Source organism: Salmo trutta, chromosome 32 (genome assembly GCF_901001165.1).
Source record: "Salmo trutta chromosome 32, fSalTru1.1, whole genome shotgun sequence".
NCBI classification, from domain to species: domain Eukaryota; kingdom Metazoa; phylum Chordata; class Actinopteri; order Salmoniformes; family Salmonidae; genus Salmo; species Salmo trutta.
The window spans coordinates 31,869,877-31,992,730 of NC_042988.1; the positions used below are offsets into that span (position 1 = coordinate 31,869,877).

A 122,854-nucleotide genomic window follows, 5' to 3' on the forward strand; every position below is an offset into this window, starting at 1 on the left:
ACATCCAACACTTGACAAACTGTCCCCCCCACACCATCCAACACTAGACAGACTGTTGCCCCCACACCATCCAACACTAGACAGACTGTTGCCCCCACAACATCCAACACTAGACAGACTGTTCCCCCCCACAACCATCCAACACTAGACAGACTGTTCCCCCCCACACCATCCAACACTAGACAGACTGTTCCCCCCCCCACACCATCCAACACTAGACAGACTGTTCCCCCCCCCCACACCATCCAACACTAGACAAACTGTCCCCCCCACACCATCCAACACTAGAGACTGTTCCCCCCCACACCATCCAACACTAGACAGACTGTTCCCCCCACACCATCCAACACTAGACAGACTGTTCCCCCCACACCATCCAACACTAGACAGACTGTTCCCCCCACACCATCCAACACTAGACAGACTGTTCCCCACCACACACCATCCAAAACCAGACAGACTGTTCCCCCCACACCATCCAACACTAGACATAACTTTCCCCCCCCACACCATCCAACACTAGACAGACTGTTCCCCCCCACACCATCCAACACTAGACAGACTGTTCCCCCCCACACCATCCAACACTAGACAGACTGTTCCCCCCCCACACCATCCAACACTAGACAAACTGTTCCCCCCCACACCATCCAACACTAGAGACTGTTCCCCCCCCACACCATCCAACACTAGACAGACTGTTCCCCCCCACACCATCCAACACTAGACAGACTGTTCCCCCCACACCATCCAACACTAGACAGACTGTTCCTCCCACACCATCCAACACTAGACAGACTGTTCCCCCCACACACCATCCAAAACCAGACAGACTGTTCCCCCCACACCATCCAACACTAGACAGACTGTTCCCCCCACAACATCCAACACTAGAGAGACTGTTCCCACACCATCCAACACTAGACAGACTGTTCCCCCCCACACCATCCAACACTAGACAGACTGTTCCCCCCCCACACCATCCAACACTAGACAAACTGTTCCCCCCCACACCATCCAACACTAGACAGACTGTTCCCCCCCCCACACCATGCAACACTAGACAGACTGTTCCCCCCCACACCATCCAACACTAGACAAACTGTCCCCCCCACACCATCCAACACTAGAGACTGTTCCCCCCCACCATCCAACACTAGTAAGACTTTTCCCCCGCACCCATCCAACACTAGACAGACTGTTCCCCCCACACCATCCAACCCTAGACAAACTGTCCCCCCACACCACCACTAGACAACTGTCCCACCACACCATCCAACACTAGAGACTGTTCCCCCCACACCATCCAACACTAGACAGACTGTTTCCCCCCCCACACCATCCAACACTAGAGCGCTGTTCCCCCGCCCACACCATCCAACACTAGTACAAACTGTTTCCCCCCCACATCATCCAACAATAGACCAGACTGTTCCCCCCCCACACCATCCAACACTAGACAAACTGTTTCCCCCCCACACCATCCAACACTAGACAGACTGTTCCCCCCACACCATCCAACACTAGACAAACTGTCTTCCCCCCCCACACCATCCAACACTAGACAAACTGTCCCCCCCACACCATCCAACACTAGAGACTGTTCCACCCCCACACCATCCAACACTAGACAGACTGTTTCCCCCGCACACCCATCCAACACTAGACAGACTGTTCCCCCCACACCATCCAACACCAGACAGACTGTTCCCCCCACACCATCCAACACTAGACAGACTGTTCCCCCCCCACACCATCCAACACCAGACAGACTGTTCCCCCCACACCATCCAACACTAGACAGACTGTTCCCCCCCCACACCATCCAACACTAGACAAACTGTTCCCTCCCACACCATCCAACACTAGACAAACTGTTCCCCCCACAACATCCAACACTAGAGAGACTGTTCCCCCCCACATCATCCAACACTAGACAGACTGTTCCCCCCCACACCCATCCAACACTAGACAAACTGTCCCCCCACAACATCCAACACTAGAGACTGTTCACCCCCACACCATCCAACACTAGACAGACTGTACCCCCCACACCATCCAACACTAGACAGACTGTTCCCCCCCACACCATCCAACACCAGACAGACTGTTCCCCCCACACCATCCAACACTAGAGAGACTGTTCCCCAACACAACATCAAACACTTGACAAACTGTCCCCCCCACACCATCCAACACTAGACAGACTGTTGCCCCCACACCATCCAACACTAGACAGACTGTTGCCCCCACAACATCCAACACTAGACAGACTGTTCCCCCCCACACCATCCAACACTAGACAGACTGTTCCCCCCCACACCATCCAACACTAGACAGACTGTTCCCCCCCACACCATCCAACACTAGACAGACTGTTCCCCCCCCACACCATCCAACACTAGACAAACTGTCCCCCCCCACACCATCCAACACTAGAGACTGTTCCCCCCCACACCATCCAACACTAGACAGACTGTTCCCCCCACACCATCCAACACTAGACAGACTGTTCCCCCCACACCATCCAACACTAGACAGACTGTTCCCCCCACACCATCCAACACTAGACAGACTGTTCCCCCACACACCATCCAAAACCAGACAGACTGTTCCCCCCACACCATCCAACACTAGACAGACTGTTCCCCCCACAACATCCAACACTAGAGAGACTGTTCCCACACCATCCAACACTAGACAGACTGTTCCCCCCCAAACCATCCAACACTAGACAGACTGTTCCCCCCCCACACCATCCAACACTAGACAAACTGTTCCCCCCCACACCATCCAACACTAGACAGACTGTTCCCCCCACACCATGCAACACTAGACAGACTGTTCCCCCCCACACCATCCAACACTAGACAGACTGTTCCCCCCCACACCATCCAACACTAGACAAACTGTTCCCCCCCACACCATCCAACACTAGACAAACTGTCCCCCCCACACCATCCAACACTAGACAGACTGTTCCCCCCCACACCATCCAACACTAGACAGACTGTTCCCCCGCACACCATCCAACACTAGACAGACTGTTCCCCCCCACACCATCCAACACCAGACAGACTGTTCCCCCCACACCATCCAACACTAGACAGACTGTTCCCCCCCACACCATCCAACACCAGACAGACTGTTCCCCCCACACCATCCAAACACTAGACAGGACTGTTTCCCCCCCCACACCATCCAACACTAGACAAACTGTTCCCTCCCACACCATCCAACACTAGACAAACTGTTCCCCCCACAACATCCAACACTAGAGAGACTGTTCCCCCCCACATCATCCAACACTAGACAGACTGTTCCCCCCCACACCATCCAACACTAGACAAAACTGTCCCCCCACAACATCCAACACTAGAGACTGTTCACCCCCACACCATCCAACACTAGACAGACTGTACCCCCCACACCATCCAACACTAGACAGACTGTTCCCCCCCACACCATCCAACACCAGACCAGACTGTTCCCCCCACACCATCCAACACTAGAGAGACTGTTCCCCAACACAACATCAAACACTTGACAAACTGTCCCCCCCCACACCATCCAACACTAGACAGACTGTTGCCCCCACACCATCCAACACTAGACAGACTGTTGCCCCACAACATCCAACACTAGACAGACTGTTCCCCCCCACACCATCCAACACTAGACAGACTGTTCCCCCCCCACACCATCCAACACTAGACAGACTGTTCCCCCCCACACCATCCAACACTAGACAGACTGTTCCCCCCCCACACCATCCAACACTAGACAAACTGTCCCCCCACACCATCCAACACTAGAGACTGTTCCCCCCCCACACCATCCAACACTAGACAGACTGTTCCCCCCACACCATCCAACACTAGACAGACTGTTCCCCCCACACCATCCAACACTAGACAGACTGTTCCCCCCACACCATCCAACACTAGACAGACTGTTCCCCCACACACCATCCAAAACCAGACAGACTGTTCCCCCCACACCATCCAACACTAGACAAAACTGTTACCCCCCACACCATCCAACACTAGACAGACTGTTCCCCCCCACACCATCCAACACTAGACAGACTGTTCTCCCCCACACCATCCAACACTAGACAGACTGTTCCCCCCCCACACCATCCAACACTAGACAAACTGTCCCCCCACACCATCCAACACTAGAGACTGTTCCCCCCCACACCATCCAACACTAGACAGACTGTTCCCCCCACACCATCCAACACTAGACAGACTGTTCCCCCCACACCATCCAACACTAGACAGACTGTTCCCCCCACACCATCCAACACTAGACAGACTGTTCCCCCACACACCATCCAAAACCAGACAGACTGTTCCCCCCACACCATCCAACACTAGACAGACTGTTCCCCCCACAACATCCAACACTAGAGAGACTGTTCCCACACCATCCAACACTAGACAGACTGTTCCCCCCCAAACCATCCAACACTAGACAGACTGTTCCCCCCCACACCATCCAACACTAGACAAACTGTTCCCCCCCACACCATCCAACACTAGACAGACTGTTCCCCCCACACCATGCAACACTAGACAGACTGTTCCCCCCCACACCATCCAACACTAGACAAACTGTCCCCCCCCACACCATCCAACACTAGAGACTGTTCCCCCCCCCACACCATCCAACACTAGACAGACTGTTCCCCCGCACACCATCCAACACTAGACAGACTGTTCCCCCCACACCATCCAACACTAGACAGACTGTTCTCCCCACACCATCCAACACTAGACAGACTGTTCCCCCCACACCATCCAACACCAGACAGACTGTTCCCCCCACACCATCCAACACTAGACAGACTGTTCCCCCCCACACCATCCAACACTAGACAAACTGTTCTCCCCTACACCATCCAACACTAGACAAACTGTTCCCCCCACAACATCCAACACTAGAGAGACTGTTCCCCCCCACATCATACAACACTAGACAGACTGTTCCCCCCCACACCATCCAACACTAGACAGACTGTTCCCCCCCCACACCATCCAACACTAGACAAACTGTCCCCCCCACACCATCCAACACTAGAGACTGTTCCCCCCCACACCATCCAACACTAGACAGACTGTACCCCCCACACCATCCAACACTAGACAGACTGTTCCCCCCCACACCATCCAACACTAGACAGACTGTTACCCCCACACCATCCAACACTAGACAGACTGTTCCCCCCCACACCATCCAACACCAGACAGACTGTTCCCCCCCACACCATCCAACACTAGACAAACTGTCCCCCCACACCATCCAACACTAGAGACTGTTCCCCCCCACACCATCCAACACTAGACAGACTGTTCCCCCCCACACCATCCAACACTAGACAGACTGTTCCCCCCACACCATCCAACACTAGACAAACTGTTCCCCCCCTACATCATCCAACACTAGACAGACTGTTCCCCCCACACCATCCAACACTAGACAGACTGTTCCCCCCCACACCATCCAATACCAGACAGACTGTTCCCCCCACACCATCCAACACTAGACAGACTGTTCCCCCCCACACCATCCAACACTAGACAGACTGTTCCCCCCACACCATCCAACACTAGACAGACTGTTCCCCCTACACCATCCAATACCAGACAGACTGTTTCCCCCCACACCATCCAACACTAGACAGACTGTTCCCCCCCACACCATCCAACACTAGACAGACTGTTCCCCCCACACCATCCAACACTAGACAGACTGTTCCCCCCCACACCATCCAACACCAGACAGACTGTTCCCCCCACACCATCCAACACTAGACAGACTGTTCCCCCCCACACCATCCAACACTAGACAAACTGTTCCCCCCACAACATCCAACACTAGACAGACTGTTCCCCCCCACACCATCCAACACTAGACAAACTGTTCTCCCCACACCATCCAACACTAGACAGACTGTTCTTCCCCACACCATCCAACACTAGAGCCTGTTCCCCCCCACACCATCCAACACTAGACAAACTGTTCCCCCCCACATCATCCAACAATAGACAGACTGTTCCCCCCCCACACCATCCAACACTAGACAGACTGTTCCCCCCCACACCATCCAACACTAGACAGACTGTTCTCCCCCACACCATCCAACACTAGACAGACTGTTCCCCCCCACACCATCCAACACTAGACAAACTGTTCCCCCCCCTACATCATCCAACACTAGACAGACTGTTCCCCCCCTACATCATCCAACACTAGACAAACTGTTCCCCCCACACCATCCAACACTAGACAGACTGTTCCCCCCCACACCATCCAACACCAGACAGACTGTTCCCCCCACACCATCCAACACTAGACAGACTGTTCCCCCCACACCATCCAACACTAGACAAACTGTTCTCCCCCACACCATCCAACACTAGACAAACTGTTCCCCCCACAACATCCAACACTAGAGAGACTGTTCCCCCCCACATCATACAACACTAGACAGACTGTTCCCCCCCACACCATCCAACACTAGACAGACTGTTCCCCCCCACACCATCCAACACTAGACAAACTGTCCTCCCCACACCATCCAACACTAGAGACTGTTCCCCCCCACACCATCCAACACTAGACAGACTGTACCCCCCACACCATCCAACCACTAGACAGACTGTTCCCCCCCACACCATCCAACACTAGACAGACTGTTACCCCCACACCATCCAACACTAGACAGACTGTTCCCCCCCACACCATCCAACACCAGACAGACTGTTCCCCCCCACACCATCCAACACTAGACAAACTGTCCCCCCCACACCATCCAACACTAGAGACTGTTCCCCCCCACACCATCCAACACTAGACAGACTGTTCCCCCCCACACCATCCAACACTAGACAGACTGTTCCCCCCCACACCATCCAACACTAGACAAACTGTTCCCCCCCTACATCATCCAACACTAGACAGACTGTTCCCCCCACACCATCCAACACTAGACAGACTGTTCCCCCCCACACCATCCAATACCAGACAGACTGTTCCCCCAACACCATCCAACACTAGACAGACTGTTCCCCCCCCCACCATCCAACACTAGACAGACTGTTCCCCCCCACACCATCCAACACAAGACAGACTGTTCCCCCTACACCATCCAATACCAGACAGACTGTTCCCCCCACACCATCCAACACTAGACAGACTGTTCCCCCCCACACCATCCAACACTAGACAGACTGTTCCCCCCACACCATCCAACACTAGACAGACTGTTCCCCCCCACACCATCCAACACCAGACATACTGTTCCCCCCACACCATCCAACACTAGACAGACTGTTCTCCCCCACACCATCCAACACTAGACAAACTGTTCCCCCACAACATCCAACACTAGACAGACTGTTCCCCCCCACACCATCCAACACTAGACAAACTGTTCTCCCCCACACCATCCAACACCAGACAGACTGTTCCCCCCCACACCATCCAACACTAGAGCCTGTTCCCCCCACACCATCCAACACTAGACAAACTGTTCCCCCCCACATCATCCAACAATAGACAGACTGTTCCCCCCCCACACCATCCAACACTAGACAGACTGTTCCCCCCCACACCATCCAACACTAGACAGACTGTTCTCCCCCACACCATCCAACACTAGACAGACTGTTCCCCCCCACACCATCCAACACTAGACAAACTGTTCCCCCCCTACATCATCCAACACTAGACAGACTGTTCCCCCCCTACATCATCCAACACTAGACAAACTGTTCCCCCCACACCATCCAACACTAGACAAACTGTTCCCCCCCTTCATCATCCAACACTAGAGTGCCCTATCTCTAACTAATGGCTTTAGGTTCAGCCCCTTCTCCTCTCCTCTCTCATTTTGTCTGTTTCTTTTCTTTTCCTCTCCCTTCCTGTCTCGTCCCCGTCCATCTCTTCTCGCTCCTCTCTTCTTCCCTCTCACCATCTCCTCTCTTCCCATCGCACTCCTCCCTTTCCTTTTCACCCTCTCCTCTCCTCTCCTCTACCCTTTCCTTTCCTCCTTCCCTCTAGGTGAAGAGGGGAACTGCTCTGGTCTGTCAGGCAGCATCAGCCCTGACTGTGGATGTAAATATAAATAGAATAGGGGTGGGTGGTAGGCGGCATGGTGGGCTGTTCCCTTCTGAAGCAAACTGTTTGGTGTCTGTTTCTCTCTCTCTCTGTGTGTGTGTGTGTGTGAGTGCGTGTGTGTGTCTTATAGAGAGAGGAAAAGAGAGATTCCAACACTGGTGAGTTCCTTCACTTTCTGGATTAATCTGAGAAGTAGGACAGTGAACGAATTTAGGGTTTAATCCCACTGTTGTCCAAGGGCGGACACTCCTAATCTCTCATTATGGACCATTACCCCAGTCAGATTACAGGTTTACACAAGGGTTGTGTGTTGTGTGTGTGTGTGTATGTGTGTATCTTAGAGAGAGAGAGGAAAATAGACATTCCAAACACTGCGGAGGATGATGAGTGCCCCTAGACACACATTGACAGCACGCTACTATAGAACACCATGTTTATTGAAAGCACACACACACATATCAAACAGTTTGTTACGCTGCTGACACATTGCAGCAGAGGAAAGAGAGTCGTACATTTTGCCATAATGAGTCAAAGATGAATTGAACCAGTCAGCTATGGTTATGCAAATTCTAGAGAGGGGCGGGTGGTCATTAAACAGAGCTAGTTTCCTTCCAGAACGCTGAGTGCTGCAGTGTGTCCTAAATGGTGCCCTTTTCCTTATATAGTGCACTACTTTTTCAAAAGCTCATAGGGATCATAGGGCTCTGGGAAAAAAGAATGCACTTTGTAGCAAATAGGGTGAGATGAGGGACGCAATTACCATCATCACCATGAGTCACATGTCAACGAGACAGTTACCATCATCACCATGAGTCACATGTCAACAGTTACCATCATCACCATGAGTCACATGTCAACGAGATAGTTACCATCATCACCATGAGTCACATCTCAACGAGACAGTTACCATCATCACCATGAGTCACATGTCAACAAGACAGTTACCATCATCACCATGAGTCACATGTCAACGAGACAGTTACCATCATCACCATGAGTCACATGTCAACGAGACAGTTACCATCAACACCATGAGTCACATGTCAACGAGAGTTACCATCATCACCATGAGTCACATGTCAATTAGAAAGTTACCATCATCACCATGAGTCACATGTCAACGAGACAGTTACCATCATCACCATGAGTCACATGTCAACGAGACAGTTACCATCATCACCATGAGTCACATGTCAACGAGACAGTTACCATCATCACCATGAGTCACATGTCAACGAGACAGTTACCATCATCACCATGAGTCACATGCCAACGAGACAGTTACCATCATCACCATGAGTCACATGTCAACAAGACAGTTACCATCATCACCATGAGTCACATGTCAACGAGACAGTTACCATCATCACCATGAGTCACATGTCAACAGTTACCATCATCACCATGAGTCACATGTCAACGAGACAGTTACCATCATCACCATGAGTCACATGTCAACAAGACAGTTACCGTCATCACCATGAGTCACATGTCAACGAGACAATTACCATCATCACCATGAGTCACATGTCAACGAGACAGTTACCATCATCACCATGAGTCACATGTCAACAGTTACCATCATCACCATGAGTCACATGCCAACGAGACAGTTACCATCATCACCATGAGTCACATGCCAATGAGACAGTTACCATCATCACCATGAGTCACATGACAACGAGACAGTTACCATCAACACCATGAGTCACATGTCAACGAGACAGTTACCATCATCACCATGAGTCACATGTCAACGAGACAGTTACCATCAACACCGTGAGTCACATGTCAACGAGAGTTACCATCATCACCATGAGTCACATGTCAACGAGACAGTTACCATCATCACCATGAGTCACATGTCAACGAGACAGTTACCATCATCACCATGAGTCACATGTCAACGAGACAGTTACCATCATCACCATGAGTCACATGTCAATGAGACAGTTACCATCATCACTATGAGTCACATGTCAACGAGACAGTTACCATCATCACCATGAGTCACATGTCAACGAGACAGTTACCATCATCACCATGAGTCACATGTCAACGAGACAGTTACCATCCTCACCATGAGTCACATGTCAACAGTTACCATCATCACCATTAGTCACATGTCAACAGTTACATCCTCACCATGAGTCACATGTCAACGAGACAGTTACCATCATCACCGTGAGTCACATGTCAACGAGACAGTTACCATCATCACCATGAGTCACATGTCAACAAGACAGTTACCATCATCACCATGAGTCACATGTCAACAAGACAGTTACCATCATCACCATGAGTCACATGTCAACAAGACAGTTACCATCATCACCATGAGTCACATGTCAACAGTTACCATCATCACCATTAGTCACATGTCAACAGTTACATCCTCACCATGAGTCACATGTCAACGAGACAGTTACCATCATCACCGTGAGTCACATGTCAACGAGACAGTTACCATCATCACCATGAGTCACATGTCAACGAGAGTTACCATCATCACCATGAGTCACATGTCAACAAGACAGTTACCATCATCACCATGAGTCACATGTCAACGAGACAGTTACCATCATCACCATGAGTCACATCTCAACGAGACAGTTACCATCATCACCATGAGTCACATGTTAACGAGACAGTTACCATCATCACCATGAGTCACATGTCAACGAGAGTTACCATCATCACCATGAGTCACATGTCAACGAGACAGTTACCATCATCACCATGAGTCACATGTCAACAAGACAGTTACCATCATCACCATGAGTCACATGTTAACGAGACAGTTACCATCATCACCATGAGTCACATGTCAACGAGACAGTTACCATCAACACCATGAGTCACATGCCAACGAGACAGTTACCATCATCACCATGAGTCACATGTCAACGAGACAGTTACCATCATCACCATGAGTCACATGTCAACGAGACAGACTGTATTATCTTTAATCCTCCATATTAAAAGAGCTGTATGACACTTAGGATGTGAATCACAGGGAATACACACAGCCAGACACACACATACCCAGACAGACACACATACACATTGCATGCTTACACACACACATACATAGGCTTACACAGTGACTGACTGGCTGTAGACACACACATAAAGTACATGCACACACACTGTCATAGCACCCCGTGGCACAGTTGTGACAGTTGACAGCGTGCGTTCCAATGAGTAACCATGCTGAGTGAGGGCTCAGAATATAATAACTGACAAATGAATATCAGGCAAAGCTCTACTTAGCTCGCATAATCCAGACCCAGGGTATTTGGAAGAATTATTCCTATTTCTATTTCTGTAAAGCATGTCAAGTCTGGGCCAGTGATACTCCTGAGTACAGGGACAGTGATCCTCTCCTGTAAATCTGAAACACTAACTGTTCTCCCATAGAGATAGGACAACTTGTTTATGTTTATGGTTCTAACCTTATAATTAGAATGAGTAGAATGATTTACCAGTCAAATTGCCAGGGTCAGTGCGATTCCGAGCTCGTTCTATTCATTCTCTTTCTACGGACCAACCACCCTTTTCACTGCTTGTCAGACTACATCAGATAAGTCCAAACAAATGTCCCAAATTCAAAGCTGAATGGAAACCAATTATAGTGCCATAATACATATCAAAGTGGTTATGAATGTGCTCTATATATTGTAGCTATATCAGATGTCCTCAGTCCGAGACCACAGTTCTTGCTGCTCCGCCAATGGGATCATTTGGGTTCTGTCTCTTTTACTTTTGATATTGGCAGTGGGTGAGTCTCAATTGTGTCTTTGTTTCCTCAGGTCCCTCTCCTTACCTCCTTTGCAAAACCCATTGGAGGAGAAGACTTAAGGAGAGGAACATAAGATCTTCTGCTTGAATTTTTATGTTTTTCACCTAGTTCTCCAACTATGGGGGAGGGTCATAATAATAATAACAAATACAATATACACTACCGTTCAACATTTTTGGGTCACTTAGAAATAGCCTTCATTTCTCAGAACAACAATAGGCTGATGAGTTTCAGAAGAAAGGTCTTTGTTTCTGGCCATTTTGAGCCTGTAATCGAACCCACAAATGCTGATGCTCCAGATACTGAACTAGTCTCAAGAAGGCCAGTTTTATTGCTTCTTTAATCAGAACAACAGTTTTCAGCTGTGCTAACATAATTGAAAAATGGTTTTCTAATGATCAATTAGCCTTTTAAAATGATAAACTTGGATTAGCTAACACAACGTGACATTGGAACGCAGGAGTGATGGTTGCTGATAATGGGTCTCTGTACGCCTATGTAGATTTTCCATGAAAAGTCAGCCGTTTCCAGCCACAATAGTCATTTACAACATTAACAATGTCTACACTGTATTTCTTATCAATTTGATGTTATTTTAATTGACAAAACATGTGCTTTTCTTTCAAAAACAAGAACGTTTCTAAGTGACCCCAAACTTTTGAATGGTAGTGTATATATATAAAAAGGGGATTGGAAATGATTAATGTAATGTTATTTGATAGTCTCCAATTCTATCTGCTAATTTCATAGCTGGTCTATCCCCTTAAAAATATATATATATATATATATATATATATATATATATATATATATATATATTCTGCTCTAATGTGCTTTGAGAAGGAGACTACGACAGAGGACAAGAGGAATCAAGATAGAACCAATTGAGATTGACCCAGTGTTATTACTTACTAGCATATATGGGCTTCCTCTAGCCTACCATACTGAACCACTGTATACAATCAGGCTGATGTGAGAGCCTAGACATGGGTCTAATCTATAACAGATACCAATGGCATTATCTTAATCAATTTCGACTTCACAGTCAATCTAGATCAGTCCACACTGACATGGAGTGTAAAAACTCTCTTCCTTCGAAATCCTTGAGTCACCAAACGTTTGGCAGCATTTCAGACACACTCCTTGGTGGACAGGTTTAGTAGAAATTGAAACTGCAGCCACAGGCACTGATATGAGTCCATAGTGTTTCACAGGATCAATGAAGCTGACATCTTTTGAAGGTCCTTTTCCATGGCCCAGATGAGACAGTTGTTGAATTCTGTGGGTAGTGAGTTAGCCGTACTGACTAAAAAGAATGCATGCTTCAATGCTTTATTCATCATTATAAGAAGATACATAATTAATACATTAATGAAAACATGTACTATTTTTAGTAGGTATGAGTAGTATTACATTTGTGTACAGGCTGGATCTATAGGCCTACTGCAACTCTGTCACGGTTATCTGCAATTCTCATCTACTCCTCCCAGTTGGTTAGCCACAGTCAATGTGTAACAGCACTGTTTCTGCAGTATCGTGTGAGGAAATGGTCATATGGATTAGAACGCTATGCATACTGTATCGATGTGGTGTGTTGAACGAAGACAGGAGACCAGGGTGAATAGTTGACTACTGTCCTCTATGGGTGACTGTCCATGGGAAGAGATAGGAGACCAGGGTGAATAGTTGACTATTGTCCTCTATGGGTGACTGTCCATGGGAAGAGATAGGAGACCAGGGTGAATAGTTGACTACTGTCCTCTATGGGTGACTGTCCATGGGAAGAGATAGGAGACCAGGGTGAATAGTTGACTATTGTCCTCTATGGGTGACTGTCCATGGGAAGAGATAGGAGACCAGGGTGAATAGTTGACTACTGTCCTCTATGGGTGACTGTCCATGGGAAGAGATAGGAGACCAGGGTGAATAGTTGACTACTGTCCTCTATGGGTGACTGTCCATGGGAAGAGATAGGAGACCAAGGTGAATAGTTGACTACTGTCCTCTATGGATGACTGTCCATGGGAAGAGATAGGAGACCAGGGTGAATAGTTGACTACTGTCCTCTATGGGTGACTGTCCATGGGAACAGATAGGAGACCAGGGTGAATAGTTGACTACTGTTCTCTATGGGGGACTGTCCATGGGAAGAGATAGGAGACCAGGGTGAATAGTTGACTACTGTCCTCTATGGGTGACTGTCCATGGGAAGAGATAGGAGACCAGGGTGAATAGTTGACTACTGTCCTCTATGGGTGACTGTCCATGGGAAGAGATAGGAGACCAGGGTGAATAGTTGATTTCAGGAGAAGTAATGTAAGAGGACTGACTTCGATGAGTTTACAGAGACCAAAGAAGCTAGGCCACCTCTGGCATACCTACTGGGCAGCTTGCTCCCCTCCTCTCCTCCCCTCAACCCTGTGTTCAGATGTTTCAGATTAAACCTATTCCAAAATCTTACTGAGTTCCACCCCTCCTCCTGTTACTACCGGGCCAAACACATTGCTCATCTCATCTTGGAACATCATTGGCACAGAGATTGATGATGTCATTCTAGGGACACGTTTTCTAATCAAATTGTCTGCAGAGGGTATTATGTTGTCATAAAGGGGATGAATGAAAATAGGATGATTTGCTGAAAAGGTCTGCTGGTCATTACGTCTGTTATTATTATGTGTCCAGGACCCTATCTATTCCTGTTGTTTGCTGGACCTTGTATTTACTTTTCTACAGTAAACACAAATCCATTCCAGCCTACCTTCAGAGAGAATTATAACAAACATATCGGGACTCCATCCTTAACTGCTCTGCTGTGGCTTCCATTGGGAGACTGATACAGTATGTCAGTTGTACAGTATATTATCTCTGAAGTATTATCCTGTCTTCTCACCAACACTCAGAGCCATGTCATCGTGGAATGCTCTGCCACCAGAGATTACTCATCAAAAAGCAAGTTTAGCTTTAAAAAACTGATAAACATATACATATATATTGTATCACAGCTTCCTCTCCTCTTTCTAAAGATCTAATTGAACTGTATATAAGAATATCAGTATGTATTAATAGTGTGTAAATAGTATTTTTGTTGTGTTATTTCATGTCCTTGTCTTTAACTGTTTTGTACTTTGTCAAGTACGGTATTTACACACCTTGACTTTTTCCACGTTGTTGTGTTACAGCCTGAATTCAAAATGGATTATATTGAGATTCTTTTGTCGCTGGCCTACACACAATACCCCATAATGTCAAAATGGAATTATGTTTTATAAATGTTTACAAATTAATTAAAAATGAAAATCTAAAATGTCTTGAGTCAATAAGTATTCAAGCCCTTTGTTATGGTAAACCTAAATAAGTTCAGGAGTAAAAATGTGCTTAACAAGTCACATAATAAGTTGCATGGATAAGAGTGTTTGACGTGATGTTTTTATGACTATCTCATCTCTGTACCACACACATAAAATAATCTGTAAGGTCCCTCAGTTGAGCACTGAATTTCAAACACATATTCAACCACAAAGACCTGGGTGGTTTTCCAATGCCTCGCAAAGAAGGGCACCTATTGGCAGATGGGAAGAAGACGAAAAAAGCTGACATTTAATATTTATTTCAGCATGGGGAAGTTATTAATTACACTTAGGATGGTGTACTACTACACCCACTCACTACAAAGTTACGGCGTCTTTCTGAACTCAGTTGCCGGAGAGGAAGAAAACCGCTCAGGGATTTCACCATGAGGCCAATGGTGACTTTAAAACCGTTACAGAGTTTAATGGCTGTGATAGGAGAAAACTGAGGATGGATCAACAACCTTGAAGTTACTCCACAATACTAACCTAAATGACAGAGTGAAAAGAAAGAAGCCTGTACAGAATAAAAGTATTTCAAAACATGCATTCTGTTTGCAATAAGGCTCCAAAGTAAAACTGCCAAAAAATATGGCAAAGAAATGTACTTTATGTCCTGAATACAAAGCGTTATGTTTGGGGAAAATCCAACACAACACATCACTGAGTACCACTCTTCATATTTTCATGCATGTTGGTGGCTGCATCATGTTATGGGAAAACTTGTCATTGGCAAGGACTAGGGATTTTTTTAGTATATAAAAAAAACAGAATAGAGCTAAGCACAGGCAAAATCCTAGAGGAAAACCTGGTTCAGTCTGCTTTACACCAGACACTGGAAGACAAATTCACCTTTCAGCAGGACAATAACCTAAAACACAAGGCCAAATATACACTGGAGTTTCTTACCAAGACGACATTGAATGTTTCTGAGTGGCCTAGTTACATTTTTTACCTTAAATTGTCTTGAAAATCGATGGCTGTCTAGCAATGAACAACAACCAACTTAACAGAGCTTGAAGAATTTTTTTAAGAATAATGTGCACAAATATTGTACAATCCTGGTGTGCAAAGCTTTAATTGCTGCCAAATGTGATTCTAACATGTACTGACTCAGGGGTGTGAATACTATTTAAATGAGATACAGTATTTCTGTATTTCTTAATAAAAAAATGTGCCCAAACAAATGTTAAATATGTTTTTACTTTGTAATTATGGTGGAGTGTGTAGATGGGTGAGACAGAAAAAATTGATTTAATGTCATGGGCATCGTATGGATTGGACCAAAATGCAGCGGGAATGTGTATGCTCATTTTCTCTTTATTAAATAAAATGAACACTGAACAAAAAGAACGACAAAAAACAGTCCTGTCAGGCACACAGCTAAACAAGGAACAACTACCCACAAAATCCCATAGAAAAACACCCCTCTTAAATAGGACCTTCAATTAGAAGCAACTAGGAGCAGCTGCTTCCAATTGAAGGTCAACCCAACAAACACCACATAGAAATAGACATACTAGAACTAACATAGAAATAGACTAACAAGAACATAACCCAACAAACCCCGAAACACTCTAAACAAACACCCCTCTTAAAACAGAACATAGCCCAACAAACCCCGAAACACTAAACAAACACACCCCTGCCACGTCCTGACCAAACTACAATAACAAATAACCCCTTTACTGGTCAGGACGTGACATTTAAATAATTTTGAATTCAGGCTGTAACACAACAAAATAGGTATGAATACTTTCTGAAGGCATTGTATTTGTATGTTTTATGTGGATCCCAGGAAGAGTAGCTGCTGCATGTTTAGCAGCTAATGGGGATCCTAATTTTTACAATTTTTATTTCACCTTTATTTAACCAGGTAGGCTAGTTGAGAACAAGTTCTCATTTGCAACTGCGACCTGGCCAAGATAAAGCATAGCAGTTCGACACATACAACACAGATTTACACATGGAATGAACAAAACATACAGTAGAAAAAAGAAAACAAAAAGTCTATATACAGTGGGTGCAAATTAGGTAAAATAAGGGAATTAAGGCAATAAATAGGCCATGGTGGCGAAGTAATTACAATATGGCAATTAAACACTGGAATGGTAGATGTGCAAAAGATGGATGTGCAAGTAGAGATACTGGGGTGCAAAAGGAGCAAAATAAATAAATAAATAAATACAGTATGGGGATGAGGTAGATAGATGGGCTGTATACAGATGGGCTATGAACAGGTGCAGTGATCTGTGAGCTGCTTAAAGCTAGTGAGGGAGATGGGAATCTCCAGCTTCAGTGATTTTTGCAGTTCGTTCCAGTCAGTGGCAGCAGAGAACTGGAAGGAAAGGCGACCAAAGGAGGGATTGGCTTTGGGGGTGACCAGTGAGATATACCTGCTGGAGCACGTGCTACGAGTGGGTACTGCTATAGTGACCCGTGAGCTGAGATAAGGCGGGGCTTTACCTAGCAGAGACTTGTAGATAACCTGTAGCCAGTGGGTTTGGCAATGAGTATGAAGCGAGGGCCAGCCAACGAGAGCGTATAGGTCGCAGTGGTGGGTAGTGTATGGGGCTTTGGTGACAAAACGGATGGCACTGTGATAGACTGCATCCAGTTTGTTGAGTAGAGTGTTGGAGGCTATTTTATAGATGACATCGCCGAACAATAAAGCTGTCCTGACATTAGGGCATGAGGCTACACGCACAAGTGGTCGATGAGTGTTTATCCACCGGTTGCATCAGACATACTGTGTTTTTGTTTTGGTTATTATTCCCATGACACCCATAGGTCTAAATGTAATTTCTACTTAGTTTTTGTTATTCAAACGTCTACAGGCCTAAATGGCAAATGTAAACATGATCAAACTTCAATATGTGCTAATTCAAGTCCAATTTCAGGACTCAGCCATGTAGGCTAAATAACTGCTAAACACAGGCCTATATTTCAGGGTTTAGCCATGTAGGCTAAATAACTAATAAACATAGGCAAATATTTTGTTGATAAAAAATATATTTATTTCAATATCTTTGGCGATGTCAAAACCTAGCCTACCCACTCGAATTTAGGGCTACTCACCTGAACACCATCAAAACGACAATGAAGGACCCATAATGTAGGCTATAGCCGATACCGTTATCCCCGTTGATTGACAGGTATGGAAAAAGACCCAAGTCACTCTCATTAAATTCAGTCGTCTTTCGATTTCGCTCTCAAAACTCTGTCAAAGCCGCAGTCTGACTGCAGAGCAGAGCGCAGCATTCTATATGTCCGAATACTGCACAGGGATGCACTGCAGTGGACTGACTAGAATAGAAACCCTGTTAAAATAACTTTGCTCACGCTTTGCATAGAGACGCGTTCGACTTGCCTTGCATGGCGTAGAAAAATCTTCCAATAGATTTAGTAGCACGGATAGCCTCTCGTAGCCTCACTTCAGAAGTGCAGATCGCCTGAACCAGCATGAACAGTAACAGTATGCGCCGAGACACCGCCATATAACCGAGGAGCCCTTGCTTCGCGTCTCCCTCATCTTCTCCCCCTTGAAGAATCGCCAAGCAAACTCTGAATAATCGGATTATTAGAGTCCTGGCTAGAGAGAGAAACACTAATCCAGATTAAAACAGTCGTACAGCAGCACCTATGTTGTTCTCGGCTCAGTATGAAAACACTGTCACACTTGTCTATAGGATAGGATCTTCACTCACACGTGTTTTGGTCAGCGTCTCAAACCATCACTTCTAAAAACGCATCCAGGTCTTTCTAGCAGCTCAATGAAGTAGAGTTATGTAAATGCATGGATTAAACTGAAGGTAAAACCAATGAAGAAAAATATTTGAACCCCTCTGTGAATACTGTCCACCACATCAAAAGAAATCCAATATCACCATGGGATATTTTCCTTTCAGACTGATACAGGTTAGAAGTGTCCATCAGGGATACTGATTTATCCAACTAAATGACCTACTATGGTAGATTTCCTTGGACAGATGAAGTTCAAGGCTAAACCACAACCAATGTATTCTCCATTACAGAAGCAATCTGGAATTGGTACATACATTTATTAACTTTTACATTAATAATATATAGCCATTGTTTCTAGTAAAATATAACTTCACCACTATTTTTCAACAGTCTTGCTGCTGCTTAATTCATCCCTCTGTTTTTATCCCTCTACATCCAGTGGGGGTTTTGTTCATCTGCCTCCCCATCCATCATGCCTGGTAGTGTGTGTGTGAGCACAGCTGGGTCCTGGCAGGACGTGTGTATATGTGTTTGGTTGTGCTTGCGTGTGTGTGTGTGTGTGTGTGTGTGTGTGTGTGTGTGTGTGTGTGTGTGTGTGTGTGTGTGTGTGTGTGTGTGTGTGTGTGTGTGTGTGTGTGTGTGTATGTATGTATGTGTGTATGTATGTATGTGTGTATGTGTGTTTGCAGCCAGATCGCTCATGATCCACTTTGAAATCCGACATCCGTCCAGGTACCCAAAACTGGCCGTTAAGGGCAACAGTGAGCGTTGTGGACATTGTGGACCGGGGTGGCAGATGGGCGTAAATTGCGAGCTCCAGCTCTGAAGGTCGTATGCTCAATCCCAGTGATAGACACTTGTTTTAAATGTTTTTGTTTTAACCCTTTCCCAAACCTTAACCATTCAGAATGAAGGCCTAAACTTAACTGTGGAGTTGTTTTTGTTTTAACCCTAAGCCGCGAACTTCAGCTCTGAGGGTCGTGTGTTCAAAGCCAAGTATAGACACTCCTTTGATTTTTTGGGGGGTTTTAACCCTATTCCAAACCTTAACCCTTAACTTAACCATTCAAAATTAATGCCTAAACTTGTGACAGCAGGGGTGCAACCTGTGGTGTCCAAAACACCTCGAAATGTGACGTTTGGAGCAACTTCAAAATGTTTGACGTTTGGAGAAATGTGGACAAATGGCGGAATCTGAAGTCAAATTGGTCAAACTACGAGATCTTGTTTGAGATCTTGTGTGTGTGTGTGTGTGTGCGTGTGTGTGTGTGTGTGTGTGTGTGTGTGTGTGTGTGTGTGTGTGTGTGTGTGTGTGTGTGTGTGTGTGTGTGTGCGTGTGAGAGCACAGTTGGGGCCAGGCTGGACATGAACTTTGGGACACAATGGATTACACGAGTTCCTGCTTATCTCGTTTGGACACTGCAGGGGGCAAGGAGAACAGACCAAACACCGGCACAGACACAATACACTGACCTTCAGCATTTAACAGGACGATACATTATCATCAACATGGCATTAGGTTCATACAGAGTCTATATGTAGTTATAGACTATGGTTCTCTTGCCAAGAGGTGTTTTCCATGTCTATATGGTCCTGGACTTGCACATATGTGTGAGCGACCAGGTATTCAACCAGGTTCATCTGCATGGCTCAATACCACCTTAGCCCACTGGTCTAAAGGCACTCTGGGAAATAACGTAAGTCTTCAGGTCTCAACCACCTCCTTCCACACGATATTGAAACAGAGCCAACAAAGTAGACTAATTGTTTTTTCTCACCAGCGTTGACTCTGTAATGATTATAATAAATGTCACATCATCTATATGACCTTGGGATTCAAACAGACTTTCAGCTCTGATTTTATTGACCTGCTGTACTTAACATAAACGTGATTGCTACAATATAATGAGTCTTAGTCACAGACTGTTTTTTTGGGGGTTTTTTTACAGTCAAGGAAACGTAAAATTGTGCAGTCAATCAATGTTATTGGACCTTTAACAATATTTTTGTAGAGCATCAACCTTGGGCTGTCTTGTTTTTATTTATTTGATGACTTTTGTACAATATGCTTTACCTGAAACAATTCAGACATTGTGATACTTTTGTTCCACCTACCACACATGCAGTGACCTCACCTGGTTTAAATGGTGTCTCTAGAGACAATACCTCTCTCATCGTCACTCAATGCCTAAGTTTACCTCCACTGTATTCACATCCTACCATACCCTTGTCTGTACATTATGCCTTGAATCTATTCTTCCGTGCCCAGAAACCTGCTCCTTTTACTCTCTGTTCTGAACGCACTAGACGACCAGTTCTTATAGCCTTTAGCCGTACCCTTATCCTACTCCTCCTCTGTTCCTCTGGTGATGTAGAGGTTAATCCAGGCCCTGCAGCCCCCAGCACCACTCCCATTCCCCAGGCGCTCTTATTTGTTGACTTCTGTAACCGTAAAAGCCTTGGTTTCATGCATGTTAACATTAGATGCCTCCTCCCTAAGTTTGTTTTATTCACTGCTTTAGCACAACCTGCCAACCCGGATGTCCTAGTCGTGTCTGAATCCTGGCTTAGGAAGGCCACCAAAAACCCTGAAATTTCCATCCCTAACTATAACATTTTCCCGACAAGATAAAACTGCCAAAGGGGGCGGAGTTGCAATCTACTGCAGAGATAGCCTGCAGAGTTCTGTCATACTATCCAGGTCTGTGCCCAAACAATTTGAGCTTCTACTTTTAAAAATCCACCTTTCCAGAAACAAGTCTCTCACAGTTGCCGCTTGCTATAGACCACCTTCTGCCCCCAGCTGTGCCCTGGACACCATATGTGAATTGATTGCCCCCCCATCTATCGTCAGAGCTCGTACTGTTAGGTGACCTAAACTGTGACACGCTTAACACCCCGGCCGTCCTACAATCTAAACTAGATGCCCTCAATCTCACATAAACTATCAATGAACCTACAAAGTACAACCCCAAGACGGGCACCCTCATAGATATAATCCTAACCAACCTGCCCTCCAAATACACCTCTGCTGTCTTCAACCAGGATCTCAGCGATTGCCTGTGTCCGTAATGGGTCTGCGGTCAAACGGCCACCCTCATCACTGTCAAACGCTCCCGAAAACACTTCAGCGAGCAGGCCTTTCTAATCAACCTGGCCCGGGTATCCTGGAAGGATATTGACCTCATTCCGTCAGTAGAGGATGCCAGGTTATTCTTTAAAAGTGCGTTCCTCACCATCTTAAATAAGCATGTCCCATTCAAAAATGTAGAACCAGGAACAGATATAGCCCTTGGTTCACTCCAGACCTGACTGCCCTTGACCAGCACAAAAACATCCTGTGGCGTATAGCATTAGCATCGAATAGCCCCCGCGATATGCAACTTTTCAGAGCTGTTAGGAACCAATATACACAGGTAGTTAGGAAATCAAAGGCTAGCTATTTCAAACAGAAATTTTCATCCTGTAGCACAAACTCCAAAAGGTTCTGGGACACTGTATAGTCCATGCAGAATAAGAGCACCTCCCCTCTAGCTGCCCACTGCACTGAGGTTCGGAAACACTGTCACCACCGATAAATCCACGATAATTGAGAATTTCAATAAGCATTTTTCTACAGCTGGCCATGCATTCCACCTGGCTACCCCTACCTCGGTCAACAGCCCTGCACCCCCCTCAGCAACTTGCCCAAGCCTCCCCCATTTCTCCTTCACCCAAATCCAGATAGCCGATGTTCTGAAAGAGCTGCATAATCTGGACATTCTTATTGGCAGACTCAACAGCCTTGGTTTCTCAAATGACTCCCTCGCCTGGTTCACCAACTACTTCTCAGAAAGAGTTCAGTATGTCAAATCGGAGGGCCTGTTGTCCGGACCTCTGGCAGTCTCTATGGGGTGCCACAAGGTTTAATTCTCGGGCCGACTCTTTTCTCTGTATACATCAATGATGTCACTTTTGCTGCTGGTGATTCTCTGATCCACCTCTACGCAGACAACACCATTCTGTATACTTCTGGCCCTTCTTTGGACACTGTGCTAACTAACCTCCAGACGAGCTTCAATGCCATACAACTCTCCTTCCATGGCCTCCAACTGCTCTTAAATGCAAGTAAATCTAAATGCATGCTCTTCAACCGATCGCTGCCCGCACCTGCCCGCCGGTCCAGCATCACTACTCTGGACGGTTCTGACTTAGAATATGTGGACAACTACAAGTACCTAGGTGTCTGGTTAGATTGTAAACTCTCCTTCCAGACTCACATTAAACATCTCCAATCCAAAATTAAATCTAGAATCGGCTTCCTATTTTGCAACAAAGCATCCTTCACTCATGCTGCCAAACATACCCTCGTAAAACTGACTATCCTACCGATCCTCGACTTCGGCGATGTCATTTACAAAATAGCCTCCAACACTCTACTCAGCAAATTGGATGCAGTTTATCACAGTGTCATCCATTTTGTCACCAAAGCCCCATATACTACCCACCACTGCGACCTGTATGCTCTCGTTGGCTGGCCCTCGCTTCATATTCATCACCAAACCCACTGGCTCCAGGTCATCTATAAGTCTTTGCTAGGTAAAGCCCTGACTTATCGCAGCTCACTGGTCACTATAGCAGCACCCACCCATAGCACGCGCTCCAGCAGGTATATTTCACTGGTCACCCCCAAAGCCAATTTCTCCTTTGGCCGCCTTTCCTTTCAGTTCTCTGCTGCCAATGACTGGAACGAATTGCAAAAATCACTGAAGCTGGAGACTCATATCTCCCTCTCTAACTTTAAGCACCAGCTGTCAGAGCACCTCACAGATCACTGCACTTGTACATAGCCCATCTGTAAATAGCCCATCCAACTATCTCATCCCCATACTGTTATTTATTTATTTGTTCCTTTGCACCCCAGTATCTCTACTTGCACACTCCAGTGTTTAATTGCTAAATTGTAATTATTTCGCCACTATGGCCTATTTATTTCCTTTCCTCCCTTATCTTACCTCATTTGCACACACTGTATATTGACTTTTTTGTTGTGTTATTGACTGTAGGTTTGTTTATTCCATGTGTAACTCTGTGTTGTTGTTTGTGTCGCACTGCTTTGCTTTATCTTGGCCATGTCGCAGTTGTAAATGAGAACTTGTTCTCAACTGGCCTACCTGGTTAAATAAAGGTGAAATAAATACAAAATGTTGAAACTGGTTACTTAACAACAGCGACATCTTGTGTAATAAGGAGAACACATGTAGTGCAACTGAGATTTCCGGGTCACGTGATCCATCCCTCCAAGCGGATTGGTTCGATTTGCACCATTCTCCAGATTGGTTTGAGTAAGCTAAATTGTATGAAAAGAAGAAGTACATGTAGCCTAACCTGTCCTTCACCAACTTTTCTTTCACACATTTCCATGGAAGAGCAGCACATACAAGTGAGTCAACAGTTCTACGCATTTTAACTATAAATTGCGAGCTAGATTGAAGTAAACCAGATTGAGTGGCTACGTTAGCTAGCCTCATAGTTATGCCAAGGTCTTGTCCTCTATGTTTTTTTTTGGTAGAACGTTAATACCTACTGTATTTACTATGAATTATTACTGCGACTAATGTACCTGAAGAGAAGGACGGGATCATCAATGGATATCAACGTGTGCGCTCTCCACATGTGTCTGATTAGGAGGAAGGGCTGATCAATAACTTGGTAGTTAGTTAGCTAGTTAGGCTACTCAACAACAGTAAGTTACAGTAGCTGTCAGCTAGATGCAGGTGTCATGTCAATATCAGTAGAGTCAACTTCTGGTTAGACAGAGAAAAGGCTACATGTACCAATGAAAAAAATGCATCACACATGATTGATCAGTGGAATTTGCCTGATGACTCCTTTATACACCTACTAACTTTCTCTAGTGGCAGTGATGCACTAAGTGATACAGAATTGGCTTCCAATAAAAATAGCAACATACTGAATCATCCCTCGTGAATCACAATGGACTATCCATATTTACAGTGACTGTCTCTCAGAGAAACTACTTGTCACCCTGTATACAGTGGAGGCTGCTGAGGGGAGGACGGCTCATAATAATGTCTGGAACGGAGCAAATGGAATGCCGCAAATGGAACGGCATCAAACCATGTGTTTGATGTATTGAATACCATTCCACTTACTTCGCTCCAGCCATTACCACAGGCCCGTCCTCCCCAATTAAGGTGCCACCAACCTCCTGTGCTGTATAACATGTTTTCTCTCCCCCAGACCTGAGGTCCTCTGGTGAGGCTGCTGTGGAGTCATCATGGTGGGCTATGACCCAGGGTCTAAGGGCGCTGCTCCAGCCCCAGAAGATGCAGCCCTGTCTGGGTCGGCTGCAGGCATGGTGACCCGAGCTCTGATCAGCCCCCTGGATGTCATCAAGATAAGATTCCAGGTACAGTAAGCATCATCAGATGGATATTATTGTGGTGCATGTTTTAGTTGCATGGCCACTTTGGACCCTAATTTACTACACAATTAAATGCAACATAATGTAAGTTGGAACTACAGTGCCTTCAGAAAGTATTCAGACCCCTTGACTTACTCCACATTTTCTAACGTTACAGACTTATTCTAAAATGTATTATATAGTTTTTCCCTTAATCTACACACAATACCCCATAAAGACAAAGCAAAAACAGGTTTTTAGACGTTAGCTAATTTATAAAATAAAAAACTGCAATATCACATTTACATAAGTATTCAGACCCTTTACTCAGTACTTTGTTGAAGCACCTTTGGCAGCGATTACAGCCTTGTGTCTTCTTGGAAATGATGCTACAAGCTTGGCACATCTGTATTTGGGGGAGTTTCTCCCTTCTCTGCAGATCCTCTCAAGAGCTGTCAGGTTGGATGGGGAGTGTTGCTGCACAGCTATTTTCAGGTCTCTCCAGAGATGTTCGATCGGGTTCAAGTCCGGGCTCTGGCTGGGCCACTCAAGGACATTCAGAGACTTGTCCCGAAGCCACTCCTGTGTGGTCTTGGCGGTGTGCTTGGGGTCGTTGTCCTTTTGGAAGGTGAACCTTTGCCCCAGTCTGAGGTCCTGAGCGGTCTGGACCAGGTTTTCATCAAGGATCTGTCTGTACTTTGCTACGTTCATCTTTGCCTTGATCCTGACTAGTCTCCCAGTCCCTGCCGCTGAAAAACATCTCCACGGCATGATGCTGCCACCACCATGCTTCACCGTAGGGATGGTGCCAAGTTTCCTCCAGACGTGATGCTTGGCATTCAGGCCAAAGAGTTCAATCTTGGTTTCATCAGACCAGAGAATTTTGTTTCTCATGGTCTGAGAGTCTTTAGGTGCCTTTTGGAAAATTCCAAGCGAGCTTTCATATGCCTTTTACTGAGGAGTGGCTTTTTTTCTGGCCAATCTACCGTTAAAGCCTGATTGGTGGAGTGCTGCAGAGATGGTTGTCCTTCTTGAACGTTCTCTCATCTCCACAGAGGAACTCGAGAGCTTTGTCAGAGTGACCATCGTGTTCTTGGTCACCTCCCTGACCAAGGCCCTTCTCCCCCTATTGCTCAGTTTGACCTGGTGGCTAGCTCTAGGAAGAGTCTTGGTGGTTTCAAACTTCTTCCATTTAAGAATGATGGAGGCCACTGTGTTCTTGGGGACCTTCAATGCTGCAGAAATGTTTTGGTACCCTTCCCCAGATCTGTGCCTCGACACAGTCCTGTCTTGGAGCTCTATGGACAATTCCTTCAACCTCATGGCTTGGTTTTTGCTCAGACATGCACCGTCACCTGTGGGACCTTACATAGGCAGGTGTGCGCCTTTCCAAATCATGTCCAATCAATTGAATTTACCACAGGTGGACTCCAAGTTGTAGAAACATCTCAATGATGATCAATGGAAACAGGAGGTACCTGAGCTCAATTTCAAGTCTCATAGCAAAGGGTCTGAATACTTATGTAAATATGGTATTTCTGTGTTTAATAAATGTGCAAAAATGTCTATAAACCTGTTTTCGCTTTGTCATTATTGGGTATTGTGTGTAGATTGCTGAGAAAAAAAAAATATTTAATCCATTTTTGAATAAGGCTATAATGTAACAAAATATGGAAAAAGTCAAGGGGTCTGAATACTTTCCGAATGCAGTGTTTTTGTGGCCTAACCCGAGTGGTTCTGGTAAACATACAACTCTGTTATTTGTGCATGATAACCTCTACCCAGGCTTTTATGACTCAAACCAAAAAGCTCAGTGTTGTGAGACTCACTGAAATCAAGCTTTTTAGTCCTGAAGAAGTTTGTTTCATTGCTACTAAATATTGTTTGGTTGTACTGCATTCTTTTGATGTGAGTCACAGCACCACACCCAGACCCTCAGACACCACTGGGCATGCCCAGTTTCTCACAACACACTGGTGGCCGTGGCAACACACATTGATGATGTGCTCAGCATTTGCTGGGGAATTACTTACAACTGTGTGTGTGCACGTGCATATGTGTATTTCGTTCTACACAAGAATGTCTAAAGCAGAATGTCCTCTTTCCCCTGTCTGACACTACTCACCCCTCCTTGCATACACAGTTGCAGATAGAGAGCGTATCGTCAAGGCACCCCGAAGGGAAGTACTGGGGCCTGTTCCAGGCATCACGTTGTATCCTGGCAGAGGAGGGGCTGCCTGCCTTCTGGAAAGGACATGTCCCCGCCCAGCTCCTCTCTGTCTGCTTCGGGGCAGTACAGGTAGGGAACATACACTGGGGCATTTTTCCTGTCAGAATGCCCTGTTGTATGTCACACAGTGTTGTAGTTGAATGAGTGGATCTCTGAGAGTTGTTTTCTGACTCAACTCTTTGTCCCTCGCTAGCCTTTGCCCTGTAACGCCTCAATAGCATCTCTCACATGGTAGTGGGTTGATAGATTATAATATATAGTCATGTGCCTCACTTTTTTATTTCTATTGTTTTTATCCCTGTGGTCTCCATTCATGGCTGTGCTGAATAACTTGGCGCTGTTGTCTGAACTTGGTTTTTGAGGCTGTGTTTTCATCTGTGCTTTAAGGTTGTGTTTTAAGGCTGTGTTTTTGTCCCTCCATAGTTTGCCAGCTTTGAGTTCCTGACTGAGATGACCCACAAGAGCACCGTATATGACAGTCAGACAGCGGGGGTACACTTTGTGTGTGGTGGTCTGGCTGCCTGCTCTGCCACTGTAGCCTGCCAGCCGCTAGACACACTGCGAACACGCTTCGCAGCTCAGGGAGAGCCCAAGGTGAGAGACAAAGAAAAACATACAATATGAATCTATCGAAAAGCATTAGCTTTATTGTACCATTATCAAAAGCAGTAATAATCCATTAACTGTGCAACCCATAATTTGCCAAGCACCAAAACGACCACACAATTTCAACCAGTAATTTATTATTTATAAACTAAATATACATTTATAGAAAATGATATATAATAATTAACTGTCAATAAACTACTTATAACCCCTTAAAAGGATAGTTAAGAAAAATGTCATATCTTTATTTAGATATTTGTTTCCTTACCTTGAAGGCAGTCTATGGACAAGGAGTGACTGCAATACACACTTTGGCTTTGTTAAAGTGTTATCATTGAATCTGTGGCTTGTGCTACTGATAGCTATTAGCTAACCACAGGCATCATCTGTAACATAGGTGTATCACAGTCTGAGACATGCTGTGTCCACCATGTACCGCACTGAGGGGGCCCTGGGGTTCTACCGTGGCCTGGGTCCAACACTGGTGGCAGTGTTCCCCTACGCAGGCCTGCAGTTCTTCTTCTACAAGGTCCTCAAGAACCTCATGGGACCACCGCCCAAGGACAGCGACGTTGGAGGTCAGTGGCCAGTGTAGGGATGGTCATGCCTTTGATAGCATGACACTGTTTTAAATACACAACACTGTACACATAGCAATGACTGTTAAGGGAATAGGGCCTAGAAACTAGAATATAACCTCGGCTTGGCTAGCAAACAGGAAACTAACTTTGTAACTAGGGCCTGGATAGTGCCCAGTACCACTGACTGAACAAATAAACCTAACTTTGAAGGATAGGGGCCTAGAAACTACCTGAACATTACTGCTTTTTTCCTTTCTATTGTAGGCAACCTCAGAAGCTTGGTATGTGGAAGCTGTGCTGGAGTCATCAGCAAGACAATGACCTACCCCTTTGACCTCATCAAAAAGAGACTGCAGGTGGGAGGGTTTGAAGAAGCCAGAGCCCACTTTGGACAGGTACTGTAGATATCTCATTACATTGTCTCATTCAGTCATGTGCCTGACAGCAGGTCTTATATTAGAGCGAAGATGGCTGTCATACGGGGCATCCATCTACATGACATTGAAGTGTGTTGTCTCTACTTACTGTGTGCAGGTGCGGAGGTATGGTGGCTTTGTAGACTGTGTGTCCCAGATCGCCAGAGAGGAGGGTCTCCGGGGCTTTCTCAAAGGCCTATCTCCCAGCCTAGTGAAAGCAGCTGTTTCCACGGGCTTCACCTTCTTCTGGTATGAGTTCTTCCTTAATGTCATACAGAACCAGAAGGGCAGCCAGTGAGCAGAGGAGCACTGGGTAGAAGTTGCTTTTAGGCACAGATCTAGGATCAGCTCAACCGCCCCAAATTTTAACCTCAACCAATATGGGGAAAATGTAAAAATGGACCATAGAGCAGTGTCTAGGGCAGCATTTCCCTAACTCGGTCCTCGGGACCCCAAAGGGTACATGTTGTGGTTTTTGCCCTAGCACTACACAGCTGATTCAAATGATCAAAGCTTGATGATTAGTTGATTATTTGAATCAGCTGTGTAGTGCTGGGGCAAAAACTGAAACGTCCACTCGGCCAGGACCGAGTTTAGGAAACCCTGGCTTAGAGGCAACTGAAGAAGCAGAGGAACTCAAAGCACTGGAAAAGAAAGGAGGGAATGGGAGGGGATGGCAGAATCACGCACATCTACATCGTACATGCCATATCCCCATCCCACTGGTGATAGGAGTCAACATTGCTGGGAAGAAAAAAAAGCTCTCCTTACTGTTGTTTACCTATAGTGTATCCTATAAGTTGGGAAAGTCAAGGTGTGGTGCTGCTCTGGACCTTACCATGTGTATGGTGTCAGTGTCCAAACACCGTGATGTAAGCATGTCTATACTGGAACTCTTTGCTGTTGTTTTTATACTATACTCAGGGTTTGTGGTGCAGTCTATACTGAGGACAGGATGCCTGTTGCTTTTAAAGACTTTTGTCATTTACCAAAAATGACCATATTTGTAACAACTATCGTAACAATGTATTCTGTTTCAACTACCAGAAGAATTGCCTTATATTTGACAGGCAGCATACGGAGGATATAACCATTGTCTTAGATCATGTACTGAGAGTATACCTCTGCAAGTGTTCTTCTGTGTTTTGACAGCTGCAGAATGGGGGAAAATCACTTAAATTCTCCTTTTCAATGTTTTGTGTGTTAAATTGAAAAGCCCAGATGGTTGCTCTTGAAACTGATAGATACCATGGAGCGAAGGGAAAGAGATGCTTGATCTAGGCTAAAATAAATAGTCAGAACCAGGTCAAAGATGATCCTATCATGGAATGCTCTTTAATAGGGACGATTCAATACATTTCAGCTAAAAGTTGTGGTGTCAACTAATGTGTAAGCATAGACTCAAAAGTATCATACATTCTAAATGAGGTGCAAGGGTTTGTTGCTTTCTGGAATGTGTTTCAATATTTATAACCATTTATATATGGTTGTTAATGCTTATTTAATAACAAAAGTACATTTACTATCTATTCTGTTTTCAGTTTGCTTTTCTTTGATATACTGTACTTTAATTTCAAGTAACCTGTTGTGACAGCTTTTATGGGTCAGCATTGGATTCTTTTGTGAAATTCTCAAACTGGCACATGCTCAGTGCTAAATTAAGACTAAGGAAGCGTGACGGTGTATGTTAGTTATAAATATATGACCAACTGAATATGAGCATCTGCTAAATGATTAAAAGGTAAACGTCTATACACAGCATATCTAACACTATTTAAAATTGAATATTTATTCTGTGTATGTTTAATGCTGGAAAGATTGCACTTGGTGGGACAATTTCTTGTACTATGTGTAACATTGTGTCGGCTACGGATGCACTGTACAAAGTGGTGGCAGGTGTGTCAGTCTATTTGGGTTTTTATTTAAAACGCATTGTATCGTACTTACTCATGTTTTGTTATTTTTTAACTATTTTTGAATAAAGAAAATGCATGCAAATTAACCTGTCATTGGAATGGTATAGTCAGAATAGAACAGACTTAATAATGTGGGTTTATTCTATGGGTAAACAGTTTATTTAACTTCAGTGCACGCACATTTTGTCCAATACCGTTGGAACACAGCGCGTGCGCAGAAGGCACTCAGGAAGTGGGGGGCAAACAGCACAGCACAGTGGAGGGTGTATGTACAATGTAATCACTGCTTCAAACTTAACTTTAGGAAAGTAAGTCTTGACTTAAGTTTATATTTAGAAACCTGAACGAACGTGATTTGAGCTCTTGTAAATCAGACTTAGCAAGTCAGTTAGCTTAACTAGCTAGCCACTCAACAACAACAACTTATTTTCAAACATATTCGCTTGGTAGCTAACGTTTAATGTTATCTGTGTAACAAGTCGTTAACTAGCTAGCTATTTGTTTCGTTTCTAATTTTAGCAGCTAGTTAGGTAGCTAGCTGCATTAATTGCGTGCATGTTTAGTAGCAGCCAATTTTTTTGCTAGCTCGAGCCAATCTCGAATGATGAAATAGTAATACCTCTACCGGTATTTATTGCTGGGTTGGCATGTAGTGCAGTTTGATGCAACGGGACAGGCTGCTGCAAGTCTCGTTCACCAGACTTGCTGACCTTCCATATCCTGGGAACGAGGTTAGGCTGCTGCAAAGGTTTCGTTTGTTTGAAAATGCAACTCCTGACCCAGTAGAAGTCATGCAATTTCATTGACTTTTTACAATGGATGGGTGGGAAATCCATCCTCTAACATACAAAATACCACCACAAATGGCAATTAACTATTGGGATTTGAAGATATGATAAATCTAACTTTCTTCATTGCTTGTATGCAAACCAATACCTTTTATTTGGGCAATATTAGAGGAACTGTGTATGTTGGCTTAATCCCCCATATCCCCCTATGAAAGAGGCCTGGGGGGCAGCCAGATTGATGACAACAGCTTTAGACAGCTTTGTGCTGAGACAAATAGTTCTGTCTAATGAATTTAGCATGAAATGGTGTTTGAAGGCATAGTCTGTCTGTATCCACTGTCTATTTCAGTATCACTTAAAAAATGGAAAACTCTAAAGAGGACTACAAGATTCAGTCTTTCGACTTGGAGACCCAGAAGCTGCTGAAAACGGCCCTGAAAGGTCAGTCCCTAATGTAGTGATTCTGTGAAGATGTATATAATAGTCTGTGAAAAATCATCACGGTCAGATTGATAACGTTTTGTTTTTACAATTAAGTACATAGTACAGTGTCATGTTCATTAGTGCAAACCGTAGCAATAGATTTCAAACATTTTGCAACAGAAAAAGAAAACAAGTATTTGTTATTGGGCAAGCTCAGATGGAACCTTGCCTTTTCAGAGCATTTTTGTTCAAATTTGTGCCTATTGAACATGACCCAGTAGCAAGTGTAAGTGTGATTTGCCCTCAGAGCCCAGCACGGTGGACCTGGAGAAGGTGTCCAATGTCATCGTGGACCAGTCTTTGAAGGACCAGGTCTTCAGCAAAGAGGCAGGACGCATTTGCTACACTATCGTTCAGGTATAGTAGTAATCACCTTAACTACTTGCCTATCTGGCTGATAGTAATGGTGGTAACAACAGTAAGGTGAATTATCTTTGATTATCTTGTTTGACTAGGGCTTCACACCTAGGCCTAGAAAATGGTGTGAACTAAAGCTAGAGTTTGACTGTAAACAAAGTCAAATGAGCTCCTCTCTAGAAGATCAGATCCAAGATCAGCTTACCGTCTTCAAATCCTAACCATTTGGTGGGTGGGCAGCTTAGGGGTGGCGGGGATCAAGGGGTTTATCATTGTCAAATGGCAACTCGATCCTACTCAACCCAATCCTACTATTTTGCTTCCCAGGATCAGTGCTTTAACTTCCTAGTTGTATATATCCATAGACTGGAACCATACAGATGCTTATGGCTGTGTGTGATCTTGTTCTCTACCACACCTTGCAGGCTGAGGCCAAGCACAACAACGGAAACGTGTTCCGGCGGAATCTGCTCAACCGGCTGCAGCTGGAGTTCGTGGCCCGGGAGGACACGCGGCTTCGCTCGCTGCAGGAGTGGGTCTGCTTCGTCACCTTCATCTGCAACGTCTTCGACTACCTCAAGGTACGAGCTAAAACATTCCAGTATCCCTATTCATATTCTAACTGGAGGTATCTAACAACCTATTCACAAGACTGAACTGAGCCAAGCTGTACTGGGCTGGCCTGGTTACGCATCCACCATAATTGCTGGAACTGTGCTGGAAAGAACATTGTGGAAGGACAATATCCAAAACCAGCGCAGTACGGTTTATCCCTATAGTGTGAATCAGGCATAGTACTCTCCAGTTTTATTTGAGCTGTTTCTTCATGGATTGTATACGCATAGAAGCCTTTCTTATCAATGAAATGTTAATAGCTCCTTGTGTTTTCCCCTCCCCAGGTGAACAACATGCCTATGGTGGCTCTGGTGCATCCTGTGTTTGACTGCCTGTTAAGGCTGGCTCAGCCCGACTCACTGAACAACGAGGAAGAGGTGGGTCAAAGATGGCACAGCACCCAATTTAGTATTTCAATTCTCTCTCACTTCTTAAATCGCAATATGTTGGTTATTTACCAAGCATAAATTTCAGATTAAAGGGACAACCAAATTAAAATGTTTTTGCTAAAATGTTCGGCTTTATATACTGGCTAGTGGCTACTGCTTGAAATATGAAATCAAATGTATATGCTATAGCCTGAATAGATCTTAGAATGTGATTTCCCCTTCTCTGATAATGATATGTTTGTTTAATATTGGTGCTTCTCCTTTCCTTCCCCCAGGTAGACTGCCTGGTGCTCCAGCTGCACCGCATCGGGGACCAGCTGGAGAAGATGGACGGACAGAAGATGGACGAGCTCTTCTACCTGCTGCGGGACGGCTTCCTACTGCAGGAGGGCCTGAGCTCCATGGCCCGTCTTCTGCTACTGGAGATCCTGGAGTTCAGAGCCGGGGGCTGGATGCTCAGCGACACGGCCCAGAAATACTACTACAGCGAAGTCACCGACTAGACTGAGGCTAGGCCAGGCTGCAGTAGGTGGATGGTGTTCAATAGGAACAAAATGGGATTGGACGAGCTCAGGTTGTTATCTCCCGTTTCGTGTCTACTGAATGTGACCCTGAATGATAGTATTGGGAGAGGGGCTGCATAGTGGATGATTCCAGAAAGGACACTTTTTATTTTTATTTTGCTGGGCTTTGCCATGGGGTAGCCACTAGTCAGTGTGGTTAGCAGCAGTGATATTTCCACTAGCCAGATAGTCAGTTTGACATGTGCAATTTGTAAATGGTTGTTAAAAGTTTTTCGTTGGCGAGAGGTGTATTTGAATTGGGTTGGTTTGACTGAATTTCAGGATATTTTGTGGTTCGATTTGCAGTTTTTACTCCAGTCTAATTATTTATTGTTCATCCCTTTGCTTTCTGACATTCCAATGTTATGAGACATTTCACTATTGTACATAAGTAGTTCAGATACACATTCCAGTCACGTGGGCTTGACCATGATTGAGTTCATCTTATAGCTCTTCTGCCAGTCGTTACTGATGCTGTTTTCAAAGGTGATGATCTTCGTTACTTTTTCTACAAAAAATCTTGAGGTCTGCAGAACGTTTTGAGAGCTTAGACATTCATTAGGCCCAAGTGAATGTATGGATCAAATTATGATCTCACAATCAATGCTTTACAAAATAGGCTGCTTTTACACAGACAGCCCAATTCTGGTCTTTATTTTGTTTTACCAGTAATTGGTGTTTTTACCAATCAGATTAGCTCTTTTGCCAATAATTAGGCAAAATATCAGAATTGGGCTGCCTGTCTAAATACAGCCATAGGGTCCAAATCAATTGTACAAGATACTTTACAGTCAACTTTTGTTTTAAAAGCACCTGTTTGTGGTAGATTACAATGACTGAAAAGCATTTTGGCTTGAGTTGAGGGATTTTTGACAAAATCAATCACACAAAAGATTAATACAACCCATGTAACTCCACGTGGGTCCACCCTGCTGCCAATGACTCTTAAGCCTCTTCGTTTCCACTAAGGTCAAAAAACACATGACAAGAGAGGGATATCACAAGTTTATCTGAAAAATTGTTTTGTAGTACATGTGGTGCCAATATGGACAGCAATATCATCAAAGCTGGAAGTTATAGTCAGTTTTTGCTGATTCTAATAAGAACAACTAGTTTTGCAGATGTTTTTGTATTCACAAGTCTCTACGAGGTACTGTACCTCTTTTAAACGACATAGTCCACACTTTGGTGCTACAAAATGGATGCTGACTTTTTTTGCTTTCGGCTTGGGAAAACTGTGCACCACAATGCAAATGTTTATTCAGTTTGGAAGCTGAGAATATTACTGCATTATAGTGACTTTATAAGTTCTCTCTGGCTGTTCACTACTCGTTGCTGTTAGATTTTCAAAACAGTGGTACATCTGAGATTCATTCCACCAGCACTAAGCTTTTACCAGGTTCACTTTATTGAAGTCCACATCTAGTAGTTTTTGTAGTTCAGAATATGTATGTTTTATGTTTACACTGTGTGCTGACAGAGTGCTTTAATACGCTCACAAAACCAAACACAGTGTCTTGGAAAAACCACTGCACACAATCAAACAGGATGAGTTGAGACAAGCAGCAGACTATTTCTAGGTCCTGTTCCAATATCTTTAACATTCATCTATCCTTCCTTCCTCATAGTAATCACTGATCTAATGGGATCCATTGCGGATCTTTTTCCAACCCTAGTTATGTCAGCTCAGTGATTACTGCAAGAAAGTGAGGGAGGCATGGGGAATTGTTGATTATTCCAATTGACTGAATGAAACTCTTTGAAGAGGGAAGAACTGTATAATTTTTTTGAAGATATGATCACACATAGTGTTAATTAGTAGGCTATTTTAGCAACCTCTGTTGGCCCTAGTGGACAGTGACTGACATAACTTTTCAATTGTTTGAAATTTAGTTCACTAGATCAGTGTTTCTCAACAGTTTTCATTCAAAACTGTGGTTCTCCTCAGTGTACATTCAAATTAACATTTTGGAGTACATCTTAGATAAAACTAGGCTGCCAAGCACTACACTAAAATAAACTTGTTGGTCATCCACTAGTTTGAGCATATTTGATAGGGCCATTAAAGTAATTCAGTAGAAACCTAATTTGGACAGGAAGTGCAGCACTCACAATTTGCCTACTAGTGGTTTGCGTATATGCCTTTTGTTTTACACAGAATTACCAAATAAGTTTGAGCATTTTGTACATTCATCTACTCAAGTAGATATATAGAAAGTTTGAGTTTACTGTGTGAAGACAGAGCTCAGTGTATATTTTCCTATAAATATTCCCATTACTATAGTTAGGTATCTGATCTGTTCAAATGTCAGAAGTACAAACATTGGTCAATTTCATTTTTGCTACTGTTGTACATTGACTGCAGATTAATAAAAATCACATTAAAATAAAATCAACCTGGGTTTTAACTAAGCTTTGTATTTATTTGAAGATGGCACTGATGAATGCACCTATATTCTAAATACAGTATGTGATCATGTCATTGGTAATGTTTTCACAATCATTCTTTATTGAACCATAATACAATGTTAGTGAAATAAGCCACATTTACAGTAACTGTATTTGTGGTCAGTATACTTGGATACACCATTCCAAATATTTCACAATGGAGTCCAAGAGATTTATATTTACATTGTCTTCAATGTAGGGCATTGACAGGCTATCTCCGATGATGTGTTGCACAAATGTCCATGATGTCTTTATTTTCCAACAAGGAACTCCAGCTCAAGTTTGACCAAAGGGACAATGGATTGAATTCCTTCCAGTCCAAAAGGTCCCATTTTGAATGCTGCACTCAGACTTCAAAGTTGACTACCACCAGCGATAGTGGGCGTAGGCTCTGTTGGATTCGGCCATCTTGTGCAGTTCGTGTTTCCGTTTGACCACGTTGCCCTCCTTGGAGAAGGCGGCCAGCAGTTCCTGGGATAGTTTTTCGTACATTAGTGTGCGTCTGTGCTTGTTGTCCCGGCACTCTGTGATCATCCACTTCATGGCCAGGAAGCGCCGCCTGTTGTCTGTCAGAGGTATGGGCACCTGCAGAGTGGAGGGACAATACAGGATGTCATTACACATACTGTATAAGACTAAAGATAAATTACATTTGTCATGTCTATCGTGGAGAATAAAGAGTTGATGTATACTTTTCTACAAACTATCACCCCAAGGTTGTGCTCATTAGGCACCCAAGAAAAGAGAAACAGGGAGGGACTACCTGAACGCTTGTTTTCGTTACGTTGCAGAACGTTTTGCTACGTTGTGAAATAATGAGTAAGACTCTGGTGACTAGAAATGGTGAGAGTACTGACCTGATAGAACTTGCCCCCTTTCTGAATGCTAGCCAGGCCAATGACAGGCTTGCAGTTCTCCAGAGCCTGGTGGAAGATGGCGTATGGATTACACTCGATCTCTGCCTTCTTTCCCTCGGGGGCTTTGTGGTACTTCTCCACCTGTTTTCTCTTCATGTTCTCCAATGTCTGAGAAGAGAAGGATGGGCATTAGTGTATATTTACATTACTTGGCAAACTATATCAAACAGTCCCATGGAATCCCACTTATACCTGTGTGATGATACCTTTGGCAATAATCTTGTCACCATCTTTCATCATCATGTTGACAAACTTGCTGTGAAGAGAAAGAATAGTGATGAGCTGTAATTCACACTGCATTGACAGGGTAAACATACAACCACATGACCGAGCTACATGTATTTCAGTGTTTGTTGGCTTATGCATTAATGTGTGTTGGGGTTAGGTACCTCAACACAGGGTCGTTGAAAACAGAGCTGGTGACAGAGTTAGTGGCTGCCTTTATGGGCCTGACAGATTTCAGCTCCTTCTCCTCTTTCTGCTCAGGTGTGAGCTCAGTCTCTGGGATGTGGTACACCTCTTTCCGAGGCTCAGGCTCCAGGTAGTAAGGGTTGTACCTGCTCCATCTCACCAGGAGTACCCTAGAGAAGCATGAGCAACATAAGGTTATGACACTTCATGTTTAATAGTCAAATACAATGCAATGGTTATAGCATATCATGGACAATATCTATACATGATCATTTAATCATCTAATGTTGCTTGCAGAAACATATGGGATAACTAGTGTTTCTTAGCTCTGGTACTGTCACCTCGCGCCCCGGATCAGAGCTACAGTGTTTGTGCTTGTTAAAATCTACATTAACAAATCGTGGCCAGCCACACTCACACTGATTCACAAACTTTTTCTTACAGCATTGGTGATTTTGTATTTTGCTACAATGAATACAGTGGGTGGCATGTCTCTAAATAAATTCAAAAAAGTTGAATTTAAATGTCACTGACTGTAGGTAACCGAATTAGCTAACGTAGTTGTAATAAACTTGTTCAATGATAAGTGTCATACTAGTGCAGTATCACAGTGTTAAGATACACATCCATAGCGTTGTTAATCAGCAAAATTATAATTACCTTGGTGTCCAAGGTTTTAGTAAACCTGTGATGGAGGCAGCCATCTTGGAAAGTGTAGTGCGAAGACCCCTGGGTAAGCTCCCTGGTAGATGCCATAAAGCAAAACTCATTTCTATGACTTATTTTCCAAAATAAAGCATTATTCAGCTAAACGTTAGAATTTCTAAATTTTACACCAAACAATAAATTAATATTTTTCTAGGTTTTATTGACATCGCAGACTGCGTGATTCTCGCGCATAGTTGCACACATTGGTGATGTCATCACGCGATGTTTCCAATGCTATGGCGTACCAGGAAGGGGAGACGCTAGAATCCTGGCTCAGTGAGTGAATTAACCTATGTATCCAGTCAATTCATTTATATTATTAGTATATTGCATTGCATTGCATTGAATTGAATGAATGGAGTGAATGTATGAATGAAGTAATGAAGAGTGCGATCTGTTGAATTGTCTGCAATCCTCACATTAAGCATCTCCAATCCAAAATTAAATCTAGAATCGGCTTCCTATTTCGCAACAAAGCATCCTTCACTCATGCTGCCAAACATACCCTCGTAAAACTGACCATCCTACCGATCCTCGACTTCGGTGATGTCATCTATAAAATAGCCTCCAACACTCTACTCAACAAACTGGATGCAGTCTATCACAGTGCCATCCGTTGTGTCACCAAAGCCCTATACACTACCCACCATTGCGACCAGTACTCCTCGCAATGGTGGGTACCCACCCTCGCTTCATTCTCGTCGCCAAACCCACTGGCTACAGGTCATCTACAAGTCTCTGCTAGGTAAAGCCCCGCCTTATCTCAGCTCACTGGTCACTATAGCAGCACCCGCTCCAGCAGGTATATCTCACTGGTCACCCCCAAAGCCAATCCCTCCTTTGGTCGTCTTTCCTTCCAGTTCTCTGCTGCCAATGACTGGAACGAACTGCAAAAATCTCTGAAGCTGGAGACTCATATCTTCCTCACTAGCTTTAAGCACCAGCTGTCAGAGCAGCTCACAGATCACTGTACCTGTACATAGCCCATCTGTAAACAGCCCATCTATCTACCTACCTCATCCCCATACTGTATTTATTTATCTTGCTCCTTTGCACCCCAGTATCTCTACTTACATTCATCTTCTGCACATCTACCATTCCAGTGTTTAATTGCTATACTGTAATTACTTCACCACCATGGCCTATTTATTGCCTTAACTTACCTCATTTGCACTCGCTGTGTATAGACTTTTTGTTTTCTTTTGTTCTACTGTATTATTGACTGTATGTTTTGTTTATTCCATGTGTAACTCTGTGTTGTTGTATGTGTCGAATTGCTATGCTTTATATTGGCCAGGTTGCAGTTGCAAATGAGAACTTGTTCTCAACTAGCCTACCTGGTTAAATAAAGGTGAAATATTATTATTTTAAATCCTCCAGGGCTACTGCCTTCGAGGCATCCCCGTTATAAGATCTGTGTTAGCGTTGTCGTTCTAAGCAGCCATTTCAGGAAAGCTGTGCACTGAATCAGGATCAGTTGTGGGAGGTGGACATTCAAGCATAAACCCAGGGGAACCTCAGCTGAGCTCCCTTTTGATTTCGAGAGTTAAGACTGCTAAGTTGAGGATTGTGATTTTGGTATCAAGCGCCTATCTTGTGTTGGTTGACAGATATAATTGATAGCCTTTCGAGGAACTGGGGGCTAACGTTATAGTGGTGGCACAGATAAAACATCTTTGGTGGTGGCTTCACTGCATGTATGCGCGCTGTGGTATTGATGCTAGGAGCCAGTGCAATGTGGAGGATGACAGAGGATGGATGACAGTCGAATTCTTTACTGTCAGTGTCCGGTTGCTCACATGTGTTGTCCTTTCAACAAGTCTGTCAACTCTCAACTGTAAAGGCATGTGTTAAACATATTTTATTTTTATTTGGTCTCACTATAGATAAAGCCACCCATCCAACAAACAGACAGGAGGATTGGGAGTACATCATCGGTTTCTGTGACCAGATCAATAAGGAATTGGAAGGGTATGTTACTTCCTGATTCACCTGATACCATCATGTGTAAATTCAGTATGTTTTAGCTATATTTGATCCATTGCTATAGTATGTATAGGAAATGTGCCAATTTAAACCAATCTCTTTGTGCAGTCCCCAGATAGCTGTCAGGTTGCTGGTTCACAAAATCCAATCGCCGCAAGAATGGGAGGCGCTTCAGGCTTTAACAGTAAGTATTGTTTGTTTGTACTATTTCATTTCATCCAATATTCGGTTCTAGTCCTGAGGCATAGCTGTATGTACTCATATGGTGTATACAGTCTTGTCTCAGGGCTACCTATGTGTCCATGTGTTTGACAAAATGTCAATGTGTAATTCTCCCAGGTATTAGAGGCATGTATGAAGAACTGCGGGAGAAGGTTTCATAATGAAATCGGGAAATATCGGTTTCTGAACGAGCTGATCAAAGTTGTTTCTCCCAAGGTGAGTGGACTTGGTATCCTGAATGCGTTATTCTATTCTTCTTCTATTTTCCTTGTGTTCTGTGTGTGAATACAAAGATCTGGTACACTTCTATCTAGTACATGGGAGACAGAGTACCAGAGAAGGTAAAGACAAAGATCATTGAGATGCTGTACAGCTGGACAGTGGCTTTCCCCAACGAGACCAAAATCAACGAAGCATACCAGACACTAAGGAGACAGGGTAAGACCTGGTTTCCACTAGTTACCATAGCCACTATGGCTGGGAATTGCCAGGGACCTCACAATACTTAGCTGCCGATACGATATGTATTGCAATTCTCACGATTCAAAATGTATTGCGATTCAATACTGTGATTTTATTGCGATTCGATGTTTCAAACATTGCTCACCATATGTTTGCTGCAGCGGGACAAGAAAGCCATGAGAAAACAAGTTTTGATCAGTCATGGAAATAAAATAGCTTATAACAAATTGGCTCCCTATTTAAAAAGAAGATGGAGAACAAGCTATGAAGGGAAAATAGTGGAGTTTTGGTTTTAGATACAGTAAACTAGCGCAAAAATAATCTTATCTGTGAACTAAATCATACACACCTTCCGCTCCCAGGTCTTATAACTATGGACCCTGAGCTCCCAGTGGACAAGACTCTGATTCCCTCACCCCCCACACGTCCCAAGAATCCTGTGTTTGACAATGAGGACATGGGCAAGGTGAGACACTGGGTTCAGACTGAGTGTATCCACAGTACTGGTGTTTAACCCTGGTCCTAGAGAACTACTGTATATGTGGTGTGCAGTCTTTTGTTTCAGCCTAGCACTAAACAACAACAAATCACTAAAACCTTGATTTGCTAAAACAGGGGTTATCAGGCTGAAACAAAAGCCTGCATTCCCTCTAGCTCTCTAAGACCAGCATTGCTGACCACTGATGTATAGATAGAGTCAAACCAGCAGATGTCAGTGTCACCATGGTGATTTGACAGAGACATGCCTTCATGTGTGTTTAGCTACTAGCAGAGCTTCTGAGGAGCAAAAACCCAGAGGACCTGCAGGAAGCCAACAGGCTCATCAAGAACATGGTGAAGGAGGTGAGAGACAACGATATGCCCTTTAAGTGCTTATAAAGGCGGTTGTAAGGAGCCGTAAGCTGTTGTGAATGCTCATTATGACTACCACCTGTGTGTTTATGGTCATAATGGGTTCATAACTGTTCTAACTAGCTTTGAGTGGTAATAAATGCTAATAGAGTATTTTATAAGCCCTGAATGCTGATTGGTTGAAAGCTATGGTATATGAGACCGTATACCACAGGTATGACGAAACATTTATTTTTACTGTTCTAATAGATGTTTGTAACCTGTTTATAATATCAATAGGTCACCTCGGGGGGTTGTGGTATATGGCCATTATACCACGGCTAAGGGCTGTATCCAGGCACTCCGCGTTGCATTGTGCATAAGAACAGCCCTTAGCAGTGGTATATTGGCCATATACCACACCCCCTTGTGCCTTATTGCTTTAATAATTCATCATGGGATAATAAATACACTATAGAATACATTATACACAGATGGAGCTTAGAAAATGTGATCATAGCCGATCATGCGTCCATGTTAGTAGTTCTCTATAACACTTGTATTGTTCTGTTTCCCAGGACGGCTGAATGCATTTACAATATAACTGTTACGCATGCATATAAGGCTCTTAGAGCAATGTATAACAATGTTATAACAAGTCTTGAACATCTTATTAACCCTCATTCTGCCAGGACGATGTCAGGGTTCAGAAAGTGACCAAACGCATCCACACCCTGGAAGAGGTGGGCATCAACGTCAAGTTGCTGAGTGAGATGCTGTCCCACTACGACAAGGACAGGTCCTCCCAGTCAGACAGAGAGATCATCAAGGTGTGTGTTCCGTTCAGACTCCACACACATCACACTTAGCCTTAGTTCAAACACCGCTCTATCGCCGCACCGAACTAAAAAATGTAACTTTCTCTTTGGGAGAGCAGGGATAGAGTGCCTTGTGAAGCCATAGTGCGCCTCGTCTGACTTTTGACAATAGTTGGTCAGCCTCTGCCGCTCTTTCGGCGCGGTGCGGGTGAGGCACGCCTCTGTTTCATGCAGTTCTGCCAGAGCAGTTCTTCCACTGTCAGGAAAAATGGTAATGCATATTAATATATGTTAATTGCGGGCAAATAAAGGTTGCTTGGCTACCACACCCACAATGGAAGCACAGTCATGGCTTATACGCAGGTGGAGGACTTCTGAGAAGTGGCTTTTATGCCTGAATTCAACCCAAAAGCAACGAGTAAGTCTGCAGTGTTGAGAGAGCGGTTGTATGAAACCAATTGGTACGTCAAGCAGAGTTCTCAGCCATGCCAGCCCGCTCTTCATGTCTATTCAGTTCTACTCACCAAAAGTTTGGCGTCTGAACTGCTCCTTACTTAGATACGTATCCTCTTTGCTCGCTGTGAAGCATTAAGGCCCTTATGTATCACCTCAGGCTATAGCCAGTCCTTAACTCAGTTTTACAGTTAGTCCCAATTTGTTCCCTACCACTTCCCCTGGGCCCTAACCTTTCGATGTTTGCAGATCTGAAGGGTCTGGATAGGTATAAGCAGTTTAGTGGTGGAGCTTCTATCATATTGCTAACTCCTTACCTATCGGCAAACACCAAAGTGGTAGGGCCAATGGGATGGGGTAGGGCCAAGGGAAAGGGGTAGGGCCAAGGGAAAGGGGTAGGGCCAAGGGAAAGGGGTAGGGCCAAGGGAAAGGGGTAGGGCCAAGGGAAAGGGGTAGGGAGTGAATTAGGAATGGCTGCTAGAATGATACGAGCATAGTAGACTTTGATGTTATGTGAAATGAATTAGAATTGTAAACTGTGTCAGTGGCTGATTGAAGTATGTCGTCGTACATTTCCTGTAATACCAGGAACTATACGACCGCTGCGACAAGTTGAGACGCGCTGCTTTCAAAATGGCCACAGAGACTGAAGATAACGACACAAGTTTAGGTGAGGAAATAAAATTATTTGAATGTTTTTCAACCTCTTAGATTGTTATTTGTTGTTCCATCTCTTGACCTCTGACCTTTGCCCTCCAGGTGACATCCTGCAGGCCAGCGATGACCTCTCACGGGTCATCAACTCCTACAAGAAGATTGTCAAGGGACAGACGGTGAATGGAGACATCGAGGATCCTAGATCTGCAGCTGGTGAAGGTGAGTGATGGCACGTAGTGTATATACACACACACACACTTTCAGATCTTTTCATATCACTTTCAGAGCAAACTGTTTCCTTTCTACCATTTTGTTTCTCTCTCTTTCTACCTCCTTCGATTTCAATTCCTCTCTCTGCTTCCTTCTACCTCTCTCCACCGCTCCTTCTTTCCCTCTCTATTCTACAGAGACCACAGGGAACAGTGACAACACAGAGACCTTGATTGACCTGGCTGGCATTGACGTTCCAAACTCCACCTCTCCTCCGCCTGCCCCTCTCCCGTTGGTCTCCGATCCCACTCCAGCCAATCACCTGGGGTTCCCAATCCCTGTCTTGCCTCCTCCTCCAAAAAGGTTGGCCGGGTTGCATGCCAGTCAGAACAACAGCCCCAGCCACCCAGCCACCGACAAGGCCCTCAACTCGCTCTCTCTCCTTGATGATGAGCTGCTATCCTTAGGTACCTCACTGACCTTGCATTTTATGGAAGTTATGTGTAAATGTATTCTTGTTAAATATAGGCCATATTTCCTTTTTGATTTGTATTCAAAATGTATTCATGAGGACTGTGTTCACCAATGTTCAGACAATGCCCCATGGTACTTAATTTCATTATGCCAGCAGCATCCCACCCTGCATCCCACTGCTGGCTTGCCTCTGAAGCTAAGCAGATCCTTGGATGGGAGACCAGATGCTGCTGGAAGAGATGTTAGAGGGCCAATAGGGGGTACTCTTCCCTCTGGTCTAAGGGGATCACAATGCCCCAGGGCAGTGAAGGGAACATTGCCCTGTATAGGGTGCAGTACTTCGGATGGGACGTTAAACGGGTCTCCTGACTCTCTGTGGTCACTAAAGATCCCATGGCACTTATTGTAAGAGTAGGGGTGTTTACCCAAGTGTCCTGGCTAAATTCCCAATCTAGTCCTCATACCATCATGGCCACCTAATCATCCCCAGCTTCCAATTGGCTCATTCGTCCCCGCTCCTCCCCCCTGTAACTATTTTCCAGGTCTTTGCTGTAAAAGAGAATATGTTCTCAGTCAATTTACCTGGTAAAAGAAGGGTCAATACTAATGACCCTTGTGTATTTTTTCAGGCCTGAATGATCCAGTTCCTTCTCTGAACAGCCAATCAAAACCAAAGCTGAATGAAATAGCGACTCCGTGGACCTCCTTACAGGTAGTTCTTCCTGATGATGACCACAATGGTCAGAGCATTAAAAAGCATGACCTTTTTTCTACTGTAATTTCCTGTGTTGTTACCAGTGAGGAGTTTTAAACAACTCTTGTGATACATTCGGTAGATTTGTAAGTGTTTCTTCCTTTCTATCCATCTCCAGGCTCCTGACCCTGGACTGGACTTGTTTGGCGCTATAGCAGGGCCATGCCCAGTATTTCCCCCAGTCCAGCCAGCACCAGCCCCCGCCACGGCCCCCGCCACCCACAGCCTCCAGGACCTCCAAGACCTGGCCATGCTGGACTTTGGAGAGCCAAAGAGGTGCTCAACTAACCTTACTCCCTCCACTTCACTTTAAATATTGTAGATCAATTTAAGGTATTATATTACCCACATTGAATTAGATCAGGTGCTTCAGCGCATGGCTAAAGTGAAGCAACACTTCTGAGGTAATCCGAAGGCTCAGGGTTGTCATTAATAGTGCATCACATCATTACATTACTAGATGGTACTCAACATTATCCTGAATATGGTACAAATCAACATGCTCTTGATTGCACACTTGCTTGTTTGATTTAGTTATGTTTCCAGAGAGAGCTCATGTTGTTTTTCTGTCATTTCCAGTTTGCGTGTTGGTGGCGGATTCGGGATGGCAGCCTCTATGGGGGCCGTAGTACCACCCTCCTTGGGGGCCATGGCACCCCAGGTCCCCTTCTCCTCGACCTCCCTCCTCCCTGGCCCCATGCCTGGCTCCCCTGCGATGTCCCACACCAAAGCCCAGACGCTGAGCTCTGCCCCGGGCAGCCCCCTGTTCAGCTCCCTCTCCCCCTTCCACCACTCCTCCTTCCAGGGGGGCAGCCCAGCCAGGGGACTAGGACCGGAGGCCTCCCTGGGCAACGTGCACGTCCCGCTGGAGGCCATCAGACCCAGTGAGTACTGGAGATGAGGGAGGGAGAGAGAGAGAGAGGGGAGTGTGCAAAGGGAAATGCTATATATCCTCCTGTGAAATTGAACGTCGTTCGTCTTTTTTAACCATTTGATGTCCACAGTACACTGTCTGGATAACATTGATATAGCCTCTCATTGCCTCTGTCCTGTCCCCTCCAGGTAAAGGGCTCCCTGTAACGGCCTATGATAAGGACGGGGTGCGTGTGCTGTTGAACTTTGCCTCAGACTGTCCCCCTTGCAGACCAGACGTGCTGGTGTTAGTGGTGTCCATGCTGAACACTGCACCACTGCCCGTTCAGAACGTGGTCCTTCAGGCCGCCGTTCCCAAGGTAACACACAGGCGCAATATACACATGGTACACACACACACACACACACACACACACACACACACACACACACACACACTTTGTGTACACTTGCCGTGTCTAGATGCCATAGGGGTCTACAGCCATGTCTCAGGGCTGTGTACACATGCAGTCATATAATACTTACACGTGTCCACTCCTGTATACTTACTCACTCAAACTCACTGCACCTGTACATAGCCCATCTGTAAACAGCCCACCTCATCCCCATACTGTATTTATTTATCTTGCTCCTTTGCACCCCAGTATCTCTACTTGCACATTCTTCTTCTGCACATCTACCATTCCAGTGTTTAATTGCTATATTGTAATTACTTCGCCACCATGGCCTATTTATTGCCTTAACTTACCTCATTTGCACTCACTGTATATAGACTTTTTGTTTTCTTTTGTTCTACTGTATTATTGACTGTATGTTTTGTTTATTCCATGTGTAACTCTGTGTTGTTGTATGTGTCGAATTGCTATGCTTTATCTTGGCCAGGTCGCAGTTGCAAATGAGAACTTGTTCTCAACTAGCCTACCTGGTTAAATAAAGGTGAAATAAAGAAATAAAAAAACATGGTATCATTTCATCCAAACAAAAGGTGATGGGGTCCTCACTCAAAAATATGTTGCATAAAGCTTCATTTTTGTATTTATTTGTATTATTTTCTCTGCATCAGGGATCGCGTACACAGGCTTTGCAGCCATCTTCAGTGTGTAACTTTCACACACTCCTTAACCCCTCCTCTCCTTGTCCTCCAGTCCATGAAGGTGAAGCTGCAGCCTCCGTCAGGAACAGAGCTACCTCCCTTTAACCCCATCCTTCCCCCGGCCTCCATCACACAGGTCATGCTGCTGGCCAATCCCCTGAAGGTAAGAGCAGGGCCACGAGTATTTCCTGGTAAGGTCACATGGTCAGGGAAAAGTCATATGATCTTCCTAGGGCCCAGAGGTTTTCCGATTCAGGTCACGTGGTTAGGGAGCAGCCCACTTCTCTAATACACAGGCCAGAGTCACTGTAGGACTAGAGCTCTATCTTTCATCTTTCCATGTTCCTTGCAACCGATCTCCTCATCTTTTCAACCGTATTGGAGGTTCAAGGTCCCTCCTCTCTGACTTTCTTATCCAATGCGGTTTGGGGAGACGGAGAGAGAGGATTTGAGGAATTACGGAAAGATTCATTGAGAGAGAGCCTAGGTCTTTTTGGACCTGATGGGCTTCCATCCTCTTTGTAGTCTTTGTGAAACCACTTGCTGACCCTTTTTCAACGTTTGCCTCTTGCAGGAGAAGGTGCGGCTGCGCTACAAGCTGGCGTTCACTCTCGGAAACAGGCAGTGCTCAGAGGTGGGCGAGGTGGACCAGTTCCCCCCGCCAGACAGATGGGGTCACCTATAGCCACCCCCATACACCACAGAGCCGAACCAGGACGGGCCAAACCAACACTCCATGATGAGGGTGTTAACCACACATACCCCAGAGAGAGAGAGATATGAGCCAAGGAGAGGATAGGGTGGGAGAACTGTGTTGCAATGTTACAGTACCAACATAGTGCTACCTACCAACCAACCATTCTGTTTATTTTAGATTGTTTTGATATTTACCGTTTTTGTAATTGCCCAGTTGCTTTTGAGGCAATTGTAACTTTGTAAGCATAATATAGCATACATGGCATACACTGAAGTTTAAGCCAGTTTTACAATAGCTTCCAGAGCTTGTATTGAATATTATTCCAAGACTGCATCTCAACTGAAGGGATACAAGTGCTTTTTCCATGGTTCAGATATTGATACAATGATGCACCAAGTGTCACTCTTGATTTGTTATTAAGTATGTTCATTAACTGAGAACATCTACAAGGTATTTTAGCAGGCCAGCCAGTTGTCCCTTATACAGCACTGCAGGACATTTCCTAACAAACGTAGTCCCGCCCACAAGACTAGCTGGCAAAGGAAATATAACTAACACTACATCCATTATTATGACGAGACACATACATACAGTGTATATACTGTGTGTGTGTGTGTGTGTGTGTGTGTGTGTGTATATATATATATGTGTATGTCAATGTTTATACCACAGCATTGTTGAATGCTTGTTTCTAATGGCTAGAAAGGCATTCTAGAAAGGACATTATTATTCAGAGCTTATAACCAGGAAAAAATGGTTGATTAATCCTATAACTGGAATAGAATTTTGTGAAATCCGGGAATCTTATCCGGAGGACTTGCTAGCTAGCATGTTAGCTCAGAGTAGCTCATACTTAAAACTTGAGTCAAGATACAGAAAGTTCTGTTGATTAGATGTGGGTGCTAGCTGGCTGTTGACAAAGGCCTCGAACGTGATTCCATGAGGTGTTTCAATATTTCTTCAGTGCATATCCAGTGATCATGTTTATTAGACATAATTGTGGCAATTATTATTATGACATTGTTTTAAAGTGATGAATATTGTATTTCTCAATGATATTAGTTATTTAATGGGTTTGCTGGACCATCTTCAGGTCTTACCACAGACTAATATACAGCTACTATTTTGATGACTGGGTTTCCTAGCAACACTGTAATCAATATTGTGGTTACTCCTGGCATGCTTCTGTAAGTTGTGATCATAAATGCATACCGTAGCTGGTTTTTATTCTTTGGTTTAATGTATGGGTTCTTCTTATGCTCCCTCTGATGCTTGCCATCTGGTTTAACGATGGTGTTTGAGCTTTCAAAGTGGTCTGTCAACCCGAGTTAAGATATCCATTAGTCCTGACTTTTAGGATGTGTATTATTTTCTCCATTTTCAGTATTGAAATTGTATTTTTTAATTTATTTCAGTTGTAGTATTTCAGTGCATCACTGAATTGACCAAGCTTAACACTGGCTGAAAGTATCATCTGACACAAGTTGGAACTAACATGGAAGAAGGTGAAACCAAGAAGTCAAAATCATTTCCAGTAATATTAGGCCCACAATTGGGCAATGATTTCATACTTCATCGATGGTGAAAGGTTGAGTCGCTAACCTTCACCCTAACATTCGAAAGGAATGGACGGATATGAGAATATGGTGGAAACGCCTTACCCATGCTTGCACTAATACATTGCTTTTAAATCCACACTTCAGGGAGGTTAGGGAATTGGAGAACAGCCAGTTAGCCCCCTTCCTCCCCATGTCCTCTCTCTGGTTGTCCCTGACTTGTAGCATTGTGAGGCACAATAGCTCTGTACATAGGTGTACTTATCGTCTGTAGTCATGAGATGTGTAGAGGTCAATGTGATGTGTAAATGTCTTGAAAGATGTTTTACGATTGTACATACTGTATTATGTGCCATTTGTTTGCTGCATGAGGAATTAAAGGATTTTTGATCTGGTGTAATTTAGCTGATTGTACTCTTTTGTCTTTGTTGTTCTAACAAGTTGTTAGAGCATTGCTTTTCTATTCATACCTTAGGCTAGTAAATCAAGTTGACTTAAAAGGTCATACTTGTGCTGACATCCACAGCGTTTACTGTGAATTTGATCTCAGCGAATGTCAGGGAAATTGTTGACAGTGCAGTGTGCTTGTCGACAATGCACATTTGAATCCAGGCCAGTGTTCATGTCAAGCATTTCCACAGAATCAAATTCAAATAATAAAAACATTTCTTTATTATCAAATAGCACATTTTGATCAGACTTGATTTGTTTTATGTACAGTATAAAAAGATAAGTGTTGGTCAAACTTCCACTGTCCCCTCCTTCACTATGGCCATGGCCAGGTTACGGGCTAGCGCTAGCCGCAGGAGCTCAATCTTGGTCGTCTCGATGTCCTCATCCTGAAAACACATTTAATGGATCATCCTCATCAGAATGTTTTTACTGATTCCATATTCAATATGATGTAATGGTGCAACTGGGCCTTCACGCTTCAGCAAACAGGAAAGGAGGGCTGCTAAACAACAGACAAAAATCATGACAAGAGCTTACCAAGAAAAACTTCCAAAAGGACTAATTCGAAGTAGAAAGGAGCACTCAAGAGAAAAGTGAGCTAAAATAAATAGATTTTTTTGGTTGAGCACACCAACTACTACTACTTTCTACCTTGAATTAATCCTTTTGGAAAATGTTCTTGGTAACCCCTTCTCATAATTATATAATACTTGATGTTAATGAAACCAACAGTCACTTTTCTGGAATACAATATTCAAATTAGGTGACAATGGAACTGTGCGATTGGCTAGCCATGAAAAGTCTGTGCTAAGCCCTCTCTGGAGCAGGGCCAGCTTAGCCCTGGGCTAAGGTTGGTGTTAACCCATTTTAGAATGTGCAAGTGTGAAGTCGGTTAGCCGTGGGCTAAGGAAGCTCTTAGTGCAGTGTGAACAGTTGCTAACCCCGGGCTAAGGAGGCTCTTAGTGCAGTGTGAACAGTTGCTAACCCTGGGCTAAGGAGGCTCTTAGTGCAGTGTGAACAGTTGCTAACCCCGGGCTAAGGAGGCTCTTAGTGCAGTGTGAACAGTTGCTAACCCTGGGCTAAGGAGGCTCTTAGTGCAGTGTGAACAGTTGCTAACCCTGGGCTAAGGAGGCTCTTAGTGCAGTGTGAACAGTTGCTAACCCCGGGCTAAGGAGGCTCTTAGTGCAGTGTGAACAGTTGCTAACCCCGGGCTAAGGAGGCTCTTAGTGCAGTGTGAACAGTTGCTAACCCTGGGCTAAGGAGGCTCTTAGTGCAGTGTGAACAGTTGCTAACCCCGGGCTAAGGAGGCTCTTAGTGCAGTGTGAACAGTTGCTAACCCCGGGCTAAGGAGGCTCTTAGTGCAGTGTGAACAGTTGCTAACCCCGGGCTAAGGAGGCTCTTAGTGCAGTGTGAACAGTTGCTAACCCCGGGCTAAGCAACTGTAGAGATTAGAGCATATTATAAAACAGTGTATTAGGAGATTGAAAGGGAAACAGACATTAGATAGAGGGTAACCCAGTACCTGCATGGGTCTGTCTGGGTTGGGAACACTCTTCCCTGAGGTCAGCTCCTCCAGACAGAACATCAGCTCATGAGTTTGATCAGCAGAGAAGATCACCTGCAAGAGGACAAGCCCAGAGATGAGCAACTGACTGCAACAAAAGGCTATTAGCCTAAAGAGGCACCATCTACAAAACTACCTTCCAAAGACAAAAGGTAAGAGCATATATTCAGATCTGATAAGAATCAATAAGGTAAGGTGATTTCTTAATTTAAATATTTTGACTATATATATATATATATATATATATATATATATAAGCCATTCATCTATTTTCTTTAAGATTACAAAGATGTTTTGCCGTTCATATTCAGTTAGTAAACCCCAAAAAGTGAAATTCATTCTATGGAATATGCTATACACTAGGTAAGTACAAAGAAGTTAATTTCAACGTTAAGTCATGGATGGAAGTTAATGATGTGGGCCAGTTGACCTCTTTCTGCTCCAGCAGGGGCAGGGCATCGGTCAGCAGAGTCATCCAGAAGGAACGTGGGGCGATCTTGGCCGTCATCAGGGAGAGGAGGAGCTTGGCGGCGTCCGAGAAACGCTTCTCGCCGTACAGCCGATGGAACTCACGGTACTTCCCTGCAGACAACAGGATCACATTCATCAAGGCAAAGTGTAGCAAAAACTGTTTCTCTACAGAAAGCGGTAATGCACATTTCTTATTGGACAAGTTCAGGTAGTCCATCCTGTTTCCTTCCGTAAATGGTGCCTAATGAATATGTCCCAGGACAGGAGGGGAACAGAATGAACACAATCACAATGCTCTCTCATTGGTATCATTGGTTACACAGACAGAGTATCAATGACATAGTATGGTGTAAAATGTATTTGCCACGGTTTCAAGTATAGAACAATGAGAAGTGCACCGAATTCCCAGAAATGATGTGAGAACCATCTATCAATCACACATGATGCCAGATGGAACACCCAATATGGTCACTGTAGAATTGTTTAGAAATTGAATTCTCATTCTACAGCACTGGTAGAACTTGTATGGCCTAAATGTAAATACACTGTGGTTCCACTTGATTGTTTAAGAACAAGATAACACATATATATATATATATATATATATATATATATATATATATATATATATATATATATATATATATATATATATATATATATATATATATATATATATATATATATATATATATATATATACACACACACACACACACACACACACACACATATATATATATACACTGCTCAAAAAAATAAAGGGAACACTTAAACAACACATCCTAGATCTGAATGAAATCAGATTATTAAATACTTTTTTTCTTTACATAGTTGAATGTGCTGACAACAAAATCACACAAAAATAATCAATGGAAATCCAATTTATCAACCCATGGAGGTCTGGATTTGGAGTCACACTCAAAATGAAAGTGCAAAACCACACTACAGGCTGATCCAACTTTGATGTAATGTCCTTAAAACAAGTCAAAATGAGGCTCAGTAGTGTGTGTGGCCTCCACGTGCCTGTATGACCTTCCTACAACGCCTGGGCATGCTCCTGATGAGGTGGCGGATGGTCTCCTGAGGGATCTCCTCCCAGACCTGAACTAAAGCATCTGCCAACTCCTGGACAGTCTGTGGTGCAACGTGGCGTTGGTGGATGGAGCGAGACATGATGTCCCAGATGTGCTCAATTGGATTCAGGTCTGGGGAACGGGCGGGCCAGTCCATAGCATCAATGCCTTCCTCTTGCAGGAACTGCTGACACACTCCAGCCACATGAGGTCTAGCATTGTCTTGCATTAGGAGGAACCCAGGGCCAACCGCACCAGCATATGGTCTCACAAGGGGTCTGAGGATCTCATCTCGGTACCTAATGGCAGTCAGGCTACCTCTGGCGAGCACATGGAGGGCTGTGCGGCCCCCCCAAAGAAATGCCACCCCACACCATGACTGACCCACCGCCAAACCGGTCATGCTGGAGGATGTTGCAGGCAGCAGAACGTTTTCCACGGCGTCTCCAGACTCTGTCACGTCTGTCACATGTGCTCAGTGTGAACCTGCTTTCATCTGTGAAGAGCACAGGGCGCCAGTGGCGAATTTGCCAATCTTGGTGTTCTCTGGCAAATGCCAAACGTCCTGCACGGTGTTGGGCTGTAATCACAACCCCCACCTGTGGACGTCGGGCCCTCATACCACCCTCATGGAGTCTGTTTCTGACCGTTTGAACAGACACATGCACATTTGTGGCCTGCTGGAGGTCATTTTGCAGGGCTCTGGCAGTGCTTCTCCTGCTCCTCCTTGCACAAAGGCGGAGGTAGCGGTCCTGCTGCTGGGTTGTTGCCCTCCTACGGCCTCCTCCACGTTTCCTGATGTACTGGCCTGTCTCCTGGTAGCGCCTCCATGCTCTGGACACTACGCTGACAGACACAGCAAACCTTCTTGCCACAGCTCGCATTGATGTGCCATCCTGGATGAGCTGCACCTGAGCCACTTCTGTGGGTTGTAGACTCCGTCTCATGCTACCACTAGAGTGAAAGCACCGCCAGCATTCAAAAGTGACCAAAACATCAGCCAGGAAGCATAGGAACTGAGAAGTGGTCTGTGGTCCCCACCTGCAGAACCACTCCTTTATTGGGGGTGTCTTGCTAATTGCCTATAATTTCCACCTGTTGTCTATTCCATTTGCACAACAGCATGTGAAATGTATTGTCAATCAGTGTTGCTTCCTAAGTGGACAGTTTGATTTCACAGAAGTGTGATTGACTTGGAGTTACATTGTGTTGTTTAAGTGTTCCCTTTATTTTTTTGACCAGGGCACTTCATAGTCACTGAACAGTTAGTCACTCATCAAGGCAGAACTAACTGTAAAGTGAGACATTACACTCACGTTACATTTTCCCCAGCTGTAGGTTATCATCAGCTGTTACAACAGCCTTAGGCCACAGACTGCAGCCTTATATGGACCACTTTTCTCCTATGTGAGAGTAAATCATCTAATAGAAAGGCCAAAATACATTATGGGTCTGAGTCAGTGTGTGTGTGTGTGATATGTGGCTGACTGAATGTCAAGTTAACATGCAACACCAAGCAGAGCTCTACAGTGCAACCATTTTACTCACATATGCGCCTAAATATTTTGCTGTGTGACCTGGAGTTTTTATTGAGGAGCACCAGTGTGCCTAGAAAAAGGTATGATTCTACCTTTATTACCGCAAATATATTGTGATTTGTGCTCCTGAATTTCTTTGTGTGCGCCTATATTTTTCAACTTAGGCGCACACGGGCTCCTTGTAAAACAGGTCAGTTTAGAGCCCTGCCAAGGAGTGTTGGCTTGTGTGTGTTTACAGTGCTTCATGTCTGTGTATGTACACGTCTGCACCCCATACCTAGAAAAGTAAGCCTGTCACTGAGCAGCATGGCTGGACCCAGGTTGTCAATCAGGTCCAGATCAGAGAAGGTCCCTTTGGCGCAGTAGTCCTGGAGAAACCTGAGATACAGACCATAGAGATACATCTATAGACCACAGAGATACAGTATATCTAGGCTACAGACTGGGTTAAACCCACAGGGGGTGGGGAGCGAGCGAGAGAGTGAGCGAGCGACTACAGGGTGGTCTGGTAGCTAGTGTTGTGGAAGCAGATGTCATAGGAGGACATCTTTGCTGCCCTTCTTGAAGTAATTCCAGATCTAACGCGGTGACTCCACTACGTAGCTTTCATAAACCCCCCCATGTTAGATCAGTGGTTACATCAAGGAAAGGAGGAAGGAAGGAAGAAGACATTTTCAAAGTATTTAAAACAGGCCGACGACTGAACAGGTCACATGGTCAGGATCAGTAAAACCTCCTGTAGACATACAGCACCTCTCTGATATGAGGGTGGCGAAGGCAGCATCTTTGGCTCTGATGCTCCAGGAGAGAGCAGAGCCCAGTCTGTTGTTCCTCAGGGCCTTCTTGGCCATGATCTTACAGATGCTCCTCACTGCAACACAGAGAGAGACATTACACCAAAGAGTTAGGGGGTAATATCCACAACAGGCATGACAGAAATCAGGGGGAGTTTGAATGTATTTTCCATGTGTGTTTTAGTAAGTGTCCATGTTGAGATTGAGGGAGTGAGACTGAATGTGGGTCTCAGTGAGAGCTTCATGCATGAGAGTAAGATGGACAACTGTTTTGGATAAGAGCGCGTGAGTACGTACGTGTATGCATCATATCTACCTTGTTCAGTCATCTGCCTCTGCTCACAGATCCTGATCACCTTCAGGGCCTTGCGCTCCGTGTCCAGAGGAACACGCTCTATCTGTAGCTCCAGGTACACACGGCCAAACTCTGGACAGTGGTCAAAGTAGTCCACAGCCAGCTGCCACAGGCTGAGGACCAGAGAGAAATAGCTGGTTAATCATGCACAGCTTAACCAATCATCCAATAGGAGCAGCACTGGAGGAGGTCAAACAGGGGAAGAGGCCTATACGCAGCCGACAACACTCTTTCTATAAAAGATAACTACTGAACACAGTGGACCTCAGCATGTGTAGTTTTGCAGACGTGACAGTTATCTATTAGAAAAACAGACATGTTGGCACTGGGAGTTATGCATATAGTCCAATCTATTACTAACCAGACTAGTGGGTCTGTCTCACCTGTGATGGGTGAAGAGTCCTGAGGCGTACTCCAGCAGTAGAAACTCCCTCAGGTTGGAGCCAAAACTAATCAACACAAACAGAGAACACATGTCATTATGGTCAACGTTGACGAAGGCTGTCACCCAAACACCTCCGTTTGTTCTGACCTCTGCTGCTGCTAAAAAAAAAAAACATTTCAGCGAGTGTGGGTTCTTCCTTTATTTCAAGTGTATGCCCTTTGAACCCGGCACCCAAATACTTCCTGTTATCACAAACATTTGAGCTGAGCACCCCAACTTCACTTTCTATGATTATGATCAATGTTACCATGAGAACGATATTGGCAGTCATGAGAACGATATTGGCAGTTAATGTCAACCCTTTGTGGGTCAACCCTTTGTGGGACAGTGGTGTGCTTAACTTACTGTAGGTTGTGAGACTGGAGCAGTTTACAGTGGTCCAGCAGGTCAGTCAGATGCCCCACAAACCACCAGTTGTTGAGAGCAATGCTGGAAAGCACAAATAACATGTCATAAATATATCACAACATATGAAACTGAACAGTAGTTAACATGAGAGACAGAGGGGAAATCCCATTGTGTGTCTTGCCCCCACATTTATTTCATCTTATCCACATTAGCAGTTACTGTTACCTTAGCAACAACACAGCTACTCTCCCTGGGTTCTATACCATAGAAATATAATTCCTTTGGTTTCTGTATTTCTATGGTCTATAGACACTCCTCCTCACCTGCAGTCCTTGATGACCTGGTGGATGTCAAACTCAAAGGCTGCCAGCAGGATGCTGTCCAGGGGCTCTGGGACACTCCTCGTGTCCAGGAACATGTGCATGCTAGACTGGAACACACACACACACACACACACACACACAGGACAGGACACTTACTCATAGTGTTGTGGTAAGTCCCAGGGCATACTAGTGCAACTCTGTATCATGTATAGTGTAGTAGTAAGTACCAGTGTGTAGTAGTAAGTGTGAAGTGTAGTACTAAGTACCTGTGCGTAGTAGTGCAGCTCTGTGGGCTTGACAGTGGGGTGGGAGAACAGCAGTCTGGTGACCAGGAAGTGATACCAGGTACTCAGCAGCTCCTTGTGCTCCAGAAGAACATCCTCATCACCAACCAGGATCTACATGGATAATTAGGAGGGCATGGATAAACCATGGATGGATATTTAGGAGGACATGGATAAACCATGGATGGATATTTAGGAGGACATGGATAATCCATGGATGGATATTTAGGAGGACATGGATAATCCATGGATGGATATTTAGGAGGACATGGATAATCCATGGATGGATATTTAAGAGAGCATGGATGGATATTTAGGAGGGTATGGATAAACCATGGATGGATATTTAGGAGGGTATGGATGGATATTTAGGAGGGTATGGATAAACCATGGATGGATATTTAGGAGGGTATGGATGGATATTTAGGAGGGTATGGATGGATATTTAGGAGGGTATGGATAAACCATGGATGGATATTTAGGAGGGTATGGATGGATATTTAGGAGGGTATGGATAAACCATGGATGGATATTTAGGAGGGTATGGATGGATATTTAGGAGGGTATGGATAAACCATGGATGGATATTTAGGAGGGTATGGATGGATATTTAGGAGGGTATGGATAAACCATGGATGGATATTTAGGAGGGTATGGATGGATATTTAGGAGGGTATGGATAAACCATGGATGGATATTTAGGAGGGTATGGATAAACCATGGATGGATATTTAGGAGGGTATGGATAAACCATGGATGGATATTTAGGAGGGTATGGATAAACCATGGATGGATATTTAGGAGGGTATGGATAAACCATGGACGGATATTTAGGAGGGTATGGATAAACCATGGATGGATATTTAGGAGGGTATGGATAATCCATGGATGGACATTTAGGAGGGTATGGATAAACCATGGATGGATGAATGAATGGATCAACAGGTGGAACATATGGATAGTAGATGGAAGAGACAGACAGCACCAACAAGAGATGATTTTAGCTCCTTTACAGTGCACACACACAGATGCAGGTACAGAGCCAAAGAATGGACTCTACATGTACAGAGCGAGTTCCTTTTGGCTAAGGTATACATTGCATACTATAGGTAGCTACACTGACTACAAAACATTAGGCTCTTTCTATGACAGACTGACCAGGTGAAAGCTATGATCCCTTATTTATGTCACCTGGCAAATCCACGTCAATCAGTGTAGATGAAGGGGAGGAGACAGGTTAAAGAAGGATTTTTAACCTCTATGGGCTAGGTGGGACGCTTGCGTCCCACCTACTCAACAGCCAGTGTAATCCCGTGGCGCGATATTCAAATACCTTAGAAATGCTATTACTTCAATTTCTCAAACATGACTATTTTACACCATTTTAAAGACAAGACTCTCGTTAATCTAACCACACTGTCCGATTTCAAAAAGGCTTTACAACGAAAGCAAAACATTAGATTATGTCAGCAGAGTACCCAGCCAGAAATAATCAGACACCCATTTTTCAAGCTAGCATATAATGTCACATAAACCCAAACCACAGCTAAATGCAGCACTAACCTTTGATGATCTTCATCAGATGACAATCCTAGGACATTATGTTATACAATACATGCATGTTTTGTTCAATCAAGTTCATATTTATATCAAAAAACAGCTTTTTACATTAGCATGTGACTAGCATGTGACTTGCATTCCCACCGAACACTTCCGGTGAATTTACTAAATTACTCACGATAAACGTTCACAAAAAACATAACAATTATAGATACAGAACTCCTTTATGCACTCGCTATGTCCGATTTTAAAATAGCTTTTCGGTGAAAGCACATTTTGCAATATTCTGAGTAGATAGCCCGGCCATCACAGGCTAGCTATTTTGACACCCACCAAGTGTGGTACTCACCAAACTCCAATTTACTATTAGAAAAGTTTGACTACCTTTGCTGTCTTCGTCAGAATGCACTCCCAGGACTTCTACTTCAATAACAAATGTTGGTTTGGTTCCAAATAATCCATAGTTATATCCAAATAGCGGCGTTTTGTTCGTGCGTTCAAGACACTATCCGAAGAGTGACGCGCCCGACACGTTTCGTGACAAAAAAAATTCAAAATATCCCATTACCGTACTTCGAAGCATGTCAACCGCTGTTTAAAATCAATTTTTATGCTATTTTTCTCGTAAAAAAACGATAATATTCCGACCGGGAGTCGTTGTTTTCGTTCAAAGAGAGAGAAAGTAAACATGGTGTCGGCTCGTGCACACGCCTCCAGTCTCATTGTCCTCAGATCGACCACTTACAAAATGCGCTAATGTTTTTCAGCCATGGCCTGCAAAGCCACCATTCATCGTTCTGGCGCCTTCTGAGAGCCTATGGGAGCATTAGAAAATGTCACGTCATGCCAGAGATCCCCTGTTTTGGTTAGAGATGATCAAGAAGGCCATGAAATGGTCAGAGAGAGCGCTTCCTGTTTGGAATCTTCTCAGGTTTTGGCCTGCCAAATGAGTTCTGTTATACTCACAGACATCATTCAAACAGTTTTAGAAACTTTAGGGTGTTTTCTATCCAAATCAAACAATTATATGCATATTCTAGTTACTGGGCAGGAGTAGTAACCAGATTAAATCGGGTACGTTTTTTATCCGGCCGTGCAAATACTGCCCCCTATCCCCAACAGGTTTGAAACAATTGAGACATGGATTGTGTATATGCGCCATTCAGAGGGTGAATGGACAAGACAAAACATTTAAGTGACTTTGAACCGGGTATGGTAATAGGTGCCAGGTGCACTGGATTGAGTGTGTCAAGTACTGCAACGCTGCGGAGTTTCACGCTCAACAGTTTCCTGTGTGTATCAAGAATGGTCCACCACCCAAAGGACATCTAGACAACTTGACAACTGTGGGAAGCATTGGAGTCAACATGGGCCAGCATCCCTGTGGAATGTTTGACACCTTGTAGAGTCCATGGCCCGATGAATTTAGACTGTTCTGAGGGCAAAAGGGGGTGCAACTCAATATGATGACAGTGTTCCTAATGTTTTGTACACTGTGTATACCTGTCACCTACCTCTACTGATCACCACACAGATGCCAGGACAGGTATTGGGCAGTTCCACTGACCTTACAGATGTCCTCCAGGTGGGGGTTGCTGGCAAAGGACTGGTCCTGGAGACAGCGGTCCACCTCCTCGCGCCAGTGTCTCCACTTTACATCAAACTCTGTCAGGGTCTGAGTCTCACCAGGCTACAGTAAGATGTCAGAGGAGAGAGAGCTAGAGTTACAACCATAGATATACATTTAATATACGTGTTCTACTTGATTCTGTGGTTAAAACTGGGCGCTGTTCAGGAGGTTGAAACGTTCAGATAGAAATGCACTATGTACATTGAAGATGGGCATCTTCATGAGCAGATTGTCCAGCAGTTTGAACATGGCCCTGGCTGCAGGCTGCAAAGTTGCCTGTTTCACCAGGACCTGCCTGGCCTCATCCATCCGGCCCTGCAGCACATAGCTGATCACCTGGAGACACACAGAGGGGGGACAGTGTGGTTCAATAGGGGAGAAAGAATATCTGCATACAGACTAGTGCACAAATAAACATGAATAGCAGTTATTACACAATAGAAATAAGTTATAGGAGTTAAACTGGGCAAAGAAAGTCTGCACAGATAAAATACATAGTATATCAATGAGTTTATTTCAACCACATTGGAAGCAATCATCGAGAACCATTTAAAAAGGCAAATTCACCTCAAAATTTCACTGGAGGTCTTGAGGATCCACTAAAGATGTTTTGATCAAACAGGTCTCTATGCTGACATTTTTTACAAGGAGCACATGTGCTCGTAAGTTGAAAAATGTAGGAGCACACAAAGAAATTAAGGAGCACAATGAAAGTATTTGAGGAAGTGTTTTTATGAAAATAAATTAAAAGTTTACGAATAAAACGTTTTTTGGAGTGTTCCATGCTCAATCAATTACAATGTACGCTCAAATATGAGTAATTTAGGTGAGACAATGTTCAGCTTCCCCTTTGAGTTCTCCGACGTGTCTCTTCGCTATCAGTTGAGCAAGCTCAAACTAACATTGAAAAACAGCATAGCGTGTGAACAAAACAATGTAAATAGCCAAGAAACACGAGAACAAAGTCACACGTTAGTAGACTTTCAGGTGAAATCAACAAACTTCTACGCTGTGCACTTCTAAAAATGTATCTTTCAGCACTTCACTCACAGTGCACACAGCACCCCAGGCGCTGTTGCTGCTCGAGGTGGGAAAGCTATATGGGATTTGTAGTTCTGTGTGTGATTAGCTACCAGCTATGAAACAAAAACAGCACGTTTACTTTGAAAATAGCTACGGCAGCAATTTTTTCCCCAATATAAATCACATGCTCAGACATTACTTTTTCAGTTCGCACATTTATTTTTAGGCGCATATCTGAGTAAAATATCACACTGTAGAGCCCGGTCAAAGACAAAAATCGGTCTGACGTATGTGCGCACTGTGCCAATAGAGTTTTAAAAAGGCAGAGAAAGACAGGAGAGGGGTGTATGTGTACGTACCACGTCCCAGTAGGCCTGGTGCTCTGCGGGGCTCTCACTCGCCAGCACCTCCCTGGCCTTCTCATCTACGTCAGCCTTGTGCAGCCTGACCCAGTCGAGGAGGTGGAGCACAAGGGAGCCAGCTGGAGGGCCACATACAAAAAACAGGGTGCAGAAAATATTAATGTTCTGTTCACACCATAGAGATAGATGACTCATCATGGATATAACCCCTTTTAGCGTGGACAGTGAGGACTTCCACCCAGTTGATTACTTTAAAATGGTGGGGATTCATACGAGTTTGGGCAGGGGTCGTGTTTGCTTTCAGAAATCGGCATTTTCAAAACTCAGACCATTAAAAAATCTGCGTTTTTAACCATTTAACCTGCGTTTCATATTGAAAGTCAACAGTGTTTTTTGGCTTCACTAGAGTGATCAGGAGCTTGCAACTGTAGTTTCTTTACACAAAATACATTAGTGCAAAATCGTTGACAACAGAAGTGCAACGCTATTTGGCTAGCAGCCAGACATAAGTAAATTAGCCTATAATAAAAAATAAAGGTTTTTTTTGCAAAAACGATGTATGGCCATCATATTTCTAATGTTTAGCTTGAAGTTAATATTGCATTTTAACTTGCTACTGGAGAAAACCTATACTGGAAGAAAGTACCGGAGAAAAGTAGCCTACACATCAGCCAGGGCACTGATGATCCAATGACGAGAGCAAATATATTTCATCCAAGTGGAGAAGTGGAACTGAAGCACAAAATTTGTAATTTTACAATCATGATTATTTCAGCAAACCCTGACTGAAGCCTAGCAGAATTTACAATACGAAGCATTTTAGATCTGTGTGAAAAATGCAGAATCCTGTGTTAACGCAACCCCTGTAGGAGCAGCCAATGAAAAAGTAGAAAATGGAGATAGCCTCAATGGTGCTGCCCATGATATCACAGACACAAAGATGAGTCTTCTATCTAGCTCTATGGTTCACACCTAGAGGATGCTTCTGTGTCCAAAGCAACGTCAAGGTTGACACACAAAATATAAACTCTACCTGGAGCTGCATCGATGAACAACACTTCACAAAGATTCCAGATCAGCTCTACTGCCAGCAGGATTGACACCTATCATGAAAAACAGGAGAGAAGAGTTGTGCCAAGGAAATCATTATGATACAACTCAGACTGTTTTAGTGTATAACATTACAAAGGTGTTCATCTTCATCGTTCACTCAAGATAATTTTCTCATGTTTGCTGATTCAATGTTATATTACTTGGGTTATGTTCTCTTGACATAAGGGTAAGTGGTTAGTCGAACTGAATAGGCGCAGACATGTACTCTACCTGATTTCCATACTGTGTAGCCAACGCTGCATCTTGTGTAGAAACTGCAAAGTGAGAGGAAATAGCATGTTACTTAAGTCTGTCTATAAACTGCATAGATAAACATATGATTGTTGAAATGTTGCCATATACTATACCTGCGACTTGCTGGAGTTCCTCCATACATGCTCGAATCACAGACCTGTAGTTCTTGCTAATACTGACGAACCTGAATAAATATGTGAAATTGATAAACGAGTACACACCCAAAACTATGCAAAACATTTTGATTACTATGAGATTAAGTCACACACATCACCACTGTCTGGTTATATTTAGAACCAGGAGCTTTTCCTGACCACATGACAAAGGAAAACTCAGAGCCCTAGTTTGAATTACAAGAGAAAGTAGTCTATCCCATCCTTACTGGGGTTTCTTGTTCTTGCTGGGCAGATCCTCTCTGATCCTCTGCAGACCAACAAAAATGTGATGGGACTCATTGAAGAGTTTACGCAAAATAGGGGAATAGATGTCCTCATCTTTCCTGACCTCATGGACAAAGGGACAACCCCCTGCAGATCCACCTGAAGAGATGCACAGGGAGAGTGAGTTAGAAAGGAGGATGCTTTGTACTTTGACATGATTTGAGTCATGACTTTATTACCAAGTTATACGTTCAACTCTCATATCTACCTGATGCTTTGTAAATGGTCTCATAAACCAGGATATCTCCAGGACCCCACACAAATCCCAAGTGTTTTTGGTTGCTGTCGAACCCAGGGATAGGCTGAAAGAGAGAAACAGTAGTTTATGTGCCGGGGGGCTAGGGTCAGTCTGTTTCATCTGGAGCATTCTCTTGTCTTATCCGGTGTCCTGTGTGAATTTAAATATGCTCTCTCTAATTCTCTCTTTCTTTCTTTCTCTCTCTCTCTCGGAGGACCTGAGCCCTAGGACCATGCCTCGGGACTACCTGGCATGATGACTCCTTGCTGTCCCCAGTCCACCTGGCCATGCTGCTGCTCCAGTTTCAACTGTTCTGCCTGCGGCTACGGAACCCTGACCTGTTCACCGGACGTGCTTGTTGCACCCTCGACAACTACAATTATTATTATTTGACCATGCTGGTCATTTATGAACATTTTAACATCTTGACCATGTTCTGTTATAATATCCACCCGGCACAGCCAGAAGAGGACTGGCCACCCCTCATAGCCTGGTTCCTCTCTAGGTTTCTTCCTAGGTTTTTGGCCTTTCTACTGAGTTTTTCCTAGGGAGTTTTTCCTAGCCACCGTGCCTCTTTTACATGCATTGCTTGCTGTTTGGGGTTTTAGGCTGGGTTTCTGTACAGCACTTTGATATTTCAGCTGATATACGAAGGGCTATATAAATAAATTTGATTTGAAACGCCTCGTTCGTTTATTTATGTGGACATAGCTAGGTAGTTAACCTTCTAGAGATTATTCTGCCTTGCTGCCAGTTTCAACCCACTGAAACCAGTCATCACAAATGAAAAATCAACATTGTGCAATGCTGCCAGTATTATTGTGGACACTTGAGGTCAGAGACGTTTGAATGAAGTGTCAGCTAGTTAGCGAACTAACGTTAGCTAGCTGCATAGCCTGCCCTGGACACATTTTGATTCCACAACAACAGAGCACGAGCGGTACTTACAGTAGTTGTTGGCTCCACATCTACCTCCTCCATTACCACCCAATTTGATCAAATCAATAAGGCGAATCAATAAATATAACTTAATCCACGAGCGATACAAATACTGACATTTCAAATAATATAACACAGAAATTAGGCGCTTCAACCATTCAGCTGCAGGACCCCAAAGCGTGCGCATGTCTGATGTCATAGGAATTCTGTGTCGTGCCTGACTAAAAATGCAAGCTTGCACTAAAGGGGACACAATTAGTCAGTTGTCAATTTGACAAGTAATGTCGCCATGAGAATATATTATTCCAATGAATAAAATCAATTTATACCAATATCTACCAATCATAATGTTTTGGTACTAATTTTCTCAAAGTTTTAAGAACTAATGGCCACCAGATACAAACAGTTATTTATATACCCCAATGTGCAGATTTTAGTAATAATTAATTGTCTAATGAAATGTTCCTTATAACATTTAGGCTATTTCCAATTGCAAATATGGGATTTTTACAATGTTGCACCATTCTGGACTTTATCAACATCCATCCAATACTGTGTGGGCAACATTAGTTTATTGCTGGATCATCTATATTTTGGTACAAGTACTGTACAACCAAATATTTCATTGTTCCATCTGTGGTACAACTGCATAATTTGTTGGCTGAATGTTATGGTCTATAAAAACAAAATGGCTACTGAGGATCAGTCCTCTCTTCCATGACAAAATTCCAGAATGGTTTAAATTCCCAAACATTGACCCTTCAGTACACTTTCTTAAATAACCTGATTTTTATTGAGCAAATGTACAGCAATGGCACTGTTAACATCAAAGCATTAGGACGTTTTCGGTGAATATTTTCATAAAATAAAACAAAAGGGAACGTGTTATAAATGCGCGTGCACGTGTTACAGAAACGCGCATTACGACATTCCCGCCCTCTGCCAGCGCTCAACATCTTACCCTGTGACCAACGTTGGCCAATGAATGTGAAGTATAGGGCACGAGCATGTGTTTGTGATCGCGCACGTAAGGCCGGTATTTTAATCGGGAGCGGGTACGTGCGCGTACACGTCTATTCGTTGTGTGGCGGCGTAGAGAAGCGCAAATAGAGTAACCATGGCTGACGAGAAACCCAAGGTGAGTTGCTTGAAAATATGCTTACATCTCATCACATTTTTTCACATACATAACACAAATAGAACTAAGGAAAAATGTACATGTAATATTTCCTTACTTGAGATCTTAGTAGACTCAAGTTTTGAAAATGCAAGTACTCCATTGGAGACACCGGAAGACCTGTGCACGCGCCTGCATGGGCGCGTGGCTTGCTGCTTGATTCGCAGCCAACTAGCGTTTGCTAGCTGATCATGATAGTAAGCAGTGCATGCGCTCTCTTCAGTTCTTAATCTTTTGTATTTGCAAATGTAATCTGACAAACTCAGTTCAGATTCAAGCGGTTGTATCAATCATCACTTTGTCAATTTCTTCAGTTACAAACTTGTTACATTCATTCATGGTTACAGCAAGGGTCCCTCTCATCTGCTTATGGAGCCAGCTATCACAGCATGTTACAAATGAGTCAAATGGTGTGACTGAGACAGTGTTAAAAACCATGTTTTACTCCTATGTGTTTTCATGTGTAAAAGTATGATCAATATTTTGAAATGTGTGTGTGTGTGTGTGTGTGTGTGTGTGTGTGTGTGTGTGTGTGTGTGTGTGTGTGTGTGTGTGTGTGTGTGTGTGTGTGTGTGTGTGTGTTGACAAATGATCAGATGTTTGACACATACATGTTTAATATGTGTCGTCATTTGGATGAATTCTAGAATGTGAAAAGCACCTATCCTGTAGTCAGCATGATAAATTCCACTCTGGGCTTAGGGGTAGACTGAACATTGTCCAAAAGCACATCTTGTCTCATTACGTTGCCACAGCGCCATGACTTTTAGAACAAGTAAATAATAGTCAAGACAGATTAACTTGTATGTCACTGCAGAACTATCCAAGGCCCTTGTAAGTGTTCTATAAAACTTTAAATATTTGGTCTATTTTCACTGTTCAGAAACTGCTTATATTCAGACAGTGCACTGCTGACAAAAACTCTGTGTAAATGTTTCTGCTGGCCTAAAATCTATGATGGTCATATCAAGGTTACCATTAGCCTGGGACCTGACTGATAATTTGCTTTGCATCAACTGTATCAGCCAAGCAACATTTGTATCTGATCGTCCCAGGTAAGGTTACCATTAGCTGCTTTTATCAACGCTAGTATTCACACACTAGCATTACTAGGAATTAGCTTGCAAAAAAATTGAATAGTCTGCAAGAATCCAGAAGTTAAATAAAATTCAATTTCAACTTACTCTGTTGATTGTCTGTAGGGCTGGTCTTTATGCAGAGGGGACATTGAGAAAAAACATCTAATAGAACATTCAGAATTTCCAAATGTGGGTCTATTGTAGTCCGAATTGCTCTACCCTTACCTCGTGTAAAAATAAAAGTCCTGCATGGCGCCATACCAGCACAAAAAAAAGCAATAACTTTTATTTTGACATGAGGTAAGCAGAGAGGAACTGACCTCGCTGAGGAACTGCATGGGTCTACAACAGATCCATGTTTGGAAAGTCTGTTTAATTACACGTTCCATTCGATTCCAATTCCCCCCAACATAAGGTCCAAGCCTACAGACAATCGGCAGAGTAAGATGAAAGTTCATTTTATTTAACTTCTGGCTTTCGGCGGACTATTCTGTTTTTTGCAAGCTAATTCACAGCAACCCTAGTGTGTAAATGCTAGTGTTTCTAAAAGCAGCTAGGTTACCATATATTGTATTCAGTGTTTGTCTATATGAGCTAGCCATGTTTAAAGCTGCAATATGTAACTTTTTGGGTGACCTGACAAAATTCACATAGCAATGTGAGTTATAGATGTCATTCTCATTGAAAGCAAGTTTAAGAAGTGGTAAATCTGTTATATGTGCGCTATTTCTATGCTTCCCATTCTTAAGTTTAGTTTTTACGTATTTTACTTCTTTACTTTATACACCAGCTTCAAACAACTGAAAATACTATATTTTTGGTTATGGAAAAGATATTTCACAGCGGTTTAAATGGTACAATAATTCTCTACACTATACTTGCTTTTGTTGTCACTTAAACTGAAATTAGGTGGACTATTTGACTTTTAACAGACTTGATTATCTGTCACATGTAATAGAGGGTATAACGGTAATTCTAGACATTACATTTATACTATATCTGCGTTTCATCTCACTGAATACACCCCCAATGTTTGTTGTGTCCATCAGGAGGGAGTGAAAACAGAAAACAACGACCACATAAACCTGAAGGTGGCGGGACAGGACGGCTCGGTGGTGCAGTTCAAGATCAAGAGACACACGCCGCTCAGCAAACTCATGAAGGCGTACTGCGAGAGACAGGTGAGTCTGACATGGCAACCATGATGATGCCACTGAGTGCACAACATCAGCAGCGGCATCAGAGGGCAAGGTTGAGCTACTACCATATAGGTTATACCTATCAAGTCCTTTTGAATCTGCATAATGTGCCGAGGGGGTAGAGGTGGTTTCTGGACAGAGGCCAAGTCACAAGCAGCTAGCAGCACCTCTACCCTATACATAGGGCCAGGGCCAGTATTCATAAAGTGTCTCAGAGTGGGAGTGCTGATCAAGGATCAGGTCCCGCTCTGTCCATGTCATTTATTAATTGTGATCTAAACGGACCAAGGCAAAGCTGGTCCTATGTCATCATTCTCCTCCTGAGAGGAAGAGGAATGATTCATATTCCTGCACAATGTCTATTTAGAATTTATTATCGCACATTGTATTGCACAATTCCCTGGCACATTTCTAAATTTCCTACTTCAATTCGTTTGAGTGCCTCCTTGTATCATAGGAACATTTTTATCCTCGTTCTTATTCATTGAGATTTTCTTTTTAGTACTCTTTTATTTACTTAATTACTTTCCTATTGTCGAGAGGTGAACCTGTAACTAAGCATTTCTTTGCACTGTGTACTCCACGAATGTCATGTGTACAGGTATATGACTAATACATCTGAACTCTGAAACGCTTTATGACTATGGGCCCAGGAACTTTTCCCTAATGACCTGTCCTGGAAAAAGTCCTGACCCTAACTATGGGAATACAGGGGTTGATGAAAGATGACAGCTCATATTATCCATTGAGGACAAGGAAACTCATTGAAGAGAGAACGCGATACATGCACCCTTTTATACACTTGTATCTCTTTGATCTGTTCACTGTCAGATGTAGTCTATATTGTCTGTTACAGGAGACGAGCGCTATGGGCTGTGTTGTCTTCATCGTATTATCATCTTCCTTTTCATCGTCCTCATTATTCCAGTGTCCCAGCTCTATGTGTGGTTAAGAGCATTGGGCCAGTAACTGGAAGGTCGCTGGTTCGAATCCCCTACCCGAATAGGTGAAAAATATTTTTGGTGTCTTTGAACAAGGCACTTAACCCTAATTGCTCCTGTAAGTCGCTCTGGATAAAAGCGTCTGCTAAATGACTAAAATGTAATGTAGTAATGACTCTGTACTGTCCACTCTTCTGATTTTTGTTCTTGAAACACTTTTTATTTGGTCAAATACCCTTTATTTTAATATGCACCAAATGTACTTGTCATATTCAATGCAATTTGCATTAGTAAGGCTTAAGCTTAACTTGCCTATCTCTCTGGCTGTAGGCTGATTAGTAAATACTAAGCCTTACTGCTGGATCATTATGGCCAATCTGATCTGTGCTATTTATGATCTTATAGGCTAATTGAGGGGATTTACACTGCATTACCTAATAAGTACTTTTAAAATAGGGTTCTTGGCTTTGGATTCTCCCAACATATCAAAGGTATTTTTGTTCTCTTCCCTAGTGCACTTGGAGCTGTTCTGTTCTACATGTCTTTTTGAATGATTGTGTTCATGCTGCTTGCACTGGCAAGTACAGAGATGTAGAGATGGAGGCAGAGATGTAGAAACTGAGCCTTTGCTCTCTAGTGCTAGGCCTGTCTTATCCAGGCTTGCCCAGGCCTAATCTCAATGCTGTGTGTGCGTGCCCACCCATAATGGATCTTGTGTGTCTCTTTAGACCAGTGAAGTCATGGAAGTAGGCCAGGCTCTACAGGCTTTGTTGAGTAGAAGCCACTTCCCTCCCTATCCTGTTGTTTCTTCCTTTATCTGATAAAAATGATGTCGGCCAACGTGGATATGGGGTGGCAATATAGTAACGCCCTTCCCTATCTTCTCATCCCTTCCTTTCTGCAGTGTTTTCATTCACATAGTAGAGAAGCGACAGGAGTTTTTAAAGGAATGGCTAACCTTGCTTCCTCAGTGCCGTACACTGTTAATGGATTGCTTGGCAAGGGTTGGGAAAATGTTGTTTTCTTTGGACATTTTACTTGGAGAGATTGTTTTGTGCCAGACAGTTTAATGGAATTTAGTATCTGTGTGTCTGTAGGGGTTGACGATTAGGCAAATCCGGTTCCGGTTCGACGGACAGCCTATAAACGAGACAGACACACCTGCACAGGTAATCCTGGAGTCTCATGGGAGGAACTGATTTGTTACGTCAATTCACTCTATTTTGCTTGAACAACACCATTCCAGTAAAAATACATTATACATTCCTCCCTGTTTTGAGAATAACAATGAACATTTGTGCATGTCAAAAGAATGTTAAATGCAAAATGTCTTCTAACAAAAGTTTTCCATTCACAGCTAATTTATGTACATTTTTGTCATGAATGCCATGTCATCTAATGAAATCGGGTTTTATATCAAATTGACTTAATTTCCTTCCTTTTTCCTGGCAGTTGGAAATGGAGGATGAAGATACGATCGATGTTTTCCAGCAACAGACAGGAGGCCTCTACTAGCATGTCAAGTACTCCCCCACATCTTCCTCCACCCCCCAGACGGCTGCTTTGCAGCTTGTCCCATTTTCCACCACAGAACCAATACCATGCGGAAGAAGTCCTGCTCACAGTTATACATAACTGTTGATGTATAGTGTTTTCATTCTTGCCTTTGTTTCCTTCCTGTTTTGTACATAAACAACCTCCGCTAAAACAACTCAGATTTGAGTAACATTCATACAAGGTGTGCTGCGAATGAACGCTGCAAGATCCAGCTCTTAAAAAGTCCATTGTTTTGGTGACTGGTTGGTTATCACTTATTCAGAGATCAAGAAAAGTTATTTTCCACCCCGTTCACTGTTTGAGAATAAGACTGGTTTGTTATTCAACTTAATTTTCTGTTGTCTGTTTCAGAAAATTGGTTTTATATCTTTTTTATATAGTAGTGGTTGTGTAGAATGAAACATCTTGAACATAGTTTGACTAGGCCATGCTTGTAATAAGGAAACCCTGAAGAGATGTTTTAGTCCAGGTAAACATCTGTATTGTCTTGTTAAAATAAAGTTATTCTCTCTTTTTAACCAAACTCTATTTATTTCGTCTCTGTTTAGTGTGTGACTGGGTCATTAAAGCTGGTGCAAATATTTGTAATCATTCATTTTAAGTGTGCGTCCTTGTGCGTACAACAGCTCATGCTCACCAATCCCCTTTTTCAGTATGAAAACATAATTATGGAGATTTTATCAGTGAAAAACCACCACAGTGATTGAACTGTAAGCTTGATGATCTCCACTGACTGTATAAAATACCACGTAGCAATGTTGGCACTGTCAGTGTAAAGATTCACTCAAAACGGGGAAAGAGGATGTTAAGGACAGTGGGACTATTGAATGAAGACAAGCCAAACAAATATAGTAACTCTTTTGAGTAACATTGTGTCCATACTCATCACCATTGGATAACATCTTGATACTGTACTGGCAGCATTTTCATCTAAATCAAGATCTAATATGAGATACAGAATGGTAATGAAACTGGTAGTAAGTAGCACTTAATATGATTTAAGGTTACTTTTTGAGACAATTGCTTCGCACAGGGGGGAATGTTGCCTTTCAAAGAAAAACGATTGACGTCGACTGGTAGTATGTGCCACCAACCAGAAAGAGGGTCGGTAAGGGTCCGTCCAACCAGAGCGAGTGGAACTGAAGTGGGCTGTGACTTATGGGCTGGGATAACTTGTCGCTGCGCTCTTCCTTCTGGTCTCTCATGCGCTCTTCCTTCTGGTCTCTCATGCGCTCAGTCGGGTGGAGGCAGTATTTCAGTTTCTGTGTGTGTCCTGCGGATGATTTAGAAAATCATATTTTTGTAGTTTATCGAGTTACATATCGAAATACGAAAGTAGTAAATTAGACAGTCGAAATGACGACGACAAAAACCTTTCAAGGGATGGATCCCGGTGCGAAAAGCAGTTCCAGGTAAAAATGAAATCCGAAAAATCTTAATGGACAAACAAAAGAAAATGGGATCCACTTACCAGCCAGTATTGGAAGCTAACCGTCCAGTTGTTGGGCGGTTGATTTTTCCTGATTTAACTAAATTGTATTAATGGCACAATTTGTCTTTCTAATGAGCTAATATGATGGTGTGACGAGGGCGTTTGGGCTAGTAGCGGCATCGGCTACCTGGTTACTGCTGCTAGTGATTCTAGCTACCACACCAGAGAGGCCCGCGGCGTTACTGGAAGTTGGGATTTAGCTTTGAAAATGAGCTGTTTAGTGTAAATGACTCGGTATCAGGACATTTAAACAGAATGGACAATTTGAGGACAAAACGTAGCTATGTAATTAGCTATCTATAGTAGTCTGTCTGGACTGCAACTTGTTTGGTTAACTTGTCTACTTAGCTAGCTAGTGACTGGTATGGATTGCTAGCTCACACTCTGGCTAGCATCAAGCTCAGCAGTCGCGTAACACTTTTATTTGCAGAAACAAGCACTTGCTCTTCGTCTGCAAGTTCCAAACCCCATAGTCTTTGGGCCTCTGGTGACCCAAAACTGGGTACCTTGTTGATTAGGTAGCTAGATTTGCCTACATGCCAAATTTAGCTCCTTTTATGGATGTTTATAAGAATACGGCTGACCCAAACTATTTATTAGGAGTTAATTAAAGCCGTATAAAATGTATTGTCTACGTTTTGAGGACTTATTTGAGGCCAAGGGTCTGCACGCAATTGACTTTGTTTCACTGCCAGAAAAAAGTTATGCACCGCGTGCATTCATGCTATAGTATGGGCACTCCTGCCTTAGCTGCGGCTGGATGGCATGGGGAAGAAAAATAGTAAATGTTTTATCAACCGTTTCGGGCAGGCCGGACAATAGGCTCTTTCGTTGTTAAACCAAAACGTGAGCTGTAACACCGTTTTGGGCTGGATAGTTTTGCTACAAGTAGTCCAACGGTGAAATCATAACCATACTTTCAGGCATTTGTGTTACAGCTAGCTACGTTGTCGACTAATTGGTGGCTAATGCGGGTTTTACTTGGGTGGGCTTAGCTAACCCTGCAAATCTTTGCTCGGTTCATCTTTGCTTTAGCCATCTTGGTCGGCCCTACTGCTGACCAGTCTAGAAATGTAGGCTTTCCCGACAGCAGCAATCCAACTTTGGCAGCCTTTGGTAATAGCATTTAAGGTCATCAAAGGCTTTCAATATATGTGACAGCATCAGTCTCGCTATCTTTTCAATCAATCTACTGTTGAACAACTGTCGAGTTGTCCCACTTTTCTAACCACAGTGCCTCTCCTTTCACAGGAAATATTTGCCGTTTCATTGTTGGGTGGGGTCTCTAATAGCCTTTTCTCTTTGCAGCCTGGTGGAAAGCATGAGCTCATCTTAGCTATCACACAAGGGTTAACAAGTCTGGACATTACATGAACTAATCGTGGCATACAGCACCAGCAATACCCAAATCCAGTTCTTTCATCTCGCCACTGTCTAATGTGTTTTTTTTACCTCATGGTGGGAGGGAAGTTGATTTGTATCCCGTCTGCCTTTGGACAGCTGCCTAGTGTCAGCTGGTGCATTCAGCAGTCTGGAGCTGAATAGAGGGGAGGAGGGGTCGGGGAATGGCTCTGCAAACGCATCAATTCCTCCACCCGACTGTCCTTAGTCAAGGGGAAAAAAGGCTTTCCTTCTCATTCTTGTGACCCTTCTGTTCGCTAGGAGGAAAGAATGTCGGTTTGGAAGTGGGCTTTGTGGGCTGTGGTTATCCTCTCTTGCCTTTTTACTGTTCAGATCACATATTAAGTCTATCTGATCTTTTCTTTTACCTTGACATTGTTCCGTGTGCTTAGGCGCAGGCCATGATCTAGCCTGGATTTCTCCAATCAAATGTTGGAACGGCTATGCTGTCTGGAATGATAGCCATCCCATATGTAACTGCTGCGGAATTTCTGCCGAGCTCAAATCAGCGGCTGGCTGGCCTGGCAGATTGCAGGCGAGTGGAGTCAGCTGTAGCCAGGAGAGATTGGGACTATCCCTCGGTCTGACAGCTGGGGCTTAGGGAGTGGACCCTACTTGGAATGGAGAGAAAGAGAGGGGACTGGAGCAATGAGGTGTCTGTGCAGTCTCAGAGCAATATGTTTGTATTTGTCATATAATGATTTCAGCAGTGCTGCCGCTGATCACTAGTGTGACATGGTCTTTGTGTATTTAGCATGTCCTGGGAGAGGGGGTGTCAGTTCAATAGTGTGTGTGTGGCAGTCAGTCAAATGACAGACCTGACCCTCCCTTTGTTGTCCTGCAGGGTGCTGCGGCCGCCGGGCGGGGCCTCCAACATATCGTTCGGCACAGACGAAGCCCCCCCTGTACGCAAGAACAAAATGGGCTCCAACATTTTCCTAGAGCCTGACGATCCCCACGCCCATCGGAGGAGCAACCCACCCGGTACTTCAAAGCTACTCACATTGGTTTGAAACTAGTGTACGCACACATCCAAACGTCCACTGGGGCAGGGTACAAAAATGTGGCATGGCAAAAGAATACCCACACACATTGAGTGCTCGAACAATGGGCCCAAAATGGTAATCAAGCTGACAGACCCTTTGGGGTTAAACTGTGGGTGTTCATTCAATCAGTGTCCAGACTCCAGTCAATCACATTGGATAATGTGCATAGTGTACTGTTTTTCCACCTGACCTACATAGACTGACTTGTAGTACAGCAGGGCCTTGATGGGGGAGCCACTTCTGTCTGTCAGGCTGGATCTGGCTGACCCTCCCTGGCTCTAGTAGTGTACACCTACACATGTAGAAGAAGGGCGTGGTGGGAACTGTTCTCACATGGCACAGGATCACATGTTTTCACAATCGCGTCACTTCTATGTAGTAATCCATTTACTGGTGTAGTGGCGTATCCGTGCCCACGCATGAAGTGTGGAGAATGTGGTGTGCATGTGTGTGTTCACTGTAACCTCTGACTTCCGGAGCAGACAGCTGCATGCAGTGTTCACACTCTGCCTTCCTGCTATTCCACATTGTCTCAGGCTAGGTTCAAGTTCAGTTCAGACAAATGAACGATGTCATGGTATGCACATTTCAATGGATACACCTTGATTATTTGGTTAGGTTGGCTTCGGTGCCGTCTCGTCTGGAAGTTGAGTACTTGGTCTAGGCTAGCCTATATTTAATAAAAATTACCTTAGTCTTGATATATTTCCATGAATACACCTGGATTTTCTGGCTGTGTTTAGGTCTGGATATTCTTGGATTGCATGCACCGTTTTCTGTTAGTAGGCTTTAGGATGATGTTTACTTAGGCTGCTGTTTACCTAATGACATCACAATCTGGATATGTAGCCAAAGAGATTTGTCTCTTGGCTCCGTGAATGTAGTAGATAACCAATAATGTATCGTTGTTTGTTTGGTCTTCAACTTCAAGGATAGTCACGGGAGGTCACTAACCTTAAGGTTAGAAGGCATGACCATGCATGAATATATATACTTAAAGGAGTAGTTCACTATTTTACAACTTTGTTAGATGATTCCTCACCCTGAAAGTAGTCTGGGCCAAGTCAAAAACATTAATCTCTGGTTCAGTTTTCTTTAAACAGCCACTACAAACTTCAGCTAACCTTAGCCACGACAAAATGTCCACATCACCTGAAATCAATTCAAATCAACTCCATATTTTGTTTGTTACCTGAAGGTGATTTGGCCACTAACAAAAAAAATACAACTATAAAAACATGCTCCCATCACTTCCATTGATTGCGTCTGTTTAAAGAACTGAACCATGGATTAGTTTCTCCTGGCCCATAGACTACTTTCAGAGTGAGGAACCATCTAACGTCAAGTTGTAAAATGGTGAACTAGTCCTTACCATATATGATCATAGTTTCTCTACACAACCATAATGACACATTTTGTTGTGAAGTTCCACATTTAAGTCATTTAGCAGATGTTCTTATCCAGAGCGACTTACAGTAGTGAATGCATACATTTCATAATTTTTTTTCTGCGTACTGGTCCCCCGTGGGAATTGAACCCACAACCCTGGCGTTGCAAACACCATGCTCTACCAACTGAGCCACACGGAACCACACTTCCACCCACATGGTGTAGTAGAATATATATTGCAATATAGCATTGTAGTATTTAAATTCAGCCATTGGCCTCTGCTTACATTGCTTTTGCCATAGCCTTTTCTGGTGATGCCCGGTTAAACTCACCATGGCCTTGAGATGATCCTTAGTGGGTTTTATTCAAGGGCCCACTCCCAGCCACACAAAGGCCATTCTGCAGTCAGAGCAGTACCGTAGGCCATCATTGTAAATAAGAATTTGTTCTTAACTGACTTGCCTAGTTAAATAAAAGTACTGAGCTTCATAACAAACCACTGGACCAGTGTGACTTTATCTTTTAGCCTCAGAAATTGAACTGTGGCGCACATATTGGAATTACACTCCATAAAAAATGATCCGGGTGGTTTCAGCTTAACATTGATACAGACCTACACCTTGATCTTGTAGTACCATCTGAATGTTTAATTGAAGTGTAATGGCACTATAGTCAATTAAAGCATCACTTATTGGCCATGTCCACGGTTTATGTCCCATTGCTAATGCAAAAGCAATAAAGAAGTCATTCAGCAGGGCCTGATAAACAGATGCAGAGCCATAATAAAGGAAACCTTGTTGAGTCACTGTGCCATTACTTCACAATGCTCACTCCTCTCACTTCGTTAACAAGCAGTGATATATTGACCAAGAATCATCCCTTTGTTTGTCTTTGTTCCTTCTGGTCATAGATGGCAGGTAAACCAATCTGTTGACTTCCCATTGGTTCTGCTGTACAGTTGTTCCTCAGTGGGAGTTTGTATGGGACTGTAGTCTATCTTAAATGTTGGCCAAAATGCCCTTTTGCTGAGTGGGGTATGTGGGTTAGCCTATGAGTTTTGGCTCAGCATTTGTCTGGATTAGCCTACATCCACTGGCTGCTTTGCTGCTTGGTCTGTTGCTATCTGTCTGAGACTGATAGGTAGGCCATCGGATTTGTTTGCATTATTGGTTTTCCGGCATTTTCTCATGTCATCTTGGCAAATAGTTCCTAGCAGCATTATGCTCAGTAAAAACACTGCCATACTGCATGTTAGTCACTCAGTTCCACTAAAACAGGAATGCACCACAAATCAAGATGTTAAAGCAAACGGTTTACAGCCTTCCACACCAGTCTTAAATCGATTTAGACCCATTCAACGAATTGTGAAATCCGCCCCGGCCAGTGAATATGTTCGTTTTGATGAATTAAATGTGAAGTGGAAACAAACCATAAAGAAACTGTCATGTTTGTATTAGCACTTCTAGCATTGACACTCCATTAACTATCATTAGGCCAAACACTAGTCCCTATCATTGACCTAAACCCTTCTCTCAGAGAGCTACTGTGTATGCAGGCTATTACTCCGACCCTGTTGTGTTACTCACCCGAGTCCGTTAATCAAGGTCCTGGCCAACAGCTAGCTAGTAGAATCAGGTGTGCTGGAAAACCTACAGGAGGTGGCTCTCCAGGAGGAGGTCTGCTTTACAGAACTCTTGTAGTGAGGTCATCTCCTCTGACTCGTTTGTGATGTGAAGTCTGAGTCATCACTTATTAACTGGGTGTTGTTTCTCTCCGTAGGCGGGACGGCCAAGGGTACTCTGTGCGGAGAACCGTCCGCTCCCCTTAGACGGTGCCAGCAGCCGCTCCTCTTCCCCAAAAACAATGAGACAGACGAGGTCATCACTTCCATCAATGTTCCTTTAGGGGTAAGGGTGAGGGCTCATTGACTGACATATGTCAGCCATTGTTTTATTCATAGATGTAATGTGTGGGCTTTCCACTGGTAAGACGCTTACCTTGGTTTCTACAAGTCTGCTGTCATGGATGGTTTTCAGTGATTCTCAGTCCTGTGTTTTTGAACTGACTTAATGTAGTAAAATGACTCAGCCAAAATAAAGTAAAATGCTGACTGTTATTCTCCATCTGGCAGGTTGAGGAGTGCCAGCAGGCAAACAATGGTAAGTATCTCTGGTTCCATTTCGAATGTCAGTATTTTAATATATGGTATTTATGTACAGTACCAGTCAAAAGTTTGGACACCTACTCATTCAAGGGTTTTTCTTTTGTTTTTACAGTTTTCTACATTGTAGAATAATAGTGAGCACATCGAAACTGTGAAATAACACATATGGAATCATGTAGTAACCAAAAATGTTAAACAACTCAAAATATATTTCATATTTGAGATTCTTCAAAGTAGCCACCCTTTGCCATGACAGCTTTGCATACTCTTGGCATTCTCTCAACCAGCTTCATGAGGTTGTCACCTGAAATGCATTTCAATTAACAGGTGTGCCTTTTTAAAAGTTAATTAATGCGTTGTGCTGTGACAAGGTAGGGGTGGTATACAGAAGATGGCCCTATTTGGTAAAATACGAAGTCCATATTATGGCAAGAACAGCTCAAAAAAGCAAAGAGAAACCACAGTCCATTACTTTGACTGACCTTTGTCTTAATCTGGAAAATTAAGAGCTTTTAAAGTTTCTTCAAGTGCAGTTGCAAAAACCTTAGTGTTATGAAGAAACTGGTTCCCATGAGGACCGCCACAGGAAAGGAAGACCCAGAGATACCTCTGCTGCAAAGGACAAGATCATTAGTTACCAGCCTCAGAAATTGCAGCCCAAATAAATGCTTCACAGAGTTTATGTAACAGACACATCTCAACATCAACTGTTCAGAGGAGACTGCGTCAATCAGGCCTTCATGGTCGAATTGCTGCATAGAAACCACTACTAAAGGACACCAATAAGAAGAAGAGACTTGCTTGGGCCAAGAAACAGGAGCAATGGACATTAGACCAGTGGAAATCTGTCCTTTTGGTCTGATAAATTGAGATTTTTGGGTCCAACCACCGTGCATTTGTGAGACGCAGAGTAGGTGAGCGGATTATCTCCACATGTGTGGTTCCCAGCATGAAGCGTGGTGGTGCTTTGCTGCTGACAGTCTGATTTATTTAAAATTCAAGGCACACTTAATCAGCATGGCTACCACAGCATTCAGCAGCAATACACCATCCCATCTGGTTTGTGCTTAGTGGGACTAATTTATTTTTCAATAGGACAATGACCCACCACACCTCCAGGATGTGTAAGGGCTATTTGACCAAGAAAGAGAGTGGAGTGCTGCATCAGATGACCTGGCCTCCACAATCACTTGACCTCAACCCAATTGAGATGGTTTGGGATGAGTTGGACCACGGAGTGAAGGAAAAGCAGCTTACAAGTTCTCAGCATATGTGGGAACTCCTTCAAGACTGTTGGGAAAAGCATACAGGGTCAAGCTGGTTGAGAGAATGCCAAGTGTGCACAGCTGTCATCAAGGCAAAGGGTTGCTACTTTGAAGAATCGAATAAACTCAGCAGAAGAAGAAACGTCCTCACTGTCAACTGCGTTTATTTTCAGCCAACTGTAAATATTTGTATGAATATAAGATTCAACCACTGAGACATAAACTGAACAAGTTCCACAGACGTGACTAACAGAAATTGAATGTGTCCCTGAATAAAGGGGTCGTCAAAATCAAAAGTAAGTCAGTATCTGGTGTGTCCACCAGCTGCATTAATTACTGCAGTGCATCTCCTCATGGACTGCACCAGATCTGTTAGTTCTTGCTGTGAGATGCTACCCCACTCTTCCACCAAGGCACCTCACCCTCTGATCCAACACGTCCCAGACGTGCTCAATGGAATTGAGATCCGGGCTCTTCGCTGGCCATGGCAGAACACTGACATTCCGGTCTTACAGGCAATAAAGCACAGAACGAGCAGTATGGCTGGTGGCCTTGTCATGCTGGAGGGTCATGTCAGGATGAGCCTGCAGGATGGGTACCACATGAGGGAGGAGGATGTCTTCCCTGTTACGCACAGCGTTGAGATTGCCTGCAATGACGACAAGCTCAGTCCGATGATGCTGTGAGACCGCCCCAGACCATGACGGACCCTCCACCTCCAAATCGATCCCGCTCCAGAGTACAGGCCTCGGTGTAATGCTCATTCCTTAGACGATAACCGCGAATCTGACCATCACCCCTGGTGAGACAAAACCGCAGCTCGTCAGTGAAGAGCACTTTTTGCCAGTCGTGTCTGGTCCAGCGACGGTGGGTTTGTGCCCATAGGCGACGTTGTTGCCGGTGATGTCTGGTCAGGACCTGTCTTACAACAGGCCTATAAGCCCTCAGTCCAGCCTCTCTCAGCCTATTGCGGACAGTCTGTGCACTGATGGAGGGATTGTGCGTTCCTGCTGTAACTCGGGCAGTTGTTGCCATCCTGTACCTGTCCCACAGGTGTGATGTTCGGATGTACCGATCCTGTGCAGGTGTTACACGTGGTCTGCCACTGCGAGGACAATCAGCTGTCCGTCCTGTCTCCCTGTAGCGCTGTCTTAGGCATCTCACAGTACGGACATTGCAATTTATTGCCCTGGCCACATCTGCAGTCCTCATGCCTCCTTGCAGCATGCCTACGGCACATTCACGCAGATGAGCAGGGACCCTGGGCATCTTTCTTTTGGTGTTTTTCAGAGTCAGAAAAGCCTCTTTAGTGGCCTGTGACCTTAATTGCCTACCGTTTATGGTTCATTGAACAAGCATGGGAAAGTGTTGTAACCCTTTACATTGAAGATCTGTGAAGTTATTTGGATTTTTACGAATTATTTTTAAAGACAGGTTCTTGAAAAATGGCTTTGTTGTTACTACATGATTTCATATGCCATTTAATAATTTTGATGTCTTCACTATTCTACAATGTAGAAAATAGTAAAAATAAAGAAACCCTTGAATGAGTGTGTCCAAACCTTTGACTGGTACTGTTGGTAATATAAAATAATTTAGTTTCCAATGATGAATCCCATTGAAATCTTTTGAAGAGACACCACTTAAAATAAGACCCTAACAGACTGGAAGGAAAGATTCCCCGTTCTCTCAGAGCTGTCTGTAAACAGCAGTGCATGACTCCCATTAGTTACGAATGGCCACAATGAATGGCATCATGGTCGACTGTGGCAGCTCCGATAATTCCGCCCTTCCAGCCTTTTTTAAACGTGGTCATGTCTCTCCCTTTGTTTTCAACAATGACATTTGCCATACTTGGGAAGTTTGTCCTGACCTTGTTGATCTGACCAGGAGAAACTCTGGCGTCCTAGTTATACAACACATGACTCATAGAAGGCTTTTATTTAGGCTTTTTATTTTTAGGGCACACCTTGTAGTCACAACTCAATCAGATTCTCTTTGATCCAGCCCTCTCTTAATGTCTCTGTGGTCAGTCATCTGTTCTGTAATGATATAATGCTGTTCCTATGAGGAGCTAGGCTATTTATTAACTTCCAGGTGCTGCAAACATTAGTGATAGTGTGTTCTTTGGATAATGGAAGGTTAAGGCATCACACATAATCTCGGGGCATTTAAAAATCAATACTACATCCGTTCCACTGTTATGGTCGTGTGTAAGCACTGGAGACGGGGGCTTGAAATGGTACTGGACTGGCAGTGGACCCTGGGAGGATCTTGTCTGGTCCCTCCAAGTGTTTGACTGACACTGATGTTGTACAATTTTCAGGTGTAAAATGTAATCCAAGCAGTGTTCTGAAGGAAAAAACGCAGCTTTATGTTCCTTGATACCAAAATAGGCTTAGAAACACTGGCTTAACACACTTTGCTTACGTGCTGCTGTAAGCCCATACCTACACCATACTGTAATGGCTCTCAGGAAATTTGACTTTGAGATTCTACATCACTAATGGGCAATTGACAGCCTGTCTCTCCAGCAGTGTGATTTCGTTATAGATGAGATTTGCATCATGGAGGATTGTTGAGTACAATTGATTGTAGAGGTCGACCGATTAATCGGAATGGCCGATTTCAAGATTTCATAACAATTGGTATTTTTGGCCGCCGATTTAAAAAAAAATATATATATATATTTATATTTGACCTTTTTTATTTAACTAGGCAAGTTGGTTAAGAACACATTCTTATTTTCAATGATGGCCTAGGAACGGTAGGTTAACTGCCTTGTTCAGGGGCAGAACAACATATTTTTACCTTGTCAGCTTGGGGATGCAACCTTATGGTTAACTAGTCCAACGCTCTAACCACCTGCTTTACGTTGCACTCCACGAGGAGCCTGCCTGTTATGCGAATGCAGTAAGAAGCCAAGGTAAGTTGCTAGCTAGCATTAAACTTATGTTATAAAAAAACAATCAATCATAATCACTAGTTAACTACACATGGTTGATGATATTACTAGTTTATCTAGCCAGTCATGCGTTGCATATAATCGATGTGGTGCGCATTCGCGAAAAAGGACTGTCGTTGCTCCGACGTGTACCTAACCATAAACATCAATGTCTTTCTTAAAATCAATACACAAGTATATATTTTTAAACCTGCATATTAAGTTAATATTACCTGCTACCATGAATTTCTTTTAACTAGGGAAAATGTGTCACTTCTCTTGCAAACAGAGTCAGGGTTTATGCAGCAGTTTGGGCTGGCTCTCTTGCCAATAATTGGGCCAAAGATCAGTTCGGCTGGTTGTGTAAACGCAGCCTGAGTCGTATCATATGGATCAGATCTCTGATCAGTGGGCCAGGTGGTGATGACCCTGATAGTGTCGTCTCCTCTGTGTTGTGTGGTAAAGTAGACTGCTCCGATGAACCTGAAGAGAAGGAGCAGAAGGAGGAGGCACCACAGCCCTCTGCCCCCTCGGGAGCTGCCGCCAACGCAGCCGCCCCCTCCGGCCGAAGAAACCCCCCAGGGGGCATGTCCAGCCTCATCCTGGGTTGAGGTCTGGTGTCGTTGGAACATTTTTATTTTTGAAAGAATTTCCCCCTTCCCCACCTCAGTCCCACTGTTCTTCCCCACTGTCTTATACAATCCACCACGTCCCCTCTGAGCCATGGAATTTGCCCCCCTTCCTGCCAACCCCCTCATGTTTTTACACCTTTTTTTTCTATTAAAAGAGAACCGTTGACAGAAGCACTTTATGTATCTCTTTTTTCCCCTCTCCCCCCATTTCAGTCCATCCTGTAGTGTGCCTATATTGCGCCTGCTGGAAAAGGCATGACGTTTTAGCTTGTCTCATTCTCCCCCTGTTGTAAAATGGTAAAGAAAAGTATTCAAAAAAAGATTTGATGCGTGAATTTCTAAATACAATAAAGATTGATATGAATTTGTTTTCATTTTGCTCCTGATTTTATTTTTATCGGCGAAAATATGTATTTTGTGTGGATCTCACTAAAGTTTAGTTATGCATGGCATACCACACGGGTAATCTACTCTAAGCCTACTATTTTTAACTATAAGTGAAACATCTGAGTAAGGATTTGGTCAGCCTGTTTTTTTGTACAGATAAATCCCATTTTATATGTTAAGACACTTCCGAAGCGCTTTCAAAATGTCCACATGGTGGGGCTGATACCATCTGGAACACATTGGGGGTGGGAATGAGTTACCCCTCCTTCCCACTGTGGGGAGTAGTCAAAGGAGGGTGAGCCACAAAGTGAAAGTGTTTTCTTAGCTTGTGAGATTTGCCACGAGGACTGGATTATAGGGAGATTGGAATCAAATTGTAAGTATTATTGGAATCAAATTGTAAGTATTATTTTGTTGATTAATGCAGCTGTAACTTTTGGTTGTGACTTTGAACAGTCTAGAAAAATGCATGACACACCCACAAATGTTTGTAGAGGTGTTGACTAACAGAGTAAAATCACACTATATGCTCCTGTCAATTGAATGGGTAAACCTAATAATATCGTTTCAGCAATGCAGTGATTTTTTTGTTTGTTTTTACTCTAGTTTCACTTTTATTACCTGTCTTATCTATTTCTCTAATTTCGTTCTCTGCATTGTTGATTAGTGCCCGTAAGTAAGCATTTAACTCTTAGTCGACACAAGTATTATTTGACAAATAAAATGTGATTTTTGCCAAAACGTTGATTAGGTGTACCCTTTAAATTGTTGGGAGCATATATAGTGTGAGACTTAATTTTTTTTACATTGACCTTGCTCGCTTAGTAAGCAAAAATATCATGTTGAGTCAATGTTTATTAGTCAATGCATATTGTTCAGGCTGCTCAGATTTAAGTTTGCTCAACCACTGATTGTTGTCAGGTGTGAACCCTTTCCTGTGGAGAGACCACTGTTTCTCAGAACCCCTGTTTTTCTACTTAGGAAAAAGGCCCTAACATGGCATTGGTCTTCAGCTTGTCCACTCTCATGTTTGTCCTCATCACAGGGATGGAGACATCCAAAAGTAAGGCTTTCTGCAGGCACAATTTGTAATACTTCTACCAACACCACAACTTCCAAAATGCTCACACCGAATGGTCTAGGACTTTTGTTTTACCCAAACTACACTTGTCAGATGTAACATTTTCTGTACTACAGTACTGTTTAAATGTATCTATTGCTTAAACAGGTCTAAGTCAGGACCCAGAGTTGAAGCAGGTCATCCAGGTGGAATCTGGGAAGGATACAGCCCTAGACTGCTCTGTGAAGTTCAGTGAGGAATCCCCTGGTAATGTAAACATAGAGCAGGTCGTGTTGTGGAGGCTGGACCAGAATGATCATCACAAAGGTGAACCTGTGTTCAAATACAATCAACAATCCTCCAATCCCAGGATGCCGCTGAGCCCAAAATATCAGCTTTCCATGCCACCTTCCAATGAGAGAGACAAAGTTGTGTCCATATCGGTCAAAGAAACCCAGCCTGAAGACGAGGGTCCGTATGAGTGTGTGGTGAACACTGACAGTGGAAACACACATTGTAACTTCATGCTGAATGTCACAGGTGAGTTTAAAGCTTTTGGAGTCCAACGTTTATAGGTAGGGCCCTGAGTATTTCCCAGTCAGGAAAAACTAAGGGCTTTACACAGTTTGGAATTCAAAGTGCCTTCCTCACACCCTAACACTGACCATTTAGTATCTCCTTTTTGCATCATGATTTCCACTGTGCAGCTGATCCATCAAGAATTCTTGCTTTTCTGACATTATCCTCTAGTGTCCATATATTATATAAATTGACTTAGCTACCTTTAAATCAAATACCCTACAAACATGACTTAATTGATCGCATCCCTGAATGTGATATCATTTTAATTTCACTTCTGATTTTTTGTGTGTTACAGTACCAGACCAGCACCAGGTTCCTGAAAATGCTGCGACTCTAGATGAAATTCCTAAGAATAGTTACATGAGTGTGGCTGCTGTATTTGTGGTAGTAGGCTCTCTTGCCATTGGACTGCTGCTTCTCAAGCTGTTTCAAGCCAGAAGACTCAGACAACGTGAGCACCCATGGTCATGTCCATTAGGGCACACTGTTGCAAAATGCTTCAAGAAGTTATTCAGATTGTTCCTCCCCGTTTCAGACTGCTTCTTTCCATTTCCTGCCTAGTGAACATGACCCTGCTTTTGACTATCTCTGCCGAGAAGAATGCAGAGGTCTGGGAAGAATTAGTAGAGTACTTTCTGTTCTGGCTAAATGCCAGGATGTTGCTATATAAGTGGAATGGTTAACTAACTCCTCAGACAAGAGGACTTAGTTCAGTTTAGTTTTAGTTTCTCTATTGCTCTCCTTCTCCTCCCCAGATGGGAATTCAGGATTTGTTATTCTATTGTCCTTGTAACAAATCACAAACAATAGTAGAGCACACAGTATCAACACCTGTAAAAGGTTGCTTCTGGTTTTTCTTTCCAGATGAACCAGTGACACAGGAAGTCTCTTTTGTGGCAGAAGGTATGTTTGAGTATATTATTTTTGTCTACCTAATGGAAGAGTGGTTCCTGTCAAAACGATCAAATGCAGTTTATAAAATGCTATGTATAAAATGTGTATTTTAAAATGGTGTATAAGTGTTTGTATTCCTATTGTCCCCTATGGAACCAGAGCCTGAGGATACAGCAGTCCCAGCAGAGCACGACTCCAGCACCAGGACAGGACTGTTTCTGTAGCGACGGATGTATTATCAGGAGTGTTATGGTCTCTCTTCCCTGTCGGTGGCATGTCTGCTCTGTCTTTCACGCCACACAGCTAACTGAATGTGAATGCTTTGCCTGGAGGAAGGAGCAATCTGGTGCAACACTATTCTGTTTCCCCTCTGCAGGAGAAATGGAGTGCATGCATTATCCTGCTACCAAGCTAAGTGTTAACAGCATTGTCTGTAGTTGTTAACCACACCAAACTATTCTTTCATATATTGTGACTAAAACCTGAAATGAGAGTACAGTTGAAGTCGGAAGTTTACATACACTTAGGTTGGAGTCATTAAAACTCGTTTTTCAACCACCACAAATTTCTTGTTAACAAACTATAGTTTTGGCAAGTCGGTTAGGACATCTACTTTGCATGACACAAGTCATTTTTCAAAAAATTGTTTACAGAAAGATTGTTTCACTTATAATTCACTGTGTCACAATTCCAGTGGGTCAGAAGTTTACATACACTAAGTTGACTGTGCCTTTAAACAGCTTGGAAAAATCCAGAAAATGTCATGGCTTTAGAAGCTTCTTATATACCTGTGGATATATTTCAAGGCCTACTTTCAATCTCAGTGCTTTTTTGCTTGACATCATGGGAACATCAAAAGAAATCAGCCAAGACCTCAGAAAAAAAATTGTAGACATCCACAAGTCTGGTTCATTTTTGGGAGCAATTTCCAAACGCCTGAAGGTACCACGTTTATCTGTACAAACAATAGTACGCAAGTATAAACACCATGGGACCACGCAGCCGTCATACCGCTCAGGAAGGAGATGCGTTCTTTGGTGCGTGAAGTACAAATTAATCCCAGAACAACAGCAAAGGACCTTGTGAAGATGCTGGAGGAAATATCCAAGTATATATATCCACAGTAAAACGAATCCAATATCGACACAACCTGAAAGGCTGCTCAGCAAGGAAGAAGCCACTGCTCCAAAACCGCCATTAAAAAGACAGACTACGGTTTGCAACTGCACATGTGGACAAAGATTGTACTTTTTGGAGAAAATGTCCTCTAGTCTGATGAAACAAAAATATAACTGTTTGGCCATAATGACCATTGTTATGTTTGGAGGAAAAAGGGGGAGGCTTGCAAGCGGTGCCCCCGCACATTTACTGTACCGGTACCCCCTGTATATAGCCTCGCTATTGTTATTTTACTGCTGCTGTTTGTTACTTTTATCTATGTTAACACGTTTTCTTAACTTAAAGCATCGTTGGTTAAGGGCTTGAAAGTAAGCATTTCATTGTAAGGTCTACACCTGTTGTATTCAGCGCATGTGACAAATACAATTTTGATTTGACAACAGGGCCTGGCCTATGTTAAATATGTTTTAAAAAGTACAAAGCTTTTGTAAGGTGTTAAGCCTGTGATAAAATATGCTTAAAATCATTCAAAGACAAAGTGATTGTGGTGAATTGTGTTTGGAAAATAAAGATAGACATGGTTTTATAAAGGTAGTGGTAATATTTCATTCAGTACAGAAATGTGTAGAAAGCTTAAGCTGTCTGGAGGATCAACTTACCACATACCCAGGGTAAGTTTACTGCCATCCTCATTTACTGCCTTTTAAAAAAAAATTAAAAAAAAACATAGCGATATGGCATACTTGAATCATTCACCTCTCAAGTCTGGGACTAGAGGATATGTTATGTAGGGTTAGGTTCTAATTTTGAGTAAATAACTCAGACACTAGAGAAGCTTAACCAAGTGTAATTCTTCCCAAAGGGTCAATACAGCTGTAATACAGACACAGACATGCCCCCCCCCCCCCCCCGTGGTAGTATTCATACCCAACTTTGGGTGGAGTCTCCACCTTAACGCTAAACATTGCATCATTCTTGCTAAGCAGGGAACTAAGTGATAGACATGGTTTTCAACGCTTTCTCCCCTTATCAGTTCTGTCACATGCAATTATTTTCCCTGTACTCAGCCCCTACCAAACTTCATTATGGCACCCCTCATGTCTCTTATGTAAGTAATGTTCCTATACTTCTGAGTATAACAATATTCAAAGTTTACCCCAGAATCCAACAGCAGTGAACAGCGGTGGAACAAATACCCAACTGTCATACTTGAGTAAAAGTAAAGATACCTTAATAGAAAATGACTCAAGTAAAGGTGAAAGCCACCCAGTAAAATACTACTTGAGTAAAAGTCTAAAAGGTAAATGTAATTGCTAAAATATACAGCAAACCAGACAGCACAATTTTCTTGTTTTTTTAAAAACATTTATTTACGGATAGCCACCACTCAGACGTAATTTACAAATGAATCATCTGTGTTTGGTGAGTCCGCCAGATCGGAGACAGTAAGGATTGCCAGGGATGTTTGTGAATTGGGCAGCTTTCCTGTCCTGCTAAGCATTTGAAATGTAACAAGTACTTTTGGGTGTGTGGTAGACATTCTATAGGAAGAGAGACTGCAGATTCTTTCAAACAACAACTTTATTATAAGATTTGCAAAAATTAAGCAATAAATGACAATCACGCAACAGTGCATAGTCAGAAAGCCCAACGAATAGCGTTGGCTCTCAGTTTTTATAGAAAATGCAACCTCTGTCTTTGTGGCAGTTTAGCAGATGGGTGGAAACGGGCAGAGCATATAGTGTCTAAAAGGCGATTGGTTTGTCAGTGCAGATTAAGATAGCCGGGGTTGATAGCACAAGGGCTCAACCATATAACTGCATTAGTCACAGTTCATACTATAATGTGCTCCTTCCTGCAACTTCACATACAGCTGAGTTCCTGCAGAAAACCACGGGATGTGTCACATGCTGCGGTCGCACCCAAATGGATCTTACGAAATCACCCAGTCTTGTGACTAAGTCACACAAAGACAACTTTGTATCAGGTTAGAAAAAATACTAGCTTTTAACAATGGACAATCTTTACGTAAAAAACAACATTCTATGTCTAATTAAACAGTATAGTATGTAATGAATATTCATTTCCTCCACAGGTGTCAGGGAAAATGTATGGAGTAAAAAGTACATATTTTATTTTGGAATGTTGTGAAGTAAAAGTTAAAATCAAATAATTGTGTTTTGTGGTTAAACCTCATTTATCCCTAACCTATGATTCTGTCACAAACTGACACCCACAATTGCAACTGAAATAAGTTCAGGTCTTGATTATCTGTATGTTATTTTGTAATTTCTTGGTTTATTAGACCTACCTCATTTGTTCAGAACCTAACCGTAAAGTAGGCCTACTTCATGTTCCTATTGGTGGAGAGGTTCTAGAGCAGGCACCACTGTGGTATAGACATACTGTCTATTTCCTGTTATTTGAAGGCTGTTTAGTTGTGATGTGAAGCTCATGTTGTTTTGGCACGATGTCTGCACTCTCTCTGTGTTGTGCAATCTTCCTCTGTCTCCTTTGCAGCACCCTGGCTGGGAAAGGTGAGTGGTGTTTATTTTAGTTTTCTATTGGGAGGTGATGGAAATAATTTTTGATTTAACATTTAATCTAATCAGTTTTACACTTTGAAATATATTATGTACATTCGACTCTTGATAAGTGCTCTTTGAATACATGTGAATTCTTTAAGTACTACAGTTTTCCAGTCTCATTTCAATGACATTTTCAATAGCTTGCTCCTGATGACTACATGCTCTGGCACGACAGTCCCAAGCCATTGCCTTTTTCAGGAGTCCACTGTAATCTATAGAGTCCACTGTAATCTATAGAGTCCACTGTAATCTATAGAGTTGCAATATCATAGATGTACAAGACAAGAGGCTGTTTTCAAGTCATTTATTTTTGAAGTGCAATATACAAATGAGAGTAGAGTACTATATGGTTCCTTATATTCATAATCCAAAAATAGACCCAGACTTGTGTGAAACTAGTTTTGGGTAGTGAAGATCTCCTTAACTGATTGGTTTTGGTTTATCCTTAAAGAACAAACATCTGACACATACAGTACCTGTCACTTCCTGACCAATATTTAGGTATTATTTCTATTATATTTGGTCAGGATGTGGCAGAGGTATATTTGTTGTGTATTATGGGGTTTTGTGTGTGGTGAAGTGGGGTGTGTTAGTTTGGTATAGGTTCTAGGTTTGTTTTTCTATGTGTAGTTTTGGGTGCTGGACTCTCAATTGGAGGCAGGTGTTTCTAGTTGCCTCTGATTGGGAGTCCTATAAGTAGGTGTGTGTTTGTTTGGTTTTCGTGGGTAGTTGTCCTTGCACTGCGTTGTAGGAGCCTGCAAGACTGTTGCTGTCGTAAGTTCTGTTTATTGTTTTTTCAAGTGGATGCTTTGATGTCTTCACTATTATTCTACAATGTAGAAAATAGTAAAAATAAAGAAAAACCCTGGAATAAGTAGATGTGTTGACTTTTGACTGGTACTGTATGGTGTGTTTTTCTTCCATTCTCCCATCTGCTCATGAAAGGGAGCAAGGGACTGCTGGTCCGAAAGCAGGAGGGAGACACTATGACAATCCACTGCAGCACCTCTCTGCCAGACCAAGAAAACCTGAGTGTGTACATGCGCCTGACAAAAGAGATTGAAGTCCTCTACTTTCACCAGGGTAATCAAAAATTCACCCTCCACAAGAGGTTCGAACTCAGATTGACGCCTAATGGAAAACTCAACAAAATGGACATCACCATCACAAACCTGACCATAGAGGACTCTGGGGTCTACTGGTGTGTGTACAGTGTTTATAAGTCACACAAGATTGTGAAGACTGAGGGGGAAGTAGCTGTTTTGCTGGTGGTGAATGGTGAGTGTCTCAGCCAGTCCTGATTCGTTCCCTAACCCTCCATTTGGCACCTACTGCACCCTTCAATGTTCAAGTTTTTTGTGGTCATATGCTCAAGCACAGTGAAATGCCTTACTTGTAAGCCTTACCCTACAGTGCAGTATTCAATATCAAAATTGTATAACTAATAAGAAATTTGAAAAACATGAGAAATAAGATAGGAAGCTACAGTAAATCAAGGGTCAGTACCAGTTGTACAATGTGACAGGAGACGAGCGCTATGGGCTGTGTTGTCTTCATCATATTATCATCTTCCTTTTCATCGCCCTCATTATTCCAGTGTCCCAGCTCTATGTGTGGTTAAGAGCGTTGGGCCAGTAACCGAAAGGTTGCTGGTTTGACTCCCCGAGCCAACTAGGTGAAAAATCTGTTGGTGCCCTAACCCTAATTGCTCTGGATAAAAGCTCCTGCTAAATGAGTAAAATGTTATGATTCTGTACTGTCCACTCGTCTAGTGCTTGAAACTATTTTTATTGAGGAAAAAGTAGGCCTAATCTCAATGCTGTGTGCGCGTGCGTGCCCGCCCCTTAATGGATCTTGTGTGTCTCTTTAGACCAGTGAAGTCATGGAAGTAGGCCAGGCTCTACAGGCTTTGTTGAGTAGAAGCCACTTCCCTCCCTATCCTGTTGTTTCTTCCTTTATCTGATAAAAATGATGTCGGCCAACGTGGATATGGGGTGGCAATATAGTAACGCCCTTCCCTATCTTCTCATCCCTTCCTTTCTGCAGTGTTTTCATTCACATAGTAGAGAAGTGACAGTAGTCCAGTTCGATGGACAGCCTATAAACGAGACAGACACACCTGCACAGGTAATCCTGGAGTCTCATGGGAGGAACTGATTTATTATGTCAATTCACTCTATTTTGCTTGAACAACACCATTCCAGCAATAAAACATTTAAGTGATAATGCCAGAGGAGCTGATGTTTGGAGGATATATGTTTGGAGGATATATTGGCACGGGTGTTGTTAAGCCCGAGAAGAACTCGAGGGTCAGCAAATCGTGCCAATATCTCCTCCAAACACCGGCTTCGAGGGCATTATCACTTTTATACGGGTTACCAACATATTCAAATAATGATTGACATATTTGCTTTAAAAACATTAGTATGAATAAATTCATTAAAATATTTCATCCTTCCAGAAAATATAGTCCCGACACATCTAGGGTTGCTACCCAAGCTGACTGGTTGTTCGTTCTATTGGTTCGGTTGCCAGAGACGCGACCCAGTCGTTCGTTCTAAATGTTCCATTGCCATACTGGCTGGCAACGTTCTTATCCCTTGGTTGCTAGCTAGCCATCTACGGCTAATTTACAGTCCCGTAACAGTGCAGAAAGAATAACTACAGTAGCTGCGTTTACATTTGTTTAAGTTGTATGGGGGTTTAACGTGCCATAATTAAGCCTCGTGAAGCTACTGATACCTCTTACGAGGTCAGCTAACGTCTTCCTAGCACCATAAAATATCACCATGAATAAACATGGACTGTTAATGGAGGCAAGTTTTTTTCGAAGGCGTCAAACTGCCATCGAGTTCACGTCACGTTCATGTCACGTGACACACTCAAATGTCGTGCCTGTCTCTTACTCTATGAATGGTCACTGCTATCCGGATTCCTTAGGGTGTCCCTACCCTGAACCCTAAACTATAACCCTTAACTAACACTAAATTTAACAATTTGGGAAAGCCTATGAACTCTTTTAATTGACTGAAAGCCACGAACACAACTCTTATTGGTTGTCTGTTGTAGGCTACAGGGAACAACACAGTCTGTGATTGGTTAACAACATTTAGATCTGTATATAGCAAGATAACATACCATGCCATGAGGTGTTGAGGGAAAGACAGATTACCTATAGATTGGACATAATCTTTTCTAGGCCATTAGCGATAACAGGAAATACACAAGCCTTAAGCTACACTTGGAGGCTACTTTGGAATGTCGGCTTGCACGGGTCAAAACTGTACATTTCTAACATTTATGGTTGAGATTTAATATAAATATAAATTATGCACCTTATGACTTTCATTATTAACATGCAGGCGTCACGCAGATGTTAGTAACACGGAACCCAAACTGGCTGCGTGCGTGCGCCATCATGCATAAATGTATTCCCCCCACCAAACACGTTCACGACACGCAGGTTAAAATATCTAAAAACTCTGAACCAATTACACTTATTTGGGGAAAGGTCGAAAAGCATTAAACATTTATGGTAATTTAGCTAGCTAGCTTGCACTTGCGAGCACTTGCTTGCACTTGCTAGCTAATTTGTCCTATTTAGCTAGCTTGCTGTTGCTAGCTAATTTGTCCTGGAATATAAACATTGAGTTGTTATTTTACCTGAAATGCACAAGGTCCTCTACTCTGAAAATGTATCCACACATAAAACGGTCAACCGAATCGTTTCTAGTCATCTCTCCTTCCAGTTTTTTTCTCCTCTGGACTTTATATTGCGATTGGCAATTTTCATAAATTTGGTGCATTATCACCACCGACCTCGTTCATCTTTCAGTCACCCACGTGAGTATAACCAATGAGGAGATGGCACATGGGTACCTGCTTCTATTAACCAATGAGGAGATGGGAGAGGCAGGACTTGCAGCGCAATCTGCATCACAAATAGAACTGACTTCTATTTTAGAGCTTGGTAACGCAGAAGCTCGAGAGCAGTGTGGGTGCAATAATTGAATAATATAGATTTCTAAATTTATTTTCCAACGCTCGCGCATACGACGCGAGCGGTGTAGTCAGGGTGTAAGGCGTTGGTATGACGACATGCTAGTTACACAAAGGTGTCTCGCAGGCATTAGTGAGCTGTTTTCTAGTGACATTTATTTGGATACATCCATAACATTGAGCTAATGAGGCGAGATTTCGCCTGGCATAGAAAATGTGCTCTCTCATTAGGTCACTGTTGTGGTGTTCAGAGGAGCTAGCCAACAACACAGCTAACACAATAACTTCAAACTGAAGCTGGAAAGATTGCAAACTAGCTGCACTTCGTTTCGTTTGACCTTTTTTCAATTTATATTTCTTTGTATATATCCAAAAGAATTATGCCAGTTTATTCATGATTTCGACTGGCTGAGAAACACTGCCTGCCTCGCTCTCTCGTTTGACTCCCGACCACTACACGTTCATTAACATGGGACAGCTGGAGAGACAGGCAGCAAGGTTTATACAAATCTCCGCTGTTGAAAACAAAATGTTAGTCTAAAAGAAATGTGAGATAATGTCTAGATGCTTTTTATAGTGGAGATCAAGTTTATGGCTTGGCTGATGAGACAGTGGATTGCGCAGTCAGATGGAACAGAGTAAATAGGCATTTTAACGTAATAGATTTAACTGATGGTATCTTGTGGAAAAGACACCGGCTGGAACGCGCTTTTAACCAATCAACATCCAGGATTAGACCCTACCGTTGTATAATATGCATTCCTCCCTGTTTTGAGAATACCAATGAACATTTGTGCATGCCGAAAGAATGTTAAATGCAAAATGGCTTCTAACGAAAGCTTTCCATTCACAGCTAATTTATGTACATTTTTGTCATGAAAACCATGTCATCTATTGAAGTTGGGTTTTATATAAAATTGTCTTAATTTCCTCCCTTTTTCCTGACAGTTGAAAATGGACGATGAAGATACGATCAACGTTTTCCAGCAACAGACAGGAGGCCTCTACTAGCATGTCAAGTACTCCCCCACATCTTCCTCCACCCCCCAGACGGCTGCTTTGCAGCTAGTCCGATTTTCCACCACAGAACCAATACGATGCGGAAGAAGTCCTGACTGGTTGGTTATCACTTATTCAGAGCAGGGGCGGAAATCCCGGGGGGGACGGGGGGACACGACCCCCCCATCCTGGGAAAAATATGATTTGTCCCCCCCAATATATCACTGAAACATAACTATGTAATTTAAATAATATTAATAATACGCAATGAAAGCAATTGTGCTGATTATAGACACTTAATAGCGCGTTAAGTTTCAAAAGATTGCAACCCCCCACCCTTTGCCTCACAATGGTTTGATCCACTGCCAGTTCCTTAGCTTGCTACGTAACTGACGTGAGGTTAATCCAGTCAATCGCGCACACACACTAGCTGAATATGCAGAGCTAGCGCGCAAATATTAACTATTAAGCTAGCTAGTACTGTAATAAATATATTCTTTATGTCTCTTGATACTAATGCGATATTGCCTAAACACTGCCAGTAACCTTACACAATCATTATACCAAGATAACATCTTGCAGAACAGTTAATCCTAACCACCCACACACACACACAATGCCTGGTTGTGGGGCCGCTCAAGGACAGGTGTACGGGAGGGGCTGGTAGCAGAAACTGTCCTAACTGTAGCATAAAAACAGGCACTGTCCTTGGGTGTCTGACTCTCGGGTACACACATGAAGATAAGCTAGAAGTAGTGTAGGCTGAGTAGACTCGTGACACACACACACACACACACACACACATCCCTGAGGGCTGGGTTTCAAGAACAGAGAACACTGTCAAGAGCCAATGAGAAGTCGACATTAGTCGGGGACGGGACCGCCCTCAACACTCATCGACCAGTCAGCTGAGAGGATCAACCAGACTCAACCTACATCATATTGTTGTCATACCCTGTACAAAATGCCTATGTACTCTATATTCGGGGCTTTTTTCTGCTGTCTCCTTAAGAGGTGACAGAACGAGTCCGTGCACGCTATGCCAAATATCTTTGTACTTTAATAAAGCTGCCTTATTATTATTAACGAATCCACCCTCTCCGGCGCCTTGACTTGATCTCCGTCTCATGAAACTGATCATCAACAGTACCTATTCCATTTATGTGGCGTCGTCAAAGATGGAATCAGCATGCAGATGATGTAAGTTAGTGCTTCAAAGTCCCTGTGATAAGGTTAGCGATAAACTGAAATCCAAACTGAACAGAACTACACTCTCTTCTACCATTGTCTTAAATATATTTAATGGTCTCGTTGCAAAAGCTAAATTGTCGCAAGTGAACTTTTATTTATTTATTTTATTTCACCTTTATTTAACCCGGGTAGCAAAGATTATAGCAAACACCACTGAAACTGAATTGGTGCTCGCTAGCTTTGCAAATTCAGCTATTGTTGGAAGCCAGCCAATATGAAACAAACTATTAAAATTACAAAAGGTTGCAGCATATGTTGTGTAAATGGTGAACTCATACAGCTGTCAACTCTTGTCATTTTAATCTGTTTCACATTTGCTAGCTACCTTTTAGATCGAAGCCCAAATAGAATGATTGAAGATGATAGAAGCCCATCTCCTACTGTAAATAACCTACACACTGTGTGTGTAGCCAGCCAGCCAGCCAGGTAGAAAAATGGCAGAAAAATAAGACGGACATCAGAGTATTTTTCAATACACCAAAACGCATAGTAAGAACCCTAGTAGCCTAATATCTCAAAGACTAGTTGATAAAATGTTCATAAGAAAGAAATGAAATTCTAATGGAAATGTTTCACAATGATGTCATTAGGCAGAGCAGGCAACAGATGGCACACAGACAGCAGAGTTGGGGACAGATATGCAGGGACAGACTGGCAGAGACAGGGAGTCTCAGGGAAGTTTGTTGAGTCTTTGTTTGGCAACATTGTGAAAGGTTCTCAATTTTTTTTACTTGTAAAATAGGAACATAATTGGAAAATGCCATGGATACCCCCACTCTCAACTTAAACTGGTGACTGAACTAAGATTTGTTAAAGGCAATGGTATTGCTGTTGTGATTAGTTGTGTAGTTTTGGGTACCGGTAGTTAGGAGTACGGCAAACACCTTATTTCTTTGGTTCCTCAATATACATTTACCATATTACAATGTAGGCTATGTGTTACAGCACTACTTTTTGTGTCCCCCTCAGGAATTGCTCTTGAGAAAATTTCATGTAATTGTCCCCTCCAAAGTTGATATCAGATTTTCGCCAATGATTCAGAGATCAAGAAAAGTTATTTTCCACCCCGTTCACTGTTTGAGAATAAGACTGGTTTGTTATTCAACTTAATTTTCTGTTGTCTGCTTCAGAAAATTGGTTTTATCTTTTTTATATAGTAGCGGTTGTGTAGAATGAAACATCTTGAACATAGTTTGACTAGGCCATGTGTGTAATAAGGAAACACTGAAGAGATGTCTCATAAATGACAAGTTAAAATAAAGTTAAAGTTAAAATAATATTGTCTTTTTAACCAAACTCTATTTATTTCGTCTCTGTTTAGTGTGTGACTGGGTCATTAAAGCTGGTGCAAATATTTGTAATCATTCATTGTCAGAGTGTGTCCTTGTGCGTGAAACAGCTCATGCTCACCAATCGCCTTTTTCAGTGAAAACATAATTATGGAGATTTTATCAGTGAAAAACCACCACTGTGTTTTAACTGTAAAGCTTGATCTCCACTGACTGTTTAAAATACCACGTAGCAATGTTGGCACTGTCAGTGTAAAGATTTCAGTTTTTGTGTGTGTGTGCTGCCGAGTTCCATAATGAAATACGAAAGTAGGTCAGTTGTCAGGCAGTTTTTCCTGATTTACCACCCCCATACAGAAGCAATCAGTCAATATAATCAACAACTATCATAAAAATCATGCAATATGAATCAGACAATGGGGCGGTGCCTGACCCACTAGTTGGTCAGAATGTTCAAATCAACGTTTCATATCATAATTTCCGAATAGGCATAAACCATCAACCACGGCTGATATTACACCCTGTATATGTTGGTGGTGATAATTACATTTGTTATTGTGCTTTAATTGAAACTAGAAGATATTCTGTTGTCCTTTCCGTTCATCAAGGGTACGTAATCAGATTTTTTTAAACTGATTTACAAAGCTAATGAATTTGCTTTTATATCGATGTGTCCCCCGCAGGATGGTTGAGCTAACGTGCGCTAATGTGATTAGCATGACGTAAGTAACAAGAACATTTCCCAGGACATAGACATACCTTATATGGGCAGAAATCTTAGATTAACAAGAATTTAACTGCACTGTCCAATTTACAGTAGCAATTACAGTGAAAGAATACCATGCTATTGTTTGAGGAGGGTGCACAGTTATGTACTTAAATGTTTCAATTGACCAATTAGGCACATTTGGGCGGACATTTAACAGTAATGCAGTGGTTAATTGGATCAGTCTAAAACGTTGTACATACACTGCTGCCATCTAGTGGACAAAATCTAAATTGCACCTGGACTCAGGTGATATAATGGCCTTTCTCTTGCATTTCAAATATGATGGAAAAAAAAATAGAAAACTCATTTTTTTTTCTTTGGATTATCTTTTACCAGATCTAATGTGTTATATTCTCCTACATTCATTTCACATTTACACAAACTTCAAAGTGTTTCCTTTCAAATGGTATCAAGAATATGCATATCCTTGCATCAGGCAGTTAGATTTGGGTATGTCTTTTAAGGCGATAATTTCTAAAAAGGGTCTGATCCTTAAAAGGTTTGGGTCTAATTTCTTTGGCTGTGACTCCTGTCTGTGTCTTAAATCTTAATACTCTTCCCGACATGTGCACTAGCACACTTTCTCGCATGGATTTAAACTCTCTAGCCAATGCTTACACCATTCATATAACCAGGAAACAATATTCTAAGTGGGTACTTAGAAAGACTAATTTAATATGATATGCCTACGTTTAAAATGCATATGAGTTGGTACTTTGGGGGCACTATGGGCAGAGCAAGATGTGATTGGGCCTACAATGACCAAAAAAGGTTGTTCTACAACAACTTTGTCTCTTAGTCAGGGCAGTTCATCCCATGAGTCCCGGTGGGCCTACGATGGGAGTGGAGGAGACAAATGACCATGACTTTCACAGTCGGTACAACCGCCTTCTGACTGTTGTTGACGTTCAAGGTAGACCTTATATCAAAATTGGTAACTAATACATCTGGCTCAATTACTGTCTTGCAAACTGTATCAGAGCATCAAGTCTAGCAGCACCATGCCCAGAGACAGTTTCTCCCTCCAAGCCATAAGACTGTTGATAAACTGAACTGGCTCTTTTCTGCAATAGCAACTACTGTACTGTACTTAAGTAGTTAAATACTTATTTCATTGTATTGTGCACACTACGCTGTATTCCTACGCAAATGACAACTTTGATTTTGATTTCATTTGGAGGAACTTATTTAAGAAAGATCCAGTGTAATATATAATAAAAATAAAGTGAACTGGATGGAATAGGAAAAAATTCACCAAATTCTTTTTCAATCTTTTTTACCGAAACTTGTTACAAATGATGGAGTCACTCATGATTCACCAAAGGATATTTTGAAAGAGGAAGTAAAGTAAGCATATGTTTTAGTTTGTTTCCTCCATCTCCACAAACCGAAGCTAATTGTATGGATTTTTTTCCTATGATTAATAATGTAAAATTAACATCTGTACAGAAAGACTCATGTGAAGGCCAAATTAGAGGAGGAACTTCTTGATGAAATTAAAGCCTTTAAATCCGGGAAAACTCCTTGGCTGGATGGCATAACAGTGGAGGTATACCACACTTTTTTTATATACTCAGAGGACCATTATTAGCATGTTTTAATCCCTCCTATATAAATGTTAGATTATCGGACACTCAACAAGAAGGTCTGATTTCATTATAATGAAACAGGATCCAAGTGGTGTATATATAAAGATCCAGTCCATAAAAAAAATGGAGGCCTCTTACACTTCAGTGTTGTGATGCAAAAATTCTAGCTAAATGCTTAGCGCATAGAATTAAAAAGGTTTTGTCAGATATGATTCATCCTAATCAGACAGCTTTTTTACATGAATGATACATTGGAGATAATATAAGAAGTACTGGAAACAATAGAACAATATGAAATATCTGGGAAACAGGCCTGGTTTTCAAAGCTGACTTTGAAAAGGCTTATGATAAAGTACGACTGGAGTTTATATATAAATGTCTGGAGCATTTCAATTTTGGAGAATCTCTTATAAAATGGGTTAAAGTTATGTATAGTAATCCTAGGTGTAAAATAGTAAATAATGGCTACATGTCAGAAGGTTTTAAACTGTCAAGAGGAATAAAACAAGGTTGTCCATTATCGGCATATCTATTTATTATTGCCATCGAAATGTTAGCTGTTAAAATTAGATCCAACAATAATATTAAGGGATTTGAAATCCATGGCTTAAAAACAAAGGTGTTATTGTATGCCGATGATTCATGTTTTCTTTTAAATCCACAATTATCCCTCCATGGCCTCATAGAGGATCTAGATACTTTTTCTAACCTCTCTGGATTAAAACCAAATTATGATAAGTGGGGGCACTATATTACATATTAGATCACAAAAAAACGATACATTTACATTTCCGTGTAGTTTACCAATAAAATGGTCTGATGGGGATGTAGACAAACTTGGTTTACCTATCCCAAAAGAAAGAAATGAACTCACGCCAATACATTTTAATAGAAAGGTAGCAAAAATAAACAAGATCTTGCTACTATGGAAAGGAAAATACCTGTCTATTTGTGGAAAAATCACACTGATTAATTCTTTAGTTATATCACAGTTTACTTATTTGCTTATGGTTTTGTCTACACCAAGCGACCTGCTTTTTAAATTATATGAGCAAAAAATATAGAATTTTTTTGGAATGGCAAGCCAGACAAAATTAAAAGGGCCTATTTATATAATGAATATGAATTCAGAGGGCAGAAATGATTAAATATTAAAGCATTCGATTTCTCACTAAAGGCATCAGTCATACAAAAGTTATACTTAAATCCGAAATCCGGTTCTCTAGTAAATTAGTAAGAATGTCTCACCCCATGTTCAAGAATGGCCTTTTTTTGCCTTTATTCAGATTACAACTGCTCACTTTCGGTTATTTGAAAATGAAATAATCTCCAAAATATCGTTAGGTTTTAAACAAGCCATAGAAATTTGGTTGCAATTTCAGTTTAATCCACCTGAAAAGACAGAACAAATAATACAACAAATATTGTGGTTAAACTCAAATATACTAATTGATAAAAAAAAGTATAATCTTTGTAAATGATATCATAAATAGGACTGGTGTAGTTGTCACACATGCAGCTAACACAGACTAATGGAAATGTCTGCTCTACCCAAAATTACAACCAACTAATTGCAGCATTACCAAAAAATGGAAGAGGCAAGTGGAAGGGGGAAAAGGTAAAGAACTTGTATGTCGGCCCTGCATTAAAGACCAAAATTGGTTAAAGAAAATTGGGATAAATAAAAAGATATACCAGGTTCATTTAAGGACCAAAAAATTTACAGCTGTGCCATTTAAATTGCAAAATACTTGGGAAGAGATTTACGATGTACCTATTCCTTGGCACATGGTTTATGAATTGACACGCAAAACGACCTCGGATTCAAAACTTAGATTTTTTTAAATTTCAATTATTATACAAAATTCTTGCTATCAATAGAATGTTCTATATATATATAGGGGATACAAGAGTCATTAGATCATTTATTTTGGTACTGTCCATATGTACTGTTGAAGTCTAAAGTTTACATACACTTAGGTTGGAGTCATTAACCTTTCTGACGCAGGCGTTCTGCTAGCAATCCACCTCGACAACATCCGGTGAAATTGCAGAGCGCCAAATTCAAAATACAGAAATAGTCATAATAAACATTCATAAAAATACAAGTGTTATACATCGGCTTAAAGATGAACTTCTTGTTAATCCAGCTGCTTTGTCAGATTTCAAAAAGGCTTTACGGCGAAAGCATACCATGCGATTATCTGAGGACAGTGCCCCGCTTACAGAAGCATACAAACATTTTCCAACCAAGTAGAGAAGTCACGAAAGTCAGAAATAGCGTATAAAATTAATGACTTACCTTTGAAGATCATCTGGTTGCAGTCACATTAGTCACAGCTACACAGTAAATGTTTGTTTTGTTTGATAAAGTCCCTCTTTATATCCCAAAATCTGTTGGCGTGTTTTGTTCAAAGGCGGTCAAAACATGCAGACGAATACATCCTAATAGTACTGGTAAAGTTCGTCGAAACATGTCAAACGATGTTTATAATTAATCCTCAGATTGTCTAAATAGTCGATAATATTTCAACCAGACAGCGTATTCAATAGAAAGGAAAAACAACGAAGGCAACTCGGTCACAACTCGGTCACGCGCGCAAACCAGCACTGCATGAGTCTATAGTCCACTGACAGAAAGGTCTCATTCTTCTTCATTTTTCAGAAAACAAGCCTGCAACAATGTCTAAAGACTGTTGACATCTAGTGGAAGCCATAGGAACTGCAATCTGGTTCCTAGCCCATTAGATACTCTATAGGCATTCAATTGAAAATACCCACATCAACAAAATCCCACTTCCTGGATGGATTTTCCTCAGGTTTTCGCCTGCCATATCAGTTCTGTTATACTCACAGACATTATTTTAACAGTTTTGGAAATTTTAGTGTTTTCTATCCAAATCTAATTATATGCATATCCTAGCTTCTGGGCCTGAGTAACAGGCAGTTTACTTTGGGCACGCTTCTCATCCAGATGTCGAAATACTGCCCCTGTGGGAGTTAATGTAATGTAGAAAATAAGGGAAAGCCGCACACTCTAAGAGCTCAGATGCAAAAATGTAATAACCAACGTTTCAACAGCAAAGCTGTCTTCATCAGGGTATCATCACAAACACTGCGAGATGAGTCATTTATAGTGTCAAGAGACACACAGGTGTTTGTAATCATGGCCAAGTATGGCCTAATATCATTGGTTAACTCAAATATTTAAAAAAAAATGGCATACAAAGAACATACAAAAAGACAAAGAAATGGATAGCATACGATCACTGCATTTGTAGTCTAAAATGTATCTAACAAACAATTACAATGGCAAAATCACAATAATCACAAGAATGGCTTCAGATCAAAGTCTATGTTGAGACCTAAGGGAGCAAGGGTCTTTAAATTAAAGATCCAGGCAGCCTCTCGTTTTAACAATAAATGTTTCAAGGTCAGTTGGAAGATAATGGTGGCTGAAGGGCTAAGAGGAGTAATTGCATTAACTAAGGGGATGTACCCATATGCTGTGTGTGGATAAAAGCAGAGCCGATGCTCAGGGAAGTTAGATGTTCCGCGGACCACCTCGGCTTTTGCTACTTTGTATTAAAGCCTATATTGAATTCATAAGTTCTTGTAAAAGTGTTATATTCTTAAGACAATTTTCCACGACATAAATGGCGAGCTTGCCAGGAGATCGAAGGGACCTCGGACAGTGGCGTTCTTGGCTGGTGAGTTTCTCTGGACAAACTCACAAACGGGTGGCCGCCCAAACCTATCAGGCAAGCGGAAAAATACGTTACGTAGGTCTCTCCTTAAATTCCTATAAACCCAGTAATACTAAGAGCTTTTGAATTCAATAGAACTGCATGCATGCATGCATTTTGGGGGTTGTTAAATGTAATTAAATATGTACATCTGTGAGGGCTAAAATGTGTGGTAAGCTGTGAACCTTGCTGGTGTCGGGTGTTTAGCGGATGGGGCTTGCGCCTGCGCTGTCGGACCGTTCAAACAGACTCACGTGTGTGGCCCGATTGGTGCGGCTGTTCGCTCTCTCTGACTGAACTGCCTGGCCTGGTGTGGGGCTGCAGCTGCCTGCCCATATGGTTAAAACAAATAAATAAGTAGGTAGAAAGCTCACGAGAAAACCCCGGGATGGGGGTCCGCTTGGGTGAATAGTTAGGGAGCAGGAAAACGTCGACCCGATTAGGCGAGGTTCAACTGCAGAATAAATGCTAAGGATAAACCGCTCCGTCTAGCTAACGGGGTTGGTGGATGAGTAGGTCACACCGCGTTGCTGCTCTGAGGAACAGGGTATAGCACGGGGGAGGTAAATAGGATATGAAGGGAAACTGACCCGTTTAGGCAGAATTTCCGTCATATCGTAAAATCCTGTAGAATAATGTCTTCTGTGTTGCGGAAGTGAATCAGATCAGGCTAAAAATGATGGGTCGTTTTAGGTAAAACGCAGTATGTATAAACGTGAATAGGATGTGAAGAAAGACTGACCCGTTTAGGCAGAATTTCCGTCATATCGTAAAATCCTGTAGAATTGTGTTGAGGAAGTGAATCAGGGAGGCTAATAAACTATAGATCGTTGGAGGGAAAACGAAGTGTGTATGAGCGAATGTGGAAAAGAAATCTGAATGAGTGAAAATAAAGGCCTGAATGAGTGAAAGTTTCTCTGTGTCAAGGGAGTGAAACAGGGCAGGGAGAAATAAAGAGAAATATTGTGTGTGTGTCGGTTGGTCCGGAGGAGGAATGCGCAAGCCTTTCTGTGACAATAGATCGAGTGTAATAGGAAAAGGATGCGTATAGAGCATGCTGGGAAGAAAAATAAATCAAAGGGTATTGATTAAAAGGAACTATGAAAAGGTAGAACATTTACATAATAAATGTGTTAAATAACTATTCTGGAGTGCATAGAACTTGTGGTAAAAAGTATTAAACAAGACACATAGTATATACGGAGTGTGACGTAAGAAGATAAAACATACGGATAAAACACAATCTATACTATATGGTTAAAATAAACTCAGGCTATTTAGAAAAAATAGTAACAACAAATACATAAAGAACAATACCATGGTATAGTCTGTAGTATATACTAGAGATATTACAGCACCGTGAAGGACGGTAGGAGGAAAACAGTGGGTAACACTAGCTGCAGGACCCCTAGGAAGTTACACCATCTAGGAGAGAGAGTGGGTCTGGAGAGACTCTACAAGTGTAGAGAATAGATAGGATAAATTAGGAATATAAACAATAAGACATTAAGTAGGATAGAATATCATAAGTGAATAAATATAAAGAGATAAGAAAGTGTAGATATTATAAACAGCTGATTTAGACAGAAACATGTGTTAAATGGGATGAATAAAGTTAAAGTAATGTAAACTGCTAAAATAAATAAGACACCAGTAGAGATCTTAGGGGCGACAACTCCTATGTAAAAATAAATAATAATGATATCTGTGAATGGAAAAAACGCACAGTGATATTTGAGGTGCTGTACTAGAATAAGACATTAAGTCATCTGTCGTGTTCAGTAATACAGTTGCAGACAGAGTGGGCTTTAATAGGAGGTATTAAGTGCTGTGACTAATGAATTATTATCTGAGAGAATGAGTAGCCCTACCTTGGAGAATAGTTAATAAAAGGTGTGTATTATAGACGCGAGTGTTTAGGGAATAATAAATAGTGGCATGATGACAAACGGACTGTTTTCTCCCTGGAATATGGAGATAGTGGAATTTAATAAAGCCATGGAGTCGCTGAAAGAAGCGCACTAAATTCTACCAATTCGGCTTGAATATGAAAGAGCAAACTGGACAATGTAGGGCAACATTACCCGGTAAACAGGATAAAATACAATCAAATAAAAAAGTCAGGGAGGCAGGTATGAATTGAAACAATCACATAAAACCAGAATAAGAAGCTCAATTTACCAGCGTTTTGATGTCAGCATTCTATCATCAGAAAATGCATTACGATGGGGGCCAGATATGACTCTGCTCGCCTCGCAGACATGCGGGGGATAGTAGAGCCATAGAATATCAAAACGTAAGGTCATAGCTCCCTGGTTTAGATATGGGACTATTAAATATGAGAAGGATGTGTGTAAGGTGACACTGGAACCTAGTGCAGTAGCAGGAAATGCAGCTATACGAGAGTTTGCATCTTTTTCAATAGAGCAACAACTAAGAGTTTTGAGCTTAGTAAGAATGGAACTTTCACAAAGCGGTGTATGGTCTCTGTTCGATCAATGAGTGATTCATAGAGATTACAGTTTCTATGTGATGGAAGACGTATTAGATCACGTTTTACCTAACTGTTATTAGAGCACCGATGGGATTTACAAATAGTCCCACTTGGTATCATTTTGCATTGAAACAATCGTTTCTGTGGTGATAAAATACGAGGATGATTTGTTATTAGCGTCGAAAGACGGAAAAGAAACTTATATGAGAGATCACCACCTTAGTAAATTAGTTGGAGGAACAGGCAAAGCAAAATGTAACATGTTTGAGGTTTTCAATTTCTGAGGGCAAGATAAACTATGCGTTCTGTGGCATGGCCAAACACTCCGCGCATGCTCAGGAAAACGTAAGGGGTTTTCAATTTTGTTTGACATTGTATGCCGTCGTTCTCCGAAACTGCTAAAGCACTTATAGAATGCAATCAAGAGTGTGAGGAAATGTTTGTCGAGTTAAAGAAGTAATTGGGTTAAACGCCAGCATTGGGATTGCCAAATTTAAATTAAACGTTTAAAATGTTTTAGTTAGGTTATGAACATAGTGGAGGATTGAAACAAACATTTAATGATTGGAGTAAGGATAGTGGAATTATAATTATAATGTTCAGTATATAAGTAATACTATTGGCTTGCTGATTAAAAGGTAACATTGTGAATACTAACGAATTGTACACTTTCTTTTCCAGAAGGGCTTTTCATTTTCTCTTGTCGAAAATGTCCTAGAAGACTGCGATACTGGGGAAAGCAGTTAGTGATAGTCGGCTGTTTTAAGAGTAAAAGTATCTGGATTAGGCTATTTTGGTGGGATGTCAAAAGCACTAGTATGGATATACCAGAGTGCAGAATAACGGATTAGTTTACAAATGTCTGATTGAATATTGCCGGTGTCAGTAAACGTCAGGGAAGTAACATAATTAGAATTATTGCAAGCAGCACAGTTAAACGTTAGCTTGGGTGTTTGACTGCCAAATGGGAAAAATAGTAGGAAGTAATGATTCAGAAAGTTTGGTTCAACCCTGTTCATTACAACAGATTTGGGGTTTTGAGAACCATGTGACTCAAGAAAAAAGTAGTCTTTGTTTCGGTATTCGAAATAAATGTATTATAGTGACATAAGAATTGGCTGATGTATTTTCTACATTTGGTGCTTTACAGGTTAATCTTAAACTAATGGATGTTTAATGAGTGTTGACAGTATGTGAATGGTAATATATTATTAATGTCTTTATAGCACTCTAATGATGCGATATTTTAGTAAATTGAAAAACTAAGGTTTCAATACAAGGTTATATGATGAATAAATTGAGCCTTGAAATTGTAAAAATAAAAAAGAATAAAATAATTTGCGGTTGGAAGCAAACAAGCAACTAGTGCGATGTTTGAAATAAAGGTATGAATAAACGTTACTATTGTTTGGTTTTATAGTTAGATAACACTAGTAAATTTGAGCAGGAAAGTTATGTATTCTGGACATTATAATCTGTTTGAATTACGTATTGACTAACAAGATGATAAGACAACATCAACTTTTTGAAGGTTCTACAGTGGTTAACCAATAGTTTTGTATTATACTAAACTAATGACACAGGTTAAAATGATAAGATTACTGGAAAGGGCCTCTGGGATTTAATTTGGATGGACCTTTTTCAGTTCAGTTTTAAGCTGGGTATATAGGAAGATGGAAATGTTTTGAAATGTGTCCAAATGGTTTCTGAAGGACAGGGACAGAGAAGGGAGAGGAAACATTTTATGCTGTCAAATGCCCTGAATCTCAAGAATTTCCCGTGAAGACTGATCAACTTCACTAGAAATTATTGGAACAGGTGGGATTTAAATATAAAATGACTAAGAAACACCAGTCTCTATTCAAAGTGTACAATTACTTTGAAATTGTATTATTTCCATATGAAAATTATGAACAGTTGTAATCTTAAATTGACTAGTTACTCAAATAATTATATATTTTTTATTTAACATGTTGTTGTTGAATCATGTGGTCATAGGGAAAATTATCAGTTCCATGGGGTTATGGTCTTTGGGTAAAAATACAAATGTGCTTTGTTCAGTCTGCATATAGAAGGGAAATATCTGTTAACAAGGGATGACAGTCACTCCAAATGGATTATGATATAAGTATAGATGATTTCATTGTGTGTTTTTGTTTCAATACAAAATTTGCAGCATTGGGATATTGAAGTATGGGTTCCTGCGAGGGGTTATGTTGTTAAATTATCTGTAACTCGTCTGAGAGATCACCAGTAGAATAAATCCTCTTATGGCTAGGGGGCAGTATTTTCACGGCTGGATAAAAAACGTACCCGATTTAATCTGATTATTAGTCCTGCCCAGAAACTAGAATATGCATATAATTATTAGCTTTGGAGAGAAAACACTCCACAGTTTCTGAAACTTTTTGAATGGTGTCTGTGAGTATAACAGAACTCCTATGGCAGGCAAAAACCTGAGATGCTTCTGTTCAGGAAGTACCCTGTCAGACCTTTTTATTTTCTTTGTTTGACATCTCTTCCAAAAACTCAGGATCTCTGCTGTTACGTGACACTTCGCACGTCTCCAATGGAGTCTCAGAGCCCGGGAAAAACAGGAATGACGTAATTCAAAGTCCTGGCTGAAACAAAGGAGAGCAAAAGCTAAGTGGTCACTCAGTGGACTAAGCCTTACGCTCGCGACCCGCCCCGCCCCCGGCTTTCGGTTTTTCCCTCAGTATACAGACAGGCAGATTCCCGGTCGGAATATTATCGCTTTTCTACGAGATAAATTGCATAAAAATTGGTTTTAAACAGCGGTTGACATGCTTCGAAGTACGGTAATGGAATATTTAGATTTTTTTTGTCAAATTCTGCGTCATGCTCGTGGCCGAGATTTAGCGTTGGGATAGTGTCTAGAACGCACGAACAAAACGTCTTGATGGAACATAACGATGGATTATTTGGGACCAAACCTACATTTGTTATTGAAGTAGAAGTCCTGGCAGTGTATTCTGACGAAGAACAAGCAAGGTAAGAACATTTTTCTTATAGGAAATGTGATTTTGGTGAAGGCTAAACTGGTTGGGTGTCTAAATAGCTAGTCCTGTGATGCCGGGCTATGGACTTAGCTTTTCGGATGAAGCACATTTTGCAATAATCTATTTTAAAATCGGACATATCGAGTGCATAGAGGAGTTCTGTATCTATAATTCTTAAAATAATTGTTATGCTTTTTGTGAACGTTTATCGTGAGTAATTTAGTAAAATCACAGGAAGTGTTCGGTGGGAATGCTAGTTCTGAACGTCACATGCTAATGTAAAAAGCTGTTTTTTGATATAAATATGAACTTGATTGAACAGACATGCATGTATTGTATAACATAATGTCCTAGGTGTGTCATCTGATGAAGATCATAAAAGGTTAGTGCTGCATTTAGCTATGGTTTGGGTTTATGTGACATGATATGCTAGCTTGAAAAATGGGTGTCTGATTATTTCTGGCTGGGTACTCTGCTGACATAATCTAATGTTTTGCTTTCGCTGTAAAGCCTTTTTGAAATCGGACAGTGTGGTTAGATAAAGGAGAGTCTTGTCTTTAAATAGCTGTAAAATAGTCATATGTTTGAAAAATGGAAGTTTTCGGATTTTAGAGGAGTTTGTATTTTGCGCCCCGCCCATCATTGGATATTGGAGCAGACGTTCCGCTAGCGGAACGTGTAGATGTAAGAGGATAAGGGAGTTATCATGGAAGGTGATGTCAGAATGCTTTCATGCATAGGAGAGATATTTTTACCACAAGTGTGTGTGAAGCTCTAACCCTCCCTAACCGGCTGAAGAGTGAGGGATAACTGTGTCTGATGACCTGTGAACTATATCTGAAATAGACATGCTCGAATGATATGTGCTGGAACCGGAAGACTAAAGGGGAATGGGTTACTGACCTTTCATTACCAGGCCTCTCATGACAGAAAACCAGAGGCAAAGGGGGCTGTAATAAGAATAGATATTACTGGTACTAAAAGTTTAGTATAAATGTACATTTTTAAGGGGATGAAGCACTAAGGACTGAATTCTGAATTTTCCACGACACCCCCAAGCTATAAGAAGTTTAAATCTCGTTTTTCAAACACTCCACAAATTTCTTGTTAACAAACTATAGTTTTGGCAAGTTGGTTAGGACATCTACTTCGTGCATGACACAAGTAAGTTTTCCAACAATTGTTTACAGACAGATTATTTCACTTATTATTCATTTTATCATTATTCCAGTGGGTCAGAAGTTTACATACACTAAGATGACTGTGCCTTTAAACAGCTTGGAAAATTCCAGAAAATGATGTCATTGCTTTAGATGCTTCTGATAGGATAATTGACATCATTTGAGTCAATTGGAGGTGTACCTGTGGATGTAGTTCAAGGCCTACCTTCAAACTCAGTGCTTCTTTGCTTGACATCATGGGAAAATCAAAAGAAATCAGCCAAAATCAGAAAGAAAATTGTAGGCATCCACACGTCTGGTTCATCCTTGGGAGCAATTTCCAAACGCCTGAAGGTACCACGTTCATCTGTACAAACAATAGTACGCAAGTATAAACACCATGGGACCACACAGCCGTCATACCGCTCAGGATGGAGACGCATTCTGTCTCTTAGAGATGAACATACTTTGGTGCGAAAAGTCCAAATCAATCCCAGAACAACAGCAAAGGACCTTGTGAAGATGCTGGAGCAAACAGGTACAAAAGTATCTATATCCACAGTAAAACGAGTCCTATATTGACATAACCTGAAAGGCCGCTCAGCAAGGAAGAAGCCACTGCTCCAAAACAACCATAAAAAGACAGACTACGGTTTGCAACTGCACATGGGGACAATGATCGTACTTTTTGGAGAAATGTCCTCTGGTCTGATGAAACAAAAATAGATGACCATCGTTATGTTTGGAGGAAAAAGGGGGAGGCTTGCAAGCCAAAGAACACCATCCAAACCGTGAAGCACGGGGGTGGCAGCATCATGTTGTGGGGGTGCTCTGCTGCAGGAGGGACTGGTGCACTTTACAAACTAGATGGCATCATGAGGCAGGAAAATTATGTGGATATATTGAAGCAACATCTCAAGACATCAGTCAGGAAGTTAAAGCTTGGTCGCAAATGGGTCTTCCAAATGGACAATGACCCCAAGCATACTTCCAAAGTTGTGGCAAAATGGCTTAAGGACAACAAAGTCAAGGTATTGGAGTGGCCATCACAAAGCCCTGACCTCAATCCTATAGAAAATGTGTGGGCAGAACTGAAAAAGCGTGTGCGAGCAAGGAGGCCTACAGACCTGACTCAGTTACACCAGCTCTGTCAGGAGGAATGGGCCAAAATTCACCCAACTTATTGTGGTAAGCTTGTGTAAGGCTACCCAAAACGTTTGACACAAGTTAAACAATTGAAAGGCAATGCTACCAAATACTAATTGAATGTATGTAAACTTCTGACCCACTGGGAATGTGATTAAAGAAATAAAAGCTGAAATAAATCATTTTCTCAACTATTATTCTGACATTTCACATTCTTAAAATAAAGTGGTTGTCACGTCCTGACCAGTAAAGGGGTTATTTGTTATTATAGTTTGGTCAGGACGTGGCAGGGTGTATTTGTTTTATGTGGTTCGGGGTGTGTTAGAGTATGTGTTTTGTAGAGGTGTGTTTGTTTAGATTAGTATGGGTTTTTTGGTTAGGTTCTATGTCTGATCTAGGGTGTTTAATTCTATGTTTAGTTTTTTGGGATTGGGCCTTCAATTGGAGGCAGCTGTTTCTCGTTGCCTCTGATTGAAGGTTCTATATATAGGGGTGTGTTTGTTATGGGAATTGTGGGAGGTTGTTTGTGCACTGCTATGTTTAGCCTGCATTACTGTTTAGCTGTCGTTCGTTTTGTTGTTTTTGTATAGTGTGCGTCATAAAATAAAGATGAGCATTCACGTACCCGCTGCATTTTAGTCCACTTCCTACGACGGCCGTTACAGTGGTGATCCTAACTGACCTAAGACAGGGAATTGTTACTAGGATTAAATGTCAGGAATTGTGAAAAACTGAGTTTAAATGTATTTGGCTAAAGTGTATGTAAACTTCTGACTTCAACTGTATATAGGACTATCTGTGTAAGGACACACACATTTGCACATATTTAGTGGACATTGATTTGACAGTGAAGACACTAGTGTGATACAGTAGCAGTGTGGATGAAGAATTGCAACATTTACCTAGAGCTAACTCTGCAGATAGCAATACTGGGTGACTTAAAAAGTCATAGTCAACCAATCAACAATATAATAATTATTTTAGCAAAAATGTTTCTTTAATTTACAATCTGTAGAAACTATGAGAATAGTGTCATGACGTGGCCCTTTCTGGGTATAGATTGTGGCCTCTCTATCTATATATACCCAGGTTCTTTTGTCTCAGGTCGTAAATTCCTGGCGGAGACTCTCTCCCCTTGGCCATGCAGAAAGAGACACATAGAGAGAACAAAGGATTTCACATGGCGATCTCCTAAATCCCCAAAATGGGGATTTGATACAGAATGTCCACTTGTGGGAGTGATCCGTGGACACTTAAGGGACGGGTATGACGAGTGTGTTTCATTTGGTGACCTCAGAGAGGACAGGAAACACACTATCTCTGAATATGTACATTTCTCAATTATGGGGTTTGCATCTAATTCTTCTATAAAATGAATGAGTAAAGATTAAACTATTTGTGAAATGATGTAAGGTGTTGTTAAACCTTTAATGAACGAGAATTGTATTCCCTTTAAAGTTTACCTAAGTAATTGGCCCGCCCCCGTGAGCACAGACATGATCTGGCGTCATAGAACCGCCTTTTCTATTGTTACAAATAAAACCCTCTCCTGAGGAAATCCTTTTCAGACCACACTGACCTCAGTCAGCTGAGGGGGAAAAGGTTTGAGTTTAGACTAAGCAAACCCACAGCGTGAGCTGTGATTGCGAATAGTTATTTAATTCCTAACCATACCACTTAGAGCATTGGCTACACGGCTGGAAATGGTTAAACTCTGAGACTATCGATCCCTACAGATAAGAGCAAATTGTAGATACTAATTACTAGTCTGCAGCTAGAAATAATGTAAACCTGGGATTGCAAATGCTGACAAACGCCGAAACATCTATTCTATGAGAACATTTCTGAATGTTACTCTGAAGTATCCATTCTAAAAACGAAGACTTTGATCTTCAGGGAAGCAGAGAGAGAGACGATGATGAACTGACTCTCCAATAGAAGGACTAATGATTCCAACAGAGATCACGACGATACACTGGGTGTAAATATATATTGATTGCAATTATTCCTGAATGAGTGAGTGTTCATGTGCAAAGGATTAGCATTTCAATTAATATAATTATCAACTGTGTAGTGACTCCTTTTGTCTTTCCCGCCCCTTCCAGTCCACACCCACTTCCCTTTGCCCACCAAGCCATCATCTTGGTAAACTGGGGAACCCACTAGGGAACCTCCCCTATCACTTCCTTGTAACCATATCTACTGTTTGTGTGTTTATGCCTTTCTGTGATTATTTAGTTAGTAATTAAATGATTACGTCAATTGGTGTATGGATGATTCATAGTAAAGGCTGGGTTCGTGCAGATAACCAACAATTTACGACATTTGGAATGAGACGTGAGGTGAAGAATAATTCATTAATTAGAAGACTAATTGATCAGATATTAAAATATCTGAAGTTATTTGGAAAATTATAACTTTGTAGATTTTCCTTGGTGCCCCGACTTCCTAGTTAATTACATTAACATGATTAGTGTAATCACGTAATAATAATTATAGAATTGATTTGATAAAATAACAGTCTTCACTTTAATGATGCCAAAGACACGACAAAAGAAAGGTTCAGTACTTTTGTGAAGCATCACATCCCAGTTGAAAAATATATGACAAATAGAAATCCAATATGGATGGTGTTAAGAGATAGATGGGAGGGGTTGAGTGGAGCTGAAGGGTGGGACTAATAACAACAAGATTACAAATGTAAAACATACAGGGTCTGTAAAATGTATATAGGTTCAGAACCTTTGAAATAGCACAGTTACGAATATATGGCAAATAGAAATCAAACTGGATGGACCAGAAATAGAGGAAGGCCATGACTAAAAACAAACAAAATATAGCTATTGTAAAATAGATTATGTCTGTAAAATGTGGCATAGTATGTATAAGCTGGGAGTAGAAGCCTAAGTGTTATTGTTTATTAGTTTACTCCAATTGGGGGAGGGGTGGTAGGGTTTGCTGCTATGGCAACTACTGTACTGTACCTAATATACTGTTCAAAAAATTAAGGGAACACTTAAACAACACAATGTAACTCCAAGTCAATCACACTTCTGTGAAATCAAACTGTCCACTTAGGAAGCAACACTGATTGACAATACATTTCACATGCTGTTCTGCAAATGGAATAGACAACAGGTGGAAATTATAGGCAATTAGCAAGACACCCCCAATAAAGGAGTGGTTCAGCAGGTGGTGACCACAGACCACTTCTCAGTTCCTATGCTTCCTGGCTGATGTTTTGGTCACTTTTGAATGCTGGCGGTGCTTTCACTCTAGTGGTAGCATGAGACGGAGTCTACAACCCACACAAGTGGCTCAGGTAGTGCAGCTCATCCAGGATGGCACATCAATGCGAGCTGTGGCAAGAAGGTTTGCTGTGTCTGTCAGCGTAGTGTCCAGAGCATGGAGGCACTACCAGGAGACAGGCCAGTACATCAGGAGACGTGGAGGAGGCCGTAGGAGGGCAACAACCCAGCAGCAGGACCGCTACCTCCGCCTTTGTGCAAGGAGGAGCACTGCCAGAGCCCTGCAAAATGACCTCCAGCAGGCCATAAATGTGCATGTGTCTGCTCAAACGGTCAGAAACAGACTCCATGAGGGTGGTATGAGGGCCCGACGTCCACAGGTGGGGGTTGTGATTACAGCCCAACACCGTGCAGGACGTTTGGCATTTGCCAGAGAACACCAAGATTGGCAAATTCGCCACTGGCGCCCTGTGCTCTTCACAGATGAAAGCAGGTTCACACTGAGCACGTGACAGACGTGACAGAGTCTGGAGACGCCGTGGAGAACGTTCTGCTGCCTGCAACATCCTCCATCATGACCGGTTTGGCAGTGGGTCAGTCATGGTGTGGGGTGGCATTTCTTTGGGGGGCCGCACAGCCCTCCATGTGCTCACCAGAGGTAGCCTGACTGCCATTAGGTACCGAGATGAGATCCTCAGACCCCTTGTGAGACCATATGCGGTTGGCCCTGGGTTCCTCCTAATGCAAGACAATGCTAGACCTCATGTGGCTAGAGTGTGTCAGCAGTTCCTGCAAGAGGAAGGCATTGATGCTATGGACTGGCCCGCCCGTTCCCCAGACCTGAATCCAATTGAGCACATCTGGGACATCATGTCTCGTTCCATCCACCAACGCCACGTTGCACCACAGACTGTCCAGGAGTTGGCGGATGCTTTAGTCCAGGTCTGGGAGGAGATCCCTCAGGAGACCATCCGCCACCTCATCAGGAGCATTCCCAGGCGTTGTAGGGAGGTCATACAGGCACATGGAGGCCACACACACTACTGAGCCTCATTTTGACTTGTTTTAAGGACATTACATCAAAGTTGGATCAGCCTGTAGTGTGGTTTTCCACTTTAATTTTGAGTGTGACTCGGGGAACAGTGGGTTAACTGCCTTGTTCAGGGGTAGAACGACAGATTTTTACCTTGTCAACTCGGGGATTCGATCCAGCTACCTTTTGGTTACTAGTCCAACGCTCTAACCACTAGGCTACGCAGCTGCCCCAATGTCAATGATAGCAATTAAGGAACAACTATAAAGTCTCAGTAAGATAGGATTCTTATTTGAATTCTGTGTTGTTCATCATTTATAAGGGGAAACATATCCAACCTCCGTTGTCTTTCTTTATATATTCTATCATTGCCTTTCCAAACAGTAGTAATGTTATGCGGCAATACCATTGCAAGCCTCTCAAAAACCCAACCCCTCGTCCAAGTTGTGGGAGGCGGAAACAGGTAAAGTACGGGATTGCCAGAGAGGGCAAAGTTTTGTGGGTGCCTTTGCCACCCAGGGCGCTATGGTTGCTATGATGGGCTGTCTGGATCCACAACACACTGGATAATGGAGCTCTAGTAAAGCTAGGTGCACCAATCATCTGCTTAGTGGATACTGTCTAGTACAGATACATTCGAAGAAACTACACCGTAAATTACCTATGCTTCCCAAAGAGCAAAAGGGTTTAAGTAATAATAATAAATTCATTATTTGCATTATTGTTTTAAAGGAAAATGGTCATCAAATTATTGCAAACTGATACTCTATTTGGGTTTCCCAGAAAAAGATTGTCTGGGAACAACATTGAGGGTCCCAAACATGCTGGGCAGTTCTTTCGTGCCCAAGAAAAAATGTACTGCTTTGTCGGAGGAGCATCAAAGAAACAAACCCTGAGGTATACTGGATTTTGAAGAATGGGATTTATCTCACAATCAGTTAGTTTCACTAGCCCTCTTCTGTGTGTTTGTGTGTATAACCAACAGCTGGGCTAACGTTGGAGAAGTTAAAAGGTTTGATTGAAATCAGGAGAAGCCATTTATCCTTGGTGATGCGACTCCAGCATTGGACTATTCTGTCCATATATATATATATTTTTTTTATTTTTATTTTTTATTTATTTATTATTGAACAGATTAGATGGAACATGAACTGCTTAGTGAATGTGCTTTTTTTGTAAAATAATAATTTGTTCTTAACTGACTTGCCTACTTAAATAAAGGTTAAATAAAACATTTAAAATATTTGAGATTCTTCAAAGTAGCCACCCTTTGCCTTGATGACAGCTTTGCACACTTGGCATTCTCTCAACCAGCTTCACCTTGAATTATTTTCCAACAGTCTTGAAGGAGTTCCCAAATATGCTAATCACTTGTTGACTGCTTTTCCTTCACTCTGTGGTCCAACTCATCCCAAACCATCTCAATTAGGTTGAGGTCAGGTTATTGTGGAGGCCAGATCATCTAATGCAGCACTCCATCACTCGCCTTCATGATCAAATAGCCCTTACACAGCCTGGGAGTGTGTTGGGTCATTGTCCTGTTGAAAAACAAATGATAGTCCCACTAAGCGCAAACCAGATGGGATGGCGTATCACTGTCGAATGCTGTGGTAGCCATGCTGGTTAAGTGTGCCTTGAATTCTAAATAAATAACTGACAGTGTCACCAGCAAAGCACACCCACACCATCACACCTCCTCCTCCATGCTTCATGGTGGGAACCACACATGCAGAGATCATCCGTTCACCTACTCTGCGTCTCACAAAGACATGGAACCAAAAATATCAAATTTGGACTCGTCAGACCCAAAGAACATATTTTCACCGGTCTAATGTCCATTGCTCGTGTTTCTTGGCCCAAGCAAGTCTCTTCTTCTTATTGGTGTTCTTTAGTAGTGGTTTCTTTGCAGCAATTCGACCATGAAGGCCAGATTCATGCAGTCTCCTCTGAACAGTTGATGTTGAGATGTGTCTGTTACATAAACTCTGTGAAGCATTTATTTGGGCTGCAATTTCTGAGGCTGGTAACTCTAATGATCTTGTCCTTTGCAGCAGAGGTATCTCTGGGTCTTCCTTTCCTGTGGCGGTCCTCATGGGAACCAGTTTCTTCATAGCGCATGATGGTTTTGCGACTGCACTTGAAGAAACTTTCAAAGTTCTTGACATTTTCCAGATTGACTGACCTTAATATCTTAAAACAATGATGGACTGCCGTTTCTCTTTGCTTATTTGAGCTGTTCTTTCCATAATATGGACTTTGTCTTTTACCAAATAGGGCTATCTTCTGTATACAACCCCTACCCTGTCACAACAAAACTGATTGGCTCAGAAAATTCACAACATTTTAACAAGGCACACCTGTTAATTGAAGTGCATTCCAGGTGACTACCTCATGAAGCTGGTTGAGAGAATGCCAAGAGTGTGCAAAGATGTCATCAAGACAAAGGGTGGCTACTTTGAAGAATCTGAAATCTGAAATATATTTTGATTTCTTTAACACTTTTTTTGTTACAACATGATTCCATATGTGTTATTTCATACTGTATTTTTGGTGTCTTCACTATTATTCTATAATGTAGAAGAAAGAAAAACTTGAATGAGTCCAAACGTTTGACAGGTACTGCCTAGGTATAATTTCACAAGCCCTGAATTCACTAGATTATTGCTGACTGTTTTAAATGCAGTTTATTCGACCTTCAATTGGACAAAAAAGCTTATTTAGAGAACATTTTAAAAAATGTATCTGTTTATCGTGAATCACCCATAAATTTGAAAAAATTGAGATATGAGTTTTAGGCCACATCGCACAGCCCTACTTCTAGCTACTAACATTGGTTCAAAACTAGTGTACGCACGCATCCAACAAACGTCCACTCGGGCAGGGTACAATAATGTGGCATGGCAAAAGAAGAATACCCGCACACTATCAAGCACACATTGAGTGCTCGAACAATGGGGCCCAAAATTGTAATCAAGCTGACAAAGACCCTTTGTGGTTAAACTATGTGGGTGTTCATTCAATCAGTGTCCAGACTCCAGTCAATCACATTGGATAATGTGCATAGTGTACTGTTTTTCCACCTGACCTACATAGACTGACTTGTAGTACAGCAGGGCCTTGATGGGGGAGCCACTTCTGTCTGTCAGGCTGGATCTGGCTGACCCTCCCTGGCTCTAGTAGTGTACACCTACACATGTAGAAGAAGGGTGTGGTGGGAACTGTTCTCACATGGCACAGGATCACATGTTTTCACAATCGCGTCACTTCTATGTAGTAATCCATTTACTGGTGTAGTGGCGTATCCGTGCCCACGCATGAAGTGTGGAGAATGTGGTGTGCATGTGTGTGTTCACTGTAACCTCTGACTTCCGGAGCAGACAGCTGCATGCAGTGTTCACACTCTGCCTTCCTGCTATTCCACATTGTCTCAGGCTAGGTTCAAGTTCAGTTCAGACAAATGAACGGTGTCATGGTATGCACATTTCAATGGATACACCTTGATTATTTGGTTAGGTTGGCTTCGGTTCCGTCTCGTCTGGAAGTTGAGTACTTGGTCTTGGCTAGCCTATATTTAATATTAAATATATTTCCACACCTGGATTAGGTCTGGATATGCTTGCATGTACTGTTTTCTATGTTAGTAGGCTTTAGGATGATGTTTACTTAGGCTGCTGTTTGCCTAATGACATCACAATCTGGAAATGTAGCCAAAGAGATTTGTCTCTTGGCTCTGTGAATGTAGAAGATGGCCAACAATGTATCGTTGTTTGGCTTTCACCTTTAACTTTTTTTTTTTACTGAACAAGGTGATGGGTTCTGATTTCTTAACTTTTGAAATCATGAAATATACTTATTCATTTCACTGAGGGAGAGAGGGTAATGTATAACGTTTACATTATATCCGGATATGTTTTTGTTAGCCATCAGGGATCCTATGGGAGGAGAAGAGACATAGTCTGGTTCAAGTCACCATGACAGCCGTGAGTTGGGGCGGAGTGAGGAATGTGGGCAGAGGTCAGGTTAGATTAAGTGAGGAAGAACAAATATCACTAATCTTCTGGAGAGCAACAGAGGTGTATTGGCTGTTCAGATGTGTAAGGAGGGGCTCAACATATGAGAAAGGGTTAAATATCAGTGCTTGTGTGATTATGTTCTTTGTCTTATGCAGCTGTATGACCCAGTGGGTGAATAAACTTGGTTTGAGCTTGATTAAGGGTCCGTGAGTTTTTTACTCTGTTTATTTTGAACCTAACAAAGGTCAGTCACGGGAGGTTAGAAGACATGACCATGCATGAATATACACTGCTCAAAAAAATAAAGGGAACACTTAAACAACACATCCTAGATCTGAATGAAATAAATAATCTTATTAAATACTTTTTTCTTTACATAGTTGAATGTGCTGACAACAAAATCACACAAAAATAATCAATGGAAATACAATTTATCAAGCCATGGAGGTCTGGATTTGGAGTCACACTCAAAATTAAAGTGGAAAACCACACTACAGGCTGATCCAACTTTGATGTAATGTCCTTAAAACAAGTCAAAATGAGGCTCAGTAGTGTGTGTGGCCTCCACGTGCCTGTATGACCTCCCTACAACGCCTGGGCATGCTCCTGATGAGGTGGCGGATGGTCTCCTGAGGGATCTCCTCCCAGACCTGGACTAAAGCATCCGCCAACTCCTGGACAGTCTGTGGTGCAACGTGGCGTTGGTGGATGGAACGAGACATGATGTCCCAGATGTGCTCAATTGGATTCAGGTCTGGGGAACGGGCGGGCCAGTCCATAGCATCAATGCTTTCCTCTTGCAGGAACTGCTGACACACTCCAGCCACATGAGGTCTAGCATTGTCTTGCATTAGGAGGAACCCAGGGCCAACCGCACCAGCATATGTTCTCACAAGGGGTCTGAGGATCTCATCTCGATACCTAATGGCAGTCAGGCTACCTCTGGCGAGCACATGGAGGGCTGTGCGGCCCCCCAAAGAAATGCCACCCCACACCATGACTGACCCACCGCCAAACCGGTCATGCTGGAGGATGTTGCAGGCAGCAGAACATTCTCCACGGCGTCTCCAGACTCTGTCACGTCTGTCACATGTGCTCAGTGTGAACCTGCTTTCATCTGTGAAGAGCACAGGGCGCCAGTGGCGAATTTGCCAATCTTGGTGTTCTCTGGCAAATGCCAAACGTCCTGCACGGTGTTGGGCTGAAAGCACAACCCCCACCTGTGGACGTCGGGCCCTCATACCACCCTCATGGAGTCTGTTTCTGACCGTTTGAGCAGACACATGCACATTTGTGGCCTGCTGGAGGTCATTTTGCAGGGCTCTGGCAGTGCTTCTCCTGCTCCTCCTTGCACAAAGGCGGAGGTAGCGGTCCTGCTGCTGGGTTGTTGCCCTCCTACGGCCTCCTCCACGTCTCCTGATGTACTGGCCTGTCTCCTGGTAGCGCCTCCATACTCTGGACACTACGCTGACAGACACAGCAAACCTTCTTTTCACAGCTCGCATTGATGTGCCATCCTGGATGAGCTGCACTACCTGAGCCACTTGTGTGGGTTGTAGACTCCGTCTCATGCTACCGCTAGAGTGAAAGCACCGCCAGCATTTAAAAGTGACCAAAACATCAGCCAGGAAGCATAGGAACTGAGAAGTGGTCTATGGTCACCACCTGCAGAACCACTCCTTTATTGGGGGTGTCTTGCTTATTGCCTATAATTTCCACCTGTTGTCTATTCCATTTGCACAACAGCATGTGAAATGTATTGTCAATCAGTGTTGCTTCCTAAGTGGACAGTTTGATTTCACAGAAGTGTGATTGACTTGGAGTTACATTGTGTTGTTTAAGTGTTCCCTTTATTTTTTTTGAGCAGTATATATACTTAAAGGAGTAGTTCACTATTTTACAACTTTGTTAGATGATTCCTCACCCTGAAAGTAGTCTGGGCCAAGTCAAAAACATTAATCTGTGGTTGAGTTTTCTTTAAACAACCACTACAAACTTCAGCTAACCATAGCCACGACAAAATGTCCACATCACCTGAAATCAATTCAAATCAACTCCATATTTTGTTTGTTACATAAAGGTGATGTGGCCATAAAAATAAATTAATAATACAATTTTAAAAAACATGCTCACATGCCCCCATCACTTCCATTGATTGCGTCTGTTTAAAGAACTGAACCATGGATTAGTTTCTCCTGGCCCATAGACTACTTTCAGAGTGAGGAACCATCTAACGTCAAGTTGTAAAATGGTGAACTAGTCCTTACCATATATGATCATACTTACTCTACACAACCATAATGACACATTTTGTTGTGAAGTTCCACACACATGGTGTAGTAGAATATATGCCGCGATGTAGCATTATGGTATTTAAATTAAGCCGTTGGCCTCTGCTTACATTGCTTTTGCCATAGCCTTTTCTGGTGATGCCCGGTTAAACTCACTATGGCCTTGAGATAATCCTTAGTCGGTTTTACTCAAGGACCCACTCCCAGCCACACAAAGGCCACTCTGTAATCAGAGCAGTACTGCGCTTCATAACAACCCACTGAACCAGTGTGACTGTTTATCTCTGCCTGTTTATCTCTCAGCCTCAGAAATGGGAACTGTGACACGCATATTGGAACGACACTCCATAAAAAATTATCTAGAGGTGAAGATTTGTAAAAGCAGTCATTCAGCAGGGCCTGATAAACAGATGCAGAGCCATAATAAAGGAAACCTTGTTGAGTCACTGTGCCATTACTTCACAATGCTCACTCCTCTCACTTCGTTAACAAGCAGTGATATATTGACCAAGAATCATCCCTTTGTTTGTCTTTGTTCCTTCTGGTCATAGATGGCAGGTAGACCAATCTGTTGACTTCCCATTGGTTCTGCTGTACAGTTGTTGCTCAGTGGGAGTTTGTATGGGACTGTAGTCTATCTTAAATGTTGGCCAAAATGCCCTTTTGCTGAGTGGGGTATGTGGGTTAGCCTATGAGTTTTGGCTCAGCATTTGTCTGGATTAGCCTACATCCACTGGCTGCTTTAATGCTTGGTCTATTGC

General features: G+C 42.6%; 9 protein-coding genes across 16 annotated transcripts in view; 6 read left to right on the forward strand and 3 right to left on the reverse strand.

Moving 5' to 3' along the window:
* LOC115171709 (testis-expressed protein 2-like) overlaps positions 1–18,853 on the reverse strand; it is a 43,242-nt gene extending 24,389 nt beyond the window's left edge. The window contains exon 1 of the mRNA XM_029728773.1: positions 18,355–18,853. The gene's annotated coding sequence lies outside the window, so the exon portion shown is untranslated. The remainder of the gene's footprint in view (positions 1–18,354) is intronic.
* A 5,454-nt stretch (positions 18,854–24,307) lies between these two features.
* slc25a19 (solute carrier family 25 member 19) lies at positions 24,308–31,257 on the forward strand. The gene is made up of 7 exons (XM_029728779.1): positions 24,308–24,442; positions 25,264–25,432; positions 27,570–27,725; positions 28,080–28,250; positions 28,660–28,840; positions 29,108–29,238; positions 29,378–31,257. Exons 2-7 carry the CDS (start codon positions 25,301–25,303, stop codon positions 29,555–29,557), a joined length of 951 nt encoding a protein of 316 aa, XP_029584639.1. The 5' UTR covers positions 24,308–24,442; positions 25,264–25,300; the 3' UTR covers positions 29,558–31,257.
* On the forward strand, positions 29,451–36,762 carry LOC115171718 (MIF4G domain-containing protein B). Of its 4 annotated transcripts, none has more exons than XM_029728785.1 (6): positions 29,451–29,508; positions 32,313–32,404; positions 32,694–32,803; positions 33,229–33,384; positions 33,703–33,795; positions 34,083–36,762. In XM_029728785.1, the coding sequence occupies exons 2-6, from the start codon at positions 32,326–32,328 to the stop codon at positions 34,308–34,310; spliced, it is 666 nt and encodes a 221-aa protein (XP_029584645.1). In that variant the 5' UTR covers positions 29,451–29,508; positions 32,313–32,325; the 3' UTR covers positions 34,311–36,762. The 4 variants fall into 4 exon arrangements, with proteins under 4 accessions (XP_029584645.1, XP_029584643.1, XP_029584644.1 ...); XM_029728783.1 differs by lacking the exon at positions 29,451–29,508 and adding an exon at positions 31,398–31,483; XM_029728786.1 differs by lacking the exon at positions 29,451–29,508 and adding an exon at positions 31,420–31,440.
* A 10-nt stretch (positions 36,763–36,772) lies between these two features.
* LOC115171717 (28S ribosomal protein S7, mitochondrial) lies at positions 36,773–38,904 on the reverse strand. Of its 2 annotated transcripts, none has more exons than XM_029728781.1 (5): positions 38,807–38,904; positions 38,125–38,316; positions 37,928–37,991; positions 37,690–37,843; positions 36,773–37,403 (listed from the first exon to the last, which is right to left on the reverse strand). In XM_029728781.1, the coding sequence occupies exons 1-5, from the start codon at positions 38,848–38,850 to the stop codon at positions 37,165–37,167; spliced, it is 693 nt and encodes a 230-aa protein (XP_029584641.1). In that variant the 5' UTR covers positions 38,851–38,904; the 3' UTR covers positions 36,773–37,164. The 2 variants fall into 2 exon arrangements, with proteins under 2 accessions (XP_029584641.1, XP_029584642.1); XM_029728782.1 differs by having other exon boundaries at positions 36,778–37,403; positions 37,676–37,843; positions 38,807–38,903.
* A 39-nt stretch (positions 38,905–38,943) lies between these two features.
* LOC115171714 (ADP-ribosylation factor-binding protein GGA3) lies at positions 38,944–50,344 on the forward strand. The gene is made up of 17 exons (XM_029728777.1): positions 38,944–39,130; positions 40,741–40,825; positions 40,949–41,024; positions 41,180–41,278; positions 41,377–41,500; positions 41,887–41,990; positions 42,287–42,367; positions 43,048–43,185; positions 44,215–44,296; positions 44,386–44,502; positions 44,691–44,960; positions 45,597–45,679; positions 45,840–45,997; positions 46,301–46,605; positions 46,784–46,953; positions 47,740–47,850; positions 48,262–50,344. Exons 1-17 carry the CDS (start codon positions 39,064–39,066, stop codon positions 48,370–48,372), a joined length of 2,181 nt encoding a protein of 726 aa, XP_029584637.1. The 5' UTR covers positions 38,944–39,063; the 3' UTR covers positions 48,373–50,344.
* Positions 50,345–50,588: 244 nt separating this feature from the next.
* Positions 50,589–65,323, reverse strand: LOC115171715 (nuclear pore complex protein Nup85). The gene is made up of 19 exons (XM_029728778.1): positions 65,140–65,323; positions 64,162–64,255; positions 63,896–64,052; positions 63,627–63,697; positions 63,490–63,533; positions 63,200–63,269; positions 62,164–62,285; positions 60,983–61,117; positions 60,719–60,841; positions 57,574–57,705; positions 57,308–57,414; positions 56,982–57,065; positions 56,575–56,640; positions 56,153–56,304; positions 55,796–55,913; positions 55,320–55,420; positions 52,388–52,539; positions 51,916–52,011; positions 50,589–50,779 (listed from the first exon to the last, which is right to left on the reverse strand). The coding sequence occupies exons 1-19, from the start codon at positions 65,170–65,172 to the stop codon at positions 50,681–50,683; spliced, it is 1,956 nt and encodes a 651-aa protein (XP_029584638.1). The 5' UTR covers positions 65,173–65,323; the 3' UTR covers positions 50,589–50,680.
* An 831-nt stretch (positions 65,324–66,154) lies between these two features.
* Positions 66,155–71,606, forward strand: LOC115171719 (small ubiquitin-related modifier 2). 2 transcript variants are annotated; one of them, XM_029728787.1, is made up of 4 exons: positions 66,155–66,268; positions 68,436–68,567; positions 70,624–70,695; positions 70,979–71,606. In XM_029728787.1, exons 1-4 carry the CDS (start codon positions 66,248–66,250, stop codon positions 71,039–71,041), a joined length of 288 nt encoding a protein of 95 aa, XP_029584647.1. In that variant the 5' UTR covers positions 66,155–66,247; the 3' UTR covers positions 71,042–71,606. The 2 variants fall into 2 exon arrangements, with proteins under 2 accessions (XP_029584647.1, XP_029584648.1); XM_029728788.1 differs by lacking the exon at positions 70,624–70,695.
* Positions 71,607–72,267: 661 nt separating this feature from the next.
* Positions 72,268–83,784, forward strand: LOC115171722 (jupiter microtubule associated homolog 1). Of its 2 annotated transcripts, none has more exons than XM_029728791.1 (5): positions 72,268–72,495; positions 74,821–74,960; positions 78,191–78,318; positions 78,543–78,570; positions 83,250–83,784. In XM_029728791.1, exons 1-5 carry the CDS (start codon positions 72,440–72,442, stop codon positions 83,393–83,395), a joined length of 498 nt encoding a protein of 165 aa, XP_029584651.1. In that variant the 5' UTR covers positions 72,268–72,439; the 3' UTR covers positions 83,396–83,784. The 2 variants fall into 2 exon arrangements, with proteins under 2 accessions (XP_029584651.1, XP_029584652.1); XM_029728792.1 differs by having other exon boundaries at positions 83,253–83,784.
* Positions 83,785–83,891: 107 nt separating this feature from the next.
* Positions 83,892–86,904, forward strand: LOC115171721 (uncharacterized). 2 transcript variants are annotated; one of them, XM_029728790.1, is made up of 6 exons: positions 83,892–84,202; positions 84,785–84,866; positions 85,032–85,403; positions 85,741–85,896; positions 86,310–86,348; positions 86,499–86,904. In XM_029728790.1, exons 2-6 carry the CDS (start codon positions 84,800–84,802, stop codon positions 86,561–86,563), a joined length of 699 nt encoding a protein of 232 aa, XP_029584650.1. In that variant the 5' UTR covers positions 83,892–84,202; positions 84,785–84,799; the 3' UTR covers positions 86,564–86,904. The 2 variants fall into 2 exon arrangements, with proteins under 2 accessions (XP_029584650.1, XP_029584649.1); XM_029728789.1 differs by having other exon boundaries at positions 83,892–84,179.
* Positions 86,905–122,854: the final 35,950 nt, after the last annotated feature.

Excerpts from the sequence above, each read along its gene's own strand:
- slc25a19 (XM_029728779.1), top strand. The coding sequence starts at position 25,301 with ATGGTGGGCTATGACCCAGGGTCTAAGGGCGCTGCTCCAGCCCCAGAA. Across the intron at positions 28,841-29,107 it reads CAAGGACAGCGACGTTGGAG|GCAACCTCAGAAGCTTGGTA; the intron begins GTCAGTGGCCAG and ends TTTCTATTGTAG. Across the intron at positions 29,239-29,377 it reads CCAGAGCCCACTTTGGACAG|GTGCGGAGGTATGGTGGCTT; the intron begins GTACTGTAGATA and ends TACTGTGTGCAG.
- LOC115171718 (XM_029728785.1), top strand. The coding sequence starts at position 32,326 with ATGGAAAACTCTAAAGAGGACTACAAGATTCAGTCTTTCGACTTGGAG. Across the intron at positions 32,405-32,693 it reads GCTGAAAACGGCCCTGAAAG|AGCCCAGCACGGTGGACCTG; the intron begins GTCAGTCCCTAA and ends ATTTGCCCTCAG. Across the intron at positions 33,796-34,082 it reads CACTGAACAACGAGGAAGAG|GTAGACTGCCTGGTGCTCCA; the intron begins GTGGGTCAAAGA and ends TCCTTCCCCCAG.
- LOC115171717 (XM_029728781.1), bottom strand. The coding sequence starts at position 38,850 with ATGGCTGCCTCCATCACAGGTTTACTAAAACCTTGGACACCAAG. Across the intron at positions 37,844-37,927 it reads CCAAAGGTATCATCACACAG|ACATTGGAGAACATGAAGAG; the intron begins GTATAAGTGGGA and ends TTCTCTTCTCAG. Across the intron at positions 37,404-37,689 it reads GGCTAGCATTCAGAAAGGGG|GTGCCCATACCTCTGACAGA; the intron begins GCAAGTTCTATC and ends TCCACTCTGCAG.
- LOC115171714 (XM_029728777.1), top strand. The coding sequence starts at position 39,064 with ATGTCATCACGCGATGTTTCCAATGCTATGGCGTACCAGGAAGGGGAG. Across the intron at positions 42,368-43,047 it reads TCAAGAACATGGTGAAGGAG|GACGATGTCAGGGTTCAGAA; the intron begins GTGAGAGACAAC and ends TCATTCTGCCAG. Across the intron at positions 44,297-44,385 it reads AGATAACGACACAAGTTTAG|GTGACATCCTGCAGGCCAGC; the intron begins GTGAGGAAATAA and ends TTTGCCCTCCAG.
- LOC115171715 (XM_029728778.1), bottom strand. The coding sequence starts at position 65,172 with ATGGAGGAGGTAGATGTGGAGCCAACAACTACT. Across the intron at positions 63,270-63,489 it reads CTACACAGTATGGAAATCAG|GTGTCAATCCTGCTGGCAGT; the intron begins GTAGAGTACATG and ends TTTTCATGATAG. Across the intron at positions 56,305-56,574 it reads GGACTCTTCACCCATCACAG|CCTGTGGCAGCTGGCTGTGG; the intron begins GTGAGACAGACC and ends TCTGGTCCTCAG.
- LOC115171719 (XM_029728787.1), top strand. The coding sequence starts at position 66,248 with ATGGCTGACGAGAAACCCAAG. Across the intron at positions 66,269-68,435 it reads TGGCTGACGAGAAACCCAAG|GAGGGAGTGAAAACAGAAAA; the intron begins GTGAGTTGCTTG and ends TGTGTCCATCAG. Across the intron at positions 68,568-70,623 it reads AGGCGTACTGCGAGAGACAG|GGGTTGACGATTAGGCAAAT; the intron begins GTGAGTCTGACA and ends GTGTGTCTGTAG.
- LOC115171722 (XM_029728791.1), top strand. The coding sequence starts at position 72,440 with ATGACGACGACAAAAACCTTTCAAGGGATGGATCCCGGTGCGAAAAGC. Across the intron at positions 72,496-74,820 it reads GGTGCGAAAAGCAGTTCCAG|GGTGCTGCGGCCGCCGGGCG; the intron begins GTAAAAATGAAA and ends GTTGTCCTGCAG. Across the intron at positions 74,961-78,190 it reads TCGGAGGAGCAACCCACCCG|GCGGGACGGCCAAGGGTACT; the intron begins GTACTTCAAAGC and ends TTCTCTCCGTAG.
- LOC115171721 (XM_029728790.1), top strand. The coding sequence starts at position 84,800 with ATGGCATTGGTCTTCAGCTTGTCCACTCTCATGTTTGTCCTCATCACA. Across the intron at positions 84,867-85,031 it reads AGGGATGGAGACATCCAAAA|GTCTAAGTCAGGACCCAGAG; the intron begins GTAAGGCTTTCT and ends TTGCTTAAACAG. Across the intron at positions 85,404-85,740 it reads CTTCATGCTGAATGTCACAG|TACCAGACCAGCACCAGGTT; the intron begins GTGAGTTTAAAG and ends TGTGTGTTACAG.